General features: G+C 45.2%; 9 protein-coding genes and 1 non-coding gene across 16 annotated transcripts; 4 read left to right on the top strand and 6 right to left on the bottom strand.

The window, feature by feature from the left end:
* Positions 1-7,065: 7,065 nt before the first annotated feature.
* Positions 7,066-12,099, bottom strand: LOC133066901 (ribonuclease 8-like). Its single transcript, XM_061158288.1, has 2 exons — positions 11,669-12,099; positions 7,066-7,153 (listed from the first exon to the last, which is right to left on the bottom strand). Exons 1-2 carry the CDS (start codon positions 12,097-12,099, stop codon positions 7,066-7,068), a joined length of 519 nt encoding a protein of 172 aa, XP_061014271.1.
* Positions 12,100-29,011: 16,912 nt separating this feature from the next.
* Positions 29,012-30,117, bottom strand: LOC133067331 (ribonuclease 7-like). Its single transcript, XM_061158480.1, has 2 exons — positions 30,035-30,117; positions 29,012-29,522 (listed from the first exon to the last, which is right to left on the bottom strand). The coding sequence occupies exon 2, from the start codon at positions 29,480-29,482 to the stop codon at positions 29,012-29,014; it is 471 nt and encodes a 156-aa protein (XP_061014463.1). The 5' UTR covers positions 29,483-29,522; positions 30,035-30,117.
* A 10,151-nt stretch (positions 30,118-40,268) lies between these two features.
* Positions 40,269-42,082, top strand: RNASE13 (ribonuclease A family member 13 (inactive)). 2 transcript variants are annotated; one of them, XM_061157719.1, is made up of 2 exons: positions 40,269-40,404; positions 40,690-42,082. In XM_061157719.1, exon 2 carries the CDS (start codon positions 40,698-40,700, stop codon positions 41,157-41,159), a length of 462 nt encoding a protein of 153 aa, XP_061013702.1. In that variant the 5' UTR covers positions 40,269-40,404; positions 40,690-40,697; the 3' UTR covers positions 41,160-42,082. The 2 variants fall into 2 exon arrangements, with proteins under 2 accessions (XP_061013702.1, XP_061013704.1); XM_061157721.1 differs by having other exon boundaries at positions 40,278-40,404; positions 40,693-42,082.
* Positions 42,083-42,996: 914 nt separating this feature from the next.
* TPPP2 (tubulin polymerization promoting protein family member 2) lies at positions 42,997-48,714 on the bottom strand. 2 transcript variants are annotated; one of them, XM_061157718.1, is made up of 5 exons: positions 47,667-48,714; positions 47,048-47,132; positions 44,744-44,985; positions 44,344-44,497; positions 42,997-43,286 (listed from the first exon to the last, which is right to left on the bottom strand). In XM_061157718.1, exons 2-5 carry the CDS (start codon positions 47,081-47,083, stop codon positions 43,098-43,100), a joined length of 621 nt encoding a protein of 206 aa, XP_061013701.1. In that variant the 5' UTR covers positions 47,084-47,132; positions 47,667-48,714; the 3' UTR covers positions 42,997-43,097. The 2 variants fall into 2 exon arrangements, with proteins under 2 accessions (XP_061013701.1, XP_061013700.1); XM_061157717.1 differs by lacking the exon at positions 47,667-48,714 and having other exon boundaries at positions 47,048-47,421.
* Positions 48,715-48,805: 91 nt separating this feature from the next.
* NDRG2 (NDRG family member 2) lies at positions 48,806-57,465 on the top strand. 5 transcript variants are annotated; one of them, XM_061157697.1, is made up of 17 exons: positions 48,806-48,928; positions 50,582-50,648; positions 51,352-51,432; positions 51,774-51,815; positions 52,198-52,303; positions 52,536-52,656; positions 52,837-52,899; positions 53,773-53,833; positions 54,027-54,113; positions 54,293-54,349; positions 54,527-54,630; positions 55,095-55,139; positions 55,417-55,468; positions 55,844-55,891; positions 56,147-56,182; positions 56,336-56,387; positions 56,631-57,465. In XM_061157697.1, the coding sequence occupies exons 3-17, from the start codon at positions 51,358-51,360 to the stop codon at positions 56,795-56,797; spliced, it is 1,116 nt and encodes a 371-aa protein (XP_061013680.1). In that variant the 5' UTR covers positions 48,806-48,928; positions 50,582-50,648; positions 51,352-51,357; the 3' UTR covers positions 56,798-57,465. The 5 variants fall into 5 exon arrangements, with proteins under 5 accessions (XP_061013680.1, XP_061013681.1, XP_061013679.1 ...); XM_061157698.1 differs by lacking the exon at positions 48,806-48,928 and adding an exon at positions 48,985-49,200; XM_061157696.1 differs by lacking the exon at positions 48,806-48,928 and adding an exon at positions 49,489-49,573.
* Positions 57,466-64,710: 7,245 nt separating this feature from the next.
* SLC39A2 (solute carrier family 39 member 2) lies at positions 64,711-67,122 on the bottom strand. The gene is made up of 4 exons (XM_061158479.1): positions 66,867-67,122; positions 66,548-66,678; positions 66,264-66,314; positions 64,711-65,612 (listed from the first exon to the last, which is right to left on the bottom strand). The coding sequence occupies exons 1-4, from the start codon at positions 66,979-66,981 to the stop codon at positions 64,986-64,988; spliced, it is 924 nt and encodes a 307-aa protein (XP_061014462.1). The 5' UTR covers positions 66,982-67,122; the 3' UTR covers positions 64,711-64,985.
* A 1,079-nt stretch (positions 67,123-68,201) lies between these two features.
* On the bottom strand, positions 68,202-74,662 carry METTL17 (methyltransferase like 17). Its single transcript, XM_061157685.1, has 14 exons — positions 74,343-74,662; positions 74,042-74,195; positions 73,821-73,955; positions 72,877-72,955; positions 72,541-72,622; positions 72,125-72,198; positions 71,568-71,662; positions 71,171-71,241; positions 70,872-70,979; positions 70,530-70,598; positions 69,808-69,858; positions 69,473-69,565; positions 69,065-69,249; positions 68,202-68,990 (listed from the first exon to the last, which is right to left on the bottom strand). The coding sequence occupies exons 1-14, from the start codon at positions 74,421-74,423 to the stop codon at positions 68,885-68,887; spliced, it is 1,383 nt and encodes a 460-aa protein (XP_061013668.1). The 5' UTR covers positions 74,424-74,662; the 3' UTR covers positions 68,202-68,884.
* A 5,203-nt stretch (positions 74,663-79,865) lies between these two features.
* On the top strand, positions 79,866-79,938 carry TRNAE-CUC (transfer RNA glutamic acid (anticodon CUC)). Its single transcript has one exon. It is a non-coding gene; the product is annotated as a tRNA-Glu (tRNA).
* Positions 79,939-114,936: 34,998 nt separating this feature from the next.
* RNASE2 (ribonuclease A family member 2) lies at positions 114,937-116,119 on the bottom strand. Its single transcript, XM_061158478.1, has 2 exons — positions 115,750-116,119; positions 114,937-115,586 (listed from the first exon to the last, which is right to left on the bottom strand). The coding sequence occupies exon 2, from the start codon at positions 115,579-115,581 to the stop codon at positions 115,105-115,107; it is 477 nt and encodes a 158-aa protein (XP_061014461.1). The 5' UTR covers positions 115,582-115,586; positions 115,750-116,119; the 3' UTR covers positions 114,937-115,104.
* A 5,601-nt stretch (positions 116,120-121,720) lies between these two features.
* On the top strand, positions 121,721-122,146 carry LOC133067468 (ribonuclease pancreatic-like). The gene has a single exon (XM_061158527.1). It carries the CDS (start codon positions 121,721-121,723, stop codon positions 122,144-122,146), a length of 426 nt encoding a protein of 141 aa, XP_061014510.1.
* The last annotated feature ends 4,028 nt before the right edge of the window (positions 122,147-126,174 follow it).

Genomic DNA, 126,174 nt, shown 5'->3' with positions numbered 1-126,174 from the left:
GAGCAACTGAACTGAACTGAACCATCATGTTAAAAAGGGTCAACTTTGGGACTTCTCTGGTGGTCCAGTGGTTAAGACTCCACACTGCCAATGAAGAGGGCCTGGGTTTGATCCCTGATCAGGGAACTAGATCCCATGTGCTGCAACTAAGACCTGGTACAGACAGGTACATTTTTAAAAAAGGATATTAAAAAGTGTTAACTTTGTTTTTGTAGTAACCAGTGCTGGAAAGAATTTCTAAAAGTGATAAATATATCACTGTGGTCAGGCATTGAAACCATTTCCCCCACTAGTCTCGTTCTAGAATAAATAATAGTTAAAATAATTGCCAGGAAATTTCCCGTATGGTTCTTTTGGGAAGTACTGTTATGCAAACATGGGAGATGGTGAAAGAAACATTTGTGTCTGTAATGTTTATTACCTGGCTTGTGTGCACCAAGAGACGTAATGGCCATTCTACATAGGGTTGGGACTTTAGGCTGCTCAGGGTTCGTCCACTTGGAGACTAGAAGAGACTAGGGCTCTGCTTGAGCTGCATCCTCAAGGTAAAGGGGAATTAGTGAAGGACCACAAAGGGGAATTTGGGGGACAGGAAGGGACAGACTTGAGAAAACATATTCTTGTTACTCGTGCTTTCCAAGGAAACTGGGGGCCAAATCTTAGGTATTTCAGGATAAGAAATCTGTGTAGTATATATGTGCTGATTCTATTTTTTGTTTAATTTTCCCCTAGGTTTGGTTTTATTTTATTGGTAATATTCCTTTAAACATTTATAGTTTGTCTGCTTTGAACTAGGTGCCACCAAAGCCCACACCGCCACTATCTTGCCTGTACTAATGTGTTCATTTCCATACTGGTCTACCTGCTTCACTCTCGCCATCTAAGAGGCTGTTCTCTGCACCCTCACCAGAGTGATCTTCTAAAAAACCTGATCATTATCCAGTCATCTGTCACTGGACATCTCGGTTGCTTCCATGTCCTGGCTATGGTAAATAATGCTGCAATGAACATTGGGGCACATATGTCTTTTTAAATTGTGGTTTTCTCAGGGTATATGGATAAAGAAGCTTCCCTGGTGGCTCAGTTGGTAAAGAACCCACTTGTAAGGCAGAAGACTGCCTGCAGTGCAGGAGACCTGGGTTTGATTCCTGGGTCAGGAAGATCCCCTGGAGAAGGAAATGGCAACCCACTCCAGTATTCTTGCCTGGGAAATCCTGTGGACAGAGGCAATTGGAAGGCTACCATAGGGTCATGAGAATTGGACACGACTTAGAGACTAAACTGCCACCACCATGGATCAAAGAAGTTGTGTTACAATATATAATAGAATATTACTAAGTCATAGAAGAACAAATTTGAGTCAGTTGTACTGAGGTGGATGACCCTAGAACCTGTTATACAGAGTGAAGTAAGTCAGAAAGAGAAAAACACATATTGTATATTAATGCATGTGTATGGAATCTAGAAAAGTAATACTGATGAACCTGTTTGTGCAGATGAAATGGGGATGCACATGTAGAGAATGGACTTGTGGACCCAGGTGGAGAAGGACAAATTGAGAAAGTAGCCCTGACATATATACACTATCATGTGTAAAACAGACAATGGGAAGCTGGTGTATAACACAAGGAGCCTAGCCTGGTGCTCTGTAGTGACCTAGAGAGGTGGGATGGGAGGATGGAGGGAGAGAGGCTCAAGAAGGAGGGGATATACATATATAATTATGGCTGATCCTCATTGATGTACAGCAGAAATCAACACAACATTGTAAAGCAATTATCTTTCAGTTAAAAAATAATACTCCAATCAGATCCCATCAGCCTCTTCTCATGGCCTCCCCTTTGTATCATGACTGCTTTTCTCCTCTCTCCAGCCTCATCTCTTACCACTCCACTGATGTTGGAAGCCACTAGTGGGCCTCCAGTCATGGCGGCCTTTCAGTTCTTGACACAGGCCTTGCTTATCTCTAATTTGGAATATTCCTTCTGCCTGGAGGCTTCTTTTCACAGTTCTGGGGTCTGGCTCTCATCCTTCGATCCTAACTAAAATGTTGCATTCTAAAATGTCTTCCCTAAACTAAAGTGGGCTAAACTGGTCTCTCATCTGTTGTCCCTCCAAATAATGTATGTTTTCTGTTTTGTTTTCCTCCCAGCATTTGTCTCTATCTGATTATTTCTTTGATTATTTCCTGTTTCTCAATAAACCCACCTCTACCACCACATATCATTTGAAATTAAGCTTCATGAAAGTCAAGGATCTTGTCTGTTTTGTCACTGCTGTATCCTAGCTAGTGTCCAAAAGATGTCACCGAACTAGGTGAAGACTGTAAAGTGAAAGTCACTCAGTTGTGTCCATCTGTTTGCAACCCCATGGACTATACAGTCTATGGAATTCTCCAGGACAGAATACTGGAGTGGGTAGCTGTTCCCTTCTCCAGGGGATTTTCCCAATCCAGGGATTGAACCTAGGTCTCCTGCATTGCAGGCAGATTCTTTACCAGCTGAGCCACCAGGGAAATCCAAGAATATTGGAGTAGGTAGCCTAGCCCTTCTCCAACAGATCTTCCCAACCCAGGAACCGAACCAGGGTCTCCAGAATTGCAGGCAGATTCTTTACCAGCTGAGCTACCAGGGAAGCTCCGAAGACTGTAAAGAGAGCAGAAATCCCCACATAATAGGAATGGCGGTGGGAACAGGTGAGAGATAGAAACCAGGAGCAAGTGAGTAGGCCAAGGTGTGGAGTCCACTGCTTAGCTTTCGTTTCTTCCTGAAGAAAAGATATGTGAATGTCTGTGTTCATTGCTGTAGTACTTACAATAACCAAGACACAGAAACTGCCCAACTATATGTTGATAGATGGACAAAGGAAATATGGTATGTGTGTGTGTGTGAGTGTGTGCGTGTGTGTGTGTGTGCGAGTGTGTGTGTGTGTGTGTGTGTGTGTGTGTAATTAGTTGCTCAGTTGTGTCCATCTCTTTGCAACCCCATGGACTGTAGTCTGCCAGGCTTCTTTGTCCATGGGGATTCTCCAGGCAAGAATACTGGAGTGGGTTGCCATGCCCTTCTCCAGGGGATCTTCCCAACCCAGGGATCGAACCAGGTTTCCCACAGGGCAGGTGGATTCTTTACCATCTGAGCCACCAGGAAAGGGCATTATGCTAAGTAAAATAAGTACGAGAAAGACACTATGTGATCTCACTTTTAAAAAAATCTTATAGATACAGAGTACAGATTGCTGGTTGCCTTGCAAGAGGTGGGTTTGTAGGTGGGTGAAATGGATGAGGGGGATCAAAAGATACAAACTTACAAAATGAGTCATGAGTATGCAATGTAGATTATTGGTGACATCATCTCACACACTAGTAAAGTAATGCTCAAAATTCTCCAAGCCAGGCTTCAGCAATACGTGAACTGTGAACTTCCAGATGTTCAAGCTGGTTTTAGAAAAGGCAGAGGAACCAGAGATCAAATTGCCAACATCCGCTGGATCATAGAAAAAGCAAGAGCGTTCCAGAAAAACATCTATTTCTGCTTTATTGACTATGCCAAAGCCTTTAACTGTGTGGATCACAATTAACTGTGGAAAATTCTGAAAGAGATGAGAATACCAGACCACCTGACCTGTCTCTTGAGAAACCTGTATGCAGGTCAGGAAGCAAGAGTTAGAACTGAACATGGAACAACAGACTGGTTCCAAATAGGAAAAGGAGTATGTCAAAGCTGTATATTGTCATCCTGCTTATTTAACTTATATGCAGAGTACATCATGAGAAATGCTGGGCTGGAGGAAGCACAAGCTGGAATCAAGATTGCTGGGAGAAATATCAATAACCCCAGATATGCAGATGACCACCCTTATGGCAGAAAGTGAAGAGGAACTAAAAAGCCTCTTGAAAGTGAAAGAGGAGAGTGAAAAAGCTGGCTTAAAGCTCAACATTCAGAAGACTAAGATCATGGCATCCAGTCCCACCACTTCATGGCAAATAGATGGGGAAACAGTGGAAACAGAGGCTGACTTTATTTTTTTGGGCTCCAAAATCACTGCAGATGGTGATTGCAGCCATGAAATTAAAAGATGCTTACTCCTTGGAAGGAAAGTTATGACCAACCAAATAGCATATTAAAAAGCAGAGACATTACTTTGTCCACAAAGGTCCATCTAGTCAAGGCTATGGTTTTTACAGTAGTTATGTATGGATGTGAGAGTTGGACTGTGAAGAATTCTGAGCACTGAAGAATTGATGCTTTTGAACTGTAGTGTTGGAGAAGACTCTTGAGAGTCCCTTGGACTGTAAGGAGATCCAACCAGTCCATCCTCAAGGAGATCAGTCCTGGGTGTTCATTGGAAGGACTGATGCTGAAGCTGAAACTCCAATACTTTGGCCACCCGATGCAAAGAGCTGACTCATTGGAAAAGACCCCGATGCTGGGAGGGATTGGAGGCAGGAGGAGAAGGGGACGACAGAGGATGAGATGGCTGGATGGCATCACCGACTCGATGGACATGAGTTTGAGTAAACTCCGGGAGTTGGTGATGGACAGGGAGGCCTGGCATGCTGTGGTTCATGGGGTTGCAGAGAGTCCGACATGACTGAGTGACTGAACTGAACTGAACTGAAGCAATATTGTAATTACTGATGACAATAATTTATAACACTGTATTACATATTTGAAAGTTGCCTAGAGAGTAGTTCTTAAAAGTTCTCATCACAAGAAAAAGATGTTTTGTAACTATGTGTGGTGACAGATGTAGACTTATTCTGGTAATCATTTTGCAGCACATACAAATATTGAACTATGTTGTCCTATACCTGAAGCTGGTATGATGTTATATTCAATTATACTTTAATTAAAAAAACAACAACACACGTGGAAAGTCTCCTGAGTCAGGCGTAGTTGACTGGGCTAGATGAATCTGAAGGAAGCACTGGTTTGGAGAGAGTTCTGGAAAGGCTCCAAATTCACTTGTGGACTTTCTTGGTGTACAAAAGCAGGTCCTCTTTTACATAGCTGTAGTCCGTTTGAAAATACAGGTTTTTTGTTTTTTTTTTTTGGTTGGGGTGGTGGTACATGGCATGCAGGATCTTAGTTCTCTGACAAAGGATCAAACCCGTGCCCCCTGCATTGGAAGGCAGATTCTTAACCACTGGACCAGCAGGGAAGTCTCAATGTTCTCTTTTCTTCATTTATCATTCCTCACACAAATTTCTATGCATCAATATAATTTTTGTATATTTGTCTTCAATTATCATAACTTCAATTTGTCTTCAAGTTATCATAAAGTGATAACTTGATGCTTCAATTAATGCATTAAAATAGCTGCCCATCATTTGTATGGTCATTCTCAATTTGGGGAAATTTGTATTATTTCTACAATTTCTATTTTTTTTTTTTTTGCCACACAAAGACAAATATAAACAGGTTGCATAAATTTACTCCTTCTCACTTTGACTGATTTCCATTTAGCATATTTTGCCAACTGAAAATTATTGGGTCAACCTTTAGAAGCCACTTTATAGCTCATGTTATTGTCTGTTGAGGCAATTTTGGAGGTTAGAGGGCATGAAACACTGAAAATATTTACAAAGTTGGGTGTGATGAGGAATTGGATTTACTCTGAATGGCTGAAAGTGATAGGGCATCAGCAAATTGCTGCAGTGACAGAGATATAGATTAGTTTCTCTATAGGAGAATTTTTAATATTTAGAGCTGCCAGAAAATGGGACAGACTGTCTTGATAGGTAGTAAATTCCCCCTCCCTGGACATTTTGAAGCATAATAAGAGAGTTTTAAAATAAATTGTTTTATAAGCTTTCCAGAGTTGTGATCTGTATATTTCCCTAGCCCCATTCCTTTGCTCTGAAGACATATTGTGTTCAATGAACATTTATTAAGACTTCAATGTGCCAGGTATATCCAGTGGCAGCTGGAGAGCTCATTGGCAGACTCCCAGCCAAGCCTCCAGGGGCAGGCAACCTGGGAATTATAGCACCATGAAAACCTATCTCCCAACTCCTCAGTCTTCAGAACTGCTAAGCCGGTGGGCACAAATTTGTCTCCAGTTCCTTGACATCACATTTTCTATGCTCATTTTCTCCCTCCACGTCTCTGCCTCTATTCCACCTATTCTTAAGACCTTTGTTACAAACCTTTCAATATACTATGCCATGCATCCAACAGCTCCCAAGCCATGGGACTAACACACACACACGCTGCTATACATATCAATAAAATAACCAACAAGGACCTACTTAATAGCACAGGAAACTCTACTCAATACTGTGCAATAACTTATATGGGAAAAGAATCTGGAAAAGAATGAATATATGGATATGTATCACTGAATCACTCTGCTGTACATCTGAAACTAACACAATGCTGTAAATCAACTATACTCAATAAAATTAAAAAAAATAAATAAACAAACCAAAGCCCAAGCCAAATGCACCCAGTACCTAAGTGATTGATTCCAATTAATTGTTACATTATATTGTTGTTGTTTTTAGTAATTAACTAATTTGGCTGTATCAGGTCTTAGTTGCAGCACACGGGCTCTCCGGTCATGGTGCATGGGATCAGTAGTTGCAGCTTGCAGCAGGCTTAGTTACTCCATGGCATGTGGGATCTTAGTTTCCAGACTAGGGATAGAACCTGTATATCCTGCCTTACAAGGTGAATTCTTAACCACTGGACCACCAGGGAAGTCCCAACATTATCTTGTTTTTTATTTCTACTAAAAAATATTTGTACTCCACACGAGGCATTCTGGTCCCCAGAGAATCTGTAACTGATGGAATACAGCACTCCTAATCCCACTAACATAACTTCTCCTCCTCACCATGAACACATGTGTTTACACACACACACACGCACACACACATTTCCAGGCAAGCAGCCTGATTTATTGAAGGAAACAGTTGCTTAACAATCTGTTGTTTTTAAAAAGCCATCTTACTTGGAAATATGTTGTCTCAAAATTCCAAATTTGGCCAGGGAGGAAAAGTCCCTATTGAGGATGGAGACTCAGCTATATAGTCTCTGAGTTTTACTTTTTCTTGGAGTGTGTTTAGCTGAATTCGTCTGCCACCACCGCAGCGGCCTCAGGGAAGCCCTGCTCCCCTTTCACAGTTCCTCCAGAATGCAGAATGACCCATCTGGGGGTGGCACAACGGAGAGAACGGAGGCGCTGAGGAGAGACAATTTCGGAGTCAGTCCCTGCCAGCTCTGTGCCTTGAGCCTGGCCTCTGCTATTCCATCAGCAGAGCCATTCTCCCTTCTGAAGGCTTAGTAAAAACATGGGAAGAGCAGGAAATATAATCACCCAATCTGCTCTGTACTGCGTAGATGCAAGCAGTCCAGAAAATGGACTTGCAGTATCAGTGTGAATTTTTAAAATGTCCTTTTCATGCCAGAAAAGAACATGTAGAGGGCTACTTTGGCTTTTCGAAATTTGTGTTCCCTATGTTAAAGATGCAAATCAGAAGCTCAGTTCTTAAGTTTTTATGTTCAACTTGAAAACAAGTATATTGTAATAATCACTTTAAATGATTGTACTCGATGAACTGTTTGGTACCATTTATATATGTAGTTAATGACTCCTTTAAACACTTAAAAGTATACTTTATAAGTTTAACATATTCCATGTCCTTACAAAGTAATTTGGTTACCTGAACTAACCAACCACACATTCCTGAATACCTAAAAAAATTCGTAGAAATCTGACAATTTATGAATATAGTGATTAAATTCCTAAGTTTTTAAAATGTCCCCAAACTAGTTTTAAAGGGAAATTCTATACATAAAAAGGATGTGTGTGTGTGTGTGTGTGTGTGTGTGTGTGTATATATAAAATGGAGTTACTTTGCTGTACAGTGGAGATCAGCACAACATTGTAAATCAACTACTTCAGTAAAGAAAATTGAGGACTTCTCTGGTGGACCAGTGGTTAAGAATTCGCTTTCCAATGCAGAAGCCCGTGTGCCACAACTACTGAGCCTGTGCTCTCTGGAGCTCACACACCTAGAGGAGCCTTCACACTGGAACAAAGATCCTGCACGCCACAACTAAAGACCCAATGTAACCAAATAAATAAATAAATATAAATATTGTTTTTTTAACTTGAAGAAAAAAATAAAGGAAAATTCTATTTCAAACCACACATCTAAACTAATTACACATTTAAAATAGCAAGACCAATTTGTTACTGTAACAGGCTAAATTCTCTTAAGCACGGTAAATACCTAAAATACAAAATACACAGGAAGTCTTTAATACAAACACACTAATGCCATGTACTTGATTTGCGTAACTATTTCTATTCTTACCATTTTCTGGATAGTAAAGCAAACTTACCCACCAGGAAATAATTATGTCATCCTAAATATCTGGGGAGTGCCTTTCCGAGTTGACTTTTTGGAAATCCGTTCTCAGAGAATATAACCAACAGAGATTTGGTCCCAAGGCTTTTGAGTGGCTCTTCTCAGGCCCCCAACTGCCCCCAATAGGCCTTGTATTCTGTGCCATTAGTCTCTGAATGGGCCAGGTTCATGATCCATGGCCCCTGGATTCAAGTTACACTCCATCTAATTCTTCAGCCTACACACGGAAGTCAGACACTCCTACCCAAGCTGCTACATTACTTGTTTGGATATCATTAGTCTATTTAAGGATCCATTCTATTCTGTGTTCCTTCCACACTCTTGCCAACTTCTGGAACCACAACTCTTACATATATTCAGTGGTTTGATTTCTCCTGGCGTTGCCTGACTCTAATTACAGACCTAATGTTATGTCAACGACATGTTATCAGGAATATTAGCATTTAACAGAGAACAGAGAACCTAACCTGTAGGTTAGGGTGAATGAAACCCTGGGGGAAGTGGGAGAGAAATGTTACAGAATCCACTTGATTCATTATACTCTTCTATTGCTGCTTCTTTTTTTTTCTTACCTTTTTGGCCCCACCCCTCGGCGTGTAGGGTTCCACCACCCGGGATTGAACCTGTACCCCCTGCATTGGGAGGTGGAGTCATAACCACTGGACCACCAGGGAAGTCCCTATTCCGTTATTGTTCCATAGAGTTCTAAAGGTGTTATTTTTTCTTCCCTCTGTAGCTAGAAAATAAATCCTTGATTGCAACCACTTAGGTGTATTTGCTTAGCTTCAAATCACAGCCGCCTCCAAAATCAGAATGTCTGTTGGACCCATGTTAGGAACTTAGTGATATCTGGAAAAAAGAAAATCCAAGAACTTGTGCGCCCTCTTAAGGTAATACCTGGGATTACCTGGGTGGTCTCAGGTGGCGCTAGTGGTAAAGAACCAAATTGCCAAGCAGGAGATGTAAGAGAGAGATGTGGGTTTGATCCCTAGGTGGGGAAGATATTCTGGAGAAGGAAATGGCAACGCACGCCAGTATTCTTGCCTGGGAAATCCCATGGACAGAGGAACCTGGAGGGCTATAGTCCATTGGGGTTGCAAAGAGTCAGACACGACTGAAACAAGTTAGTATGCAAGCATGGGATAGATGGGGAGTTACTGGTGATGCCAGCAAATGGAAAAAGAATGTGTAGACATAGGTGTCTCTTAGATTAAGACTTTGAATGACTGGCTCTGATGTTTCCCCTCACCAAGACTGAGAGATGGCAGGAGGAGGGGCAAGTTTGGCAGCCAGGCAGATCTGAGCCCAGTTCTGAGTCTTTTTTTTAATGATGTCTGCAAGATGCTGAGATGAGTATATGTGCCTGGAACTTGGGAGACAGGGCTGGAGAGATGCTTTTGGGAGCAGATAAGTGGCAGTTGAAGCTATGGGACTGTATCAAGTCACTCAAGAGAGTTCAGTGTGAGAGGAAAAGAGAGCTAAGAATAGGAGCCTGAGAAACACCATCATTTAAGGTGCAGACAGAGGAAGCGAAGCCTGCCCACAACACCCAGGCAAAGACAGAGGAGTAGAAGGATGTTGTTTTCCTCTCATTTCCAGTATATCTTCCTTGGTCAGAAGCACCGGGTGGGTACAATAGTGGTAATGATGGGCAGAGTGTGATGTGGGAAGGCTGTCTGGGTACTGTGGGGAAAGCTATATTTGGGTAGGATAGTGTGGGTGTGGTAGGTGGCAAGGAGCTCTGCTTTAGATCTCTTTCTAGGTAGCAGGGAAGGGGGTTGGGAGTCAGAATTTTTGGATTTTCTGCGTTTCTTGCCACTTCATGTTTCACCAGTCATGCTTTCCTTATTATGAGCTCTAGTCGGTGTAGAAAAGTCTCTTTCTAAATATGGAAAGGGAGTGGTATGGGCGAGGCAGAATCAGAAGAGGGAAGGATGGTGTCGCCTTACTGTTGAGTGTGTGTTGGTGCTGTGTACACACGTGCACATGTGTGAGTACGTGCCCATGTATATGTATATATGTACGGGCGTGTATGTCTTATGCTGGTGTTTAATTTATACGTGTATGTATATAGTGTTTTCCTCTGTGTATCTATCATAAGTATAGAAATTGAAAGGCAGCATTGAGAAACTTTTATCCCAATCTGATACACCAGTTTTATGTTCACTGAATTTGATTATAAAAAAATTTGACCTTGTGTTATCTATATCTGTATATTCGATTTCATTTTTCCAGTAATTCATTTTTTTGTATTTTATGAAAGTGCTGATCTGTGGCAGATTTTGCATACAAAACTGATCCTTCACCGCAGTTAGTTGGAGAAGCGCTAATTAGAACCAGATCAAGATTTTTAGACGGTCCTGGTTCTGAAATTTCCAAGGGAGGGAAGTTCACTTCAAAAATCCGAAATTCCTGCTCTGGGTCATAACAGTGAGGCATGAGGTCAGGTCTTGAGCATAAACAAGGGGTCCCACCTTAGGTCTGACTGCCATCCTGGGGCTCAGCCTGCCCTTCCTCGCCTTCCTCCCCTTCACGTGACGTGGGACCACCAGGCAGTTTTTAAGGGGACGGAAGGCAGAGCCCCTCAGACTGACTGCTCCTTCCAACCTGAGCCTGCTCAGGGTGCTGCCATCTCTTCTGCCTGCAGGGTACATGATGCTGAAGCTTCACAGAGCTAAAGAGGGGTTTCCAAACCTCCATGCTTCCCCTGGACAGTAACGCACACACTCGATCAGGAAAAGAAGGGTTTTTCATTGTAGCAAAGTCAGACACATTCCTTTGCCCAGTACAGTGAACAGAGCACAGACTCTCCTGGCCTCCTTCCTTGAATGATCTCCCCTGGGGTTCCCTCTGAATGGTCCAACCACAGCTCTACCAAGGTCCTGACTTTACTTTGCATTTGTAATTTTGTGTTCTTCTTCTTTAAGATGGTCTCTAAAATCACATGTGCCATAAGCCCCACAAAACCTGGATCCACCCATGCCAAGAGCCTTAGTGCCTGAAGAGCCACAGGGCATCCACACTCAGAAAACAATGTAAGCAGTAGTGAAGGGTTAAGGAGAATCACCTCTCGTCCCTCATCATTTGTAGCATCCACAAAACCCTGTAAGGAATTAAGAGTATGTGAAGTTGGCTGCGTGGGAGAGAAGTGGTATTTGCAAAAAGGGTGAGGATTAGTGAAGAACTCAAGGGAGAGAAGGCAGCCGCAGTGTCGGGAGTCTGCAGAGCTTGGGGTGAGGGGAACACTTGGCCTTAGACAACGTTATCCAAAAGCATAGGACCAGCTGGTACCTCAGGTCATCCTTCTGTTGTGGAAGGTCACAGGCTACGATGAAGAATGCGTCCAGTTGCTTCTCCTTGTACCTGCAGTCTGGACATCTTCCTGAGAGGAGCTCACACACAGTAAGGGATATAGGCTTTTGGCTCTGGTGGCAGTTTTTATGACCATTCTTGCAGGCTATGTTGGGGATCTGACAAGTGGTGACCACGCAGTAGATGGATTTATGCAGGAAGGTGCTGAGGTCTTTGCAGTGTTTGGAGAACTTGTTGATTTTGGGTATCGCAGTGTTGCATCCTTGAGGTCTGGGCTGCACATGCTGAGTTTCAAACCACTGAACTGGGGTCATGTTCCCGGGCCTGGCACTGACTGGGTCCTCGGCCACCCACAGCCCCAGCAGCAGGAGCAGCAGCAGAGGGCAGAATCCTGCTCTGGCTGGTGCCATTGCTCCCAGGGGGCACAGGGGGCACAGAAGTGGGGGGTGGGTGACTAGGTCACCATGGGGGTGCCCTGCTAGCCCTAGTAAAAATTTCATACTTTAAGTCAATTATTGCAGGGCTCCTACAGCCTCAGATATTTAAAAACACTATTGGCATTTAGTTGTTTGGTTCCAGCAGATACATTTTATTTTATTGATACATTTTATGCCCCCTAATAAATACGTACACAGTTTTTCCTTCATAAGAGTTTTATGAGGTATGAGCTCTTTCTTTCTTTCTTTCTTTTTTTTTTTTTTAATAGGCAAGCAAACCAAAGCTCAGAAAAGTTAGGGAAATTGCCCATCATCACACAGCTCAGGAGTGTCACAGGCTTTGAATCGATGCTTCTCAGCTTCCAAAGCCCCTATTCTTTCCACATTCCCATGTTTCTGGTTTGAAACTCTGAGATGTCAGACCACAAAAAGAAACCAGTCTTGGAAGAAAGTAGGCCAAGGGTCCATACGGTGCTCTTCCAGGCTAGCTCAGACATTCCTGAAAATCAATACTAAGGTTGTGGTGTCAGGCTAATTCCTCTTTGCTCTGTGGTCCAGTTTCTCACTGAAGCTAGAAAAACAATCACTCTCAGTGTTCCAGCCAGCCAAGCAGGATTCTGTGAATTGGGTTCTTTCTGGGACTGACATAGAAAGTTTTGGAATGACAGAATCAGAGCAGAAGAGTTTCTTCAAGATCATCTCAATCAACTCTGCTTTACAGAGGAAAGAGCTAGAGGGCCTGAAAGAGCAAGTGCCCTTCCCAAGGCCACCAGCTGAGTGTCAGAGCTGGGACTGGAGCTTCCTGACTTTCAACCCATCCCTTTGGTCTAGTGCCAGGCTGAAAAGGGAAGGAGAACGTGTTTCCCATAGAGACAGGGCCTAGTGAGTGTGTCTGTTTGTGGTTTAAGTGAAACATGACCATTGCCTTTGATAATTCTTTTCTAATCCTCCTGATGACATTTAGGAGAAAGTCTCCTATTAGGACAAGAAGGTAAAGCCTTTGTTTCCACTCACTTTTCAGTACAGACAACAGATCTCAGGCTGAGCCTTCAGTTGAAAACAGTATCTGGATAGAACTTTAAAACCTTTTTTTTTTTTTTTTGGGCTGCACTGGGTTTGTTGCAGCATGCCCCTTCTTTTGTGGAGCAGTGGGTTTAGTTGCCTCACAGCATGTGGGATCTTAATTCCCTGACCAGGGATTGAACCAAAATTCTCTGCTTTGGAAGGCAGAGTCGCAACCACTGGACCACCAGGGAAGATCACCAGAATTTTAAACAATTTGATGACATTCTTTATTTTTACTTCTATTTATTCAGTGACACTCTAGTATTCTTTGAAATATGATGTTACACAGTTTCGTTTTCAAAGAACTCTTTGAACTGAATGCATATAAATATAAATTTAGTAAATGATAATATCGGCAGTATTACAACAATTATCAAGGGAGGGACCAAATGACTGAAGTGGGGGATCTGGCTTTAGCTATAGCCTCTCAGGCCTGTGCTGGCATGTAGAGCCCTACCTTGACTTCTGTGTGACTTCACTGCCTTTGAGATAAAATGCTCTGCAAAGTGGCAAAAAACACTTAGACTCCTATGATCTGCATTGCCAAATGGAAAACTTTGGAGATGTTTTCCTTTCTGTCTCCAAGGTGGAGCCTGGTTCATCAACCGAGCTCACCCTTTTCCTGCACTTCTCCCCACAAAGCTAACGAAACATGGCTTTTTGATCCCAGTAGAGCATTATCCAGCAAATAGTTGATCTGGGCCTCAGAGAGCAAATATATTGAGTTGTTCAAAAAGTTCATTTCATTCGTTTTTTCCATAAGATGTTACAGAAAATCTCAGACTAATTTTTTGGCCAACCCAATATGTATATTTCCCTTTTGCAGGTTGTCAGCTGAGCCTTTCCCATTGGGATGGTTGAAATGCATTGTGATTGTTCATTACCTGTTGCAGACCCAAGCCTCTGGGCTTTTTGTGTGAGAGGGTAGGGATGGCAGCAGGAGCCAAAGGTTGGCAGGAACATTTCATGCCAACCCAGTGACTGACCATGGACTTTGCAAGCTCTGAATCCAGTTAAGTTGCAAACATGCTTTCCTCAAGTAGGTACTGACCGTACAACTGGCCAGTCCCACTCAGGGAGGTCTGAGGAAGGGGTTCCTTTAATTGTGTATTTGATCCTAGTTATTCATCACAAATCTTCCCAGTGGTCACAGTCTCAGGGCTGTTTTATCCATTAAGCACTAAAAGCCCAGTGCCCAGAGTCTGGGAGGTTTTCAAGGGCCTACAATATTTGAGACTAGGAAAAAAATATATTGGCTCCAATATAGGAAAAGTTAACTATAAAATCAAAGTTAAAATATTTACTTACCTGCTACCACAGTAACATAAAGTTGATTTCGCTTATTTTGGAATTTGGCACCCATAAGAAGTCTATTACTTTGGAAAACAGTCTTCGGTTAGATTTTTTTTTTTCCCATCCTTTTACTGGAATTCTCAATACCACGATTGGAGAAGAAGAAGTGCCAATCTCAAGTTACTTGGAGTCAAAGAATTTCAGAAGTAAAACTTTTAAAATCACTTCAGATACATTTGTGCAAGAATGATATTGAATGAGGAACATACATTTTATATATGCAATGTGGCATGACAAAATGTTAAAAGGCCTAGTGTGGTATGGGGGTATTAAACAGAGCCCTTGACATTCTAGAGCTAGTTGCCTTGAGTGTATCGTTTACTGCTTTCCTAAAGGCAGCCTGGATGATACATACTACACTGCTTTAGAGGCGGGTCAGCCCAGGGCTGTGCTGCAGCAACAGGAGGAAGGTGTGGGTACCCACTGCTCAGCGAACATATAGCATGTGCTTGGCACAGTGCTAGGTGCTCTGCTAAGGATTAGAGCTGTCATTTAAAAGTGCTTGGGGACTTCCCTGGTGGTCCAGTGGTTAAGACTCTGCACTTCCACTGCAGGTGGTTTGATCCCTGGTTGGGGAACTAAGATTCTGCATGCTGCAGTGTATGGCCAAATTTTTTTTTTTTTTAAGTGCTCAGTGTGTGCCAAGGCCTTGTGCTTTATGTACAATTCAATTTGCAAAACAGTATTATGTGTTTCATGTTATTTTTTTCCATTTTATAGAAAAGGAAACGGAGGCTTGGAGAGGCTAGGTTCACAGATGGGTTAAGTGGCAGGCCTAGGACAGAAAAGGAGGGAGGTCTGGCTCCAGTGTTGTGTTGTCCCTTCCTCACCACGCTGCTTTTTTAAATTTTATAAATGTGCTTTTCGAATCTATTATTTCCTTATTTTATTATTTCCTGTATTTCCTGGTACCACTCATTTGGATGCTCCATCAGGTACTACCTTGTTCTACTATGTGACTCTCACGTGTGTATTCATTCTTCCCGACTAGATGGTGAACTTATGGGACAGAAATCAGGTCCTTTCCTGCTTCTCAGTCTCCACAGAGCTGGGCATGTGGCTAGCTCAGAGGGCTACTTATTTCCTCTTATTTCCTTATCTTATTTTTTGTTGCACTGAGTCTTCATTGCTATGTATGGGCTTCTCACTGCAGTGGCTTCTTCCGTTGCAGAGCACAGGCTCTAGGCCCACGGCCTTCAGTAGCTGCAGCGCTTGTGGACCCGGACTTAGCTTCTCTGTGGCATGCGGGATCTTCCTGGACCAGGTCTGGAACCCTTGTCCCCTGCATTGGCAGGCAGATTCCTGTCCCAGGGTGGGAAGTCCCCACACTGCTTTCTGATAGTTACCTTATGGGCTGACAGTTACCATATGACTAATAGATTGGGCTTCTTTTCATCTCCTGTATATGTTTTGTTTTCTTCACCTTTATTTCTGCTTTTTTTCCCTCTTCCCTAAAGGTTCTCCTTCAACTATCATCCATCCTTCAGAGCTCAGCTTGGTCTCCTGAGTTTGTGCTGGAACCTTCCCGTGCAACTCTACCTGGGGTGACTCTTTCCTGAACATACCTCCTTCAGCATGAACTCCTGGTACCACTCACTTGGATGCTCAATCAGGTACTACCTTGTTCTATTATTTGACTCTGATGTGTGTATTCAGGATTCCCAACTAGATGGTGAACTCGTGGGCAGAAATCAGGTCCTTTCATGCTTCTCAATCTCCAGAAAGCTGGGATAGCTCAGAGGGATACTCAGTAACTGCGTGTTGAACTGAATCGCCACTCTTGTCCTCTTAGTCTCCTCATCATTTATAACCTAAAGAGTTTCAGTTGAATAATTTCTAAAAAGCATAATCATTTCTAAATATTTTCTAAAAAGAATAATTTCTAAAAGACTCCGTGAAACAAGAGGAACCATCAAAGTGCTAGTGGCCAGACTAGAAAGTGAAAAGAGATCCTGCAGGAAGACCCCAAAGGTAGCTCCAAGAGGGTGAGTGGAGAATAAGCACTGATTCTGTAGAGACCAGTTTTTCCAGGATAGCCTAGGAGGTGTGAAGAACTGACTCATTTGAAAAGATCCTGAGGGTGGGAATGATTGAAGGCGGGAGGAGAAGGGGACGACAGAGGATAGGATGGTTGGATGGCATCACTGACTCAATGGACATGAGTTTGAGTAAGCTCTGGGAGTTGGGAGTTGGTGTTGGACAGGGAGGCTTGGCATACTGCAGTCCATGTGGTCACAAAGAGTCGGACATGACTGAGCTACTGAACTAAACTGAACTGAGGAGGTGTGAGGAGGGGGCCAGAAAAGTCTATCTGTTGCTGGGCTGGGGTAGTCATTAAACTACAAATGCCACCTTCATAATGGTTGTCAGGCTTTACCCTGGAGGCGAGGGGCAGCCTCTTCAGGAAGAAGGGGGTTCTGGAAGAGCAAGACTGGTGTAGGTGTGGCCAGGACCACTACAAATGGCCGCAAGTGGCTAAGTGGAAAATGGGCCGTGTGTACATTTTCTGGTCCTCTGCTTGGATCTTGTGTGCCATTGCCCAGAACTGATTCCTGGCACCTCAATAGAGGGCTTTGGTGGGATCTGTTCATAGAGGTCTCCGAGGACAGCTTGAGTAACCAGCGGGAAGCTTCACTGGCTTGGCTAAGTTACTCCTGACTATGCATGAAAGGAGCTGTTGCTGACTATGTTTTCCATAGGTGCCAAGGATGAGGCAGGCTGGGGTGCAGATGCCCTGAGGTAAAACTCACCAAGAGGCAAGCTGAATGAAGGTATAACGTTAACTTCAGGAGGCAGGTGGCTGCTGATAGTGATCAGGTTCTTTGGGCACAGTATGGAAGATTCTCAGCTAACTTTCTGCCGAATAGCTCACACATCCGTGAGTACCACGTGGGGCCAGGACAGGTGCCTGGAAGCTGTACTTACTCCTAATGATGGAAGTCTTGACCGTGGATGCCCTGAAGATGGGTGCCCTGATGCCCCACAGCTCTGCTGTGAAACACTATTGCCCTTCTAATTCAGAGAGGAGACTGAGATTGTGAATATTCAGCTCCTCAATTACTTTGTAAATATATATATAGATATCCTCAGGAGAGAGGGAAGAGGGAGAAAAGAGAAAAATGCAAGTAGAATGAAAGTCCAGGAAGCTGGGTAGATACAAGCTCAGGCTGGAAAAACCCAGAGGGATGCTAGAAGGATGAGCAGCCTGAAGGGCAGAGCCCTGCTCCAGGGTATCTCTGAAGGACCGTAGGGCTACCTTGCCTGCGATTCTCTGAAGATCCTCCTTGCTCTGCTTGCTGGGACTCGTGGTCTTGGCACTGAGTCTACAGCCAGGCTAGATAGAGGAGCTGGATTGGTCTCAGGCTGAGGCAGGAGCTTGCCAGAAACTTTGACAAGGAATCTCTCTAAGAAGGATTCTCCTCCAAGAGAATTGGAGGGGAAGACCCATGGCCATAAGATGTCCTGGATTCTGGTTTTTAAACTTTGAGCCTCAGAGTGCTATCACAGGAAATCTCTGTTCTCAGTGGCTGACCCTCTCTCTTACCAGCTCCATTTTTCTCTACTGTGAAGCTCTTTGGGGCCTTCTCAGGGCATCCAGTCCAGCATGATTGTGCTTCAGTGGGTGGACTGCCTCCCTTTGTCCCTCTTTATAGGATCTGTCCTCAAGCAGGAGAGGATGTTGGTCCTCAATCCAACAAGCCTGGGGGTCTGTGTCTCCCCTTGCATGTGTTTTGTGGCTTTTGACTTACTTCAACCCTGTGTTCAGTATTCAGACCTCCCAGGGGTGATGATGACAGTGATAAAAACAGTCTGAATGAACACTTACTGAGGGGATTCTAGGTCCCAGTTTCAAGTGCTCCATGTTTCTTTTCTCATTTTTAGATGTGAAGAACCTTCCTACTGCGCTGGCTCTGTGGTTATCATATCTTCCTTGTCCAGTTCTTATTTTTTCCCTGATAAGACTTCTGTTTTTCATTCTCATAGTGATTCACCCGTAAAGAAATTTCTAAAAATTGTAAGCCTTGAGGGGAAGAATGCAAAACAAACCAGAACCAAATATGATTCCCCTTTAAGGTATGAATAAACATTGGTAAATGATATTTGGGCTATATTTAAAATTTTTAAAGTGAAATTTTTAGAGAATGACTGAAAGGTGGGCTTCCCTGGTGGCTCAGCTTGTAAAGAATCTGCCCGGAATGCGGGAGACCTAGGTTCGATCCCTGGGTTGGGAAGATCCCCTGGAGAAGGGAAAGGCTACCCACTCCAGTATTCCAGCCTAGAGAATTCCATGGACTGTACAGTCCATGGGGCTGCAAAGAGTTGAAAGGTGGGCATTCACTCCCTGTTACTCAAAAAATTTCTGGATTTTGGCTTGTTTTAAAATAGCAGCCCAAATTGTTTTTTTTCCAATTCTATTTACAAAATTAAGAAAAAAAAAAAAGGCATAAATTAGTAACACTCTAAATAATACAGGACTGCACTATGCAGTTAAAGAACAAGCCAAAATGAAAAATGTGTGCTGAACCCTCATCCAGTTCTTTAAGAGAAATATCGGTCAGAGGCACAGTCCACAGAGAGCGAATTAAAGAAAACGTCATTAAGGCGACTGTATTCCTAGTCTAGGTTGAATGCAGATATGCACAAAGTGCACACAAAGCTATGAGATAAATGTCTTCTTTCCCAATTTTACCAAAACATATATTTTGGAGGGGAAAGGAAGTAATTTGAAGCATTGTTTTTTACACAAAATAAAACTATATTGAAACATTGAAATCAATTGTTTAAAAAATAATTTTCAAATGTTTCTGTTTTGAAATAATTTCAAAGTTATATATGTTTTAGGAATAGGACACCGAGCTCCGCTGTATACTTCACCCATATTTCCTAATTTTTATTAACATTGCTGAACTGTTTGGGACTAAGTTACAGACCAAGTGCTTTATTGCCCCTTCATACCAAAATGAACATTTCCTAACTACAAGTATGCCTGCCTGCATAACCATGGCATAGGCATCAAAACCAGGAAATTAACATTGATTCATTATGACCACAAATTAAAGTCTAAGATATAAAACAACTATGCATGTGGCTATTTTATAAATATTAATTAAGTGAAAGAAAAAGGCTTCAGAGAAAGCTCATGCCTACGGGACATGACTTAGTGTTTAATTAATTCTCCTCTGCCATTACTAGCACTTCAGGGGAAAGTCTGAGAAACACTGCTCTGAGGGCTCTAGTTGACCATGAACACCCAGCCCTGGATGTGCCAACCTTGAGGGTAAAGCATGATAACCCTTACCAAAGATAAAAGATGTTGGATGTTTCAGGCCCATCTGTAGGTCCACCCAATGGGATCTCTGCAATGCTTTCACCTTGGCCCCAAACAGCAGATGGAGAGTAAAGACCTTTGTTCTTGCTCTGTGCCCTTATTTATGTCTCCAACAGGCATGGCCCAGGGATATGCTTGACGAGTTTACCATCAAGTTCTTGGGTGCTATTTTGTTTTTTCCATCTCATTGATACAGTGCAAGCATTCAGGTGAAGTGGGTGTAGTCCACAGGTGAGCAGCAGAAAGGTAAACACCTCAGGATCATGGACACTGAACTCTCTGTTTTCGATGAACATGCTTTTGTCTCAATCTGGGAACCTGCCCATTTGCTGATTGATTTGCCAGTCATGTATTGTGAGTTTGACCTTGGAAGATGTCTGAGATCCATTTGGGAGCTTTAACTGGAATAACACTTTGGAAATGTCATTGGACTGGTTCAAGAAACATGAGTTCTTACTTAAACTAATCACAGGGTCTTAGGTTCCCTGGGTTTCATTTTTCTCATTTGCAAAATAGGGAGGGTGTTACTAGATGATCTCTGAGGTCACTGGATACAGCATCTTATGAGATCATTTTGTGAATATCTACTGAAAGAGTCTAAAGCTATGCAGATGTGAATGCCATGGCCCAGGCAGGAATTTGTACTGATTCATACCAGGTCAGTTTGTTTGCTAGTTTATTTATTTATAATGAAAATATGGTTGGTTTACAATATTGTATTAGTTTCAAGTGTACAGTTTGTTTTAAATGTGTAACTTCAATTAAGTTTCCAAGGTGAAGATCAGAGAAAGTAACAATGGTGATTATTTTACCATTGTAAACAATCCATGGGAAAGCAGTGGACCACCCTTGGTGGTAGTTTTATGTAATGGAAGACAGACTAGCAAATGAAGCTGAATCAGAGGGTGGGAAAAATACAAGAGGTCTTCCATGATAGAATGAAGGGACAGTAAGCTTACCTAAGGACTAGTTTAAATGACTCAGGAAGGGAAGTGGAAATGTAACTAGGAACTTCTCTCCATCAACTGCTGTGATAATTGAACTCTTTGGAGAGGAGCTGGTAAGGAGGATACTCTCAAAAGTTAGTGACCTTAATTCCTTTGTCTTCTTTCCACATCTTTGGATTCACGGATGGTAGAGATGAGAAAAACCCATTACATAGTCTTAATAGAAATGTTCAATAGCTTTCTTTCCCCTCTAATTGAAAACATTGCTCCCACTTCACTGCAGAGAGAGCAGAGAAATTAATGCATATTGTCCTTTTTGTCTAATCTTGAACCTTACCTTATCTCCTCTTTGCTGGGAATCGTTTTGGACAAGAGGAGGCTGAGGAGGAGCTCGGCCTTCTTTGTTTAAGTCCTCTGTTCTTCTGTTACGGAAGTCAGGCCTGCTCCATCAGAGATTTGGCCATTCAACATTTGACATCAGAGTAATAAATATAAATGATTGCATTTCTCAAACTTTTCCTGAACACCAGCCACTGTACTAAGTGCTTTGTGTATGTTATCACATTTAATGTGTACAATACTCTGAAGTTGATGACCTTTACACGGATGAGGAAATTCCAGTTTCTCTAAGTCAAGAGGACTTTCCTTCATGGGCACATTTCCATTACAGGTAGACATCTTTCCTTGCCTCTCCTCTCGTGAACTTCCTATGAAGCCTCACTAGCAATGTTTTCTCATGTCCCCATGGCTTCATGGATGTTCCCATGCATACTGGCTTTGAAATCCTGCACAGGAAAACATCCTGGTAAGAGCTGTGACTGCTGTTTCTCTCTCCAGGTGGAATAGAGGGTAGAAGGAGGACTTTAGAATGAGGATCTGAAGTTTTCAAAGCTGTCTTGGAGGCCCAGTTGTGCAGTAGCACAGGAGAAATGTGGTGAAATCAGGCGAGGTTCTTGTCAAGAAGGCTCTTCCCTGAGTATTGTTATTGGTTTGTTTTCTGCTGCTGTAGCTCTGAGGTCACCCCTTAGGGCCACAGATACTATGAAGAGGGCCATCCGAGTGGATGTGAGGAAAAAGTTTCCAGTCTCAAGGGCATTTCCTCTTCCTACAACATGCCCTTGAGATCAGGACCCTTCTCTCTGCTTTGACTCAGCTGGCCCTCTTCATAGTGTCTGTGGGTCATTTTCTTCAGAGCCTGGTGACTTTGGAGCAACTAGAGTCATGTCAAAATTCCCCTACCTAGTCTACCTCAGATAGTCTCATGCCTAGAAAGTTAGCTCACACTAGCTCCAGTATTGGGTTATGTTCTTTATGAGATGCCATTTCTGCTCCTTAGATAGATCCAGGGCGAAACAATTTCCTTTAGAGCCATCTACCCAAGACTGGGCAATACCTCCCTGGACACCCTCCTCCCCCTTCAAGCTGCCACCCCCAGGAACAGATATCTCACAACTAATCAGTCTTCTTTTCCCATTTTTCAGCCTTCAAGTAAGAATGTGTCAAGATGCAACCTTGGTAATTGGTGCAAAGCTCTTATTCGTTTTGGACCTCAGCTTTGGCCTTTCAAAGTCTGAATAGCCCAATGCTTATTTCAACATAATTCCTGGCATCCCTGAACTTGGCTGTGATCAAGATCATGTGAAGGAATGGGTGACTGTCAAATCTAATCTGTTAATGCATTCGTAGGAAACAAGTCAGGTTATTTGGGTTCATTGTTAATATCGGAATAAGCTCTTTCAAATATTGGTGAGCACTCTGAATGTAACTGGAAGTGAAATTTTCCTTCTGAACTTTAAAAGTTGAAATTCTATCAGTCGGTGGAAATACAAATACATGATTATTATTTTAAGGAAAATGTAATTATTGATTGTAAAAGCTTATACTTGGCTTCCCCTGTAGCTCAGAGGTAAAGAATCTGCCTGTAGTGCAGGAGATGCAGGAGACGTTGGTTTGATCCCTGGGTAGGGATGACCCCCTGGAGAAGGCAGGCAACCCATTCCAGTATTCTTGCCTGAAGAATCGTATGCACAGAGGAGCCTGGCGGGCTATAGTCCAAAGGATCACAAAGAGTTGAACACAACTGGGCAGCTGAGAATGAGCACAAGCACAAAAGCTTATACTACATATAAAATTCATTAATAATTCTCAGTTAAAAAATAGTTTCTTATTTTTATTTATATTTTATTTTTCTATTTTCATTAGTTGACAGTTATATAAATAGTAGAAGAGTATAGATTACCAGGATAACTTTAGAAAAAAAACTTTATATGCTTTTTGAGCCAAAAATATTTACAATATTTCAATAAACAGTACAGTTCAGTTCAGTCGCTCAGTCACGTCCAACTCTTTGTGATCCCATGGACTGCAGCATGCCAGGCTTCCCTGTCCATCACCAAATCCCAGAACTTGCTCAAACCCATGTCCACTGAGTCAGTGATGCCATCCAACCATCTCATCCTCTGTCGTCCCCTTCTCCTCCCGCTTTCAATCTTTCCCAGCATCAAGGTCTTTTCAAATGAGTCAGTTCTTCTCATCAGGTGGCCAAAGTGTTGGAGTTTCAGCTTCAGAATCAGTCCATCCAATGATCTCCCAGGACTGATTTCCTTTAGGATGGACTGGTTTGATCTCCTTGCAGTCCAAGGGACTCTCAAGAGTCTTCTCCAGCACCACAGTTCAAAAGCATAAATTCTTCGCTACTCAGCTTTCTTTGTAGTCCAGCTCTCACATCCATACATGACTACTGGAAAAACCATAGCTTTTACTAGATGAACCTTTGTTGGCAAAGTAATGTCTCTGCTTTTTTAATATGCTGTCTGGGTTGGTCATAGCTTTTCTTCCAAGGAGCGTCTTTTAATTTCATGGCTGCAATCACCATCTGCAGTGATTTTGGAGCCCCCGCAAATAAAGTCTGTCACTATTCTCATTGTTTCCCCATCTATCTGCCATGAAGTGATGAGACTGGATGCCATGATCTTAGTTTTCGGGATGTTGAGTTTTAAGCCTACTTTTTCCGTTCTCCTCGTTCACGTTCATCAAGAGGCTCTTTAGTTCTTCATTTTATGCCATAAGGGTGGTATCATCTGCATATATGAGGTTACTGATATTTCTCCTGGAAATCTTGATTCCAGTTTGTGCTTCATCCAGCCCAGCATTTCGCATGATGTACTCTGCATATAAGTTAAATAAGCAGGGTGACAATATACAGCCTTGACATATTCCTTTCCCGATTTGGAACCAGTCTGTTATTCCATGTCCAGTTCTAACTGTTGCTTCTTGACCTGCATACAGAGTTGTCAGGAGACAGGTCAGGTGGTCTGGTATTCCCATCTCTTTCAGAATTTTCCACAGTTTGTTGTGATCCACCCAGTCAAAGGCATTGGCATAATCAATAAAGTGGAAGTAAATGTTTTTCCGGAACTCTTTTGCTTTTTTGCTGATCCAACAGATGTTGGGAAATTACCAGGAACCAGGAACCAGGAACCAGGGTCCCTGTTTCCTCTGGCTCTTCTAAATCCAGCTTGAACATCTGGAAGTTCACAGTTCATGTAATGTTGAAGCCTGCTTGGATAATTTTAAGCATTACTTTGCTAGCATGTGAGATGAATGCAATTGTGAGGTAGTTTGAATATTCTTTGGCATTGCATTTCTTTGGCATTGGAATGAAAAACTGATCTTTTCCAGTCCTGTGCCCACTGCTGAGTTTTCCAAATTTGCTGGCATACTGAGTGCTGCACTTTAATAGCATTATCTTTTAGGGTTTGAAATAGCTCAACTGGAATTCCATATCCTCCACTTGCTTTGTTTGTAGCGATGTTTCCTAAGGCCCACTTGACTTCGCATTCCAGGATGTCTGACTCTAGGTGAGTAATCACACCATTGTGGTTATCTGGGTAGTGAAAATCTTTTTTTGTACAGTTCTTCTGTGTATTCTTGCCACCTCTTAATATCTTCTGCTTCTGTTAGGTGCATACCATTTCTGTCCTTTGTTGTGCCCATCTTTGCATGAAATGTTCCTTTGGTATCTCTAATTTTCTTGAAGTGATCTCTAGTCTTCCCCATTCTACTGTTTTTCTCTATTTCTTTGCATTGATCTTTGAGGAAGGCTTTCTTATCTCTCCTTGCTATTCTTTGGAACTCTGCATTCAAATGGGTGTATCTTTCTTTTTCTCCTTTGCTTTTTACTTCTCTTCTATTCTCAGCTATTTGTAAGGCTTCCTCAGACAACCATTTTGCCTTTTTGCATTTCTTTTTCTTGGGGATAGTCTTGATCACTGCCTCCTGTACAATGTCAAGAACCTCCATCCATAGTTCTTCAGGAACTCTATCAGATCTAATCCCTTGAATCTATTTGTCACTTCCACTGTATAATTGTAGGGGATTTGATTTAGGTCATACCTGAATGGTCTAGTGGTTTTCCCTAGTTTCTTCAATTTAAGTGTGAATTTGGGAATAAGGAATTCATGATCTGAGCCACAGTCAGCTCCCCGTCTTGTTTTTGCTGACTCTATAGAGCTTCTCCATCTTTGGCTGCAAAGAATATAATCAATCTGATTTTGGTATTGACTATTTGGTGATGTCGATGTGTAGAGTCTTCTCTTGTATTGTTGGAAGAGGGTGTTTACTATGACCAGTGTGTTCTCTCAGCAAAACTGTCAGGTTTGCCCTGCTTCATTTTGTACTCCAAGGCCAAACTTACCTGTTACTCAAGTATCTCTTGACTTCCTACTTTTGCCTTCCAGTCCCCTTAAATGAAAAGGATGTTAGTTCTAGAAGGTCTTGTAGGTCTTTATGGAGCTGTTCAACTTCAGCTTCTTCAGTGTTACTGGTTGGGGCATAGACTTGGATTACTGTGATATTGAATGGTTTGCCTTAGAAATGAACAGAGATCATTCTGTCATTTCTGAGATTGCACCCAAGTACTGCAGTTTGGACTCTTTTGTTGACTATGAGGGCTACTCCATTTCTTCTAAGGGATTCTTGCCCACAGTAGTAGATATAATGGTCATCTGAGTTAAATTTGCCCATTCCTGTCCATTTTAGTTTGCTGATTCCTAAAATATCGATATTCACTCTTGCCATCCTGTTAGACCACTTCCATTTGCCTTGATTCATGGACCTAACATTCCAGGTTCCTATGCAATATTGTTCTTTACAGCACTGGGCTTTACTTCCATCACCAGTCACATCCACAACTGGGCATTGTTTTTGCTTTGACTCTGTCTCTTCATTCTTTCTGGAGTTATTTCTCCACTCTTCTCCAGTAGCATGTTGGGCACCTACTGACCTGGCCATAATGGTGACCTCCTTCAAAAGGTCCTGTGCATGCACTGCCACACTCAGTGCCCCTGATCCTGCAGCAGGCCACGGCTGACCCACGCTTCCGCCGGAGACTCCTGGACACTCACAGGCAAGTCTGAGTCAGTCTCTTGTGGGGTCAGTGCTCCTTTCTCCTGGGTCCTGGTGCACACAGGGTCTTGTTTGTGCTCTCCAAGAGTCTGTTTCCCCAGTCCTGTGTAAGTTCTGGTGGCTCTATGGGGTTACTGATGACCTCCTCCAAGAGAGCTTATGTCATACCCTGGTGTGGGTAAATAGTACAACTACTATTTAATTTAACAAATAGTACAAAGTAGGATGATAGAAATGGATTAGATCATGATTCTGTGATTTTATTTTATTATAATATTTGTGAATTGATGTATTAGCATTTCTCATGTTAGATAAACTAATCTTTAAAAACTATACTTTTTGGGAAGAGTTTAAAATTGAGGCATAATTTCCATGCAGTAAAGTACACAGATCATAAATGTGCAACTAAGTAAATTTTCACAAAGTAAGCATATCCAGAGCAGGAATCAAACATTTCCAGCTTACTTCCTATACCTTCCCAGTTAGTACTCCCTAAGTCTACCACTATTCTGACCACTATCATCATAGATTGCTTTAGAATTATGCTTAATTTTTAGCTACTATTGAGATTATGAGTTCTTCAAGAAAAAAAATTATATTTGGAAATTCTTTTTATTTTGAGAGAATACATTAATTTTAGCCACTTAAGAAGTTTATGAGGAGGATGTCTTCCACAACCATAATATCCATAAGAAAAATCATCAATAAAGAGTATAAAAAGAGTTGTTAAAGAAGAAAACAGTGAAAAGCAAAAAATCAGCTACCCGTCAGTCATGGTTATCCATATACCTCAGTTGAAAATCATCTATTTAGAGTGATAAATGTATAGCACAGTGACCATAGATATGTAGACTTTACATGCAGTCATTTGGCTATAAAATATACTTACTGCCCCTCTACTTTTAAGGCTCGTCAATGTATTGGCCCCACACTTGGCTTGGAGTGTTCAACGTTTTGCTCCCCATTGTTTTCCCATCCCTTCCCTCACCATCTCAAACCACCCAGTCTGTCTAGCCAAAAGTGGATATGATAGGGTTATTGCTATTACTACCTGCTACTAGCTATTATTATTGACTGCCTACCAGTGCCAGGGGTTGACTGAGACTTCAAAAGTGTCATTTCTAAGTCTTCTTGAAATCCTATTGGGTAGGTGGTATTACTCCAATATGCATGGAAACATAGTTGCAAAGAGGTGCTGGTTTTCTTGAGGACATGTAGTCACAAAGGACTGAACCAAGATTTATACCCAATTGTATCTGGCTCCAAAGCTTACCTGACTCTGGTAAGGCATAAAGGAACACTGGAGTGTTGGGAAGGGACAGGTAGGCAGTAGACTCCGCAGCTGGGGAGGGAAGGTCTAACAAGGTAGTCTTTAGGTGCTCAGCTAGGGTGGGCATGGGCATAGTGAAGTTTGGGACTGAGATTAAGGGAGAGAGAAGGGGCTGGTGATGGTCAGGGCTGCAGGCAATGCTGGGTGGGGGCTATGAGTGGGAGGCTATCAGCCCTGAGCCGACAGAAACCAATAGTTTCTGTTCCAGTTCTGCTCACCAGGAAGGGAGAACTGGTGTCTGCAGCCCTTGGGGGACAGGGAGGTGGCATTTCCACATCTCAACCCCTCTGGCCTGGGCGGACAGCCAGAGTGGAGAGCCAGGGAAGCACCAAGCAGGAGAGATCATTATCGGGAGGAAGGAAGCTCTGGCAGCTCCCACGAGCTTGTTTGTGACAAGCAGGCACTGGGCCACGGAAGTCCCTTGAGGTCAAGGGAAATGTGATCCTGGAACAGCGGGATGAAGCTGGGACACTTCCCTGACGCACTGTGCCTTCAGGGCTAAGCCATCCAGCCAGCCAGAGCCAGGCCCATGGCCCAGGACAGAAGAGTAGTGGGCTGGAGAGGCGGGAGGGCAGAGCGGCGGGGTGGGGGTGGGGTGCAGGGAAGAGAGAGGATTACGATCCTTGGAACACCTCAGCAGCAGTCCCTTGGCTAGAGAGGTAATGACCTTTCCTGCAGCCAGCATGGCGTAACTGGCTCTGCCGAGCTCTCCGACATTGCCTCACGGGTGAACTCTCACCCAGTACCCCCTGGTCCCTGCAGAGCTCTCCATTTCAGGCCCAGTGATAAACTAGAAAGTGCACTGCAGGCAGAGTCAGGAGACCCGGTTTCAAGTCCAAATTCTGCTACGAACCTCCCTGACAAGCTCTTTAATAAAGCCGTCTGAAACCTCAATTTCCTCATCCCTAAAGAAGTAAGTAATCTCTGTCAAGTCTGTCTCACAAGGGACGCCCATGGACACACCATGAAGAGCCTGAAATGCCGGATCATTGTGATGTGCTATGGTCTCCTTCTCTTCCCTTCCGGCCGCCTCCCTGCACACAGGACACCTCACCACTACATCAGGGTTGGGGAAGAGGCCTAGTTTAGGAACGGGAGTAACTCTTTCCTAAATCCCATACACGCTTTTTCCAGTCCTTTCTTCCTCGCGCCATGCTGCCATAAGAAGATAGGGCACGGGAGAGATGTATGAGGCACAGACCAAGGAACCCACACCCCTAAGCTTATTGGGGATAAACCTATGAAAAAACAGCAATAAAAAGTAGAGAGATCACCATCTCTTCCAGAGCTTAGCCTGCTAAGGTATCATCACCTCAGCCCTTCAGGCCTCTATCTTTTCAGAGGAGCTTGAGCCAGGAAGTGTCCCAAGAGATGTCAGAAGAGAAGCTTCTGGGTGGAGGAGCGGTTCAGAGGCCTGGAGAGGGAATTAGCTCAAGCGCAAGGAAGGCTGAAAACCTAAAGGACTTTTTCCAAGTGGACAGGAACCAGCTTGAATTTCCCAGAGTCCCCTTTCTTGGGAGGGTCACAGGCCACGATGTAAGAAGCGACCCGTTTCTTCTCCTTGTACTTGCAGTCTGGGTATCTCTTTGAGGTGAGCTTACAGTCGGTCAGGGATACAGGCTTCTGGCTCTGGTGGCAGTTCTTCTTATGATTCTTGCAGGCTTTGTTGGGAGTCTGACAAGTGGTGGCCACACTGGAGAAGGACTCATGTAGGAAGGTGTTGAGGTCTTTGCAGCGTTTGGAAAACTTGTTGATTTTGCGCATCGCAGCGTTGCAGCCTTGAGGCCTGGGCTGCACATGCTGAATTTCAAACCACTGAGCTGGGGTCATGTTCCCAGGCCTGGCACTGACTGGGTCCTCGGCCACCCACAGCCCCAGCAGCAGGAGCAGCAGCAGAGGGCAGAATCCTGTTCTGGCTGGCGCCATCTCTCTTAGGGGGCACAGTTGGAAGGGAGGACTGGGGTCTCTGGGGATGGAGAGCAGGAGGTGGAAATTAGCCCTCCTGAACATGCTCCTTCCAGTGGATCACCATCTCCCTCCCCCTCTGTCTCCTTCCTCCCTCTGCCTGTCTTTCTCCTCCTGTCTTCTCTGTGTGCCCACAGCTGCTATGACCCCTTCCCATAATCCTAGGGCGCTATCCCCCTCATCTTGTGTCCCTATCTTCTTTCATTCATTCTGTCCCACACGTCTCCTACTCCTTGCTCCGTCTCCTCTCCCTCACCTCCTTCCTTCTATGTCCCTGTTTCTATCCTTTTCTCTGTTTTGTACCCTCCATGACTCCATCCCCATCTCCTCCAAAGCCCCATTTTGTGCCCCCAGCCCCTAGCATCTCTCTCCTCTCCCCACTGTGTGTCCTCATCCCTCCACATTGAGTCCCTCCTTTGCCCACCTTGTCACTCACCTGAGGGTACTCTTATCTGACCAGAACCCATCCCTTCCCTGTCCTCTCTCCTCACCCACATCTTTCTGTGGCCTCACCTCGTCAAGGAGTCTTCCTGTTGCAACGCCGACTCAGTGGACACACCTTCCCTCCACTGGTCTTCAGATCTCTGAGGGCCTCCTCTCCCACCATGAACTCCTTAAGAGCTGGCCTGGCCTGTGGTGCTTTTATTTGGGTGTGGGCTGGGGAGCAGCCTTGGATCAGGAAATGAATCAGGGTCATGTCTTTCCACTTACATATTCCAAGTGTATTAAGTGGAGCTAGTACACCTGCCTAAACATCTTTAGCAATGAGGAAGTCTGAATTGGCATACTCAAAGAGTAGATCTGGCCTCTAGCCACAAGATTGTGATGACTCTGATAAAACACTTGACCAAGGTGTCTACCCCAAATTCATCTGTCATTTATCCTCTCCTATATATACCTCTGGTTCTGATTCTGGGACGAGCCCATGGCTGTGGTGGTAAGGGTTGCTTTTTTCTGATCTGAGATGGATCAGATGGAATAGCCTAGAAGGTTACTTTGCAAGACTTCCTGTCATCAGGACTTATTACTAATCTTTTGGAGGAGACAGGGAAATGGACCAATCATCACAGCCACTATTCCCAGCACCATTCCAACTCAACCATTCTACAGTGATTCATCTTTCTGGGTTCCTCCTGTTCCAGGGTCAAGCAAGGTCACCTGGCTTTACCTGGAGATGATGCCCAACACCTCTCATCCTTCACTCTTTTCCTTACTGCTTTATTAAAATTTTCAGCACTTAGTGTCCAAAGTTGAGAATGCCGCTGGTGGTGATGCTGCTCCACAGCTAACTAGACCTTCCTCCACCTGTGTTCTCTGTTCCTTGTGGCAGTTACAGCTGTGTGGAAGGCTGGAGTCAATGCTGCTCCTGTGGCTCCAGTGAGCTTGGTGTGGGAGACTCAGAAGAACCGAGATACCAAGGAAGAGAAGCATCACTACACGTGGATGGGAAGGCCTAGAAAACTGACATGAACAGTGTCCTTCTTTTTAGGATTTACTTTTAAGTGTAAGTGATCTCAGAAAAGTGGATTCAGGTTCATTCACATAGTCAGTATTTATTGAGCATCTACATGGGTCAAGGAGCTTGGGATATACCAGTGAATAAAAGAGTCAAAATCTTTACCTTAGGAATGCTTACATTTCATTGAGGGAATAGAATCTTTACATTACATTGGAGGAAATACAGTAAAAAAAAAAACAAAACATATTTTGCTCAAAGTGATCATTACTAAGGAAAAAAGAACAAATGGAGATTGGTAGGCAGTGATTTTTTAAACAGGGTCATTGAAGTAGGTGACTGGAAAAACACTTGAAGGTGAGAAAGTGAACTTATGCTTGTTTGGGGAAGAAGGCTCCAAGCAGAGGGATTCAGTTCAGTTTGTTCAGCCAGTCGTATCCAGCTCTTTGCAATCCCATGGACTGCAGGACACCAGGCTTCCCTGTCCATTGCTGAAACTCATGTTCATTGAGTTGGTGATGCCATCCAATCATCTCATCCTCTGTCATCCCCTTCTCCCGCCTTCAATCTTTCCCAGCATCAGGGTCTTTTCCAGTGAGTCAGTTCTTCTCATCAGGTGGCCAAAGTTTGGAGGAGTTTCAGCTTCAGCATCAGTCCTTCCAATGAATATTCAGGACTGATTTCCTTTAGGATTGACTGGTTGGATCTCCTTGCAGTCCAAGGGACTCTCAAGAGTCTTCTCCAACACTACAGTTCAAAAGCATCAATTCTTCAGGGCTCAGCTTTCTTTGTAGTCCAACTCTCACATCCATACATGACTACTAGAAAAACCATAGGTTTGACTAGATGGACCTTTGTCAGCAAAATGATGTCTCTGCTTTTTAATATGCTGTCTAGGTTGGTCATAGCTTTTCTTCCAAGGAGTAAGTGTCTTTTAATTTCATGGCTGCAGTCACCAGCTGCAGCAATTTGGAAGCCCAAGAAAATAAAGTCTGTCACTGTTTCCCCATCTATTTGCCATGAAGTGATAGGACTGGATGCCATGATCTTAGTTTTTTGAATGTCGACTTTTAAGCCAGCTTTTTCACTCTCCTCTTTCACTTTCATTAAGAGGCTCTTTAGTTCCTCTTCATTTTCTGCCATAAGGGTGGTGTCATCTGCATATCTGAGGTTATTGATATTTCTCCCAGCAATCTTGATTCCAGCTTGTGCTTCCTCCAGCCCGGCATTTCGCATGATATACTCTGCATTTAAGTTAAATAAGCAGGGTGACAATATACAGCCTTGACGTACTCCTTTCCCGATTTGGAACCAGTCTGTTATTCCATGTCCAGTTCTAACTGTTGCTTCTTGACCTGCAAACAGATTTTTCAGGAGGCAGGTCAGGGTCTGGTATTCCCATCTCTTAAAGAATTTTCCACAGTTTGTTGTGATCCACACAAAGGCTTTGGCGTAATCAATAAAGCAGAAGTAAATGTTTTTCTGGAATTCTCTTGCTTTTTCTATGATCCAACGGATGTTGGCAATTTGATCTCTGGTTCCTCTGCCTTTTCTACAACCAGCTTGAACACCTGGAAGTTCATGGTTCACATACTGTTGAAGCCTGGCTTGGAGAATTCTGAGCATTACTTTGCTAGCGTGTAAGATGAGTACAAAGGTGTGGTAGTTTGAACATTCTTTGGGATTGCCTTTCTTTGGCATTGGAATGCAAACTGACCTTTTCCAGTCCTGTGGCCACTGCTGAGTTTTCCAAATTTGCTGGCATATTGAGTGCAGCCCTTTAACAGCATTATCTTTTAGGATTTGAAATAGCTCAACTGGAATTCCATCACCTCCACTAGCCTTGTTCATAGTGATGCTGTCCCCTCTCCAGTATGAAAAAGCAGAGGGGACAGCACTGCAAAGGCCCTAAAGCAGATGGATGCCTGGGGGGCTGGAGGAACAGTAAAGAGTCCAGTGTGGCTGGAGCAGGTGAGTGATGGGGTCAGAGGGGTCCAGAGGCCAGATCATGGAAGCCTCAGAGACCATTGGAAGGACTGTGGTGGAGGGCTGAAAAAAGAAAAAAAAGAAAGGACTGTGGTGGTTCAGTGGTAGAGTCGTCTGCCAGTGCAGGAGACACAGGAAGCATAGATTGGATTCCTGTGCTGGGAAGATCCCCCGGAAATGGCAACCTGCTCCAGTATTCTTGCTTGGAAGTTTCCATGAACAGAAGAGCCTGGCAGGTTACAGTCCATGGGGTTGCAAAGAGTCGAACATGACTGAGAAGCTGAGCATGCAGACACATTTTGCTGTGTACACAGCGGGAGCCGAGGAGGGTTCTAAGCAGAGGAATAGAGACAGTTCACTGGTGGCCTAGTGACTAGGAGTCCAGACTTTCATTGCCATGGTCTGAGTTCAATCCCTGATCAGGAAGCAGATCCTGCAAGCTGTATAGCAAAAAAAGAAAAAAAAGCAGAGAAATAGAAGATCTATCTGTTTAAAGATCCCCTGGCTGTTGTGTGGATGTGACTGCAGAGAAGTCCCACGAACCATCCAGGTCATGCAAACCTGAGTCATACAGTTTGTGTTCTGGTCCAGAAGTTAGGGTTTTGAGTCAGGGAGGTGGGGTGTTTGTTTTGAGGTTGGGGACGTCATTTTAGTAGCTAGAGAGCACAGCTGTGGGTCAGGATGGAGACTCTTTGGAAGAAAAAATGATGTCGGAGTGAGAAACACCACTAGATGGCAACAGAGAACCAGGAGCAGGTTGACACAGGCCTCTGTTTCCCCTGGCTCCCCCTTGGTGAGGCCTTGGCGTGGTAACAGCTTTCACTGCTTTGTTCAGGTGCCTGATTCTTTGTAGTTTGAGCTTCTGGGTAGAGAATTATGCCTCTGCTGCTGTAGGAATGCAAATGTTTGGAGATAAAATCCAAGGGTTAAAGCAGAATGTGGACAGAATGCAGATCAGCCCAGGCCAGTCCTGCCCTGGACTGGAGGCTGGGGTTAGAGAGGGGGTGGAAAGGCCAAGAGCTCATTTGGATTCCTTGCCTGCCGGACTCCTCCTCACTTCTTATTATTCTAGAGTGAGATGATTCCACTCCGCAGCTTGCACTGCCCTCCGCTCTTGTGTTTTCCTGTTAACATAATTATCCAGTTTGCTCTTCGACTTCATGGCGTGGGGTTCTAAAAAAAGTCTACTTTAGTGCTCTGTGAAAGTAAACACGGCCATGCTGTCTCAGGTCAAAGGGAAGAGGGAGTCAACATTTAGGTTTGCACGTGAGAACTGAACAGTTAAACCGACTGTTTACACAGTTCGGGCTGAAACCCTTACTTTGTCTCCATTATTTGGATAAGGCAGGTGATTTCGTTTATTTATTCACTGAAACTATACAGTTTCCAAGATCTGCTTTGCTTTGCACTCGGTAGGATAATTTTGCCACGTTTCCGTCACTGCATTCACAGGGTGAGAAAGGATGGAGGAAGGGGAATAAGGTTAGGGAGAACAAAAGGAGTCAGGCGTCAGGCCAAGGACTGGTCGGGAAGTCTGGCAGAAGGGAGAAAAGAAAAATTAAAGAGGGAAGAGAAGAAGACAAAATGGTGGGAGGGAAGATGAGAGGGAAGCAAGCCTCTTTGCAAGGATGTAAGGTAGCCTCCTTCTCCCTCTAGTGCCATAATCTCTGCTCTTGGCCTAACCTCTCCCTGGGCCACTGCTGTGTGTGTGTGTGTGGTGTATGGTGTATGTGTGTGTGTGTTTAAAGTTGTTGGGGTGGGTGTTGTGAAAATCCCAACGGTGCCAGGTGGACCTCTGCCTGTCTTCCCCACAGGACAACAGCTGCTACTTCCTCTAGCCCTCGTTGGGAGGGGTTGCGGGGGGGCTGGGAGAGAGGAGGCCAAACCTGGATTGGTGCCCACCCTTCAGAGCCCAGGCTCTCTTTCTGGAGTTCTACACAGCCTCTGGAGACTCACGGAAAGCCCATGAGCCTTTCCCTCCAAGCAGGAGCAGATCCAGGTTCTATTAATCTGTGTTGCTCCTAGGATAAATAAAGGTAATGGATTCATTTTTGCAGACGAGGAAAGTGAAACAAATGGCAAGTTGGGGTCAGATGTGGGATTCGCTTTGGGTCTTTGAATTCTCATGACCTCTCCTGGAACAGCTGGGATCTGTAAGAGGCAGCAGTGACAGAAGGTTGGAATCCTTGGCTCCTAGACCAGTGCCTTTAGACCAGCCAGGATGTAGGCGTGGGGAACCTGGTCTGGGGTTGAGAGGCCTCACCAGATCACTCTGTCCCGCAAGCTCCTGCCAGTTCCTCACTTGTCTATGGAGTAAGTTAGAAATTCCTTAGCTTGATACTCAAGGTCTGCCACAATCTGGCAAACCTACCTTTCTAACTTTGTCTCTGACTTTTCTCCCACTGAGTGCCTCAGTCTCAGCCAGGCTGTTTTTTTTTCTTTCCTCAAACATGCCTTTCATAATTCTCCCCACTCCCTCTTTTTTTTTTTCTCAAGCTTTGAGGCTGCAACTATCTTGCTTTTTTTCCTCCTTCGGTATATTTTACTGAAGTACAGTTGGCTTACAATGTTTCAGGTACACAGTAAGGTGATTCAGTTATACATACACACATACATTATTTTCAGATTATTTTCCACTATAGGTTATTACAAGATACTGACTATAGCTCTCTGTGCTATACAGTGAAACGTTGTTGCTTGATGCATATCTATTTCTTTTAACTAGAAATCTAGTATTCTATTCATACTAAGTCAAACAAGTGGAATCAAAATGTCATAAATTTTTTAGGCAAAAATTCATAAAGTTTCTAAAATATATATTATACATGCTCTTTATATTTTTAAAATTTTATTTTGTATTGGAATATAACCAATGAACAACACTGTGATGCTTTCAGGTGACCAGCAAAGGGACTCAGACACACACATACTTCTATCCATTCTCTCCCAAACTCCCCTTGCATCCAGGTTTCTACGTAACATTAAGCAGGATTCCATGTGCTAGACAGTAGGCTCATAATTCTCTTTATCTCCACTTACCTGTTCCTTGAGACCCATCTGAAGGTTTCAATTTCCCTCCAGAAAGCTTTCTCTGACCTTCCTAATTCAGAGGGATCTCCCTCGTCTTTAAATTCCTACATTTACTGTCTTCAAAATGTGTAATTTTCTGCCTTGAGTCGTTGGTCATTTCCTCATATATATTTGTTTTCCTCCAGTTTTGACTGTCAACTCCCAGAAGACAAGGACCATCTGTTATACTCCTCCCAAGGGTATAGCAGTTAGTGACCCTAAATGACTCAAATTCTAGGTTAGAAGGCATTCGTCCTGCCCTTGAGTGATCCCATTCCCAGGTGGTATCACCTGAATGATCCCAGTCCCAGTTAAGGAACTGACAGTGCAGCTGCTGAACTCTAACCCTGGGGTGAAGGTCAAACTACGACAGGGAGGTTGAAATGGCTGCAACAATCCTTTGAGTTCAAGGACAACCCAGGACAGTTTGCTATTTGAACCGTTTGAGTTAGAAAGGGCAAAGGTAAAGCCACCAAGATTGCAGTGAGCTCACCTAGGGCTCCCCTTCGATCACAGGGAATCATTTTTGCATTTGTCAGTCTAGCCAGTGGTTCTAGAATCCTACCACTGGGGAGGGGAGGAGGGAGAGAATGTGAACATGGCTATATGCAGAGAGTCAGTTTCAGAGGAAAAAATAGCAAAAGGTTGTTTCAGTGATGAACTGTCAGTAGTCCTTTTGCTGGCAGAAGAACCAGCACCATCACAAGCGAAGTCAAACAACCAAATGAACAAAAAATCTCTAAGTCTTAGATATTTACCAATCCTTTTCAATATGTAAGGTATAAATAAGTTTGCTCTTGTTAGGGAATCTGATTCTGTCATTAGACCAGAAGTTTTCAACCTCAGCACAAGCTACATTTCCATCTGGGTATTTCTTTGCTGTGGGAGCTGTCTTGTGTGATGCAAGACATGTAAGATGTCTTATGCGATCTAAGATGAGCAGCTTCTCTGGCCTCCACCCACTAGAGGCCAGTAGCGCCTCCCAGTTGGGACAAACAAAAAAGTCCCCAGACATGATCTAACTGCTCTTCCTGGAGAACCACTGAATTAGACGTGTGGCCTCAAGCACGCTGCTGGCCCTCTCTAAAAGTTAGTTTCTTCATCTCTAGGATGATTGTTGTATAAGTAAAGTCCAGTGTAATGGGGTAACAATTTCACAAATCTCAGGCCTCAGAAGCAGATGAAACCACGGCAAGAATGTCAGAATGGATGAAGCAATACTATGGATCAGGATGGGACTTTAAAGACCAAACCACAAGGATTGCAGATTGAAACTCAAAGGCCAATCATACACTCAGCACTTTTTCTGGTCCCACAATCATGACTTTGTCACATATGTGCATACCTGTGTTGTTCCTACTGAATTGTAAATTTAATCTGGACTGGAACTGTCTCATTTACTTTTCTATTTCCCCCAATACTTGTTGTAATGCTTTTCACGTAGTATGTAACAATTTTAAAGTATTTTCAAGCAATTAGCATGGGGCATGATTAATATAAAGCTTGGTGAAGATGAATTTAAGTCAGGCAATACTCTGAGGGCTCTAGGCTGGCAGTGGGGATGTAGGGAGGTCACTTGACTCATTTGGGGAATATAAGACTTGCCAATGTGGAGTGAGTTGGGAATAAAAAGTAAGTTGGTATAGGACCATAACTAGTTATCCATTTATATATTGTTTAATGACTAAAAGGCATTTCCATACTGACTGTCTCATTTTATTCTCACAGCCTCATGAGGAAAGGAAGGCATCAATCCCATCCTCTAGAAGAGGAAACAGAAGCCCAGTAGGCTAACCTGAGCTCATGTCCTAAACTTTTTATGATGTGTTGTTCCATTTCTGTAATTGTGCAAGTGGAGGTCAGTGATGAAGGGGGAGTAGCAAATGAAGGAAGTGGAAGACCAAGAGGCACAAAAAGCCCCTTTCTCTTTCACAGGAAGCTGCAGCCTTGAGCAAATAGGGAAGAGGTGGCATGCTCTGAGACTGGGGCCACACAATGCTAGTAGCTTCCTCAAAACAAAGACTTGAGTCAGCCGGGCTCTGGCACCACCCCACCTGGGCTCCCACAGGATGCTGGCTGATAGACCAGCCTGAAGGATGCAGATGAACCACCTGCCTGTGTGGGCCTTCCCCTCACCTGCCTGGCTGTGCACACTTCCCTAAGGAGATGCGCCAAACAGAGGCGTCTTAAACACGATCTCTGGGTTGATCTCCACATGAACTGGCTCAGAAGAACTGAGCATGGGGGTGAGGGTGGGAGGAGAGAGTGGCATTCTGGGTAGAGGAGGTGAGGTGAATAAGATGTGGTGGAAGCGGGCAGGGATGGAGACGCAGTTCGAGACATGGGTGGGGCGGGGGGACACGTCATGGAGGTCTTCTGTCCCATGAGATGGAGAGTCCTCTTGTGGTTGGGAGTGTGTCGCATCCGAGAGAAGGGAGATCCTGAGCAGGGGAAGGAATAGGAATGGAAGAGACAGGTTCAAGGAAAATTTTAGTTAAGAGATTGTCAGGGCTGCGTGACTGATGGACTCGAGCTCATACCAGTGCCCGGCCCTGGGCTAAGAGCTCCTGATATACATCTTAATGAATCCTAATACTGCTTCGAGGTATGGAATATTGCCCTCACTGACAGATGAAGAAGCTGAAACTTACACAGGTTTAGTGAACTAAGATCGATGGTGCACAGCTGGGAAGTATCAGAGCCAGGATTCAATTCCTGGTCTGTTTGGCTCAAAAGCTTTGCTCTTAACCATCTTGCAGTACTGCCTCCAAACGGATGGGATTAGGGAGAGGGTAAGGTGGAGGATCACTCTCAGATTTCTCGTAGAGGTAACTGAGGAAATGGACAAGGCAGGAGGGAAAGCAAGTTGGAGGAGGATGGGTTTGGTTTTGGAGTCTACCTTGTGTTGTCAGAAAGAGCAAGTTTGGACTTTCCTGGTGGTGCGGTGAATAAGAATCCTCCTGCCAATGCAGGAACCACTGGTTCGGTCCCTGGTCCAGGAAGATTCCACATGGCTTGGGGCAACTAAGTCCTTGTGTCACAATTACTGAGCCTGCGCTCTAGAGCCCATGAGCCACAACAACTGAAGCCTGTACGCCCATGCTCTGCAACAAGAGAAGCCACTGCAAAGAGAAGCCTGGGCGTCATGACCAGAGAGTAGCCCCTGCTCTTTGCAAGTAGAGAAAGCCTGTGCACAGCAATGAACACCCAGCACAGCCATAAACAAATAATTAAAAGAAAACTTCTTAAAAAAAAGAAAAAAAAAAAAAAACCCAGCAAGGTTAAGGGGGCTGTGAATGAGGAATACCCATGCATCTCCCCATGCCCCCTACCCTTTCTGAATCACACACCGGCCTTGGAACACTCAGAGTTCTGTTCTGACTCCCCTTTCCTGCTCTCCAGGGAGAAAATGGTAAGCTGTCCTAAGACACAACCAGACAACAGGTTCTGGAGGCAAGGCCAAGAGGCCTGTGGAAGTCAAGGACTGTGAAGGGGCACGGGTTTACGAAAAAGATTTAAAAGCCTGCCCACCCCCCTTTTTTTAACAGAAAGAATCTGATCTATTGGGTACCGGCCCACACCACCTCAAGCCCAGGCTATGCTGTCTACTCCCACCTGACAACTTTGAGCCTTCGAGGTCAGCACTCATAGGTTTCCAGGAGTGCTCTGACGCTAAAGGGCCTGAGGTTACAGGGTCAGTGTGATCACCACTGGAGTGTAGTTGATGATGGAGACGGTGAGGGGTCCACAGAATGGTCTTTGATTCTTTGCCCAGCATTCAGGCGGCAGGGAGGCTCCCTTGTATATATGGCCCCGGGGCCCCCAGGAGTGGGATGAGAGAGTGGGAGACCCCCTGTTCTCTGAGGGTCAGGAATAAGCAGCACCTTGTTTCTCAGAAACATGACGGTGCTTTCCTTATCACCTTTCCACGGGAGCAGGGCCTGTGAACCAGAGAAGACATCAAAGGAAGCGTAAGAATCACAGGACTTCTGGCAAGGAGGCCAGAACTTAGTGTTCTGATGACACCAGAGAGGAGGACAGCAGAAGGTAAATGGCTCTTTCCTCCTCCTCATCCAGCCCCCTCAGCCCAGGGGCTCCTCAAACCCAGGGGACATGCCCTCCTCCCACACCAGTCTTTATCCACCAACCTTCCTAGCCTCTTCTCTCACCTGTTGGCTGTCCCTGGCCTCAGGCAAGAAGACTCCGCCTCTGTCCTGCTGCCTTCCAGCTCTCGTCCCTCCTCAGCTGCAGTCAGGGAAGTGCTGCTGAGCCTGTCACTTCTGGACCCTCTGCATTTTTGCCAGAAGGACTAACCGGGCCAGGGTAACCACGAAGAGCTTCTTATCCAAGGACCAGTTGGACCTCTTATTTCGTAAGTGTCACAGCTCCCGGAGGGATGGGGTGAAGCTGAGATTCTAAGGTAGACCCAGGGACAGGGGGAATGGCTAGAGGTGGCCGACCAGTGGGGTGACCTTGGGCAAATGTCTCCTCTCTCTGATGCATGACGACTTAGGCTGGATGATCTCTGAGGGACAGTTGGGCCTGGAAGGCATAGGGGAGGCCACACTGGGGAGGCTGGGGGCACACTGGAGGCTCTGGGCAGGGACAGCCAGCCACCCAGGCCCACCTCTGTCTTCAACCACCTTAACTCTGCCAGCAGGAAGAATGGCACCACCTGTGGCCCAGCTCCTCTTCCTCCAGGTTGTTCTAGGGCCAGCTTTGGTTGAAAACATCAGGACTCAGTTTGCCATCAAGAACTTCCGTACCTTACACGTTGACTATCCCAAGGTTGACTACGCCAAAGGTTTCCAAGGTTACTGCAATGGTCTGATGTCCTATGTCCGGGGCAGGCAAGAAAGCTGGTATTGCCCAAAGATCCATTATGTCTTACATGCCCCTTGGACAGTCGTCTGGAATTTCTGCAAGTACAGTGAGAGCTTCTGTGAGAATTACAATGAATACTGCACGCTCACCCAGGACTCCATCCCGCTCACAATTTGCTCCCTGTACACCAAACAGCCGCCCACCAGCTGCCGCTACAATACCACCCTGACCAACCAAAGGCTCTATCTGCTCTGCTCTGAAAAGTACGATGGTGCACCCATAGATATCATTGGCCTCTACTAGGAAGGGAGGCCTTCGGTCTGAAACCACTCCCCCAACTCCCCCACCCACGGCCGCTGCTACACACTAGCCTGTCCCCACTCCCGAAGCTCAGATTGCTGGTACAAGGTTTCCTTTCTGGCTTCACAGGCAGGCAGAGTCTCCTCCCAAGAGACCGGGGAGGCAGGAAGTATGTCCAGACTTTTGGTCACCATGCAAAGTTGTACTGTCTTCTAGGCCTTTTCGGTCTTGTTTCCCTCCCCCCACCACCCCTGCCACCATTCTCCCTCTTCCACAGACTGTTTTACCCACCCAAGAAGCTGACTGTGTCCAGTTGGCAGCGACTGTCCATCTACTGGGCCAGATCCTGAATCCTGGCCGGAGTCCCAGAGCCTCAGCTCACACCATGGCACTGGTTCCAAGTCTCAAATCCTCTCCCCTGCCACCTTTCCCTTCTGGGTCCTCCCCATCTCCCTTACAATTCCCTCCACTTGCTCACCCATACTGTGGGTATCTCTAGCTGTAAGACCCTCCCTGAGAGTCTTAGACTCATATTAGCTTCATTTCTCCAGGACATCCCCCTCAGCTCTCAGTCTCCCGTTCAGTCTCTCCCCCATACTTCCAACCTCTTTAGTCATCCTGTATTCTTTCTCTGACCTCTTTTCCTTCCAACCTTCTCACCTTGGACCCCTGCAGTTTTAAGTTATCTTCTCTGACCTGCTCTTCCAGAGATTCCTGCATCCTTTTCCTTCCCGAAGCTCTTTCTGATATCCCCCCAAATCCAGGATCTGCCTCTGACAAGGCAGGGATGAAGTGGGCTCAGCTGTGGTCACAGAAGGTTTTAAAACCATATTTGAATTATGTAAGATAAAACCATTGGATGAAACTGGGAGAAGGGTACATGGAATCTCTCTGTATTTTTTTTTGCATCTGCCTGTGAATCTAATCACTGCAAAATAAAAAGATAAAAAGCCCATCTGAATTAGTTCTGATTTCATTACTTTTTCTGCAATGCATCAGAACTCCTACTCTCAGAGTCCTGGAGGTCACCCACCTCTGGCCATCTTCCTGGGCCACCCTTTGGCAGCAGGGTCAGTAGGATCTTCTGTTCCATGTCTACCATGATGGAGGTGGGTGGGGTAAAACTCAGCTCTGGACTGGGTTGAAAATGGAGTCTCCTTACCCTTGTTGTTGTGCTGTGTGCTCAGTCGTATCCGACTCTTGCGACCCCATGGACTGTAGCCCACCAGGCTCCTCTGTCTATGGAATTTTCCAGGCAAGTATATTGGAGTGGGTTGTCATTTCCTACTCCAGGGGATCTTTCTGACCCAAGGATAGAACCCATGTCTCCTGTACATCTCTTGCATTGCAGGCACATTCTCGAGTCACCGGGGAAACCCTTAGCTCTAGAATAAGCTCATAACAGGAGTTAGGCTAAGTAGATCCTTGGCCTACCCTCTCTGGTGTCCATTTCTCCCCCAACAAAACATGGACTGCAACAGATAAGGAAGGTGGAGGGACAGGGAACTGTCTCATTGCTAGTATTTGGGCTGTACTATGTCAAATCGGGAATTGCTACTCCCCTTTGGGGTGGTGGTGGGGATGGATACTGGTAATGTGTGAGCACAGCTAGCAAATACTTTCCCCTCCACAGCTAGTTTAACTCTTATCTCCAAATATATTCCTCAGCCATGTTCTTAGAAGCAGCTGTTGAGGGGGATGCTACCCAGTGATGAGGAGGCCAAGTAGAATGAAGGGCGTGCTTCTGGGAAGTCCTACCCTTGGGTTTCTCGGCTCTTCTCTCTGTCTCTGCACCGAGGGTCCCTCGTCCTTCCGCGGGTGGAAGACAGAGGTCATGAACTGCTGCACACACAGATGTTTATTGTCCCCCCTCAAGCTCCCTGGTGTTCAAGATGCAGGTCAAGGGCCAACAGGCAAAGATGAGGCTACTCCGGCTACTCCCTAGTTGCTGCCCTTCTTATCATACGTGCCAGCACCCTTGTAGCCACTCACGTAGCCTGAGTTGTCAGTCACGTCTTCCCGTCCCGCGATGCCTTTCCCCTTGCCACTCTCGTCAAATCGCTCCTTGTGGGTGCCAGTGTACTTGCTGGTGTCTGTCAGCCGGCTCACCCCGCCCACCGTGGTCGCTTTCTGTGGGCCAGAGGGTGAGGAGACTGAGCCTTCTCCCTTCTTTCCCCTCCACTCTCACAGCCCTTCTCTAGAGATGGCCTTCGAGTAGTTCTATTAACTCTCTGAGCTCATGTTCAACCCCTGGCATGGTGCTGCCTGCTTAGGGCTCAGGTGTAGATGAGAGGAGGAACTATGATAAGAGCCATCCACTCGTGAGAAAGGAATCCAAGGCATGGGAATGAGTAGGGAGGTGTGTGTGGACTTTTCTGCTTCCAGAGAAGCTATTTTGACTAGGCCACAGCCAGAGGACTTCAACCCCAGACCTAAAACACAAGATCTGTCCTGCTGTGCTGGGCTTAGTCGCTCAGTCGTGTCCAACTCTTTGCGACCCCATGGACTGTGGCCCCCCAGGCTCCTCTGTCCATGGGGATTCTCCAGGCAAGCATACTGGAGTGGGTTGCCATGCCCTCCTCTATGGGATCTTTCCAACCCAGGGATTGAACTCAGGTGTCCAGCAATGCAAGCAGATTCTTTACAGTCTGAGCCATCAGGGAAGCCCCCCTGTCCTGCTGGGAAGGCCCTATTTGAAACCCACAGTAGAGAGAGCTTTTAGTAGAGAGGGGATAAATAGGGAACAGAAAGGTGGGTACGAGGCCAGATGTCGGCTATTAGACCTTACATGAGAGTGTGAAGAGGAGTAGGGAGCAGGTACCAGGCGCTCTGCACTCAGTGTCCCCCCAAAACCACCTGGGCCTGGTGGCCTGGCCCAGATCCTGGATGCTTGGGAATGAGTCTAAGTTTTACTATTAAAATAGGTGTGAAAAGAAAAATAAGTAAATAAATAAAATTGCTGTGGACCTTGGGTAAGTCACTTCTTCTCACAGTTTCCTCACTTCTGAAATGACTTGATGATCTCTAAATTAGTCTGTTTCAGCACCAACAGTGCCCAGAGGCCTTCTGCCCCGTCTCCCTGCTGCTGTTGACAAGGGTTGGGGACATCGGCGTAGAGGAGGGGAGGCGGGAGCAGCGGGGACTCAGGGAGGCAGAGTCAGGGTTCGGAATGAAGTCTGTCACTCACAGTAACACCGGTGGTAGCTGGGTCCTTGCCCTCCATGAGCTTGTAAATGTTCTCCAGGGCTTCATCCGGGCTTTTGCCCTTGAATCGCTTCTGGCCCAGTTCCTTCATCGCTTCCTGGAACTGTTGGAATGTGATGGTTCGGGCATTCTTGGCCCTGGTCAGTAAGACAGAAATCCAGGAAACTGGGGAACATGAACTCATCGCTTTCCAAGGTCCAGCCCTCCCGTTACTCAGACAGGGCCTCTACACGCTGAAGGTCTTGAGGTCAGGGGCTAGCAGTGCCAGACACCCAGTAGGTGCTCAGGAGACCCATTACAAATGTTCTACAGCAGAAACCCTGCCACATCTTATGACTTTGCTTGTTCTATTCACCACCCCACTCCTGTCTTTGGTCCCTTACTTGACTTTGCTGAAAACGATGTCCACATCAGTGGAGGTGACCATCTTGCCATCCATGATGCCACAGTCTTTGCACAGCTTGGAGAAGTTCTTGTTGTTCATTTCAGTGCCACTGCTTGATGATTCTCCAAAGACAGCAAACCGCTGGAATGTTCTTTCTGCTTCTGATGCCATGGTCAATTGGAGGTGGGGGAGGACAGTAAGGGGGGAGACTTGGGGGTGAGGGAGGAGGGGAGGGGAGGACTGAGGGATAAGAATGATGAAGGTTAAAGTAAAATCAGAATCAGCAACAGGAACAAACACACCCGTCCGACCTACTGTTCCCAGTACGAGGGATACTAGTGTGGATCCTTACACTGAATAATCACCACTGCCAACCACTTCCCCACCACTTTTGTGTACCTGAGAGTGCCCGGATGGTGTCTGACCCTAACCAGCCTCTGTAGGTAAGTGTGTGCAGATCCGTGGGAGCTGGCTGGCTGGAGAGACTGGGGGGCAGTGGGGAGGGAGACAGGGGAGGAGAGGGAAGCTTCTGTGACCTCAGCAGTGTTTATGTGACATCATTTTTCAGCCCCTGCTACAGCACTGATCTTGGGGGAGGGGGTCTTAGGTCCCTACCTTGCATGCTGCATTGAGCATGTTGCCAACCTCCTGATCTTTGCATGTGATCAAGCTTCCCTCATTGGTTCAGCCCTGTTTGAACCAGTCTTCTGGGTCCTAGTTAAACTGCATTATGCTCTGTCCCTCAACAAAAGTTGAGGAGAGCTCAGGGAAGGAGTTAAGGGAAACAGGTTGACATCAGTCCAGCACTGTCCTTTTTTCGTCTCCTGGCCAGGTTAATGACCCACATGGAAAATCCCACTGGCTTTGGCAGACCAGGTGCAATAGGAACTTGAAACGGCTTCCAGTTTGGGCCCCACATGGAAAGAGCATGGGTCTTGAAGGGTCACATACCTGGCTGGGTTAGGGTGAGGGTGAGCCTCAGATTCTCAAAATCTTCCAGATAATTTTAATTTTCTATGCAGGTCAGGGATATTTTTTTTTTTTTTTCTCCCATGCCACACGGCTTGTGGAATCTTAGTTCACTGACCAGGGATTGAACCTGGGCCCTTGGCAGTGAAGGCTCTGAGTAACTACTAGACCACTAGGGAATGCCCTCCCCTCTCTTTTTAAAGTAATGCTGTAATTTTATTCAGTTTTTACTACATGCGTTGTTTCTTCTTTCAGAAGGGGTTTCTCTTTGGCCTTTTCTCTGGCTGGAAACCATTTAGAGGAATGAACTTCGTGGCTCCTAAAATATTGCCACTAGGTTGGTGACTTCCCTCCCCATCCCATCTAATCAGTGACCAATTTCTGTAATTTCCTTTGTCTTATAAATCCATTCCTTCCTTTCCATTCCTATTACTCCAATTCTTTATTCAAGTCCTTGTCATCTCATATCTAGTTGATTATTCTGGCTTCTAAATGACCTCTTTCCTAAGTCAAAATGCCTTACCCTCAACCACTCCGCAATCCATCTCTTCTTAACCCCCTGCTCCCAATCAGATTATTTTCACAAAACAATTACTTATCCATTGCTCCTGATCAAGAACACTCTGGATCTTCAAAACGTTTTGAAGAGTCAACTCTTTTTACCTGTCATTCAAGGACCTTCACACTTGGCTCCAGTCCACCTTATCAGATGTCACATTTCATCAGTATTACTCTGCATTTGTGGCCATAATGACCTAATCACTCTAAGCTGCAGAGATACCTGAAGTCTAGTAGAGACAGAATAACTTTGGAGAGGATTGAATCCAGGGATTTAAGTCCTAGATAAATCATTTACTAGTGAGTGGCCTTGAGCAAGAGACTAAACATCTCTGAGCTTTAACTTCTTCATCTGTACAGTGAGGACAATAATATTTATCTTATAGTATTAGGGGATACTATGTGGGAATTACCTTCCCTGTAGTAGCTACTATGCAGTTCATCAAAGTAACATGTGTATTTCTGTCCCTAAACTTTCCCTTATGGTCTCTCTGCCTTGATAGAACGCCCCTGCTTCTCACGCAAGTACTGTACTGTACTTCTCATAGGACGCTTTACCCTAAGAACAAAACCCTTTCCTTCTCTGAATTATACTAAGATAATGGTTCCTAGCCTGTGGGCTGCAGCCTCTTTGGGCAAGGGTTTCTGAGTTATTGAGGGCCTGTGGAACCTGTATATATACCAAAGATTGGTCATTGAGTAAATAATAAACTTTGCACACGTAGGTGCATACATGCATAGATGTTGCAATTATCAGAAGGCTGAACAAACTTACCTGAAAGTATTTGCTGAATTCACAGTTGGGCTCCATCAGGGGATTCTAAAATCATCATTTGGGAATGGAAGTCTCTGATCTCCCACTTGAAAAGGATGGGAAACTCTTCCTATAGGACTTATTGTCTAAACAATTAATCTTATATTACATCATTCTGAACTTTTTCTATCTTTGTATCTTCTCTCAACTACTGGATCCTAAGCTCTAGAGAGAGATGACTAGCCTCACACTTCTTTGAATTCCATCTATACAGTGGCTTGCACAGAGCAGGTCCTTATTGCTGCCAACTGGAAGGTATAGTTTGAAGCTGCTTCTTGGTCCAAGAGAAGGAAGTTAGGGAAAATGTTCTTGTTGGGCCACTGACACTGGGCCAGGCTGAGACCTGCCCTGACAAGGAGGAACACCATCTTAGAGCAGAAGCAGCCTCTTACTGCCTGTGGCAGGCTGAGACCCCTAGCCTAGGAAGCAAACATCCCAGTGGAAATTTCCCGACTCCTGCCTGCCCTACGCCCCTGCGTAGGCCCCTTATCAGGTTCCCCCTGAGTCATCCTGACCCAGAGACGAATTTAGATGCTGGAACCTCCAGGTCCTTCCCTCCCCCACTCCAAGTAAGACCTACTTTAGATACATCAGAGGAGGCAGCAGGCAGAGTTTCTCACTGCAGGCTCTCTTTTCTCTCCCAGTTCCAGCTGGGCTGGGAGAGCTCTCTTCTGTCCTATGCATTTTTATCTATGGTCCCAGTTCCAGCAGGCTTTTCCTTGTCCAGGAGAGTGTTAAACTGGCATTCAGAGGGGAGAGGGGACTAGGCAAGGAGCCAGGGTGCCCAGCTTCTGTGTCAGTTTCTGGGTAAATGGTTATCAAGGGAACGGGGAAGGGAATGGAGGAAAACTTGGGTGCCCCAAATTGGGGGATCTAGAGGGAATCCTTTAGGTTTGGGGTTGTTAAAAGCTGGATTTGATTAGTCGGGATCTACTCTGGGTCACCTCCTCCCTCTTGGCCCCTCCTTTCCAATAGACCCTGCCAAGTGGGGATGAAAGGGGCATTGATGTTCCTTGGATGGGAGGGGGTGGTGAGGGTGGTTGTGGGGGGTGGTTCCCAGGCAGGAGGGGGAAGGCAATTTAGGGGTCTTGGGGGGGCAGTCTGAGCTGGTGTTGCAGTTGGCAGCTCCAGTTCCATTGGCCATTGTTCCCAACTGGCCTGGTGCCCAGCCCCTGAAATGGCAACTCAGGAACCAGGCTGAAGGAGGATGGGGTGGGGACCTCTGGGGGAAGGGAACCTGGAAAGGGTGTAGGTGGGGAGAAATCCAGTCTGTTTCCTTTTGTGGGAAAGGAAAGACAACTTTGAATCCCTTTAGCCTCTTAACTATCACATTCTGGGTGACTTTTCCCTGAGGGGCACAGGGAGGGTGCATATGGGTGGGGAGAGAGCAGGGTGATTGAGGGATCCAGGCCATCACACCCACCCAGGCCCTGAGAGACAGCAGCAGTCCCTGAGAAACCATCGCCTGGGCTGGGCTGAGCTGGCCTCTCCCTCCTTCTCTGAGCCAGAGTAGAAGGGGTTAGCACTGAAGCCACAGGGTCTCTTGGGTCCCAGCCCGGGACACTGCGTCCTCCCTAACCCCCCACCCCACTTCCACAGAGTTAACTCCACCCCTGTGCCTGTTTACCCAAGAGTCAGCACCCCTGGGGGTCCTGGCCCCTCCTCCGCCCCTCCTTGGGGCCTTGACCCGGGAGTCTCCGTTGGCCATCCTCTCCCCCCTCCCGCGATCTCCCTCTATTTATAGCGGCCCCCCGCATTCCCCGCCCCCCCTCCCCGCCTTGTTTTCCAACTTCTCAGGGAGCAGCCGAGAGAGCAGTCGCCGGAACCCTGGAGAGAGAGGAGGTACCAGGACCCTGGGCGCCCCGAAACTGGAGCTCCCGCGCCCTCGACGCCCCCACCCCCTAGTCGGTGTAGCCACACCTTCCCCTCTCCGCGGTCGAGACCCTCGCCTCCTCAGCAGCGGTCCTTCTGTAGCCTAGCCCTCTGTTTCCGGGCGGGTGGAGTCAAAATCGTGGGGTGCCAGCACCCCGGCTTCGTCTCCCTTTTACCGGTTCCCACCTCGGAGTCGGGGCGCAGGAAGGAGCCTGAGTGCTACAGGCAGGGCCAGATCACAGGTGGGGGCGGTGCTGAGAGCCAGCGTGGGGATCTCCCGCGGGACTAAGGGATCCCCCACGCCCACAGCCGCCCGGTGGCGGGGGTGGGGGGTGAATGTTGTGGGGAGCGCGGGCCGGAGCCTGGAAGCACCCAGCTGTTGGCTTTCTTTAGAGTTCCCCTCGGGCCCCCAGCGCTGCCCCTCCCGGAGCTGCGGGCGGCCCGGGGCGGGGTGAAGGGGGGCGTGTTTACCAGGGGTCTGGGGCGGATCTGCGGGGAGCTGGCGGCCCGTGGGCGGGCTGGGGCGGGCCGGGGGCGGGTCTGCGGGGAGCCCGAGCCGGGGCGGGCCGGGGAGTCAAAGGCAAGTGAAGGTGGAAGCGGCCGCGGAGGCAGCAGGTAGGGGGAAGGGCGGGAGTGGGGCCGCGGGGCTAGGCTGGCGCCGGGGGGTGCCGGGAGGCGCTTGGATCCCAACCTCTCGGAGTGTACGGCTCGCGGCGGCAGCCGGCCCTCAGGGCCGCGAGGCCGCGGCGCACAGAGGCGGAGGCTCCGCGGGCTGCAGGGCGTGTTTGGGGCGTGCACGAAGTTGTGTCCGGGGTCAGGGCTCTCCGCGCCAGCCGCGCGAATTGTCAGGCCCCACGCGGACAGCAGCGAGGGGACTCGGAGGGACAGGTTCCGGGGGCTGGGCCCAGTCAGTCCCATCTGCCCTCCCCATCCCTTCCCAGCTGGCTCTCTGCCCTTGCGGGTCGTCGGGGCACGCTGGGGAGAGACTGTGGAACCGCCCCACACACCCCCCTTCTGCACTTTCGGGACCCACACCGAGACTGGGAGGAGAGAAGCGAAGGCACGAGGCTTTAAAAAAAAAAAAAAAAAAAAAATATATATATATATATATATATATATATTTAATGGTGGAAAGAAACAGTCGTGCTCTGCCACCCCATCTCACTTGAGAGCTGTCAAAAATCTTGGGGATCCCTTAGTCCCCACTTTAATTTGCAAATAAGAAATTGAGCGCAAGAGCAGTGACAGACGGAGCCAAGGTCACGGTGGGAGCAACAGAGTCTGGGGTAGAATCCAGAGGTTCTGACACAAGACACGCTCTTTCCTCCACATCAGCACTTCCTTCTCTCCTCTCCCCGCCCCGCCCCCGGCCCCCCGCCCCCGCTTCCCCAAGCCTGGACTGATACCTGCTGTGTTGCCAGGCAGACCCTTCCAGCCTGTATTGATTCTAGCTAAAGCCTGGAGAAGACTTGTTCACTGGACTCGTGGGTACAGATTGGGAGGGTTAGTGACCTGGCAGGGGTTGGTGACCCAGATAGTCCAGGTCTTGGCTTAGATTTTCTGTCTCTAAAAGACCCAGGATCTGTCTCTCATGTCATTCACCTCATTGCCTTGTTTTCTCAGACCCCAGAGCCAGGAGGAGTGAGAACCCTGACCCCTAACCCTACTTCATCCAGCCAATAGGAGCCAAGTAAGTGACCCCACCTCCAGGCTGCTGGCCCTTTACTCCACTGGTCTGCACAGGTGCTCTGCTCCTCACCAGCCCCAAAGGTTGAATACATGCTACTTTATTGAAGTCAGGAGTCTTGGGAGGAAGAGAGGCATTGGGTCTGTTGGACACAGATGTCCCTTGTCCTTCTTTTCTGGTTCCCCCTCCCCCCCTTGGTCATGTTACTCAGGTCATTTTTAGCCCCTTTCTCTTTGCGCTGCTGACCTTGGCGCTTTAGTCGAAGGTCACAGCCAGTGGTGAACTCTCGATACCCATCCCTTGGTATCTTTAGAGCACCCAGTCACTGAGCCACGAGTTTCACCCCCTACCTAACTAGGAGTGTGGGGTGGCCCCTAAATATAGCCTGGGAAATCTGAGCTGCCCTGCTGCCCCACCCTGGTATTTCCATCCAGGATAGGGGAGGGGGTACGGAGGTGTCGGTGTTGAGGGGTGTTGGGATGGCCGGGCTGAAAGGAAGTGGTGTCCTGAGTCCTCTTCCGCAAGCGACCTGGCCCTGCAGCTGGGGGCTGCTGGACAGCCTCTCTCTGTGTACTGGAGTAGTCTTCATCTCCTGGGGCCCTCCTCACCCAGCACTGTCCGGTGTTGAGAGAGGAAGCCGGGGGTTGGGGGAGGCATGTGGTGTGGCGGCAGCCGCCCCAGTCTCTGTGTTTCCTCACCCCGCCAGGTCACCATGGCAGAGCTGCGGGAAGTGCAGATCACGGAGGAGAAGCCGCTATTGCCAGGGCAGGCACCCGAGGTGGCCAAGGTTATCAGAGACCCCTGACTCCCAGGCCAGAACCCCAGACCCCCAAGCAGAGCCCTCGCTTCTTCCCTTCCCAGACTCACAATCTCATTCTCACTCACACCCCCCTACGCTCTCCACATCTCCCCATGTATCTCTCCCCGAACACTACGACCGAGAGTCCAGGCTTTTTCCTGTCACTAGGCTAACCTTCATCCTCTCCATGTCTCTTTTTCGTCAATCTCTTTCTGTCCTTGGTCTTCGTTGGTCTCTTTACCTACCTTTTTTTATTTGTGTCTGTCTCTCTCTGTGACTCTACGTGGCTGCGTGTTTCTGTGTGTATCTGTCTGTGTGTATCTCTCCAGGAGGCTGAGTTAGCTGCCCGAATCCTCCTGGACCAGGGACAGGTAACAGCTTGGGGCAGCCCCAGGTGGGAGGAGGGGCTCTTCTCTCCCCAGGAAGGAGGGGCCCTTACCTGGTTTTCTTCTCTCTGCTGCTTCTCCTTCTATTCCAGTCCTTTCCTGTCCCCATCTCCCTGCTCTCCTCCCTTCTCCTCTTTTCTCAGCGTTCCCTGATGCTCTTCGATCTTTCATTATTCTTTCCCACCCCCTAAATCATCTTCCAGTGTCATTTTTGCTTCAATTCTTGCTGATCCTACTTCTACTTTTTGGTTCCAGTTTCCTGTCTTTGCCCCTGCCCCTTCAACTCCCCGACTTTTACGGAGGTTCCTCTCCTGCCTCTTTTCCTCTCAGCCTAACTCCTGCCTGATGGTGACCCGTTTTTCTGCAGACTCACTCTGTGGAGACACCTTATGGCTCTGTCACTTTTACTGTCTATGGCACCCCCAAACCCAAACGGCCAGCGATACTCACCTACCATGATGTGGGACTCAACTGTAAGGACCTTCACTTCCTCTCCCATTTCTTTCTGGGAAGAGGCTGGTGGGGCAGGGGGAGGGTAAAACTCCAGTGTGAGGGGAAGGGTCAGTATGGGAAGGGAGCCATGTGGTATGTCAGGGGAAGTTCTCTCCTAGTCTGAATGTGGCATGAAAGAAAGAGGGTGGATTCTGACCTGGGGACATTTTCCCCATCTGACTCTACTGTTGGGGTGATGGGGATTCTCTTTAGATAAATCCTGCTTCCAGCCGCTGTTTCAATTTGCGGATATGCAGGAAATCATTCAGAACTTCGTGCGGGTTCATGTGGATGCCCCTGGCATGGAAGAGGGGGCTCCCGTGTTCCCTTTGGGGTGAGAATTAGCTCCTTCCCTCCTCGTCAGGCTGTGAGGCACATGGCAGGTATGGAGTAGATTGGATCCGGGAGGAGGAAGGGGAGGGTGATGGTGACCCCGGGAGAGAATGAGTAGGACACGGAGCTGGGGGCCCTGGGGAGAGGTTGGTGTTTTCCTTAACATTCTTCTCTTCCCCAGGTATCAGTACCCATCTCTGGACCAGCTTGCGGACATGATCCCTTGCATCCTGCAGTACTTAAAGTGAGAGGCCTGGGGACCCCTCCGAGCCAGAGTTCTCTTTCCAGCACAAGGTGGCCCTTAGAACTCCTGAGCGAGTTCTGTCTGGACTAGATGTTGTCTATTCCAGTTGAGAGGAAGTGGGTGGCTTTGGAAAGCTGACTTGAGTCAGCAGAGTAGCCCTAAGGGATAGAGGAGAAGAAAAGGGAGCTGTGTGCCTGGCCCTGCCTCAGGCTGAGGAAGGTCTCTGATCTGGAAGCTAGAGAAGAAGGGGAGGGGGCGACATAGTCCCTGAGGAACCAGACAGGCCTGTCTTCCCCTCCCACTCCCTGTGCCTCCTCCAGACAGAGGCAGAGGGGGTGAGAGAAGGAAAAGAAAGCCGGGTGTGGCCTCTTCGGTGCATAGTTAATGCTGATGACACCTGGGCTCTGTCCTTGACTCGGCTTTTCCTGGGCTTCAGGGCCCTGGGCAGCTGTGGTTCACCTCTTTGGCTCTTTCTCTTGATACTTCCTGTTGTTCACCAAAGTTGTATGTTTTTTTAATATCTTGCTTTAAGTTCTCTCCTTCCCAGTTCCTCTAGAGGAACCAGGAACTAAAACAGAACTAGTTGAACTAGCTCCTGAAAGTTGAGAATGGACAAAGAGCTACATAGGAAACAGTGTCTGGTTGGTTGGCGTGTGGGTGTTTCTTTTCAAGACACTCACTCTCCTGGAGGGAGCTGGGAAAAGACTACAGTGTCCATTTCTTAGCTCCTTGGCACCTTCTTTTTCAGCATCCCCCCAAAGGAAAGTCCCTTTCTGTCCTTTGTGCCCATGGCCTTAGGAAGGAGGGTGAGGAGTTTGGAGAGTCAAAGTTTTGGATATCAGGACCCATTAGACCTACATTTACCTTTCACAGTTTCTCCACAATAATTGGAATTGGTGTTGGAGCTGGGGCCTACGTCCTGTCGCGATACGCTGTAAGAAATTTAAAAAATCCCAGATAAGCAAAAGGCGGGTCCACAGCCCAGGCAGTGTTTACTAGTGTGTGCTTGGGGGGAGGCTGTGAGTACGAGGGTGGGACGCAGGCCCCATGGAGACTGGGGTGGACAGAGCTCAGTGGGAAGGGGATAAGTCCATGCTTGCCTCTGACTTCCCTCTGCTGCTCCTCAGCTTAACCACCCTGATACCGTCGAGGGTCTTGTCCTCATCAACATTGATCCCAACGCCAAAGGCTGGATGGATTGGGCAGCCCACAAGGTTTGGAGGGGCCTGTGCACTGAGATCTTGGGGGCTTCCCCTTGTGTGGGTCCATTTAGGCTCTAACAACAGAACTGGCTGGCCTGTGAGCTTCAGGGAGGGGGGAAGGAGCAGGAAAGAAACTCGGGTCTCTACTCCTCATAGTGTCCTGAGCTTTCTCACCTGCCCTGTCCTCATAGCTAACAGGCCTCACCTCTTCCATTTCGGAGATGATCCTTGGACATCTTTTCAGCCAGGTAAGTGGTTGTGGAAAGTGGAAGAAGTAGAGGGAACCAGCAGGGACTGGAATGTGTGGGGTGATTTCCTTACTTCGGACTGATTTGGGGAGGGAAGAACGCTTGCCTCTTTGCATCTAGTAATTGTTTTTGAGTTCTCTTCCCAGCCCTATTTATTCTCCCTCTATTTTCCTTCAGGAAGAGCTGTCCGGAAATTCTGAGTTGATACAAAAGTATAGAAATATCATTGCACATGCCCCCAATCTGGATAACATTGAACTGTACTGGAACAGCTACAACAAGTGAGTGGGCATGGAAGAGAAATGTAGAAGCGGTCATGGGGGTCATGGGAGGCACAGAGGGGCCGACGGGAGGGGAAGCAGGCTGGGCGAGGTGGGCAGGGATTGTTGGGCAGTAGTGGGTAGCTGCAGGACAGACGGGGGTGGGGTGGGGGGAGAATTGTGAGAAGTCTGCCCCCTCTCTCTTGTTACTTCCTTGGACTTTTGGATTCCCTGAAGTAAGATGATCCCCTGTCCTTGTGCCCTTCATCCCCTTCACTGCCCTCTGACCAGGGACCTTGGGCACAAGGGACCATAGGGCTCATGCTTGAGGCCTGTCTGCCACCTTCTCCTTTGGTTCTCACTTGTAATCACCAATATTCAACTTTAGTTTAGGGGAGGAAGATTGCTTCCTCATGGGGAAGCTGGCTTACATCTGGGTAGACTGCTTGCCTAAAATTTCCACTCTTCTTTTAAACCCTCTTTAGTCGCCGAGACCTGAACTTTGTGCGTGGAGGCGATAACACCCTCAAGTAAGACTTTAAGGGGTAAAGCTTTGCCTCTCTCCCTAGATCTTCCCTTAGTAGATGCTTACATCCTTTAGCAGGAGAGTCTTTTGCCAGAGAATTTTCTTGTCACCTCCTCCCCTATCCTGTTTAGCAAACCACCACTTACCCCTTTGAACTCTGTTGGTGGGGTCAGCGGGGTTCAGAAGGTTGTTTTCTCTTTGGAGCCAACTGCTCTTCTGGGAGGAGGCGGAGGAGACAGTGCCAGGGGCTCACCACCTGCTCCCCAACACTGTGCCTCTAGGTGCCCTGTGATGCTGGTGGTAGGAGACCAAGCACCCCACGAAGATGCAGTGGTCAGTAGGGAGTCTTGGGGTGGGTGAAGGAGGGTGGCAGTCAGAGGGCTATCTTGCCAAGAGGCAAGCTCTGCTTGGGGGCGGGGAGAGTAACTTTGGGACATAAGAGGTTGATTCCTGACAAGAAGGAAATGGGCAGAGGCCTGAGAAGAAAGGAACTTGGAGGACTCTTCTGGTGGTCCAGTGGTTAAGACTGCAAGCTCCCAATGTGGGGGGCATGGGTTTGATCCCTGGTCGGGGAACTAAGATTCCATATGTTGTGGGTATGGGCAAATTAAAAAAATAAAAAGAACTGGGTCTGGGCCCCTGGGTCCTTTGGTTGGGAGGGGCCACTGGGAGTGTGACTTCATTCATTCAACCTCCTCCCTACTCCAGGTGGAATGTAACTCAAAACTGGACCCCACCCAGACTTCCTTCCTCAAGGTCAGTAACCCTATTCCACGTCTAGCCTGACTCTTGGCCCCCGGTCCAGAGCCATAGATCTTCTCCAGATTCAGTTGCTAGGCTGGCTTCCAGGGCCCTACATGGGAGCAAGTGGGTGGGTGGAGGAAAAGAAACAAAAAACACCCCAATGGACTGGAGTGGAAAGCCTAGGGAAGAGAGCCCTCTGATACCTCTTGGCATGGCTCATTTGCTTATGTATATGTCACTTTTTCTGGATGACTCTCTCCTGAACAGATGGCTGACTCTGGGGGGCAGCCCCAGCTGACTCAGGTGAGCACCCCTGCCATTCATGGGGTGGGACATTAGTGGCCCTGAACTATACCCTGCGCTACACACCCCGTCTCTAACCTGCCATGGCTGTGGGCTCCAGCTCAGGTTCTAACCTCACTCTGCTGTCTCCCTTTCCTCATTTTACTTTTACAGCCAGGCAAGCTGACCGAGGCCTTCAAGTACTTCCTGCAGGGCATGGGCTATAGTGAGTATGGGGGTCAGAGGCTGTCATGAGGACAAGAGGTTGTCACATAGGAGGAGGGAGGGCCACGGGGGGCAGGAACCACTTCAGGCGAATTCCTGGATTTACCGCCGTCTGTCAAATCAAGCTCATTGACCCCTGGCTCCATGTGTAACTCTCGTCTGCACCCAAGCACCCCACTCTTGAGTTGCCTGCTCCTCTTCCCACCTCCTCTCTGACTGCCGGCTCTTCCTTCCGTCTCCACAGTGGCCTCATCCTGCATGACCCGCCTGTCCCGGTCTCGCACGGCCTCGCTGACCAGTGCGGCATCCATTGATGGCAACCGCTCCCGCTCCCGTACCCTGTCCCAGAGCAGCGAGTCTGGGACTCTCTCTTCAGGGCCCCCGGGGCACACCATGGAGGTCTCCTGTTGAATGACCCTTGTTGCCCTGGTGTGGGACCCAGCCCTCACCTCCCCTAGTACTAACCTGGGAGGTGCATAGGGCACTGGGCCCAAGTGAGCACAGGAAGCTGGGCAGATCATGTGGGGAGATGACCTTGATCTTTGATTGCTACCCTAACCTTGACCTCTAACCTGTGATTTCCCTCAGCTCCTGGGAGAGATGTCCTAATATCTCTTAGGGACCCAGACCCCTAAATGATCCCTCTCCTTCATCTTGGTGTTAAGGCGGAGAAGGCATGTATCCCTGCTCCCTAATCTGGGTGTCTGTAGCTAAGGGACAAGAGGTTGTAGAAGTTGTCCGTGGTGACTCCCCCAGACTCTCCCTCCTTATCCCAGATTGCAAGGGTAAGGGGCTCCGGGCTGGGGCTCCACTCACCAAAGCTGACATGGTGTCACATTAATCCTTCATGCCTCTGAAGGGCGCGGGCCTAAATGAATGTTTGACAGGGGAGAACTGCTGGTGGGTTAGTGGTCCTCAGGACCACCACAGAAACATTCAGTGTGGAAATGGAAGTTGGAATGGGAGGTGGTGGGCGGTGAACAAGTGTGATGGAAGGACTGGAGCTGGGCAGTAGGAAGGGGACTGGGGCCGTTGGCTGCTCTAACTTTGGTAGCTATCTAGACAGCGTGTGTCTAGAGGGGGGTGGGCGGGGGGAGCCAAGCTGGGCATGGCTGCTTGGGGCTTGGCATGGGGGTGGGAAGGGCTGCCTTGGGGCTCTGACCACAGTGTGTGATATGTGGGGGGTGCCCTCCTGTCTCCCACAACTTCTGCTGTAACAATAAACTATAGAGGAATCTGAGCTCCATTATTCTTCTGGGTCTGAATATGCCTGCCTCATGCCCCTTTTCTGCCTTTCCCGACTCAGCCCTTACATTTCTCTTCTCAAGGTGACAAAACCGCAGGAGAGAGCTTGTATAGCACAAGTGTTAGTTGCACAGTCATGTCCAACTCTTGCAGACCCCATGGACTGTATGTAGCCTGCCAGGCTCATCTGTCTATGAAATTCTCCAGGCAAGGATACTGGAGTGGGTTGCCATGCCCTCTTTCAGGGGATCTTCCTGACCCAGGGACTGAACCCCAGACTCCTGTATCGTAGGCAGATTCTTTACTGTCTAAGCCACCAGGGAGGCACCTGTATAGCATAGACAAACGCTATAACATGTGACCTCATGGTCACTGGTCCCTACTCCAATAGCGTGGTATTGTCCTTGATATTGATAGGATATCCCAGTTGGGGGCCAGAGGAGGTACTCAGATCTTAAGAGACTTCCTTATCAGTGGACTGGCCCACTGAGAAATGCCATAGGGTTTTAGAGACATCACCAACATCGTGATTTAAAGAAGGAAGCATAGAAAACTGACGCAAGTGTCCAAGGACATCTTTTGACTCATTTTCTGGCAGGATCCTCCCTAGGGTTCTATAGATTTCATTTTCGATTGATCGATACAGTCAGTAGACCAGGCCTCATGCAGTTGCTAGAGAGGTTGGATTGCTCATAGTTGATCCCAATCTGAAGACTCCTTTAGGAGAGTTATAGCAAGAGAGGATTTCCTCTCAGGAATTTCTCCTCTTCTGTGAATCAGGGAGTTAATTAGACTATGTGTGTGGTTCTCTAAGAAGCTTTTCAAGTAAGAACAATGATCAAGAGGACTTCAGATAGTCTGTGGCTGTTGCAGGCTGATTCTTATGCTCTTGGGGCACAAGAAGTAAAAATGAGAAGGCACCATATAGCGTTACTGGCAAGAGGATTGTCGATGGATTGTTACAGGGCCATTTGTTAGATTACTTCTTATAATAGAAACGCCATAGGCAGTTGCACTTTCCTCAGTGAAACTGAGCTAAGGACTAATGTAGCTTGAGATCTGGTGCTGACACATTGGCATCAAAGTAGAGCGTGGAATGTATACTTGAATCTTGAGCATTTCTTCACTGTCTCACACAGGATGAAATCTATCTTAAATGCGGTAGGCCAGGATCAGAAGGGGGCAGTATTAGGTGACTAGCAGAGATACAGACCCTGGAGAAGGGAATGGCAACCCACTTCAGTATTCTTGCCTGGAGAATCCCATGGACAGAGAAGCCTGGCAGGCTGCAGTCCATTGGGTCGCAAAGAGTTGGACATGACGGAAGCAACTTAGCGTGTGTGCACACACACAGAGATACAGAAGTTACAGAGCCGGCTATGGATGATGAGGGTGTTGACCAACCACACAGGGTAGACAGCAAGCAGGGCTTAAATGCCATGCTAAAGAAACAAAACAGCATAGTTGGAACATTGGGCCAAACAGCTCCTAGATAAACATGCAGAAAAGGCAAAGAACTTAACAGCCATGACCAGCAATACCAGCTGTTGTTCATTATGGAAGGGAAGGCCAGTCTTCTCAGTACATTTACCTACAAAGATAAGACTGTTATCAGGGTACTCTTCAGAAGAGGGAGTAAATTACATTTGTGTATACATATCAGAGAGTGTGCATCTGCCATGGAGGTGAGTGTGAATGGGTGATGACTGTATCTCTCTCTCCTACAGATCTGTCTGCATCTTTAGCAAACCCAAGAATTAAGTAGAGGGGGAGATGCTGTCTGCTGGGAGCAAGGGAGAGGGGCTTTGCTGTCCTTGACTGACCTCTCTGCTTTGCTGGTCCTGCGCACTCCAGGCTAGCCCATAGGGATGTAGTGCCCTCCTGTGGTTGGCATGGTTCTTCTAACTTCCCCTAGCTCCCAGGTCCCTTCCAAAGTCTCCCATGGCTCTTTGTGATTCTAGTGGTGGCTCTGGAGGGAAGGCCTGATACCATGGTCAGCAGTGGTCTGTGGCTCTTGCCCATTCTCAAGATCAGAGCTTAGAGGAGAGGTAAGGGGACTTTATAGGTGTCAAACCACAAACTACCTCTCTTTTGTCTTGGCTTCAGGCTTAGGACTCTTGTTTCTCTCTTCCTCTTATTCTCAAGGAATGTTTCCCTGACTTTAGGGACAGAAGCCCAAGACAGCTAAGCAAGGGTGCCATGGGAAGGAAATCAAAACTAGAACACAGTGATGAGAGCCCTTAAAAATTCTGGAACTACTAAAGAGCGGTGAAAGGGTGATTCTCTGAAGGAACACACAAACGGTGAAACTGCAGAGGGAGGATGGATGTTAAGCTTTAGAGAGCACTTCTCTAACGGGGAACAGCTAGAGTGGGAGACACCACCTTTCTACAGAAATTTTAGGACTAAAGTGGAAAGTGTGAGTCAATTCTGACCGGAGGCCAGGGGTGTGGTCAGGGTAAACAGTACCCAGAGCATTGTAAGTCACAATATAACCTTCTCTTCTCACCAACATTAGAATTTTCCTCCAACTGGATGAATATACAGTAAAAATAGAATGCTTCCTTCCTGTTTTTTCACTTTCAATGAATCTAAAGAAAATAACTCAGGGACTTTCCTGGTGGTACAGTGGATAAAAGTCTGCCTGCCAATGCAGGGAAACATGGGTTCAATCCCTGGTCTGGGAAGATCCCACTTGCCGCGAAGCAACTAAGCTTGTGCGCCACAAGTACTGAGTCCGTAGAGCCCACACACCACAACTGAAACTGCTGAAGCCCACACACCACAACTCTTGAAGCCAGTGAGCTCTAGGGCCTGAGAGCCACAACTAATAAGCCTCTGTGCTGCAACTGCTGAAGCCCACGAGTCTAGAGCCTGTGCTCCGCAACAAGACAAGCCACCGCAATGAGAAGCCCACACACCGCACTGGAGAGTAGCCCCTGCACTCTCTGCTAGAGAGTTAGAGAAAGCCTTCACACAGCAGTGAAGACCCTGCACAGCCAAATAAATAAAGCTGTGTGTTAGCTGCTCAGTCGTGTTTGACTCCTTGCGACCCCATGGACTGCAGCCCTCCAGGCTCCTGTGTCCATAGGATTTCCTAGGCAAGGATACTGGAGTGGGTTGCCATTTCCTTCTCCAGGGGATCTTCCCGACCCAGGGATTGAACCTGGGCCTCCTGCATTGCAGGCAGATTCTTTACCATCTGAGCCACCAGGGAAAGCCAAATAAATAAATAAAGTTACCACCTCCACTCCCAGTCTGTGGAGATTATTAAAGACACCAGTTGTCAATTATTTCCTTTTTTATTTCAGTTTTTGTTGTTACTTTTTTTAATATAATTTTATTTAAACATTATTTATTTAAATAAAGTTATATAAAAAAAGTAACTCACAACAAAAACTGAAATAAAAAAGGAAATAATTGACAACTGGTGTTTTTAAGCATCTTCACAGACTGGGGTGGGGGTGGGTGTCACCCCTGTCTGTATCCATTTTTGCTTCACCTTTGCTAGTAATCATGGGCTTCTCCCTCAGGTTGCGGGCTGGGGTGGGGTGGGGAAATGTGAGGGTATCTGGCTGATTGGCACACTCATGTTACCAACCCACCTCAATTAGCTGTTTCTTACTCTATCACCCAGAGCCAGGAGCAAGGGACCATTTCCTCTGGCAAGACATTGGAAAACTGTCCTTCGGGGGAGGGGTGAAATGGCATGAATTGCCTCATAAGAATTAGTTCAGAGCTCTTTGGTTTTTGTTCCTGGGTGTGTCTTGTTCACATGTATTGTTCTCTGACTGGCCTCCCACCTGACTCTGAGGTATTCACTGAGTACTGTGCAGTATGCTGTTCCCCATCTCCCTTTTTCCATACAGCAGCAATATCTAAACCCAACCCTTAGCTCATAAGCAAAGGAAAGGAGGGGAGCTCCCAAGGATTACTTCAAAGAATTATTTATTTTTTGGTCACTCCACGAGACTTGTGGAATCTGTTCCCTGAGCAGGGATTGAACCCGGGCTATGGCAGTGAACGTAACCACTAGATCCCCAGGGAACTCTCCCAGAGAATCATTTATTGGTGCAAAAATTGAAAGCTGGCTCAAAGTGGGAAGGAAGTTGGAGGTTTCATTCTTCTGTTTCAGATTTTTTTTTCCTGTTTAAATATGTAAAAAATAGAGGGCGTGGAGAAGACGGGTGAGGAAGAGACACAGAAAGAAGACTTGAAAACTATTTGTATAAATTCTCTTGTGATTATTCCAACTAGTTTCTCCTCTTATCCACTCTTCCAACCTGTATATCTTCGCTCTGATTTTTATATTTCAACTCTCATGATTCTAATTTTCTTTCATTACAATCTATCTTTCAAGGCTGAGTGAATCAGGGTTCACTCCTGAATCCGGCTTCTAGTCACCAGGCCCAAGTTAACTCAGCTCTCCCTCCTGTCCTATAGTTCTTATTCCATTCTTCCTCATTTCTAGCTCATTCAGAAATCACACTCATCTTCTGCTCCCTTAGAGCCCTTTCTGGCTCCTTGCTGGGGATTCAGAGCTTTTGAAAACGATCAGGATTGTTCCTTTTCTTCATCCCAGTGTCTCTCTCTGTGGCATTCCCCAGCTCTATTCCAGCTCTTGATACAATATGGTTCAAACTAAAGATGGTTCCTGGTTGGTAAGAATCTTGAGAAAGGAAAAGGAAATGGACTTTGGAAGGATGGCTGAAAGCAGAGGAGGAGAAGGGAAATCTAAAGGCCCGTGGGTTGGGAGGAAGCAAAAAAATGCATGACCCACTCACGCTTGAAATCTCCAGCCTCAGCTCATTGTCATCAAATGCTGATAGCATCAGTGACCCAGAAACATATGGAGAGCCCCAGAGTCTAATGAACTCCTCCTTGAGATTCCTTTCTAGTCATACAAATCCTCAGTACCAGAAATAGCTAACTTCCACATAACCGTGTCCCTTCCAAAGTCCTGGAAAGATCACTGGAGTCGAAGGCAGCAGAGAATCGATGGTGTGTGGAATGTCTTCTCTTTGCCCTTCCAGAGTTCTTTAGGACCTGTGCCTCACAAGGCTGACCTACGCGCAATCACCTGTAGACATTTTTGTCCTTGGTTTCTGTTTGGGTATGGCCAATAGGAGACGCTGGCAGCAGGCCACAGGGTAGAAAGAGAGTGAGGATATTCCTCTAATTTCCTCCTGGTCCCTGCAGGTTGGTTGTTTCCCTGTACCAAGGCCACAGCTCTTATTGGACAGCCCTCTAGTTTCTGGTTGCTACTCCCTCTGTTCAGCCCAGGTAACAGCATTGTTATTACTCAGCCCCAAGGAATTGCACCATCCCTTGTTGCTCTGTCTAAACCCTGCCCACACCTTTCTATATACTCCCTTTAGTAAGCTTGTCTCACTTATCCAAAGTGCTCTCTGCTTTCTTATGAAACCCTAACGTGGAAGATGGGGAGGGAAAGGTAAGATAGCAGAAGAAAAGCTACATCTTGAGTTTTTCTTAGAATCACAGAAACACAGGTTTGAAGCCCAGTTAGCTACCAAGTTATTTAACTTTTCTAGTACTTCCCTTGACTTACCATAGGGATAATATTTACCTGGTACCGTTGGGAAGGTGAGATAATATATGTGAAGGCAATAGAACAGTGCCAGATGCTCAGCATAGAAATTCTATTATTACTACATTGGAGTGTATTCCATGTGAGTGCAATTAATACTGAAGGGAAAACAAAATAGGATGATGCTTCAGGGAAATTATTTCCCTTGTCAGACATTTTTATTTAGCTTTGCCCGAGGCTTGCCTTCTCAACTGATCCCTGTGAGTGTAAGCTGGGTTGGTGCGGAGGTTTGTGTATCTTAATTTACGGGAAGGGGAAGGGGAATGGGACAGGAGATAGACTGAGACAAGAATGAAAGTCAGGAGACCTTGTCTGTGTTAAGGCCAGTTAAATACCAAAAATATGAGAAGGAGCAAACTGGTGAGCAGTTGAGTGCACAGCGCACACCTTCTCTTTCCCTATTTCTCCACGAAGTCTGATACATTCCTCCATCCCATGCCTCAGTGGCTGGGCAACAGTCATCTGTCCCCCTTGGTTTTAGATAATGTATATGTCCTTAGCAGCTCTTGAGAGAAGCAACACAAGTTGCTTGTGTTAAGCAACTTGTTAAGAGTTACTCAAACTGAAAGGCAAATGGTCTAGAAAGGAGGGGCTGCAGCCATAGTGGCAGGTAAGGCAGGCAGAAAGAAAGTCACTAAGTCATGGGGTGAGCCCAGTAATCACCCCAGACATCTATCTGGCATCTCTCTCTCTCTCTCCAAACACACTGCTTCTTAATCCCTTAGCTAGAAGGCTGCTGGAAGGAGACAGAGACTCCAGGAAGAGCAAGAGTGTCCCTGAAGCCACATGGGGCTCAGCATGAAACAGAGGAAGCATATGGAAATAGCCTCCATTTAGTTTTATCTCAAGAATCCATTGGATACTTTGTGGGAGGCTGATAACAGGCACTGGGAGTAGGGTGGGTGTGGATAGCATAGGAGAAAAATCTGGATCCCTAAGCCTCTTCTCTCTGAATGTGGGAGCTCTGGCTCAGTTTCTCAAATCTGTGCGTAAGGAGGCTTCCTAGGTGGCGCCAGTGGTAAACCACGCTCCTGCCAATGAAGGAGACGTAAGAGACGCAGGTTCAATCCCTGGGTTGGGAAGATCCCCTGGAGGAGGGCATGGCAAACTACTCCTGTATTCTTGCCTGGAGAACCTCCATGGACAGAGGAGCCTGGTGGGCTGCGGTCCACAGGGTTGCAAAGAGTCGGACATGACTGAAGTGACTTACACACACACACACACACACACACAGAGACACACACACACATACACACACGTGCATAAGGTGGTCGTGAGTTGTTGGAATTTCAGTAATGCTCCCATATCTGGAGGGGCTGGGCCTGCAACTGACAGAATGAATGACTGGGGGCCCAATTCCAGAAAACAAGACCGTGTCCCACACTCACCCTTCCCGCTCGCCACTCCACCACCTCCTGACGAGGCACTTCCTAGGCAACCCAGAGAAATGAAGCACAGCATAGCTGAAGGGGAAGGGCAAAATGACATTTTATTACACATAACAGCATAAACGGGACAAGAGTCAAATCCTCTCATTTATAAGCACTCAACCAAAACAACTTTTTCTCAGTCCTGTATGAGAAATGGCATCTCACGTGGTGAAAAGTTGGGGTCCAGGTTACGGCATAATACCTAGTAAATGTCACTGTGTCTCAGGGAAGAAATGTCAGAGGGTGAAGGCATTTGAGCAGCTTCTCCTGGGGGTAGGTAGGTCATCTTGGGTCCATCAGAAAAGTCAGGAATCTCTCAGGCCCACAAGGCAATGACAGCCATAAAAGCAAAACCAGCAGCTACACAGCTCCACTTGGCCAGAGGGGCTTCAGGACTTGCGAGTTCCCGGGGCAGAATTTCCAGGAAGGTGACATACAGGAACGTACCAGCTGCCATGCCTTCTAACACAGCCTGAGCCAAACCTTGTCCAGCTTTAGAGTCTCCTTGAGGCACGGCCAGCCCCACGGCTAGGCCCAGGGGGGACATGAGAGCTAAAGACAGAATGGAGAGCATGGCCCAGCGTGATTCAGTGCCTACCTGCACCAGCCGCAGTCCCACGCCAAACACTACGATCCCCTTGTGAGCAAGGACAGCAAGACAGAGCTGCACCGTAGAAGCGACTGTGAGCTGCAGCCCCACAGCGAGACCTTCAAACACGGAGTGAAAGGAGAGAGAGAGCAAGAGGATGAGGGCCCGAAAGGGACCCCGTGAGGGGGAGGGGAGAAATCCATGGCTGTGAGGTTCAAGCTCATGAGCTGTCCCCAGTTCCTGCACTTCGGGTGTCTCAGCAGCCCCCAGACAGCACTGCAATGCCAGCGACTCCAAAAAGAAGACAAGGAAGAAGCCCAGGGAGATGACGAGCTCTCCGTAGGGATAGTCCATCTGGGTGGGAACAGAAAGAGGGGTTGTGAGATGGGAAAGTGAGCTGTTTTTGCTCAATCATTCACAACTCTTTGTGATCCTCTGGACTGCAGCCCGCCAGGTTCCATGGGATTTTCCAGGCAAGGATACTGGAGTGGGCTGCCATCTCCTTCTCCAGGGGTTCTTCCCCACCCAGGGATCGAACTCGGGTCTCCCGCATTGATGGTGGTTTCTTTACTTCTGAGCCCTGGGGGAAGTAAGGAAGGGAAGAAATTACACAGGATTGGGACTGGGCTGAAGAGAATGGGAAGTGTGGTAACAGAACATACAAAAGGGGAACGAAGCCAAGAGGAGACATGGACGTTTGACCACAAGAAAACCTGAGGAAATAAGCGAAAGAATATCAATAGGGTTAGAAATATGGGGAAATGATAGGAAGCATATCAAAGGGTCCAGAGAAAGAATGGAAGGTTAAACAAGAGTTCTCTCTGGGTTTCATAAGCCCAGAAGGATTGAGTGGCTCCACCTTTCGTTGCCAACAACAGTGCTAGAGCTGAGGGGTAGGAGGAATTCTTAGAATTCCACACATAAATCCTCTCAAAAAGGTCTGGGCATGAAAGCAATCTCTGGTTCTCCTTACTGTCCAGGTAAGGGCTGGTGGGAGACACTTACATAAGCTGAATCAGCACCATCATCAGAATGCCCCTCACTCTTTGTCCTGTTCTAGGGAGAAAAAAGCACAAATTAGACGAGGGAAAGCAGCTCAGCTTCCTGTTCTGTGCCATTGGCTCTACCACTTTCCTTCAAGGCCAGTCTGACCTGTTTCCATCACTCCACACAAGAGCCGTCATCTTCCTTGTCGTTCCTTCTGTCCTTGGCTTTGTCACTTTTTCCCCTTTCTTCCCCTGGTTCTGTTCATCATTCTGGCCTCACGGCCTGGTAGGTCTGCCGCTCACCTGTATCACCAAGTTCTGGATCTCTGATTTAATTCCCTCCAAGGCTTCGGCGGTCATGTGCATGAACCCCGCTCCCAGGAAAACGCCAGCAGACGTGCAGCCCAGGAAACTGAGGACCCGGCGGTGACAACCTAATTCAAAGCAGGAGTTACAACCCAGTTGGCAGAGAGGAGATAAGAAGAAGGTGACTAAGGAGCCACGGGCAGCACTCAATGTCCGAAGACGGGATGATGAGAGAATCAGAGCAAGATATCAGGACAGGGTGACAAGGCTGAAGTCAGACTTAGGTCATGGGGACAAAGATGTGATAGGGCTGTACCTGTGGCTGTAGCAGTCTGGAACCATTTGAAGCAGATGGGAATAAGGCCACAGACCAGAGTGAGCACCAGCAGGGCAAATAGGCAGCCAATTTTTGCTCCTAGTAGTGGCTCCATCCTTGTGGTACAGGGTTAGTGGAGGCCTCAGAAAGACAAATGGAGTTATAGTCTTTGGAGCAGGAGGGGTGTCTCAGGTGGTCAGAGCTGGTGTTCACGCTCCTGCTTCAGGAGACTATTGCAGATCCTCTCTCTGGATGCCTCTTCTTGCGTAGCCTTACATAGGAAGCTTGCCCAGCCCGTTTCTCGCCCTTCCCCTACATGCAGGCCCCTCCCCTGGCTGACGCCTTCCTGAGTTTAGAAACCAGAAACTCGACTCCCTGCCAGGCATGGCCTGGTGCAGTGTCTTCTCCTCTTCATTGCCGGGACTAATCCAGGGGCTGTTGAGTCTTAGTTCTGGCCTGGGGCTGTTCCAATCCAGAGTGTCTTTAGTAGCTCTCCCCAGCTGTTCTGTCCTGGGGACAATCTGATCCTGCCTCACTCGGGACATTTGATCTAAGCCTTCCATACCCTGTCTACTCCACCTCAAGTCCTTTAGGTTGCTCTGTTGAAACCTGAACTGCATCCTTTCAAAGGGGATTTGGGGCTACTTGGGATAAGGAGGTGGGGCTGGCAAGTGGAGCTGCCACCACCCTGTGAGAACTAGTACAGGAGGGGACTCTCCTATCCTGTCACTCCAGAGACATAGCTCCAGGCATGGAAATGTCTACAAGGAAGTTGAGATTTCTAGTATTACAACACTGATGCTGTTAGAACTTTTGACTATGCCTTTTTCCTGATATAAATTATAGAAGAGGGACTGAGAATTTTAAGATGAAGAAAGTTGCTCTAGTTCTGAAACAGCAAGGCCTAGGGGAAAACAGAAACGAACCACATATACTGAAGGCTCCTGCCTGGACATGTAGAGATGGAGATGGAAGATTGAGGCCTGAGGGGAACCGACTCTTGAGGCAAACGTGTATGAGGTTAACTCTGAGGAAGCTGAGAAAGTTGAAAGGGAAGAAGGCAGAAAAAAACAGAAGCCAAGCAGCTGTTGACTCCCCTGTTCAGGTGGCCTGGGTAACAACCCTGAGACCTGTTGAGCCAGTTCTCAGGAAGCTGGGGGTGACTTTCCCCATCCCCCCTCCTCCCATTATCTGGTGGAAGCAGCAGGATTCTTCCAGGACAGGATGAGCTAGAGACTTGTGGGGGGACCACTGAAAATCTGAGGATTCTCATTATAGGATAGGCCATGACAACAGACCTCTATACCTTTTAAGAAATCGCAAGATTCATTTCCATTCTTTGAAAACTTTTATTATTAAACCTTCAAGTGAACCCAGGTATATAGGGGTACTGTTGCTGAAACTCGTCTCTGTTCATCAGAGTGAACAGAAACATAAAGAAAGAATTTGAGGTGAAGTATAAAAGAGTAGTTGTTTTATTGTGCCAGGTAAAGGAGGCCACTGCAGGTCAATGTCCTATAGACTGTGCCCTCCCTAGAGAGAGAACAGCAAGGGGTCTTATAGTTTGAGGGTGGAAACCAGGACCACAGATAAGGATCAGGGTAGATCAAGCTTGCATTCTTCACTTCCGGAAATTTTCAAAATTGTCAAAGTTGGTTAGGTGCTCCTGGGACTGATTCTGGTGGTCCTTGAGATGATCACACCATGCATGACCTTCTTTCTGGAATGAATGATGCTCACAAGGGAAGGGAGTGTCAGGTAGTGTTTTCTTGGAGAAGTAAACACCAGGTGCACCATACAATTCTAGCTAGAAGGCAATCATCTGAGAAGTGCAATTAAGAAAGAAAAGCAGCTGCGAGAGGATGGCCGAGTGAGTTCGAAGAATAAGGCTGTCTATGATGGAGGATATTTGAACTAGCTTCTTTGCCGTTAACAGTACTAGCACTCCCATCCTGGACCAGGTAGCTTCCACCTCGGCCGTCGTCAAGAGAGAAGAAAACACTTGTCACACATCTGTGTCAACTCTCAGGGGCATCTTGAGCAGGGGATGGAGGAAGTTCCGATGGTGTGATCACAGGTAAAAGATCTCCCCAGGAACTGACCCGGGCACAGCGATACAAATCCCTACAGAAAAGAGAGGGTCAGTGTGGGCTGCAGACTCTTGCTACCTCCCACTAATTCTGGCCATACCCGCACACCTGCCATGTCTGCGGGCTGTGATCACGGCGTGCTGCATCTGTCCATCTGGACAGCACAGGCGACAGTGCACATGGCGGGGCCGTCTGAGAACAGGCTGAGTGATGCGGGGCCAGCGCGTGGCCGCCTCTGGAGATCCTCGGGCAAGGATTACCAAGGAGAACTTTTCTTCCTTCGGCTTCTTGTTCTAAGACAAGGATACAGAGATGGCTTGCGGGAAAAGATGAGGAAAAAAATTTTCTTCAAACCTCATTCCTGTGACTCTTCACATATTCTATAAGTCATATACATTCAGACCCTAAAATCTCCAAGCATTCTCTGAAATTCCCAAATCCTCCTGTCTCTGAATCTCTTTCACTGTGCTTTCCCAGGCTATTTTCTCCCCACCACAGTATTCCCAGAGTACATACCCAGCTGAAGGGGATGGGATGGTAGGCCTGGGAAAAGCTACAGGCCAGGGGCTTAGAGGCTGTCAACTGGGGACACGGAAGTTCATGGGGACACTGTGAAGACAAAGATGAGGTAAGACAAAAGAACCGCATATCGTAAAACCCAGAAACTACGAGTAAGAGAGCCAAGAAGGGCCAGGGCTAAGGGAGCACAGAGTAGATGAAGGGCAGGCCCGCGGAATCACTGAGGAGGAGGCTGGACAGGGACTCAAGAGTGGCTGGTGGCTAGCCCTCTTTTCCTGGCCAGCCCCGAGTTCAGATCTTTGCTTGCCGGGAAAGGCAGAAGTAATACTCACTGGGGCAAAGACAAAACCAGGTCGAGGGTCCAAAGGTGACTTTTCTTTTCCCTGAAAGCAAAGGAAATAAAAAAAAATTTAGGCTGGGCAGAGGGGTCTGTTTTAACTCAATCTCTGCACTCAATAAATTGAGGACTCCTCTAACATTCAATTCTGGTAATTATTAACAATGTTCTTTGAATTAAGCTGGCTGTTTCTCTAATACTCCAAACAAAGAACTTTCTCTCTGCAGCAGGAGAAAGGCAGAAACCTGGCACATAGTATGGTGCTCTCCCTTGTCAGTAACCTTCAGTCTCAAAAAAAATTCCATCTCAAGACAATGAAAGTTGCAATTATACACTGGTTCATATGGTCCTAAACTGGTTCTTAGCTCAGAAGTGCCTTAGATCAGGGGCTGGCAAAAAAAAAAAAATTTTAAAGTCCAGAGACTAGACAAAATTTGTTTCCTACTGCTATCTGTATGGTGAAATAGCCACAGACACATGGTTATAGATGCACAAATAAGCACGGCTCATATTAAAACAGGTGGCAGGCTGGATCTGATCCACAGGCTGGAGTTTGCCAACTACTACCCTATATCATAACGACTTCATGTGCCTACTATCTTCAGAGTCATCCTTATTGCTATATGCCAGTCCCTTCAGTTTTCAGGGGAGTGCCAAGAACTGGTGAGAATAAGCGGGGAAAGGAGGGTAAGGTGAAAGAAGGCGAAAGAACCTTACATTAAGGACCAGGTCCCTGGCGTCCATGAGAAGGGAGTGCCCAGCTTTTGTTCCATTCTCTACCAATACCTGATTACAAAAGGGGCAAGTAAGAAGCCTTGAATTACATGAAAACATAAATGTCAGTAGCTCCGTAAGAGCATTCCCAAATAGAGTAGGGATTTTAAATGAAATGGGTATTACATATATGATGCAGATGGAGACCTGAAAAGAGGGACAAAGGGATCTATGTAGGTGGAAAATGGTTAAAAATGAAGACAAGCTCCAATGGGGATAAGGAAAGGCATGGAACAAACCCGTGAAACCGCTTAAAAACTTTAGGGGAAAGGGGCTTCCACTTACCAGAAAACGACTTGTCTTGCGCCACAAGGTTTGGACCACATCAGTGCGGTCGGCCTTGCTGGGCAGTTCACTGAGGGAAAAGGCTGCGACCACCACATCGAATTGTACCTGGTGCACAAGACAAGGAAAATGACCAACCTGACATCTCCCTCTTTCAAAGAGTACAACAAAGGTCTATCCCACTAAATTTCTTCTGCTTTCTTTTACTTTCTAACATTCAATGCTAGGTTGTAAAGCCAGGGCCACAGTTTTCCATCTGCATACTCCACATCTGGCATACTTTAAACACTGCCACTTGCCTTGGGTGATACAGGTAGAAACTGTCTGAAAAAGACACCTGGAACACAAGGTATCCCAGATCCTGAACCACCTGTGGAGGAAAGTAGAGATGTGGCAACTATGAGTGTAGGTATAAACTGAAGGGACAAAACGCTAGCTGAGGGTGAGATGCAACAGAGTAGACAACTATTAAAAAAAAGGGGAGGGGGAATATTGGGTCATTTGTCCTGTTCTTCTTCCCTACCCATCCACAGTCCAACAAAGGCCTCCAGCATCTTCAACAGGGTCACTGCATCAGACTCATCTTTAACTTTCAGGCCTCGCCTCTATCCCCCAATAAAAGACCCTTTCTGGTACTCCTTTGATTTGTAAATGCCTTCAACTTTGGAAAAGCCCTTCCTTACATTTTGTCCTCACCTTTCAGTAGCTTTTCTGCCAATTCCAACATGGCAGCTGAGCTGTCCACACACATATACTCACGTAGGCTCTGGCCCCAAGTACTATGAGCAGCCCTAAAGTCGCAAAAAATAAATCATCAGTTCTCATGACAAAGTTATTCCTACAAAAGACCCCTCTGCCCCTAACCTAACCTTGGGGAAACAGAGTGCTATGTTAAAATAGTTGGAAAAACGAGCAATCTTATTTTCTTGTTTCATCTACAACTCTTAAGAAGACTCAAAAACTACTTGAAGACACACAAAATAATCTTGATGATACATAAATCCCTGTCCGAGATCAAATTCCTTTCCTTTTTTTATCCTTCTAAACATGGGTTTTTTCACTTGACATATTCTTTAAGTTCTGATCCTAATTTATGTAACTTCTCATGCCTTGTCTAATCTGAGGGAAGAAACACATCAGTTCCCAATTTTCCTCTTCTTCCTTTGGTTCTCCAGTCTTTTGATATTGACATGGTATAAGCTAGCTCTAGCTCTCTAGAGTTAGAACTGACAGAGACAGAGAAAGATACTCACCAGGTGACAGAGCCAGTACCCGAGCCAAAGTCCATCAGGGTGTGTGGCTGGAACTCTGGAAGTCGAGCTTGGATCTGAAGAAATATTCAATACCCCACAGTGGGGAAGACAGACACTTATTTAGGGTCTTGATAAACATGAATTAGGGGACTGCAACAGAGGAAATGAGACATGAATGTCTTTTAAGAATCAATATAAATGCCTTACATTTAAGGCAATGGAAATGCTTACATGTAAGCTCTTAAAACAGTGATTCTAAACCTTTTTTGGGTCAAAAATTCCTTTCAGAGGATAAAGAGAACCTCTTGAAAAAACTGCACATGTAATGTCCCAAGAATCTTGCCCCAGAAGATTACTTTATGAAAAAGGGAATTGATAGTAAAAAAGTTTCTGGTTGGAAGTTGAGGGAATTTCACCTCATGGAAAGCTCTGGAGACTGCTGCAAAGCCACCATCCAGTCTTGCTGCCATATACACCCGGCTCAGCCCCTCATTGTAGCTGCCAGAAAAAGCAGACATACCACTGGGAATTAACCTCTATCCTGCAGTTACCCTCCAGACTTTTAGGAAATGAAACCTTTGTAAAGGGCTCTTCCAGCTCAATCCTTTCACTGCTCAACACAGACAAGTCTTAGGAAGGCTTACAAACCAGACTGCTTTTTCAAACACTACATGGTGTAATTGTACTTCCCCAACTCTCCTTCTCAAAAGGCAAACTTTGCCTTCTTCTGCAGCCCTTCTCGTCTCCCTTACCTCAGTTTTTGCCAATGATAGGTAGTTCTGCGCAAGGCACGCAGGACTTCTTCTTGATGTTTCTCCGTCTGACATGAGTCTGCGGTGAGAACAAGGACTGGAAGTAAGGACCTAGGAAGAACAGGGCTCAGATACAATATCTGAATTTACTGCCTGCCATTCCCCACCAATTGCCACATGGAAAATGCTTAAGAGAGAAGCCAAACTAGAGAAAAATTTCAGGTAAGAATAATAATGACCACCACCACCACCATAGAATATCAAATAATATACTGCCTCTAACAGCAGTTCATTCAATTCAACCAACTCTGTCTCACAGGTTTTGTTCTATATTAAAGCCAAGTGTAATAAAAAGTTAAAGGACAGGATAAAGACAGTACTTTGTAGATTTCTTCACTTCCCCCAAATTTAATAATGTGATGTCTCCAAAGTTCCTATAGGAAGGAAAGGGGCTTGAAAAACTTGTCTTATAATTGTGTTCAGTTCAGTACTATTTTACCTACGGAGTGCCTACTACAAACCAGGTACTACAAGAAGTTCAGGGAATACAAGATAAACAAAAGGCAGGCCTCTTAATAGCAAGGAACTCACAATCATGAAAATAACTTGACAAACTAATTCTCCTTTCCCTGTAGTACTGGAGAGAGACTTTATTTTACCTGAACAAAAACTTAGACGGTCTTAATTCAGTGAACTTGGGGAAAAAAACAAAGATCTAAATTTCAACAGGAGACTGAAGCACTCAGTGACCTTTACTAAAGCCCTGAGAGCAATCTCTGAAATTACTTATCGTCTTTTAGAAAGGCAACATTATGAATAACTGCTCTGGTCAGAACATCAAATAAGAAATTGCAGTATCTATTTAAGAGGCTGCAGAATTATTACTTGCTCTTCATTTCCCTCTGCTCTTTCTATTTGGCTTACTCTTTATTTTTAAGACCTACCTGCGTTTTCCAGGATTTTTTTCTCTAGAAGAACTGCCCGTCTTTGTAGCTCCTCTGGCTCTACAGGTAAATGCCGGCTCCAGAGATAATTGGTTAGTACTTGCACCTGCTTCTCCATATTGGGCATCGCGCCCTCTACGGACCAAAGATACAAAGAGGAATCACTTGTACGTAGGGCCCAATCTTCGCTTCTGGAGCTTCCATTTCCCACCTTTACTCACCAAGTAGCAGTAACTGCGCGGCGTCAGCCAATGCTTGCGGCAGCCGCACGCATGACAGCTGCAGGATGCCAGGGTGCCGGCGATGGGGCCTCTTCCCCAGGAAATCGGACTTGTTATCCACGTGGGATACGCCGGGCACGAGGGCAGCAAGCGCCTGCAGAAAAAGAAAAGCTAATGGGGGGCACAGGGGATGGCCGCGGGCACTGGCTAACGGAGGAACTGCCGAAAGCGCACCTCCTCGGAGAGGAGCTGTTCTTGAGATCCACAGCCTCTTTTGAAAGCGGGGAAAATAGGTACTCACTCGGAACTGGGGAGCTATTCCAAAGCTGCGGCGCCATCTGCCTATTGTCAGCAAATACCGCGACCCTCTTGCGGTCGCCATGGCGCCAGCGGTGAACCGGAACCGGAAACTTAGGTGCAGTGTCTGTCACTCTCACTAGAGGCGGCGAACATCCTCCGCGAAAATCGGCGCCGGGCAGAAACAGCCAAAGCGGAGAACGAGTGCTTGCTAGTAGCCAATAAACAATCGATCTGTAAATCGCCTTGAAGACCGTTTGTGCGCCACAATTCCGGCGTAGCCAGCCGGAAGCTAGGTGACTTCCACGCTGCGTTGTGATTTGTCTCCGCCTCCAGAAATCGGAGGGGCGGGGTTAGGTAGTTATGGGCTGGCCCTATGCTGGGTTCCCTAGAAACGCGTCACAGGACGGCAAAGAATTTTTGTTTGTATTAACTACCAGTGTTCTTTGTTTTACCTTCTGGAGAACACTGAAGTCTTGGAGTTTTTACCTCCTGTGTGAAATGGAGAGACTGCAGTAATGGGAAGATGAACAAGGAAAGCCAGATTTAGGGACCAAATTGATGGAATAATAGATAATAGATTTAATGTTTCTTGTTAGTTTCTCTTAATATTAAACCAGTACTTTTAAACCAGGTAACTAGCTACCATAAGAACATTATGTGACAGGGAGTGTGACAAGCGCTGTTGTATGATACTACCCTATTTAGTCCCCATAATTCTAAAGGATAGATTATTTAAACCCCATTTTGCACCCAAGGAAAGTGAAAGTTGAGGTGGCTAAATATTAGGCTTGAGATTCAAGAGCTTGTTAGGTGAGAGTAAGTTCTAAACCTTGGCAATCTAAGTCTGATCTTCACCTTTAAACATATGCTCTACTGGTAGTATTGGTACTTAGAATGCAAGTTAGCAAGTGCCAATTTGTCAAGTGCCAATGACAAATTGGTACTTGCCATCTTGGGGCTTCCCTGGTAGCTCAGTTGGTAAAGAATCTTCCTGTGGTACAGGAGACCTGGGTTCAATTCCTGGGTTGGGAAGATACCCTGGAGAAGGAAATGGCAACCCACTCCAGTATTCTTGCCTGGAGAATCCCATGGACAGAGAAGCCTGGCAGGCTACTGTCCATGGGGTCGCAAGAGTCGGACACGACTTAGCGACTAAACCACCACCACCATCTACATCTATAAGGATTAAATCATGACCTATTGTAGCTGCTGACCTGAAAGGATTTCAGAGTGGAGATCAGGAATGAGACACTCTGTGCTCTGGGAAAAACTGGCAGAAAAGTCCTTAATATATTTTCAGGAGATGATTTTTATGAGCTCAATTTTTGCATCTTCTCGTATCTAGAAAAGCAACATCTTTCATGGTGATGCCTGCTCCTCATAACTAGCAGTAACCTTCACATGACTAGCAGCAACCGTCTGCAAAAATTTGTGCTTGATTGCGTGTATTCCCCCTCCTTCACCAAAATCACACATATACGGATCTTGCCCCGTGCCTCTTCAGAACAGTTTCTCAGAGCTATCTGAAATGCTGGTTCCTGGCCTCTAAGTTCTCATTTTGCCCCCAAATAGAAGTTAATTCACAACTCATCACAACTCATCAGTCTGCAATGCAGGTCTGACCTCTGTGAAAGCGGGAGGTAAAGAAAACAGGTTGGATAGGCACAGTTCTAAAAAGGTTCAGCCAGGCTAATGGAGAGTCTTTGAGCTCAAGGTGGCTATCAGAGAAGTTGTGCTTCCTGAGAAATAGGCCTGACTTAGTATCAGAGCTACACTCAGTCATTGTCTGAGAGCAGCCCATAAGAAGCGTAGCAGATTCACAGGCTGGCAGTTGGGGTCATCAGTTAATTATGATTGCCACAGCAGGAGATCTGAGTAGTGCATTTTCACACTTGCCCTAGAACCACACAGATCTACTTCGACAGATAGGTTCAAGAGACGGTTCCTTCAAGCTTTGTATGGGACTCCGTTTTTGAGGAGAAATTTAGAAGAAGGAGGGGGAAAATACAGTCATTGTTACTGCAGTTGATTTCAGGGCTGCAACTGGCAGCTATCCTCTCCTTCCTTTACATTCATTCTCATTCCCCCCTTACCCTCAGCTGTCATAGTGGCTTGTCTGGTATTAGGACCCAAACCCTCTATCCTGAATGGTCCAAACCCTTGATAGTCATATCTTTCTCCAGCTGACATTGTAGTACATATACACTCACAGTTACATGGGAATGCTGGGAAGCACCCAAGTAGATCACTTGGGTTCTACATGAATTCTTCTCTGCTCTCATTGTGTAAAAGAGAGTTCTACCTCTTCCTTCTAATTAGTGTTACTTAGCTTTGACAGTACGGTAACTCCTCATCTTCTGCTCCCTAGACCTAAGAAATCCAAAGTGTCTTGGCAGCAGCTGTAGATTGTAGTTCAGTGAGACCCTTGATATATCCCTTGACAAGAGTGCATCCTCTTCGGGGACCTGAACCTTTGACTTGACAGAACCCAGCGTTAGAGAGATGAAAGCATGAAATTTCCATGGGTCAAAAAGAGTGATGGTAAGGGAAACCATTCCTTCTTCTACTCCTTGGTTATCAGACGTATGTAATCATCTTATTGGGGTATCATTTAGAGTTTTCTGATTCAATAAGTACACTGCATCCTGAAGGATGGTACCCTATCTTTTCAGAATGTTCCCTCCAAGCTGTTGTTTCAGCTGTGCCCTTAGAAAGCCAGCCTGTAGCTTTCCCCTCTCCTCCCCTCCCTTCCTCTTTCCTTCCCTTCCTTTTCCTTTCCTTCCCTTGTCAGCAGAGTCGGATACAACTTAGCCACTAAGCAATAACAAATACTGATGCTGAGCAGGGCCCTATGGAACTCCTGGGTAGAAAGCCTTTCTGTGTCCCCCATTTCTTTGATTATAGGAAATAGCCTTCATTCAGCCTCCATGAACTTCCCTGAGTTCCAATGGCCAGATTCAGCAGTTACTAATTAGGGAAGGGAGAAGACGCAAGACAAGGGAGAAATAGTCAAGAGAAACAGTAGTGCAGCCTTGGGACAGGGTCCTGGTTCCCCATCAGAGGATGCACACAATAATTTCTTTGAATTGTTTTGCAGATACTGAAACCCTCTCCCTGGGGAATAGGGAGACGTTTATAGTTAACTATCAACAATGGTATGTTGCCCAGATAAGAAGCAGGTAGACCTCAGACCAGTTTAAACTGGAAGGCTGATGCTGTTGACTCATCCTTACCTTACTACCAACCCATTAGAAGAATGCAAACCTGTCACTGCTTTGATCCTTATCACCTACTTGACTGTAAGTCTTCTCCCTATTCCCCAGGGAGGAGGGCACAGTTCTTGAGGTTCTAACCTACTGTGTTCCCTCTTTGCCTGGCAAGGAAATAAAGCCACTCTATCTTTTTTCTGTATAACTCTATCTCTGTATTTCTGTTTGACATCCGTGCATGGAGAGCCAAGATTTTGGCATCAATACCAATTAATGCCTCGCATTAGTCCTTTGCTTTCCTTTAGAAGTAAGTGATATTGTTGAAATAACTTTGAAAGAAATTAGGGGAGTTCTTATGAACTATGATTAAAAATAGTATGTAGTAGTTTAGCTACTTCTCCTTGGTTATAACCCTCTATATCTTTGATTTTACTTATCAAGCCAGTAGAGCCACCTGGTGATGACTGCACTAACTTTTCATCTTATGATGTATGACTTCTGTTTTCCCCAGATTTGATAAATAATTTATCCTCACACAATTCTCTGAAGCAGGCCACATAGGAGGTCTCAAGCCATAGTCTTGATGCCAAAGGCAGTGTCATTCTTCCTCTTGCACTCTCCCTGGTTATGATGGTAATGAAAGTGGGAGCTCACTGCGATATTTAATTGCCTCAATAGAAGGATTTTCTTTTCTTAGTTAAAATATGCCCCCACTGAATTAGTTTGAGAAATATCCAAGATGTGTGGGTAAACTGAGTGAAACCCTGTGGGGCTCCTAGGCCTGGAGGCATTTTCTGTCTCCCGTTTCTTGTAGGCAAGATTCCAGCCCCATGTCTTCCTTGAGTTCCAAATAGCAGATTCAAACAATTGCTAACCAGAGGAGAAGCAGTCAAGAAACCCCCTGAAGCCATGTTAACAGGACCAGAGATGCTGGTCTCAAGATTAGGAGACTGACCATTTGAGACAAGATTAAAGGAGTGCAGGCTCTTGTAGTTCAGTCGCCGAGTTGTGTCCGTCTCTGCGAAACCATGGGCTGCAGTGCTCCAGGCTTCCCTGTCCTTCCCCGTCCTTCCCCATCTCCCAGAGCTTGCTCAAACTCATGTCCATTGAGTCAGTGATGCCATTCAGCCCCCAAATCTCATACTCTGTTGCCCCTTTCTCCTCCTGCCTTCTATCTTTCACAGCATCAGGATCTTTGCCAATGAGTTGGCTCTTTGCATCACGTGGCTACAGTATTGAGCTTCAGCTTCAGCATCGGTCCTTCCGGTAAATATTCAGGGTTGATTTCCTTTAGGATTTACTGGTTTGATCTTCTTGCTGTCCAAGGAACTCTCAAGAGTCTTCTCCAGCACCACAGTTTGAAAGCATAAATTCTTCGGCACTCAGCCTTCTTTTTGGTCCAACTCTCACATTTGTACATGATTCCTGGAAAAACCATAGCTTTGACTAGGGGAAGCACACTGACTGAAACCACCCATCCTGGCCAGGCACTGCAATAACCATTTGCATGAGTTATTTTCTGACAGGAGGTCCTGGTAAGGAACACGGAATGAATAAGCCACCACTAACCGGAAGAGTTTGGGAAAGGTCAAAAGGAGATGCCACGTGTCAGATCACCTCCCAGAATCCTTCTGGCTGGCATCCATCTTGGTTGAGCAATGCGTGTGTGCCACCACGAAGGACTCTGAGACATATGATTGGTCAAAGACAACCCAGAAACTAATCCCATTACCATAAAATCCAAAACTTTGAGCCATGTAGCAGAGCAGTTCTCCTGGGTTCCCTCACGCTACTGCTCTCCACCTGGGCACCCCTTCCTAATAAAATCTCTTGCTTTGTCAGCACATGTGTCTCTTCAGACAATTCATTTCTGAGTGTTAGACAAGAGCCAACTCTTGGACCCTGGAGGGGTCCCCCTTTCTGCAACATGTGAACCTTTGTTGGCAAAGTGATGTCTCTGCTTCTTAATATACTGTTTAGGTTTGTCATAGCTTTCCTTCCAAGGAGCAAGTGTCTTTTAATTTCATAGCTGCAGTCACCATCCACAGTGATTTTGGAGCCCAGGAAATTAAAATCTGTCACTGTTGCCACTTTTCCCCCTTCTATTTGCCATGAAGTGGTGGGCCCAGATGCCATGATCTTAGTTTTTTGAATGTTGAGTTTTAAGCCAGCTTTTTCACTCTCCTCTTTCACCCTCATCAAGAGACTGTTTAGTTCCTCTTCACTTTCTGCCCTTATATTGGTATCATCTGCATATCTGAGATTGCTGATATTTCTCCTGGACAATCTTGATTCCAGCTTGTGCTTCAGGGAATTCCCTGGTGGTCCAGTGGTTAGGACTCTGTTCTCTCACTGCTGAGGGCCCAGGTTTGATCCCTGGTTGGGGAACTAAGTTCCCACAAGCACAGCAAAAAATAGAAAACCCAGCTTGTGCTTCATCCAGACCAGCATTTTGCATGATGTACTCTGCATATAAGTTAAATTATCAGGGTGACAATATAAAGTCTTGACATACTCCTTTCCCAATTTTGAACCAGGCCCGGCACACGATCTAATCTTGTCAGGGACCCCAGCCTTGAACCATTGCTATAAAACTTCTCATCAAATCCTTATTGGTTGGTACACATAGTTTTCGAGGGCAGGAGCCCACTGTGTCTCCCTTTGCCTGGAAAAGCAATAAAGTTATTCTTTTCCACTTCACTTAGAACTCTGAGATTTGATTTGGCACTGATGTACAGAGAGGCTGAGCTTCAGCATCACAGGGACAAAATTTCTAAAATGCAGGTGACTCTGATTTGCTCACCACTATATGCACAGCACTTAGAATAGTGCTTGTTACATCAAAGGCACTCAGAAAGAAATGTCAGTTAAATAAGTATTAGTATTCTAAGAATGACTCTGTTGTCTTCGTATAAGAATAAAAAGTTAACTAAAGTATCATTCTCTTGGTGTCCACTCAGTAATTTTAATTTTTTCAATGGAATGACATGGATTATTATGGTCTGTACTCCTCTTTTGGGCTTCCCTGCTGGCCCAGTGGTAAAGAATACACTGGCCAATGCAGGAGATGCAGGTTCAATCCCTGGGTTGGGAAGATCTCCTGCATCAAGGCAGTGCAACCCACTCCAGTGTTCTTGCCTGTGGGCAGAGGAGCCTGGTGGGCTACCGTCCATGGGGTTGCAAAAGAGTTGGACAGGACTTAGCGACTTATAGTAACAAAATATGTCCCTCTATTAGTGGTCTGCTTTTCCTACTTAGGAATTTTCAGAATGCTGTTCTTTTGTTATGTTTTAGGCATTCTTTTTAAAAGCAATGGTGGGAATTGCCTATGGTGAGAATCTATGAGGTTTACCTATTTCTAAAACCAGTTCCCTACCTCCTGCCAAAGAAATATTTCTTCCATCTTTGATTATTGATCCTGTGTCTTGTGCTTTATATTCGTTTTTGGAATCTCAGCATGTTTTAGGTTAATTCTCTAGGAATCTCTAGCATCATCCTTTTCTTCTGTGCTGTGGTTAAGGACAGTATCATTACCAACTGAATTAACACCTTGTTCTAGTGTTTAGATATTTAGGTTTTTGGCATTTGACTGTGGTTTGAAAACTGTACTTTCTACAGCGTGGAAAAGGGGACTTATTAAAAAAAATATATATTCTAAAGTAGAGATTTGGGGCCCTTTCAGGATAATAGATCCTATTAATAGATTTGGGAACCAAGTTAGATATTCAACAAATAGACATGGTACGTTTCTACTGGTTCGACTTCCTTGTTGCTGGAATGTAATTTAAATGTGACTCTGGGCTCGTAGTGATTCTTGCCCCAGGGAGGGAAGGCAAGACCAAGAAAATTCTCTAACAGTGATAAAGAATCACTGGATTGACCAAATTGAGTTAGAATAGATTTTTTTACATTTCTCTTATGACTTTGAAGGATTCAGCAGGCCCAGAACGACAAGAAAGGATATGTGTATTATTTTGAGTAATAAGATTAAGTATAAAGCCCATAGGCTTCAGGATTTCAAAGTACAGGCAATCCTGAGAGAACATATTTATGACACACCACATTCACTTGATTAATGCAGCATTTACATTTATTTCTGTCAATTAGCTAAATGGAGAGTAAGCAAATATGTAGTATAGGAAAACAGGAACAGAGAAACCAACCTAGAAACAATGTTTTTATCATGCCAGTGTTTTCATGCATTTCACTGCTGCCTAGTGACTGCTGCAGATCAGTGACCTCCACCTGCAAGATTTTCTTCCTCACTTTTGCACAAGAAGGCTGAGTCCCTTCAAAGACTAGTGGTCATGGTCTGCAGGAAATCTGATTCAACTCTCTCCATTAGAAGTAAAGGGGTATTGGAACTTGATTGCTCAGTGTTCTGAGATGGTGTGGCTTGCCAGGCTTATATGCTAAAACTCATACCAGGGATTGAGGGTTAGTGCAGATAGCTGGGAACCTGACCCTAGATCCTCATCAGTTCTTCCATAAGAACTGGATGTTGCATTACTTATTTCAGATATAAACACAATTTCTACTTTAAAAATTTTCTCTCAAAGACAGACTTAAAAATAAGATTTACATACACATATTTATGAGATTTAAAAATAACAATATGTTTATAATTTGACAAGGTGAAGTAAAAGCTCTTGGTCAAAACAATTCACTTCAGTAAGGGGTGAGGCAGCCTTTTAAAAATACCTAAACAAATCACTTCCCACATGGCTCAGTTGTAAAGAATCTGCCTGTCACCTCAGGAGACACGGGTTTGAGCCCTTGAGAAGATCCCCTGGAGGAGGGAATGGCAATCCACTCCAGTATTCTTGCCTGGGAAATCCCCTACAGAGAAGTCTGGTGGATTACAGTCCACAGGGTTGCAAAAATCAGACGTGATTGAGTGACTGAGCACAAACAAGTCTCACAAATCACCATACGTGTTCAATATTAGTTGGCTGGCATCCATCTGACTTGTCCCATGTGCTTTAGAGTTATAAGCAGTCTCCTACTGTTACTCAATCTTTTCATCAACTGAGGACCACATCCTGGGCTGGGCAGATTCCTTCAAGGGAACTGAGTTCCTTTCCTGGTCATCAACCTAAAGGAAACCTGTATGTTTGTTTGTTTATAATTAAATATTCATTATTTATTTTTGTCCATGCCAGGTGGCGTGTGGGGTCTATTTCCCCAACCAAGGATCAAACCTGTGTCCCCTACATTGCAAGGCAGATTCTTAACCACTGGAACACCATAAAAATCCATAAGAAGCCCTGATATTTTTAAGCTGTAGCAAAACAGGCAAAGTACTCCAACCAGCATCAGCCTTGACTGGCAATAGCTGTTCATTTTGGAAGGGAAGGTAGGTCTTCTCAGCACATTTACCTACAAAGATAATGCTATTATCAGGGTAATCTTTGGAAGAGGGAGTACATAAAGCTATGTTTACATATGTGAGAACATTATAGGGCCCTTTCCACCTTTTTGGACAGTAATACCACAGAAATGAGTAGTTGCTTCCACAAGACTCTTAGGCAACTAATAAGGACCTACTATATAGCACACTGGAGAAGGCAATGGCACCCCACTCCAGTACTCTTGCCTGGAAAACCCCATGGACGGAGGAGCCTGGTAGGCTGCAGTCCATGGGGTCGCTAGGAGTAGGACATGACTGAGCGACTTCACTTTCACTTTTCACTTTCATGCACTGGAGAAGGAAATGGCAACCCAACCAGTGTTCTTGCCTGGAGAATCTCAGGGACAGGGGAGCCTGGTGGGCTGTCGTCTATGGGGTCGCACAGAGTCGGACATGACTGAAGTGACTTAGCAGCAGCATCAGCAGCAGCATATAGCACACGGAACTATACTCAATACCTTGTAATAACTTTAAGGGAAAAGAATCTGAAAACAAATATAGATAGATATATAGATATTTGTATAACTGAATCAGTCTGCTGTGCACCTGAAACTAACATGATATGATAAATCAACTATACTTCAATTAAAAAAATAAATGAGTGATAAAGATGTAATGAACAACAACAACAGAAGACTCTCTTAGGTAAGCAAAACTTTTTATTGAAAGAGATAGCTTGTGCACAAGGGGGAAGATGAGGGGAAAAGTCTCAGTTCCCCGAGTATTAGGGGCAAGTTGTTGTTGTAACAAAAGGGAGGGTTTGTCTAGTGATCACTGATAATCTCCAGAAATCATGAAACTAGTTTGATTTGCAGCAGGTGGCTCCAAGATAGCTATCAGGAATAGGAGTGCTTCTGTGAGGGAATAAAAATACAGGATAATTTTCTGTAAGAAAGCACCAAAACAGAAAAGGTTAAAATTTATAGTTGAGTTTCTTGTCTCATGGCAAGTATACTCATTAGTGTAACAGAGATAAAGGTAATCTTTTACTGCTGTGAGCCTGATTTTTGTCTCTGGAACTAAGGCTCCTAGAGCCTTTGTTTTTAGCTCCCAAGTCCTGTTTTTCCCAAGACCATTTACTAGTCCTTTTCCAAAATGGCTTTGGAAAACAAAGACAAAATGGCTTTTATCTTCCTGTTTCAAGAGCATGTGTATGTATCTGTTATGGAGGTGGAGTGTGAATGGATGATGACTATGTGTGTCTCTCCTACAGATGTCTCTGCATCTATAAGAAACCCAAGAGTTAGGTAGGGGGAGAGATGCTCTTTGCTGGGAGCAAGGGAGAGGGGCTTTGCTGTCCTTGACTGACCTCACTGCTTTCTTGGTCCTGTGCACTCCAGGGTATGCCATGGGGATGCAGTGACCCCTGTGTTTGGCATGGCTGTTCCTAATTTTCCTTCTCAGGTCCCTTCCTAAGTCAATCCTGAATTGGACTTCTCGTCACCATGCCCCAGCTAACTCAGCTGTCCTTCCTGTCCTATGGTTCTTATTCCGTTCTTCCTTATTTCTAGCTCATTTGGAAATCCCGTTCATTTGCTGTCTTAGAGGCCCTCTCTGGCTCCTTTCTGGGGTTTCAGAGCTTTTGTAAACGATCAAGATTGTTCCTTTTCTTGACCCCAATATTCTCTCTATGTGGCATTCTCTGGCCCTGTTCTAGCTCTTGATACATTATGGTTGTCTACACGCCTGGCATGCTGCAGCCCATGGGGTTGAAAAGAGTCAGACAAGACTGAGCAACTGAACTGGACTGAAAGGTGGTTCCAGTCCTGGTTGGTAAGAATCTTGGGAAAGGAAAAGGAAATGATCTTTGGAAGGATGGCTGAAAGCAGAGGAGAAGGGCAATCTAAAGGCCCCTGGGATGGGAGGAAGCAAAAAAAAAAAAATGCATGACTCACCCATGCATGAAATCCCCTGCCTCTGTTCATTGTCATTAAACGCTGATAGCATCAGTGACCCAGAAACATATGGAGAGCCCCAGAGTCTAATGTACTACTCCTCAAGCTTTCTTACTATAGGCATACAAATCCTTCATACCAGAAATAGCTTTTTAACTTCCATATAATCGTGTTCCTTCCAAAGTCCTGGCAAGAATACTGGAGTTGAAAACATCAGAGAATCAATGGAATGTGGAATGTCTTCTGCTTAAAGGAAGCAGGGCACACAGATTGACCTTCTAAAGGCATGGCTGAAAAATTTTTTTTGCCTTCATTTCAGCAAAATCTCTGTGTTGTTACAGTCCAGATTTTTACATAATTTATGTTCTCTGGAAAGCAATAGATGTCAAATTAGCCAGACTTTCTTGAATTATAGTTATGGGTTTTTTAAAATGAATTTAATTTGAAAATATTTTGCTCTGTTAAGTCCATAGCAACTGGTAGTATCAATACAGTTCTTAAAGCAATAGTTAGATTTGCAAATGAATTGTTGGTTTTCCCTATCATGTTCTCACACTATAATGGAGTTACATATGTTAAATTAACATTATTATATTGTATTAAGGATTATTTTATTATATAAAGTACTATATCTTATATTGCAATTTTGTTACTGTATCTTTTTTGTTGTTGTTACTATATCATAAAGCAGTATCTAGATACACAGAGAATTATAAAGAATTGGTATCAAGTTCACACATGTTGTCCTAACCTACATATATACTAAATAAATTTAAGAGTAATAACATATTGTTGGCTATTGCAAACTGTGCCTTGGCTGCAATGTACAACTGTTAGGAATACTGTGTTAATTTTTGAGTACTTTCAGAACTGTGCATTGAAACATGAAGGGAAAAAGGAAAATAGGTGCTTGGTACTATGATACATCATAGTATAAAAATGTATTTCGAGGGTTACCTTTGTGGCTCAGTGGTAGAGAGTCTGCCTGCTGATGTGGGAGATGTGGGTTCAATCCCTGATCTGGGAAGATTCCACACGCTGTGGAGCAAATAAGTCCGTGCGCCACAAATACTGAACCCATGCTCCACAGCCAGGGAGCCACAGCTACTGAGCCCATGTGCCCCACCTACTGAAGCCTGTGTGTCCTACAGCCCATGCTCTGCAACAGGAGAAGGCACCGCCATGAGAAGCCTGCACACTGCAACTAGAGAGTGGCCCCCACTCTCTGCAACTAGAGAACAGTCTGTGCAGCAAGGAAGACCCAACACAGCCAAAAATAAATAAATCAAATATTATTTAAAAATGTATTCCATTCATGCCCTCTGAGAGGAAGAAATTGACAAATTTGTCTTTTTTTTTTTTTTTTTTTTTAACCTATGCTTCTGCCACCTAGTCCTCCCTTGTACTTGGAAGCAATGTCTGGTGGAGGCACAATCTACAAGCAATCTTGTCACTTAGACACAGTCACCTTTAAGGGTTTGGGCAAGAGATGTGGGAAGTGTTTTCCCCTGGCTTAGAGCCATGTCAGTCCTGGAAGCAGAAGTTCAGAATGATTTTAGGTTGCAGAGGATCCCAAGTGACAGAGGCACCTCTGTATTCTATAGTAAACTTATTTATTTGTTTACATTAGTTACATATGGGATTTTCTTAAATGTGAGACCCAGGAAAGGGACTCCTCTTTCTTGGGCCAATGGGTAGTTCTGGCTATTACCTTCAGCACTTGGGTAAAGTCAGGTATCTAGTCATAGCAGATTCCCAATAAGTATCTGATCAAAAAATTTTTGAGTGAATTGGATGAGTTCCTGAAAGAGATGTGTTGCTGACTCTCTGGATCCTCTATAGTTGGTAATTTTTTTTTTTTTTAAAGAAGCATTTCTTTAGAGTGAGGAGGAGGACAATGAGGACAGATCAGAGGGAGAATATTTTCATGGTAGGAAAAGTTTAGAATTGTCAGCCAAGAAGAGACTAGTTTAGAAATGTTCTCTAAACAAAATACAGATGAACTCTTGGAGTTGACTTTGTATGGGCATAAGGAGGGTAGTTTCTACTTGAGCCATGAAGGCGGGGCCCAGAGTTCAGACTGAAAGAATGCTGCTTTTTCAGAGATCAAGGGATAAATAGTTCTGGCCTAAACTGGTGGCTCAGATGGTGACTGTAGCCAAGAAATTAAAAGATGCTTGCTTCTTGGAATAAAAGCTATGATGAACCTAGACAGCATATTAAAATGCAGAGACATTACTTTGCCAAGAAAGGTCCACATAGTCAAAGCTATGGTTTTTCCAGTAGTCATGTATGGATGCGAGAGTTGAACCATAAAGAAAGCTGAATGTCAAAGAATTGATGCTTTTGAACTGTGGTGTTGGAGAAGACTCTTGAGAGTCCCTTGGACTGCAAGGAGATCAAACCAGTCAATCCTAAAGGAAATTAGTCCTGAATATTCACTGGAAAGACTGATGCTGAAGCTGAAACTCCAATACTTTGGCCATATGATGTGAAGAACTGACTCATTGGAAAAGATCCTGATGCTGGGAAAGATCGAAGGCAGGAGGAGAAGGGGATGACAGAGGATGAGATGGTTGGATGGCATCACCGACTCAATGAACATGAGTTTGAGCAAGCTCCAGGAGATGGTGAAGGATGGGGAAGCCTGGCGTGCTGCAGTTCGTGGGATCACAAAGAGTTGGACAGGACTAAATGACTGAACAACAGCAGCAAACCAGTGTCTCAGATAGTGAAGAATCCACCTGCAATGCAGAAGACATGGGTTCGATCCCTTGGTCAGGAAGATCTCCTGGAGAAGGAAATGGCAATCCACTCCAGTATTCTTGCCTGGAGAATTCCATGGGCAGAGGAGCCTGACAGGCTACAGGTCATGGGGTGGCAAAAGAGTGAGATATGACTTGGTGACTAAACAAAAGCAAAATGGAGACTGGCAGTATGTGTGAACTTTGAAATGAACTGGAGCAGGCTTCAAAGTCTGAATAGTGGGTGAGACTGTTCCATGCCAAATTGTGTGGCTTGAGATAATATCTATAAATTTTCCTTAATGCTTGCTATCATATACTGTGAAAAAGCATTGTCACCATGGTAGAAACATTCTTTCCCTGACCATCTATCAGAAGAAATGGGAGAGGCCACCCCAAGGGAGGTATAGGGAGGGAGTAGAATCTCAGACCACATTTTTTGGAGAAAAAGAATGTCCTTGAAATTACGTGACAACAACTTAAACAGCTGATTGTAAATCTGGCTAAGAAGTTTTCAGGGTGGGCATGCCCTTGACTTGTGCTCTGGCAGTACTACCTGCTTCTTACTCTTGCTTTCCCTCTCCATCTAGAGGTTTAAGGGAAGACGTTCTAGAGAATGGACTTGGCAAATTTCAAGGGACAGACAGGATGGATCTTTTTCTTGTGCTTTTCCAGAAATTTTAGGCATCTGCTGAAAACTGTCAGACTGTCTTTCTTTTTTTAACACTTAAAAATATAATTCGATTTATTTATTTATAGTTGCCCTGGGTCTTTGTTGCTGCTTGAGGGCTTCTTGCAGTGGCTTCTCTAATTGCAGAGCACAGGTTCTAGGCTCACCAGCTTCACTAGTTGCAGCATGTGAGCTTAGTTGCTCCGAGGCATGTGAAATCTCCCTGGACCAGGGATTGAACCCATGTCCCATGCATTGGCAAGTGGATTCTTACTGACTGTAACATCAGGGAAGTCCCAGTCTGTATTTCTCTCTTTTTTTTTTTCAGACTGTATTTCTTATCTGTAGCTTCTCAGTTCAGTTCAGATGAGTCGCTCAGTCATGTCTGACTCTCTGCAACCCCATGGATGGCAGCATGCCAGGCTCCTCTGTCCATCACCAACTCCCAGAGCTTACTCAAACTCATGTCCATAGAGTCGGTGATGCCATCCAACCATCTCATCCTCTGTTGTCCCCTTCTCCTCCCACCTTCTATCTTTCCCAGCATCAGGGTCTTTTCCAGTGAGTCAGTTCTTCTCATCAGGTGGCCAAAGTGTTGGAGTTTCAGCTTCACCGTCAGTCTTTCCAATGAATATTCAGGACTGATTTCCTTTAGGATGGACTGGTTGGATCTCCTTGCTGTCCAAGGGACTCTCAAGAGTCTTCTCTAGCACCACAGTTCAAAAGCATCAATTCTTCTGCGTTTAGCTTTCTTTATAGCCCACCTCTCACATCCATACATGACTACTGGAATAACAACCATAGCTTTGACTATGTGGACCTTTGTTGGCAAAGTAATGTCTCTGCTTTTTAATATGCTGTCTAGGTTTGTCATAGCTTTTCTTCTAAGGAGCAAGCATCTTTTAATTTCATGGCTGCAGTCACCATCTGTAGTGATTTTGGAGCCCCCAAAAATAAAGTCTGACACTGTTTCCATTGTTTCCCCATCTATTTGCCATGAAGTGATGGGACCAGATGCCATGATCTTAGTTTTCTGAATGTTGAGTTTTAAACCAATTTTTTCACTCTCCTCTCTCACTTTCATCAAGAGGCTCTTTAGTTCTTCTTTGCTTTCTGCCATAAGTGTGGTATCATCTGCATATCTGAGGCTATTGGTATTTCTCCTGGCAATCTTGATTCCAGCTTGTGCTTCATCCAACCCGGCATTTCTCATGATGTACTCTGCATATAAGTTAAATAAGCAGGGTGACAATATACAGCCTTGATGTACTGCTATCCCAATTTGGAATCAGTCTGTTGTTCCATGTCCAGTTCTAACTGTTGCTTCTTGACCTGCATACAGATTTTTCAGGAGGCAGGTCAGGTGGTCTGGTATTTCCATCTCTTGAAGAATTTTCCAGTTTGTTGTGATCCACACAGTCAAGCACTGATGTAGTCAATAAAGCAGAAGTAGGTCTTTTTCTGGTATTCTGTTGCTTTTTTGATGATACAACTCCTATCAAGAAAATAAAGTCTGTAATGTGGAGAATCTTAACTGCCCTGGGCCTTGTAACAGACTTAGGTTGTAAACTACCCTCTGAGGCCCATTGATATGGATCTTGGAAGTTAGGGAAACAAATCCCTTATTCAATTATAAGATTGGGCCTGTGACTCCTTGCTTAAGGGGAGAAAGAAATTTGGCTGTAGCTTTAGTAAGTTGTCAGAGAAAGTGATTACTAAGATATAAAGAGACAGTTCACAATAGAGGGTCATGGTTAGTCAGATAAACACTGGGGAAACTAACTTTCACTAGTAAAGAAAAGCATGTTAAAACAATAAAATAGGGACTTCCCTGGCAGTTCAGTGGTTAAGACTCTGTACTTCCACTGCAGTGGGGATGGGTTCCATCTCTGGTAGGGAAACTAAGATCCCCTCATGCCTGACAGTACGTCCAAAAAGCAAAAGCAAAAACAAACAAACAAAACCGCCCTCAAAATTAGGATGATTTTTCCTTATAAACCAGCAAAGTTGCAGTGAAACTTATATTCCATAGCAGATGGCATTATAAATAGGTGTTAATTTTTTGGGGGGCAGTTTGCAATATACCAAGAGCCAAAAGGACTGTTTTGGGTCCTTTGATCCATTGATCCCAGTTTTTTTATTCTATAAACATTTATAGAGTCCTTGTATGATAACATTCAAGACAGAAACATCAGAGATTGGTGTTGCATATTGTGCTTCTGCAGTGTGGGAGACCTGGGTTCGATCCCTGGCTTGGGAAGATGCCCTGGAGAAGGGAAACGCTACCCACTCCAATATTCTAGCCTGGAGAATTCCATGGACTATCCATGGGGTCGCAAAGAGTTGGACAAGACTGAACGACTTTCACTTCACATTGTGCCTTTCGGGAATTGTCAGTCTGCTGGGAAAAAACAAACCAATAGTCCGATCATCATAATATAAAGGTGAATGGGGGAAGATAGACGCCTAACCGCAGGTCTGGGAAGTGTATGGCAGGGGACAGGAAAGTTTTCCTGCTGAAGATGTCACCACACTGAATCTGGGAGGATAAATAATTACCCCAGAAAATCATGTGTTTCAGACAGAGCCAGACTAAGACCTGGAGTTGGCTGTCCCTGATTGAACATGACTGGAGGGTAGGCCTAGAAAAGATTTCAGGAAGTTGTGTAACCATTCTCAAGGCTGACGTTAGAAAAAATTTTTACATGGTGAGTTTCTTTCCCTTGACTCTGGTTTTTATTTTCTACCTAGAGGTACATATTCAACCCTTCAGTTCTCTGGGATAGACAGAGGCAAATAGGCCACCTTGGCTACAAACTCCCCTGTAGTAGCAAGCTGGCAAGCATGAACTGCATTCCCTGGGTCCCTTCAGCATAATGCAGGACTTCAGTGATCCCTAAGTCCCTAATAAGAAGCAGAGATGACTTCTTAAGTAGGAAAGCTGGAGCCACAGGGCACAAGACAGGCAAGACTCACATGATCCTTTCCCTTCCCCATGGCAGTTTCACCTGGCATGAGGCTCCTGATGCCTTGGTAGAGCAGAGTCAGGCCACAGTATAGGAGGAAGTGATGGGAACATAGGCTAATTGTCTCTGGAGGACGGACTTATTCCTGCTCACCAGCATTGCCAAGAGTGAGATGTGTGTATTAGCTGTCAGTTGTGTATGACTCTGCCGACCCTATGGACTGTAGCCCGCCAGGATCCTCTGTCCATGGAATTCACTAGGCAAGAATGCTGGAGTGGGTTGTCATTCCCTTCTCCAGGAGCTCTTCCCAACTCAGGGATTGAACCCTGGTCTCCTGCATTGCAGTCAGATTCTTTACTGTTTGAGCCACAAGAGAAGTGGACAAGGGTGAGATGGGAGACCTTTTAGAAGAGCCAGAGGTCAGCAGACATGACTGAAAGTCTGAGAATTATAACCTAAAGGAAAAGTCAAAGGCTTGGTGAGGGTAAAGTTTTGCAACACTAGAGAGTCAACATATAGTTTGTTTTTGTGTTCTACCTCCTCCAAAACAAGAACAAGCTGAATAGGGTCATAATTGCAGTACGTTGGTCTCAAAGGCATGCAGACCTATGAGAAAGCATTCTCCAGCAGTGACTGTGTAGATGCCAGAGCAGAAATCTGGGAGACCAAGAAAGATCTCTACAATAGGAGAAGCCCTGTCATCACCCTATCACGCTGTAAATGGCTAGATGGCTGAGATGTCTGTTTTAGGGACTCAAGCATTTTCCTTTCACTTAGCTGGTGGCTCCATTTCATTTGGTAAAGATTTTCTTAGCAAGAGCTATGCAACATGTATCATAAGTGAAAGTGTATCCTTTACTTCAGTTTTCCAGATGAGGGATAACGATTCTTGTCTATAGGCCTGTGGCAGATCAGAATGGGGTCTGAACCACAGGGGTAGCCCTGAATCTAAGAATGAGGCCAATGAGGGCTGAGTGGTCAGGTTGAAAGAACCAACTAATAGAAAAGCAAAGACCTGGCTGAGTGAAGGGATGGCCCAGCAAGCAGGCTGCAGTGCGTAAGGCTGATGAGGCATTTGGAGAGCTGACCCAGAGTGTGGACTGTGAAAAAAGAGTCTCAAAACCAAAGCTCTGGCTCTTATGGTGAAAGGAGAAAAGTACTAGGGCTTTTCTTCATGGAGCCTGGGAGGGCATTAGAGGAAGCAGGATTGCCCATAGAGTCAACATCAGTTCTTTTCCTCAGATCTCAGCTCCTCCTCTTGCTACTTTCCATCCTCAGGCCCTCTTCCCTTCCTTCCAGCTGTCTCTGAGAGCCTCTTCCTCACTGGAAATCTATGAATATTCTATTCTCCAGACCCACTGATTTCCTGGCTTCAAATTAGAGAGCCCCAGGGCTATTTAGGGGACAGGACAGTCTGTCTGGAGGCTGACTTGTTGCTCAGACTGGGTTGCATTTGGCCAAAGGATTTATGCTTCCTAGTTAGGCTCTCTTCCTCTTTACCACTGCCCTTCCAGATGACATGAACAATCAGACTCCTTTCCCATATAACCTGTGGCAACAAAGAGGCTCAGGAAGAGGAGAACAATTACCCAGGGAGCCCAGAAACTGGGGCTGCCTTCCATTCTTTCCACCCTCCAGTCCATGCCTGGGTCTGATTTCCCCAGAGACCCCTGGCCTCCTGCTATAGAGTCTCCGCATATATTGCTTGAGGTCCTATTATTTGAGTGTCAAGACTGAAAGTCTCAACTTTCATCCCTGGAAGATATGGGATAGTACTCTTTCCTCAACCCCACTGCACCCAGTTCCTCCCTCCCCCGGTGATATAACAATACACTTTGGAAGGAGAGTCCCTCAACATCTCTCCAGCCACAGACTCCTCAACTTTAACTGCCAGAACCTCAGCCCGGGGCCAAGTAGAAGGGGCTGCAACACGTGAGATCAAGACTGTGGAGGGGAGGACTCTCATTCGAGGGTTGGCAACTGTTGTGACCCTTCTGTGGTCCTGGGGAGAAGAGTGGGTAAGGGGGTGAGGGAGGTAGTTAGAAATAAGGCTAAGTGAGCGTGAGAGGAAGAGGAGACTGGTCAGGCTTTCTTAGTTTGCAGCATGAGGCAGGTTTCTTTTCGTGGGGAACTTTATTGAATTTGAAGTGTTCATCATTATTCTAGGCTGTCTCTCACCTTTTAGCTGACTTTGGGCAGGTCACAAATTTCAGAGAGTCATTTATCTCTTTATAATATGCGGTTGTAAAAATGCTTGCTTTAACTCATAAGGTGGTGGTAAGGATCACATGGGGGGAAAATGCTTTGTAATCCCTGCGGCACTTCACAAACCTAAGTTATGGCAATTACTGAAGAGGGGTTAGGTAAGGATCATAGATCCTTTGGGATAAGATGGAACCTCTGCACCAGGTCTAGAGGGAGGGGGGAACTTGGCCCTTTACATGTGTGACAGCTCCCCCCACCTCAGTTCCTTGAAGAAATCCAGACTCCAGCACTATGATCAGGAATGTGCTGGGCCATGGACTTCCCTGGTGGTGCAGTGGTGAAGACGCCTGCGATTCTACTGCAGGGGTTGCTGGTTGGATCCCTTGTGGAGGAACTAAGATCCCCCAAAAAGTTAGGGGAAAAAAAGCTGGGCCAGATGTCAATACAGGAAGGGGAAGCCCCAGAAAAGAAAGGAGATGGGTCAAGTAGAAGAGGGTGTGGCCAAGCCAGTGAGCTGATGCAGAAGAGGGAGTGTCAGAAAATTCCCTCAGAGAGTTGTGAGAACTTGCAGTACTACATTTCTTAACTAGGAGAAGGGCAGGCATCTTATCTCTGGAAAGAGACTAGCCCTCACAGTGTGTCCTTCACGGAAAACATAGTTATCACATGGACACTTCTCCAGGTTTCTGCTGCTCCATCAGACTGTTTTCTGGATTCCCCAGCATCCACAGGACTGCCCCAGGTCCAGGATCCCATATGGGTCAAGTTAGTACCACCACGTGACGATGCAGCACAGGGGGATCGTCTCTAGGGTCTGCAAGTCCCTCAAGACCTTCTTTCACTAGAGCTTGCAAGGGATAAGTGACATGCAGCGCCAAGCCTACCAGGTGCCCGGAGGAATAACTGGTACGTCCACCTCTGAAAACTCATCACCCAGTGCATGGTCTCTCTGGGGTCCGGGCCCTCCGACTTTCCTTAGAGGTCTAGGATCTGGTCCTGGTATATGTCATCACTCATCAGCTGGCCTCCCAGGTCACCAGGTCCTCATGGACGCCCTGAGGATCTCAGCACACCAGCGCCTTAACTGGGGTGCCTTCTGTGGTGCTCCCTCCGGTTAGACTCCTTGGAATCTGCACCCATCACTGACACGGCCCGCCATCTCTCGCACCCTCAGGGCGCCTCATGTGACAGGGACTGGGGTGAGGAGACGTGGGTGCACGACGGGAGACGGGTTATGCTGTCTCCAGCAGGCGTGATTGCCCTTCCTGCCAGATGAGCGCAGGGGCCCCGCGACATCCTAGGCAGACATTGCTACTTGCCCAGCTTTTCTTGGTCCCCCTTTCACCTGGGGACTCCGCAGGTTCGCAGTGCGTGGGGGTGGGAGTGGGGCAGCATCTACTTCGGGAAGCCCCAGGGTAATGCTGAGTCATGCAGCTCTTTTGTTCACGAACGGTTCTTATAAATCTGTGGTCCTGGCTGGCAGCCTTTCTTCTGGCGGCTCCACCCTCTTTTCCCGCTGAGGCGCCTCTCACCGCACAAGCAGGCAGGGGGGTGCCGTGTTGCTTGCTCTCTGCGAGTCAAGAGCGCAATAGAGCAAATTGACCTTTTGGCTCTGCTTAGCAAGACTGAGACCGGCTGTATCTTTTAAAAGCCTTTTTGAGCCCGAAGGGGAACAACAGAGAAATAGACCCATAGGATTTAAATATCTTAAAACAGATCAGCTGCCAAAGTACAAGATTTTCACCTTTCCGCAGCGACCTGGCTTCGAGCTCTGTCTCCTTCTACCTCCTGCATAGTCACAGGTTTTCAAAACAGAGAAAGGCAGCAACAGACACATCTATTGAGCTTCCCTCGTTACCGTGCGCCTCCAGCAGTGGAGAGAAAATGGAAGAGGACCAGGGGAGAGGGAAGAGCTCAAGAGAGCGCTTCTCTTCTCTGTTCCTAGAACAAGCGTTCTCTACGATGGCCTGTCCCTATCGATTGTGTCTCTGTCTCTGCTAGTGCGGAGGATATGGTAAAAATGTAAACTCAAGGGGCTTCTCTGGTGGCTTCAGTGGTAAAGAATTCACCTGCCAATGCAGGTAACACAGATCCATCTCTGGTCCTGGAAGATCCTATATGTCGTGGAGCAACTTAAGCCCCTAGGTCACAACTATTGAGCCTGTGCTACAACTGTTGAGCTTGTGCTCTAGAGCCTGAGAAGGACAACTAAGGATCCAGCAGTTGGAAACTGCTCAAGCTGAGTCCTCTAGAGCCCCTGCTCCACAGCAGGAGAAGCCACACGCTACACTTAGAGAGTAACCCTGACTCCCTGCAACCAGAGAAAAGCCTGCACAGCCATGAAGACTCAGCACAGCCAAGAATAAACACATAAATTATATATATACTCAAATATATATATATGCTCAAACTTAGTGATGTGGAAAAAATATCTTCCTCCAATACTTGTCTTTTAGGCTCTAGTTTCTTTTCTAAAAGCAACAAGTATTCAGTTTCTTTGTATCCTTTCACAGTCTATACATAATACACACAGGTATATAAGTATCTAAGTTTACCGGCGTGTATAGAGGTTCGTGTAATTCTCCTCCATTGACATCACACATAGCAGTATCCTTTACAGTGTTCTGCACCTTATTTTCTAATTACTAACTATGTTTTGGCAAAGAATATACCTCACTCTAGTTAATGGCTGCATGGTATTCTGATCTATGGCTGTTTAATCATAGAAACAGTCGAACAGCTTCTTCCAGTCTTTAACTGCTATCAATAAGATGGAATGTATATCCTGGAACAAAAGTGCAGGAACAAACCATGTGTATTCAGCTGTTGACAAGTTCACTCCCATACATGATGAATGTTCCCAGGACCTGAGCATTAATGCTCCTGCACGTTGTAGGGTGGGGGGAAGTTGTGAGTTGGCAATGCCAAGTCTAGGTGCATCTGGCATCACTGGCCCCAGGGAGGCCTGGGAGACTATTATTCTTCAGAGCATAACGAAAAGCCCAGGGGATGTTTTCTTGTATTGAGAGCCCAGTAACATATCTGCATATGGAAGTCAGCATTATTATTTCAAAGGTCTGGTCCTTTAATACTGGAGAAAGCACATGCTTGTTTGTATGTGTTAAATAAATTAGATACAAGTAAGAACAGCTAATTTAATTTCATATGGAGAAAATTTTAGAGCAAATTGCAAGCTCTCATTTTCAAGCAACTTCTATGGGGTAAGCACTTCACTTAAATTGACTCATTTAACCCTCAGGAGAACCCACAAGATAGATAGTATTATTCTCACTTTAAAGTGAGAAGCCCACACAGTTAACAGTGGCAGAACCAGGAATGTCTTTCTCAAAAGTCAAGTGTTTCCATTTATTTCGGGCTGCCTCCTAGAGGGAGCTGGGGTGCACAGTATACTAGGGTATCTTCTTTGGCAAAAATGTTTGTTAAAGAGAGCAAGCTGGTTTCAGAAGAATATATATTTTAAAAAATCTGGCTGGGTAGACACTGCCAAGTATCTCTACAGATGTGATACAAGGGAGCAAAGGGACCTGCAGTCCATGTAGCATCACAGAGCAGTACTCAACTCTGCATGGATGGCTTGAATGGATCTCTGACATCCACAGAACATGAATCTTATACATACAGGAGCTTCTCTAGAGGTGAAAAGGATTGGACACCCAATGGGAGTATCCCATTTCTCTTCTGAGAGCCTGGGACTTTGACATGGGCATTAGAGTGGCCATGGCAGTGAGCGGATGTAGAAGTCTTCCTGTTATCAGTTCATGACTCTTTGAAGGAAATCTTAAAATTATCCCAAATGTAGTCATCTGGGTCAGGGGCCTCCTTTGTTCAACAACTTATTTAGCAGTTTCCATTCCAGATTCAGGAGAGGAATCCTAGGAAGGAAACTTGCCTTCTAGAAATACTGTCTCTAATATACTGCCCTGCAAGAGGAACTAAGTCAAGAGAGAACTTTCTGGAAGGACCCATCAGTGTTTTTGAGAATTACTAGAAGCCAGCTTGCAAACATATCTATCCAGCCCATAGCCTCATAGCCCAGGAGGTTGTCCAGAAAATGAAGAAGAAATGTGTGAAGAAAAGGAATAAAAAAGAGAAAAAAGAGAGAGAGAAAGGTGTATAATGAGAAAAGGTATTTATTTATGATATAAGAATTACTTTTAATTTCTGAATTAGTGGAATCCTTTACTGACTGCATTAAATGTGCCAAGCCTTGTGTTAAGGGCGAAAACCAGGAGAGGAGTGGAATATGTTATGAGAGGTGCTGTCTTCTTTTTCTTGTGCAATCTTGTTCCAAATTTGTATTTTGAACTCACTGAGGTGCCTCAATTCAAGCTCTGAAAGTACTATGGAATCAGATATCAGTAAAATCTCCTAAGATTCTACTGGCCAGTTCAGACTTCCCCCACCCCTCTCCAACTTTTTAATCCTACTTCAGCCCACTAAAGAGCCATGTCATATAAAAAGAGAGGAGAATTCCCTGGGGGTCCACTGGTTAGGATTCAGCACTTCCACTGCTGAGACCCCTGGTTCAATCCCTGGTCAGGGAACTAAGATCCCACAAATGTGTCCAAAAAAAAAAAAAAAAGCCTAATACCCAGGAGAAATAGAGCCAGGGAAGGCTGTTTGCAAAGGAGGAACCCAGGTTCCTTTTTATTTTTAGTAATGTCACTTGTTTTTAATTCACTTAAGCTTTCTCCATCTCATCATTTCCCGATGCTAGAAACTTAAGTCTTTAAACTTCTTGCTGTTCAAAATCATGCAGAGATTAGAGGTTTGTTAAGTGCTTCTTGAGCTCTTCTCTCTGTTTCATTTGTATTGGATTTATTAATTTTCAGTCTGAACCTGATTATTGCTCCTACTCTATGTCAGTCAACAACCTGAAAAAACACAGAACACTTTCTGTAAAAGAATACAGTCTTGGTTTCTAGAATCTTGCATTTATTCACATTTGTGTTGTTTTCTGGTCTTCCCCAGTGGCATCAATTCTTTGGTGCTCAGCTTTCTTTATAGTCCAACTCTCACATCCATACATGACTACTGGAAAAACCATAGCCTTGACTAGATGGACCTTTGTTGGCAAAGTAATGTCTCTGCTTTTTAATATGCTGTCTAGGTTGGCCATAACTTCCCTTCTAAGGAGTAAATGTCTTTTAATCTCATGGCTGCAATCACCATCTGCAGTGATTTTGGAGCCCCCCAAAATAAAGTCAGCCACTGTTTCCCCATCTATTTGCCATGAACTGATGGGACCGGATGCCATGATCTTAGTGTCTGAATACTGAGCTTTAAGCCAGCTTTTTCACTCTCCTCTTTCACTTTCATCAAGAGGCTCTTTAGTTCTTCTTCACTTTCTGCCATAAGGGTGGTGTCATCTGTATATCTGAGGTTATTGATATTTCTCCTGGCAATCTTGATTCCAGCTTGTGCTTCATCCAGCCCAGTATTTCTCATTATGTACTCTGCACATAAGTTAAATAAGCAGGGTGACAATATATAGCCTTGATGTACTCTTTTTCCTATTTGAAACCAGTCTGTTGTTCCATATCCAGTTCTAACTTTTGCTAAGTTCTAGTTGCTTCCTGACCTGCATACAGATTTCTCAAGAGGCAGGTCAGGTGGTCTGGTATTCCCATCTCTTTCAGAATTTTCCACAGTTTATTGTGATCCACACAGTCAAAGACTTTGGCATGGTCAATAAAGCAGAAATAGATGTTTTCTGGACCTCTCTTGCTTTTTTGATGATTCAGCTCATGTTGGCAATTTGATCTCTTGTTCCTCTGCCTTTTCTAAAACCAGCTTTTATAGGTGAAAAGGGTATAAAAGTGAATTAAGAATAACGTACTCCTTCTGCAATGATTTAGAGTCTCAGTGGGCAGCAAGGCTGTAGAAAGTGAAAGTGAAAGTTTCTCAGTCCTGTCTTACTCTTTGCAACCCCACGGACTTTACAGTCTACGGAATTCTCCAGGCCAGAATACTGGAGTGGGTAGACTTTCCCTTCTCCAGGGGATCTTCCCAACCCAGAGATTGAACCCAGGTCTCCCGCATTGTGGGCAGATTCTTTACCAGCTGAGCCTCAAGGGTACTCAAGTGTCTATCATATGAGGCAAACCCATATACTCCAGTTATAGGAGTCTGTCTGGTTCAAAAGCAGATCTGATTGGCTTAGTCAGTGGGTTTTGTTGTTGATGTTATTTTTTAATGTTTAAACTAATTTTTGGAGTCGATGATAACCTTTCCAAAGAAGGATTTTCATATAGAAAATATGATCCTTGGCTTGCCTTAAAATAGCCTCAAAGTGTGGCCATGTAACCATCAGCTAGAGCTGAGTATAAACGGCCACTTCTAAAAAGCTCAAGAAGTCTCCCCTGGCTCTATTCCTCCCTCCTGACTGCCATCCTGTCTGTTCACTCAGGGATAATACCTATCTGACTCCTGCACACATTTGTGTTTATGAGCCATCAGACTTGTTAAGTGTCCCAAGGGGAGTCTGGCTGATACTCTGCCTGATCCTTGACTGTTCTTCTTTAGATTGTGTTCAGAGAACATCCCCAAACATATTTTCTGATAGTTTCTTCTATAGATTTTCTCTGCACATTTTTAACTGCCCTCCATTTCTGTCAAATCAAACCCAAATCATTCAGTTGACAAGAAAGATCTTGGGCTGAAGATTTGTTAATTTGAGAAGGGATTAATACAAACCCATAATTAAACTGGAATTCTCAGCATGATTTTTCTTTAGTATCAAAAGACTGCTAAATGTGAGCTCATTCTGTTATTTCATTAGCTTAATTGCCCCATCTGTGTAACAGCCACTGAATTAGCAGCCAGTGTCATTATGCTATTATTTGTAATTGAGGGACATTGTAAGATATAGTCTTGGGAAAAAGGTCTTTTGCATTGTGGTCACAGGGTTTCTCAAAGCCATCTTGATGTGCAGTACTTGAAATTTCTTCAGCCCTAAGGAGCTCTTGCAATGTGTGCCCTTAACCTGCTGATAGGGAGTTGCCGACTGTTAATACATTCCTGGACACAGCTTTCCTAATGCAGTGGAAGTTACAGGGGCAACAATGAACACTGCTTGCTGGCAACGCATGAAGGACTGTGGTAATAACATTTTATAATTATGAACACTGCTTGGAGTAGCTTTTCTTTTGAACAGAGTTGATTAAATATGACCAAATCTTTGATTTTGGGGTTCATTTTTTCCTACCGTGCTTGGGCTTTTTATTCTTCTGTGAAAGCATTTTTCCAGGTAGAATTTTTCACTTCAACCTCAAGGTACAGCTGTTTGTAAAAATATGAAATGTGTACAATTGGTGAGAAGCGAGCTCACTGATGTTAAGGAATACACAGATAAATATTTAAGATGCTAATTGTTAGGGATTTATTTTAATGTGATGAATAATCAGCGTGTCAAATTTGTGTTTTCATATGTATTATTGCTTAGAACAAAATTGTGTGAAAAACTGAGTTGATAAAAGGGAAATGTTAATGAGTAATACAGTTGGAATGGAGCTATCGTGCAAGATATCTGAAGTCTGGGAAAGCTCAAGATAAAGTCAGGCTTACCTGGGTCTATGCCCTAATTGTCTGGCTTGTCAGTTTGAGCTAGTCCACTTGTTTTTCAATAATAGATGTTACTGCTGATAATTTTTAGCAGTTAAGGCTTTCCCTTTGATGCCATTCAGAGGAATTTGGGGCTCTTAATTGTTAAGGTATGTTCTTCCTCCAAAGCCAGGATATTTTCCTGTGTGGGCTGTTATCCCATGCTTCCTGTTGGTCTCACACGAGAGGAACAAGCTTGTTTGTCTGTTAAAGTGCATGGCTTTTTAAAAAAAGAGAGAACAAAGTTTGACTCACAGCTCTGCCCCTCACCAACCATGAGACCTCAGCCAAGGAGCTTGCCTTCCCTTATCTACCAGAGAAACAGTAAAATTCCTTCTGGATACTGTCCACAGACATCTAGGTCTACTAGTGGGTCATGCTGGGTCTTGAGTACAAGTGAGAAAACAAGAGAAAGTGTAGGGAGTGTTACCTATTGGGCAGCCTTATTGGGAGGCTTAATTCCAACTGCCATGTATGAAATGGGTGCATCAAAGAGGTGGTGGCTTTCTTATTATTTTCAACATATTTTGCTTTTATTTTCAGCACTCCATAAGTCATAAAAATTGTGAATGATGCAGAGATATTTTACAGTGCATAGCACCCATCAAAGCTCCCTGTTAGGTTTAACGAGTTTCAGGCCTTTTGCTTTCCTATTAGACTAGAGACTGGTGAACCTCGCTGGAGACAGCCAAGAATGGAACTGCTCTGCTAATCTGTGCTGACTGACAGCAAACTATCCAGGCCTTCACTTGACTGGATGAGGGCTACCCACATTAGGGTGAGGAATCTGTTTTACTCAGTCTACCAGTTTTTAATGTTTTTAACACTTATTTTTATTTATTTGGCCATGCCAGGTCTTAGTTGTGGCACATGGGATTGTCAGTCCTTGTTATGGCATGCGGGCTCTTTAGCTGAGGCATGTAGACTCTTAGTTGCAGCATGTGGGATCTAGTTCCCTGACCAGTGATCAAACCTGGGCCCCCTGTACTGGGAGCACAGAGTCTTAGCCACTGGACCACCAGGGAAGTCCCCCTAGTCTACCAGTTTAAATATTAATCTCATCCAAAACCACCATCACAGAAATACCCAGGATAGGGTTTGACTGAACATCTGCGCACCCCATGGGCCAGTCAAGTTGACAGAAAATTAACCATCACATATACACACATGTATGTATATATGTTATGATTATTTTATTTCAGGTAATCGACCTATTTCCTATGGATTTAGGCATAATCTTTTAAGAAAATAAAATTTACATAGTAGAAAAATTCAGAAATGAGGATTGTACTTTCTGTAGATATTCCTCTCCACACATACACCCTTACTCCTTTATCAGGAATTCAGAGAATTACAAGAGAACTTGTTTTGTTCCAAATCCTTCAATTAACATCTGAGAACTAGAATCATGGAGTGATTTATCTAGCGGACACAGAAAAGTAGAGATAAAAGTGGGAATTAAACACATGGCTTCCCTAGTGGTTCAGCTGGTAAAGAATCTGCTTGCAATGCAGGAGACCCAGGTTTGATCCCTGGGTTGGGAAGATCCCCTGGAGAAGGAAATGGCAACTTCAGTATTCTTGCCTGAAGAATTCCATGGATAGAGGAATTTGGTGGGCTACAGTCCATGGAGTCACAAAGAGTTGGACATGACTGAGTGACTAACTTTGACTTTCAAACACATGACTCCTTGATACAAGGATTCCATTAGTACCATGTGGCTATTTAGAAATGAGGTAGATTGGTGTGCTACCTGTAGAGGTCTCTAAGAGAATGTGCAGAGTCAAGGTAGTGGGATGGAGGGAAGAGAAGACGGAGGAGCTTGAACTGGATGCACAAGACAAAGGAAGGTAAGACAAAGTGAGCCTATCAAGTGACTACTCAGACACCAGAGGAAAAAGAGAAGGGGAGGGTGCTGAGGGTCTGGGGTCTGAGGCAAGAAGGACTGGTAACTTGGGGGAAGTGAGATAGAGATCCCCTACTCTCTGTCTCTTCATTCCCTCCTCTAGGACAGAGAACACGACTCAGATCCTTTTCCGACTCACACCTGGACAAGACAGTCTTCTTCTGGGCCAAGAACTCTGTCAGTCTCCTCAACTGACTTCTTAGCTCCAGAAGTAAAAGTTAGGGGACTCCTTGCACTTGAAATGAGACCTCCCCAGCCCAGTCGGGTTGATTCTCCAGGTTCAGCAGCATCAAGTATGGCCAATCACTCCCTCCTCCTTGATGATTCTGACCTGGCAGTCAGGCTTCTTGTGATAGAAACAAGGGTGAAAAGCCTTTGAGATCAGTCCTGGTGCCCTCAAGACAGATAGACATGTCAATCTGCATGTTGGGTCTGGGACACCACTGTCTCCTGGCTCTCATGACCCTTATTTTAAAATGCTACCGGTAAAAAAAAAAAAAAAATAAATAAATAAATAAAATGCTACTGGTAGCTTTGCCTCATTGTCCTTCTTGCTGTATTTTCCCCACAGAGCTCACCATCCTGTCTATACAGCTTACATACTTTATTATGTTTATTGTCTCTCTATCTCTCTCTCTCTTTTTGTCTGCTGTATTCTCTGATGACTCCCACATACCTCTAACAGCGTCTCACACATAGGTACTCAAGAAATGTTTGCTGAATAAGGCTCTTCAAATCAATTGCCACTACACCACATTCTTAAGATGCCAAGGTCACTGATGGATAGCGGCTCCATGCCAGCCTTTACCATCTATTGTGCAACTAAAGCTCCACGCCGGTTACCCACGAGGCCAAATGGGGGCCTGGTGTGGACTCCCCTTTTCCTAGTAGGACATGTGCTGTGATACAAGCCCCTTCTTATCTGTGGGGATCCTCAGTCTGTTCTAGTGCTTCCGCTCCCAAATCCGCACCCCTCACGGACCCCATGCAGCTGACTCTCTCACAGCGTAAATCAGCCTTCCGCCAGCAGAGGGCAGGAGCTGCTGCGAAATTCTGTGCTGGGCTTGCGCCTCGCTCCAGCCTGGCCAGTTTTCTTGGCTGGCTCTTCCCTGTTCCTCGAATTCCTCGCCCTCTTCCTGGGCGGGATTGAAGGACACAGGGGTCCAGAGAGTCAGCAAGTTCTTGCGTGTGCGCGTATGTGGTGATAGGGTGGTGGGCATCTATACGGGAAAGTCATGTTCCCACACTGGGATGATGTTCTCCGGGCTCACTGACAGATCGGCCCACGGCAGCTCTAACAGGACTCCGATGGCGCTGACCCAAGGCCCCGGTGACCGGACCCACAACGTTTTTCTTCGGGTCTCTTCCGCCACTGAGGCGCAGATCAAGGGCTTCTGACAGGGGTTTCGATGCTCTACTCATAGGGCCTCCGCTTCCTTCTTAGAAACAAACCCCGGACTTGCACTGCTAGAAGAGGAGTGGGCCGGGAGCTGCGGTGACCCCACCTTCCGGCTCAGCGCCTTTGCGCTCCGGGGAGGGTTCCCGCGGCCGCCGCCTCGGTCGGCAGGGGGCACTGCGCCACCTGGAACTCGCGGGCCGAGAGGGACCCGAACTTTTAATGACCTCCTGGGTCTTTGGCCTGGTTTCGAACTTTCAAAAACCTCTTTTAGATAGCAGCCATCCTGACTGGCGTGTAATGGTACCTCATTGTGGTTTTGATTTGCATTTCTCTGATAATGAGTGATGTTGAGCATCTTTTCATGTGTTTGTTAGTCATCTCTATGTCTTCTTTGGAGAAATGTCTGTTTAGTTCTTTGGCCCATTTTTAATGTTCATCGCAGCACTGTTTATAATAGCCAGGACATGGAAGCAACCTAGATGCCCATCAGCAGATGAATGGATAAGGAAGCTGTGGTACATATACACCATGGAATATTACTCAGCCATTAAAAAGAATTCATTTGAATCAGTTCTAATGAGATGGATGAAACTGGAGCCCATTATACAGAGTGAAGTAAGCCAGAAAGATAAAGACCAATACAGCATACTAACGCATATGTATGGAATTTAGAAAGATGGTAATGATAACCCTATATGCAAAACAGAAAAAGAGACACAGATGTACAGAACAGACTTTTGGACTCTGTGGGAGAAGGCGAGGGTGGGATGTTTCAAGAGAACAGCATCGAAACATGTATATTATCTATGGTGAAACAGATCACCAGCCCAGGCTGGATACATGAGACAAGTGCTCGGGCCTGGTGCACTGGGAAGACCCAGAGGGATCGGGTGGAGAGGGAGGTGGGAGGGGGGATCCGGACGGGGAATACATGTAAATCCATGGCTGATTCATGTCAATGTATGACAAAAACCACTACAATATGGTAAAGTAATTAGCCTCCAACTAATAAAAATAAATGGGAAAAATAAAAAAAAATAAATGGGAAAAATAAAAAAAAATAAAATAATAAGTGAAGCCAAAAAAAGTATACAAAAAAATATAGTCTTTAGAAAGGGCCACCTTGTATGAATGGTGAAGTGGCTTATTTAAGGAATTCCCTTGCTTTTTATGATAGATACCCATGTAGAAATAAAACTTATTTTAGGAGGTGATGGAATTGGTGATTTTCAAGAGATTTGCCAGTAGTAGTTACTTTTGTGAATTAAATATAATGGAATTTATCTTGAAAATAAAGATTCAGTGACCCAAAAAAAAAAAAAGCCTCTTTTAATCACCGAGGAAAACCTCAGGATAATAAGCAAGTAGGTTTCAGATTATGAGCGCCTACTGTGTACCAGGAACTCTCCATCACGAAGGAGGCTGATGTGCTGAAGGAGGCAGGTGGAGGAAGGAGAGAATATCTGCAGCTTCCCAGCTGGGTTTTCCGAGGTCAGCTCTGTGCTGCATCACCATGGTAGTTTATGTTTTATTTCATAAATATGAGTTATGAGCTTTGAAAACAAATAGAAAGCTTTGTCTGAGCTTTCTATTACCAGGGACCCTTCATTACTCGACTGAGAAGGGGCTATAGTGAAGTAGTCTATTTGACTTTTTCCTTTAAAGACAGAGATGAGTGTAAATGACAGATGTAAATTCAAACATACTAAGAGAGCAAATCTAGTAAAAAGAATGTTGTCCTCTGGTCCTTGTCTAATAGGTCCAAATTTTATTTTCCAGATGCAAGAAGTTTTCAGTTTTTGGGGTATACTTTTACAGTCTTTATATCATCTACATGTTACACACATTTATAAGTTTGTTGACATGTGGATAGATGCCTCTCCCCGTAGTAACATTTTATATTCAGTGTTCTACACCATTATCTCTTTCCCACTGACAATATGTTTTGGACGTATTCCATGCCAGTGGCCAGAGTGTTCCTCATTCTGTTGGATGCACTGGTTGCTTCAGGTGTGTCCAACTCGGTGAGACCCTGTGTATGTATTGTAGCCCCCAGGCTCCTCTGTCCATGGGATTCTCCGGGCAAGATCACTGGGGTGGTTTGCCATGCTCTTCTCCAGCGGATCTTCCCAACCCAATGGTCAAACCCGCATCTCTTAAGTCTCCTGAATTGGCAGGTGGCTTCTTTACCACTAGTGCCATCTGGGAAGCCCTTTCTATTTAATGGCTGAATAGTATTCCTTTGTAAGGATACACTATTGTGTTTTATACAGTCCCATATTCAGATATCCTGTTTATTTTCAAAGTTTTACTAGTATAAACAAATTGGAATGAATATAGTGGAACAAAGCAGCAATATTAAACATCATGTGTTTATTTATAGTGCACATGCTATTGGCGAGTTACCCCAGGTACTATGGGTTTTCCTAGAGCCTTATGTTCTGAAGCTCCTGTGTGGGTGTACGGTGGGAGACGCTGTGGCTTGACAACAGAAAACACTTCCAAATACACATGGTGTTGCTGAACCTAGTGAAGCCTGGGAAAAGTGAACATTTTGGGCACAATTCAGTTATTTTTTCTTGTAACGGGAATCTGAGGAGTCAGTATCAATTGGGTCAAACTGTGGTCTTTTATGAGACTGACGCACTGCCCACTGCACTAAAAGAGCACTAAACTTTGGTCTTTTACTACTAGAGAGCGTTAAAACAATAACCATGCTTATATATGGAGGATAAAATAAGATACTGGGCTTCCTGGGTGGCTCAGACAGGAAAGAATCCGCCTGCAATGTGGGAGACCTAGGTTTGATCTCTTGGTTGGGAAGATCCCCTGGAAGAGGGCATGGCAACCCACTCCAGTATTCTTGCCTGGAGAATCCCCATGGACAGAGGAGCCTGGCGCCCCCCAGTCCATGTGGTCAAAAGGAGTAGGACATGACTGAGCGACTAAGCACAAACTAAGATACCAGGATAGATAACTTATTTTTATATTCACACTGAACATATTTAAGAGCATATTGAACGTTCTCATTTGTAAAAGAATTTTAAAATTTAAACCGACCCTCACAATATTCCATCAGGCAGGTATAATTATCCCCATTTTAGAGATTATACTGAGACCCTGAGGGTGACGCAATAGCAGGTAGAAGCAGAGCTTGATGTTCTCCTTCATTGTGGCTGCTCCTTAGAGGGAGGCAGGATGTATAGTAGGTTTAAGGTGAGTGTCATCCATGTAGGTTGCCTCTGAGTCTCTTGTCTAAGGAGGGCATATCATCCAGGCTGAAATACTTGCTTTATCAGGGTTTTGCTTCCAAGGTAAGAATGTTGTTTCCTTAATAAAATGTATTTATAGGAATATATTTATATTCCTTAAGGAATTCCTTTTCCTTATAAAATGTGAGTCTTCATTCTAATGGTTTGCTCACGTGTTACACACCCAAGGACCTGTCATTCTCCCCTCATGCAGCAGAAACTGTGTTTATAAATATGAGTAATAAAATTATTTTTTCCATTTTAATTGATCACATAAATACATACATGGTATAGTATGTATAATTATTATGTGATACTTTTGAGTACCCTAGTTAAATGATTTTACCACAGAATAGATACTTTCTGTTCAGCTATTTCATTAGCCTCTGCTATTCATCCTTAATATAGGTAAATGTGTATTTCTTTTTGGGTGTTTGCAATGTCATATGGTATGCTACTTGTTCTTTAGTAAAGCAGTTGTTAAAATTTGGTTCAAGGACCCTGATGGTTGCAAGGAAATAAATTCTGCCAGCAATCTGAATGAATTTAGGAATATATTTTCTGTTAATCAAGCTTCTAGATGAGAATGCAGCCTGGCCCCACTTGGACTGCAATCTTGAGAGATCCTGAGCAGAGGACTCAGAAAAGCTGTGCCTGGATTCCTGACCCACAAGAAGAGTGAGATAACAATTATATGTTGTACTTAAACTTCTAAGTTTGCATTAGTTTATTACGTAAAAATTAAAATGGATACTATCTATGTGTCTTCATTCATTAAAAAAATTTACTTAAGCATCTGACTGTTTTAGGCACAAGTACAATGAACTGAGGCCTTCTATTTCACATCGTGGGTCTCAGCCAAAACCTTTGATCATTTCTCCCTTTATTTAATGGGAAAATGTCACAATGACAGGAGGTTAACTGTGTGCACTCAAGTGATGATGGGGTCAAGTTAACACAGGCTTATCCTAAAACACATGTCCCTGATTAGAAGTATTTGTAGCTGGAGTTGTCTTGGGCTCCCAAGGCAAATGGCACCTCCACTTCCTCTCACCTTGGAATAGCCCCAATATCGAGACACTATCAATTTCCATCATAGGCTTATGAAGTCAGAGTCAGTTAAACTGAGTCCCAAATGCCAGGGTGGGGACAGGTGATGACAAAATCACCTGAAGGAGGATTTGGAAGTACTAACTCCTGAGCTCCCAAATTCTGTAGTTTTCTAAATGCAATAAAGGCATAGGCAAGATCCACTTTGTGACAGAGTGGAAAACAAAGACTAGTATTGGTGATCACCAAGGTGCCTTAGTTTCTTCTAGGGCATCTTAATAAAGACCATGGAAAGTGCCCACTGAATTCAACCTCATTTGACCTCTCAGTGAAAACAGTACCCATTTTGAGACTCTGCGGAAGTCATGATGACTGATCAAACACAATTTTTTGTTTTGCTAGATCAGCTACAACCAATATCCACCTCCCACTGCCTAGAATAATAGCTTGATACCAGAAAAATCATAGTTGGATTTCTGGCCTCACAAAATGTATGGGAGAGCAGCAAGGTGGGTATGAACCCAGGTTTCAGTATGACACAACCTCACCTCAACCACACACCCTCTGCCCAGTGTTCCATAACAGCAAGACTCAAAAATGTTCACTCTCAGTATCACTAAAAGTTATTGAAGGAACTTTCCTGGTGGCTTAATTGTCAAGACTCTGTGCTCCCATTGCAGGGGGCCTGGGTTTGATCCCTGGTCAGGGAATTAATTCCCACATGCTGCAATTAAGAATTTGCATGCTACACTAAAGATGCGCTGCAACTAAAGAGGGAAAATCCCATGTGCAAATAAGACTCAGTGCAGCCTAAGTAAATAAATATTTAAAGAATAAACAAAAGTTATTGAGAAAGCAAAGAGCTTTTGTTTATGTTGATTATATCTCTGTATATTTACGTTATTAGAAATTAGGACTAAGAAATTTTAGAGTGCTTAATCATTAACTCAAAATTCTTTTAATAATAGCAATAGTGAATCACTAAATATTGATATATACCATGTATTTTTTTAAAGCCTATTTTCTAAACCAAAAAAATATTTATAAGCAGAATACCATTTGTTTCACACTTTCTTTACTGGCTGACTCTGTGTTGACAGTTGGATTCTATATCTGCTTTTGCATTCATCCATTGTACTATAATGTTTTGCTAAATTATGTAAAGAGAATCTGGCCTCACATAGGTAATGGTTTGAAAGGTAAGAACCTAATAGATACTGCAAAATGGTTTGTGGGACCATGAGGGTCCTTGAACCATTCTTGACCTAATCAGTGCATGCATCCCATTTCTCAGGTCACAGGTGTTGGTTCTGAGATCAACCTTTTACACAAACAGATATATTTGATGGAAATGTTGGTAACTGAAGACAGGGCTATCTTCTGCTGGACTTATTCCTGAGGTGGTATAAGGTTTGGAGTTGTTGCAGTCACCTTAAAAAAATGTGAGAGAAATTTGCCTGATGTGTGCACCAGGACCTTGGAGAGACAGAAATGGAGAAAGAGAGGGGAAACTTCGGTTTTCTTTTCATCATCAGAGTTCTGATAAGCTGCACATTAAGCCATAACAGTTCCTTGTTTCTCAGGACAGTGTAACTGCTCTTTCAGATTGTTAGGACATCATCAGCAAGGCCAAGTACGTGGAGGGAAGGGCCTTCAGCACACCGTTGTGGGCGGAGGAACTCCTGAACAGTCAAAGCTGTGGAGGACCCTGTGGGTCAGAAGCTGGTCAAAATCTGGGGAAGGTGTAGAGAGTATTAAAATAGATAAATGAATGAATTTATTTAATCCTACACTTTTGAATCTCTGTTTTTGAGATAACTGCTCACAGTGAAAGAACTGGGGCAAAAGACTCTCACAGTTTGTTAAAAAGGAAATGAAGAATTCATTCTTTCTCATTATCAGTTACCACTAAGGCTCTTGATTCCCCTCCAGACAAATTTCACCTTCCAGGTGAGCTGAATTTCTGGCAAGTTCAGAAGTGCACTGAGCCAGTAGAGGTGGGTCCTAGTGTCTTGTATCCATATGGTGTGCCGCGGGTTGTATTTTTTAACTCAGTGGAATCTGTGAACGATTTGATTTTCTCAGTATTCTTGTCCATTTTAATCACCCTGCTGTTCCCGTTCACTAAGTTCTCTCATGTCACCCGTTTTGAGTTCAATATACCTTGAAATACTAAGAATTTTGAAGTAAGCATTGTCCTTATGAAATGATTATAACTCAGACTTCAGACACAAATAACAGTTATCCATTGAACAGTTATGTTTGACAACATAAGTAAAGTTTTAGTTTCAAAAAAGGCTGTTTTTCATAGGTAATTTGAATTGGGGGTGAGAACAGGATTTCTGTGCCCTCTTCCCTACTCCTTGCCTCACTCTTTTTCATTTCTTCAAATTTTATTGAGGTACAATGGACACACAACACTACATAAGTTTAAGGTGTACAGCACAATGATTTGACCTACAAACATGATGAAGTGATTATCACAATAAGTTTAGTGAATATTCATGATCTCATATAGATACAAAATTAAGGGAATAGAAAAAACTGTCCTTTTTATGAGACCTGTTAGGATTTACTCTCTTAACAACTTTCATATGTAACAGACAGCAGTCTTAATTGTATTTATCATGTTGTGCCTTACAGCTGTAGCACTTATTTATCTTTTAATCTGAAAGTAGTTTAACCTGAAGAGGAAGATTGACTATTTTCATTCAATTCCTCCTCCCTCTCATCCCCTACCTCTGGTAACCACAAATCCGATATCTTTCTATGAGTTTGTTTCACTTGTTTATTTGTGAAGTATAATTGACCTACAACACTGTTAGTTTCTGATACACAGCAGAGTGATTCAATATTTCTATACATTTCAAAATGAACACCATGACATCTAGTTGTCATCTGTTACCAAAGATACTACATACTTTTTGACTATATTCCCCACACTGTAAATGTGTACCTGAGACTCATGTGTTTTATAACTAGAATTTTGTACATCTTCATCTCCCTCACCTAGTTCTTTCATTTCGTTACTGCACTCCCCTCTGGCAAACACCTGTTTGTTCTCTGTATCTATGACTCTGCTTCTGTTTTGTTATGCTTGCTCATTTGCTGTTTAGATTCCCCATATAAGTGAAATCATACAGTATTTGTCTTTCACTGTCTGACATTTCACCAAACGTAATACCCTCTAGGTCCCAGGTTGTCACCATCTGTCTCCCTTATGTGATTCAAACGGAAACACAGTGCATAAAATCTCAGTTACAGACAAAAACCAATCACAGGGTTTAGATCAGATTCCTCTCCTCTCACATCTCCTGACCTGACCTTGGGATCTTCTTTCCCTGATCTGAGGGTCATTTGAGACAACCCTCTTTGTACCCTCCAGAGGAATTTGCTTTGCAATGTTCTTGATGTTAGAACATAAGGCACAAGCAGTAACAATGTCAACTGCCCGTTCACTTCACGCTGGACCTTACAAAGTGTGTTGGAACCACTAATGACTTTCACTCCTCCAAGACTTCTTTGAGATTGGGTATTATTGTGAGCACTTTATGAAATCGGAAATGGAGGCTTAGGGAAGAGAAGTGGACTCCAAGGAACGAGTCCTTGGAATATGCTGATATGGACAGTTAACTTTTCTAATAGTGGCCACCGTGCTGCTGGCCTCAGGTTTAATGCAGCCAGATCTTGAATGTCTATCACAGAGGGTGGTTGGGAGCCAAGCCACGGATTCGCCATCACGGAGCACAGAATCTTCCTTGCTCTGCGTTGAATCCTCATGCCTCCTGGGAAAGATGAGCTACTTTTAAGCTTTAGGGCCACCAGCTCCCTCTGACCCCAACCCAATCTTCAGCGCAGGAACTGGGGAAGCTGAGGAACAGGGAAATAGCAGGAAGACGGTGGGGAAACCTAAGGGCAGGAGGGAGAGCATGGCCTCAGGGAGGGAGAACAACAGGGGCTTCATGAGAGGATGAAGGTACATTTTCCTGACACGAAGTCTCCTCTGTTCCCCTCTCCCTCCACTTTGAATCCTGCATTAAAATCTGATCATTTGAAGTTGAAAACATAATCCCAGATCTGCACTTTTTCTTCTGCTCTGTTGCTATTACCTTACCCCTTGCCTCCGGGATTTGGGCTGGGTAGCGCGAGTTCCTGACTGTCCCACAGTGCCTGCACAGCTGACAGACTTGTCTTCAGGTCACATTAGTGGAGTATCTGACTTGTTCCATTGGTACCCCGTAAGAAATTGCTCTTTGCCTGTGTCTTCACAGGTATGAAGCACCTGAGCCTCATTTACCTCTATCATTAATGCTCATGATTAAAATGCTGTTACCCTGCAAGACTAATTTTTATTTTTCTAACATGACTAATCTATATTTATGTCAGGCCCTTTGAATGCTCTCTCTCTTTCTCTTCGTATGACTATCCCCTTAGTTTCTGAATGACCAACTTCTCATATTGCTCAGAATTTACTCCTTTTTGGGCCCCTGACAACCACACTGCAGATTCATTTCTATGAACCGAGACCCACTACAGGTGGCCTTCTGTGTGGATGTGAGACCCGTAGATGTGGGGGGCCAATGGTACTACCCTTTTTTAACAAGGGACTTGAGCATCTGAGAATTTTGATATCTTCTGGGCTCTAGGAACCAATTCCCTGAAGTTACTGAGAGACGGCTGTACATTGTATTCCTCAGTATCGTTTTTCTCCCTGACACTTATCACCTGAAAAAAAATTTTTTGTAAGTTCAATTCTTCCCAGTAGAATAGGCACCATAAGGGCAGAAGTGTATCTTTGTTTATATTGCATCCGCACGACCCTAGAAAACTACCTAGAAGACAAAGCTGCACATCGTTTAACTATTGTGTGAATGAAGGAATGAGTGATGGGAGAGGGGCAGACGACACAAGGCAGAGTGATGGGGCAGCTGAATTAACTGTTAGAGATGCTGTGTCCATGTCTGGGAAGCGACGCATAATCTGTAGAGACAAGGAAGGTTCACTGCATCATGGCCAATGTGACTCCAGCCTTGCGGTATTCCAACTCCTCCTTCTGTTACTCCAAGGCATTTGGAAGAGTGAGATCATATCTTTCCACTGTTTATTAACCTGAAGTCAGTGGTTTCTGCTGAGCCCCAGAATTTTCCAAACCTAGGGTCTCCATGCAATAGCTCCAACCAGAGGAACAAATCTTCCAATGGCTTCTCCAGAGAAGAGGCTGCAGTGCAGCTGGTGTGTGTGGTACTACCAAGAGCAAGAATGAATGATCATATTGGCAGTGGGAGGAAAGAAAATTGCTATATATCTGGACCTGGAAAAGGGACTGATATAAAGGAAGTCAGGAACACCAGACTCAAGGACAGAGGTACAGATTTGATGAAAAGCCACCTCTGTTTTATTCTGAGGGAAGTCCTGCAAAAGATTCATTCTGTCTCCCAAGCAATCACTTGAATGCTGCTCCTGACCACAGTGTGTGAGAAGCTTTCCCTTCCTGTTCCTCACTGATTCCTGAGTGCAGCTCTGTGATGGAGGGAGAGTAGGAGCTATCATTATCTGCCCCCTTTTCCGTCAGTCTGTTTCCAGAGTCCTGGAGCTTGTGCCCCTTCCTGATCTGAATGTGAATGAGCCACTGACCCATCCTTGGGAGAGGGTCCCATTCCAGGTCTCCTTCCTCACTTTCTCCACCACATGACAGGCTGCTCCCTCCTCCAGGACATAGAAGTTCTCAGAAGAGACTGTCACCCCTTCTCCAGGTAGTACCAGAATCTGATCATGTACTACCCGAACACTTTATATCATTCCACATTAGACTCAAACTCTGGATCCACCCCTAGGATGACCATACATACCTGAAGATTCGATATACTAATTTAAAAATGAATCTCTGAGACTGAAATTTGCTTTTTTTCTTTTGGCCTTATCACAATTATGATAGTCCCCTTTCATTTTTGCACCATATAGTTTACTGCTCTCATTTAGCATATGATTCTTAGATCAGAATAAAATACATTTGCTTCTAGTTACTGAGGACTCTGTGCCTCCTGGTGTTGGAATAGTCAGCTATGAATGGAGGCCTCAGTTTCCTGCCCTACAGCAGAGAGAAGGAAAAGTCTGCGCAACTTCAAGACACAGGAACCTCTTATCCTTATGTCTCTCATTTTCCCACAAATCTCTGTTGAGAAGGAGAAACGCCTCTAGGCCAGGATGTAACCACATGACAGAAGGACACAAGCAGACACAAAGAAACTTGTGTATAATGTTGTAAAGTTTATTGTGGGCACAGATGTAGCTTCAGCTGAGCAAAGCATAAAGGGCACCGGGGGGGCTGGTGCCATGAGGACTGATGTTGATATCCCGGGAGGATTTGGGGATAGGACTGCAGCTATGACCATTGTGCTTGGTAGCTAAGCATGGGCCAAAGTGCTGACCCAAAATCTAGATGATCTTATCCAAGTGAACTGGAACCACAGGGTACCTGGGACTGTCTCGGGATGATCTGTTCTCACAGGCAATGATGAAGATCTTCTGTGTTGATGTCTGTTGGTAACGGCAGTTTGTGTAATTCATTGCATTTCTTATGAGGTTGCAGTAGGTTATAGGCACTTGGACTGAGCTATTATGACAGTTCATCTTGCCTAGTTGAGAGCAGGTTACATTTGGGGTGTTACAAATACCAGCTACATAAGCAAATGTTTTGTGGAGAAAAGTATTTCTATCTTTACATACCATTCTGTAACGGTTAACCACTTGCATTGCGGCATTGCATTGAGGGTAGGCCATATTTATGTGCTGAATCTCAAACCATTGAGCCCAGGTTAAAGTATCAGGTTGGGCATGGAGTGAGATCACCATTCCCAAGAGCCCCAGCAGCAAAATGAGACAAAGCCGAGAATCCTGCTGTATTGGAACCATGTTTCCTGTGAAAAGAAGGGTATATTTTGCATCCCAGCAACTAATAATACAGTCCCTCCTCGCTCACCCAGCAGACCCTGGCTGTCACTGTGTTTCTAGCTCCTTTCCCCTCTGCTCCCCAAAGTCTTTCCTGTGCCCTAACTTCAGCTCTAGGGCTTCTTGTCTTACCTGGTACCTCTGCTATGGCTCCTGTGAGAACAGATCCAGCTGGTGGTCCTGGGGGTTAAGGGGCAGCTGGTCTACCCCCATCCTTGGGATTGGAGATATAGAGCAGTCCCTGTGGGTGGGGCCAGCAGAAGCACGAGGGTTCTGAGTCTAGGGCATGAAGAAACCCACAGACTGGCACAGGGCCCACTTATGCAATGAGCCTCTTTGTTTCATCATTTGCCAATCCACGTGTCCCCAGGGACACACAACTCTGTTTCTCTTGTAGCAAATCTAATTCTAGGCATCCTGTGCAGGGCACAGCTCTGCCACTGGGTCTGGACTTTCAGATGAAAAATATCACTGGCTGCAGAATGGCCTTAGATTTTGTACTCAGCTTGGGGCAACACATTGAAAGACTAAAGTACATAAACGCAGGCCCAGTACTCAGCAAATAAGAGTCAGGGAGGCTTGTATGCACAAGAGGAACTCAGGTCTCTGTTTAATTTTTAGTAATCGTTCCGGTTCCCTCTCACCCAAATGTTCTTTATCGCCTCACCTCCCTGTGCTGGAAACTTGAGCTTTGAATTTCTCATTGCACAAAATCCTATAAGCAATTAGTTTGCATCTATGAGTTTTTGTTCTTACTGTCATTTTTTTTCCTGCTTCCCATGCACTGAATTCACTTTTTCTTGTTTTTACCCTGGCCCGATTTTTGCTCTCACTTCCTGTGAAGTAGCATAACCTAAAACACTCAAAAGAAAGTCTGTAAGATCTACCAGAGAATGAACATTTAGTATCATAGAGGGGATTCCAAGCTAGAGCTTGAATTCCTGCATTCTTTTCAATCTGTGCTATTTTCTACAAAACAGTCTGCCTTAGAGCCATCATTTATCTTTCTAGTACATTTCATTTATCAATGTTAATAGGAAAAAACTTTTTTAACTTAAAATGAGCATTAGTTGATAAGACATTGCATTCCTGGAACTATGGAAGTCATAGCATGTAACTTGATGTATGAAACATACTCTTGGTTCTCAGAGAAGCAGAACAAAATTATGGTAGACCCATGATTTTATTACAGTGTGATAGAGGTAAAAACATTGTGTGAAGACATTTTTTGAGCGGCACTGTGGACAAAGGGATAGGAAGGTTTCCAGAGGAAATGTCCATTTGAGCAGGTTATAAAGGATAAATAGAGTTTAGGGACTTTAGGGAATAAATGAGCATTCTAGACTAAGAAGATGGTGTGGGACATTATACAGACAGTAAGAGTGTATTAAGGTATGAAAAGCCTTTAGCTAAGAGATGTTAAATCTCTGGTCTAACCTTTAAGTTAGAAGACTAGATTAGGTCCTTAAATGGTACTGTACAGTCTGCCACGAAAATTAATCCATGTTATTTATTTTTACTGCCTTTCTATATTTCTGTCATCTGGAAATGCAATTATTTTACCATTGATGTCTTTAAGTAAACATCGACATAATGGTGACCTAGATAGGACTCAGTGCAGTGCTAATAGGATTCTGCCAGAAATCCTGTTCTGCCTAAAATGCATTAATATCTTTTATCATGAAACAAGTTTTTTTCCATGTTATTTTGTAAAAAGAATTTTCATGAGAGATGAAGATGCCCAAATGAATTAGATGTAGTTTAGCCCTTCTGTGATGCTGACAACCACACTGGGTAGAAGGACCCATACTCAAGTGTCTATAATATGAACTAAATATCATACACTGTGGTCACAGGGGATGCAGCTGGCTCAAAAACCTGCTCTGGACTGGCCTATACAATTTTACATTTAATACTGGGTTTTAGATATTAACTCTTCAAATTGGGATAATTCACATAAAAATCTGCATTCCTGCATTATCCTTAAGAATAAGGAGATGTTGGTGCACTGAGTCTCTTTCACCACAAGGGATCAACTAGAGGGGAATAGTCCCTGACTCTGGTGAAGGTGGCAATAGTTCAGGGGTTTTCACTCACTCTCATACCTACTGATCACATCCTGTCTGCTCAGATACTGCCCATCACACTTGCTACAAGTGTCCTGAGAGGTGACTCAAACAATATCATGACTGATTTGCAACCATGCTTCCCACCTTTAAAATTGTATTTGGAGTACACATCTATGATTTTCCTGATTGGTTCATCCACAGTTTTCCACTTGTGCACCTTTACCTTACAATAAATCTCTTCATATAAATTTTAGTTGGTTAGTCTGCATGTCGTTCAGTAACTGCCACTAATCAGTCAGTCAGTTCAGTCGTTCAGTCATGTCCAACTCTTTGCAACCCCATAAAACTCAGCATGCCAGACCTCCCTGTCCATCACCAACTCCTGGAGTTTACCCAGACTCATGTCCATTGAGTCAGTGATGCCATCCAACCATCTCATCCTCTGTTGTCCCCTTCTCCTCCTATCCTCAATCTTTCCCAGCATCAGGGTCTTTTCAAGTGAGTCAGCTCTTCGAATCAGGTGGCCAAAGTATTGGAGTTTCAGCTTCAGCATCAGTCCTTCCGATGAGTACTCAGGACTGATCTCCTTTAGAATGGGCTGGTTGGATCTCCTTGCAGTCCAAGGGACTCTCAACAGTCTTCTCCAACACCACAGTTCAAAAGCATCAATTCTTTGGTGCTCAGCTTTCTCTATAGTCCAACTCTCACATCCATACATAACTACTGGAAAAACCATAGCCTTGACTAGACAGACCTTTGTTGGCAAAGTAATGTCTCTGCTTTTTAATATGCTATCTAGGTTGGTCATAACTTTCCTTCCAAGGACTAAGTGTCTTTTAATTTCATGGCTGCAGTCACCATCTGCAGTGATTTGGAGCCCCCCAAAATAAAGTCAACCACTGTTTCCCCATCTGTTTGCTATGAAGTGACAGAACTGGATGCCATGATTTTAGTTTTCTGAATGTTGAGCTTTAAGCCAACTTTGTCACTTTCCTCTTTCACTTTCATCAAGAGGCTCTTTAGTTCTTCTTCACTCTCTGCCATAAATGTGGTGTCATCTGCATATCTGAAGTTATTGATATTTCTCCTGGCAATCTTGATTCCAGCTTGTGCTTCATCCAGCCCAGCGTTTCTCATGATGTACTCTGCATATAAGTTAAATAAACAGGGTGCTATGAATCACAACTTCTAATTTTAGGTAGTGTGCCTTTTCTTCTTGGTTGTTTTCAGAGAACTAGGTTAGTTTCACACTACAAAGGTATCTTTTTCCTCAACAAAAAGACAAATTTTTTTCATTGAAAATAAATTTCTAAACCTTTCTTTGTCCTGAGGCCTGCAGCATACCCTCTTCAGAAAGTTAGGGTCAGGGACTTCCCTAGTGGTCCAATGGCAAGACTTTACACTCCCAGTGGGGCCCTGGTTTGATCCCTAGTAAGGGAACTAGATCCCAGGTGCCAAAACGAAGAGCTGGCACCACCAAATAAATTAAAAGAAAAAAAGTTAAGGTCAGGTAAAGGATCTTGATTTGAATCAGAGCTCTACTACTTCTGAGAAATGAGATGCTCTATGTATTGACACTGTGTATTGCTCTATGCATTGACACTTGGCCATGTGGAACACACCAGAGGGTGGGATGCTTTAAGCCATATGGCCAGTTATGCAGGGCCATGAACACACGAAATTGTGAACTCTGTAAATAATAACATACTTATCAGAACTATTGTGTGAATTAAGCAAGAATAGCTAAGGATAGTAAAGTTAAAAAAGAGACAGTTCCTCTTTTCTTGGCTAATGATCAAGCAGAAGTTAAAGGATGCTGAAATCTAGTTATGATATCCCAACTGTTTCCTGACTGCTGTCAGTTAGCTCTTGCCTTGTTGCCGAAATAGACAAAGGCTTTTGAGGCTTATCTACCAAGGAAAACTATCAATATAAGATCTATGAAATCTACTTACACTACAACTTGCAGGTGCCCCTCCCCCCACACTCATTATCAAGTCTGGTAGCCTAGCTGATTTTGGAGTTCTGGACGGTGTGTATACTGATTTCTTCCCTTCCCTTATTAAAATGTAGACCCAACTCTCAGAAAGCTTCTCCCACAATAAGAACATTCACAAAAATTTAAATTGTGGAGACAAAAACAATGTAATCTTTACATAAAAGTGATTGAAAACTTTTTTGTTTCGCCTAAATTCACTAGCAACTGTTTTTCAGAAAAATTAGATTTATTGGGATTAACAAATCACAAAGGGAAACTCAATTTGCAAACAAAATATTTCTCCCTACCTGAACATGTATAAGCCAATAGGGTACACAGAGAAAACCACACATGGACTCATACACACAAGTAATGTTTTATTAGGGCTTGAAAGACAGAAAAAGACTGAACTGAAAGAGCTCTTTAGTCTATAATCTTCACTTTAGAGATGAGTAGGATGAGGTGATTGGCCCATCTCCAAAGGCAAGTTTGTGACAGACAGGCACCAAACTGCAGGTTTCTTTCTTCATATTTGTAGTGATGTCATAGGTACTCTGTGTGATGCTGATAAAAATTCTGGCTGTGAAATAGTAAACATGAAATGAGTCCTATGAGGCAGTCTGTTTAAGATCATTGACAGACCTGAGAGTTTTCCAAATGGCCTTCCCCTTACGGTCTGGGAAGAAAATGTCCATAATATAATTCCTATAGGATTAGAGGAAAGAGGGAAGGCAATGAGGGTTCCATTTCTGCTAGAAATATCCACCACTGAGAGGGACATATTTGTCTCCTTGGATGTCATCCGCTCTGCAAAAGCCCTGCCCTGAGACTCTCAGGTATTCAAGAAAGGAATCGGCATATTAGACCCAGAAACAGGAATCTGACACCCAGTCCTTACTCCTTATACACAGAGAAGCCAGAGTCTTTATTCTGCCTCCACGAGGCAGAGGACTTTGAGAGGGAAACATGAAATTCACTCTCTTAGAACTGAGTACACCCACTTTCTTTTAAACAAAATTTAAAACAGGCATAAATAATTTAAGAAAGTAGAAATATTTTCTAAGATGCAAGGCATATGGATTGTCAATTACCCTTCAAGCTCACCGACCGTAGAAAAGGTTTGGCAGAGACACCTGCTTCATTCATAGGCTGTGGAGTCAGGAGGCTGATATATGCAAACACTTCAGAGATATACGTCTTTAGGTTAACTACTCGAGTAAGGAGAAAAATCACTGGAGAGTTTGGAAATACCTGTGTATGTCAAACCCATAAAGGGGTTAGTGGGTGAAAGGCACCTTCTTTCTTGACAAGTCCTTCTCTTCTCTCCTTCACTTTCTCAGAGAAAAGAAGGGGAGAGGGTGGTGAAGTGGAAAGGGGATGTGAGCACAGTAGTTTCTGTGAGTACAAGAAGAGTAAGTATAGCTGGGGGCCTGTCTACAGTGCAAGGGATGCAGGTTTGATCCCTGGGTTGTGAAGATTCCCCTGGCAATCCACTCCAGGATTCATGCCTGGACAATCCCATAAAAAGAGGAACCTGGAGGGCTATATAGTCCATGGGGGTTACAAAAGACTTGGACACTTAGTGACTATAAAACAACAACGGGGGCCATCAGGAACATGAAGTGTTTGGGCCAAGAGTTCCTAGAAATAGTTATCTTGAGGGAAAGGGTTAGAGATCCAACCAGTCCATCCTAAAGGAGATCAGTCCTGGGTGTTCATTGGAAGGACTGATGCTGAAGCTGAAACTCCAACACTTTGGCCACCTCATGTGAAGAGTTGACTCATTGGAAAAGACTCTGATGCTGGGAGGGATTGGGGGCAGGAGGAGAAGGGGACGACAGAGGATGAGATGGCTGGATGGCATCACTGACTCGATGGGCATGAGTTTGAGTAAACTCCGGGAGTTGGTGATGGACAGGGAGGCCTGGCATGCTGCGATTCATGGGGTCGCAAAGAGTCGGACACGACTAAGTGACTGAACTGAACTGAACTGAGGGAAACGGACCAGAGCCTGCTCCTTGACCTGACCCTTCCTTGACCTGCTTTCACAGGGAACATGAATCTGACATGGATCCTTCTCCTCTTCCTCCTGCTGGAGCTAACTGTCTTCACTCCAGGCCTGCCCTTCTCAAGACGGCACATAGATAACCCCAGGTCATGGGTTCCTGGGAGACAGCACCGATACTGTGATGTGATGATGAGGCGACGGTGGCTGATCCACAGAGGTAGATGCAAGCAGATCAACACCTTCATTCACGAGGATCTGGCCACCATAGCGGATTTCTGCACAACTCCAGCTGTGCCCTGTACCAGCAGCCGCTCCTTGCAGAGCTGCCACAACAGCTCTCACGACGTCAGCGTCACAGACTGCTTTGCCAAGGCAGGAACCCGGCCCCCCTACTGCCACTACCAAAAGAAGGACTCCATCAGGCCCATCCGTGTGGGCTGTAAGGACGGGGCCCCTGTTCACTTGGATAGCTAGGTTCCTCCCAGCCCTGACATGGGAAGCCGATTGCACTCTACACCTCCGAAGCTTTGAGGCTCTGCCAAAGCCTTCCCTGTAAATGCTGCTTCTCTTGCCTTCGGATCCCTTATTTTTCCTAGCAACGAGAATCTCTCTCTCGTAGCCTCTCCCCAAACCCTCACTCCACACCCGACCCTTGTTTTTTTTTTCTTGACTGAGCAGCCGGGGGTCGCAGGGCATGTGGGATCTTATTTCTCCCACCAAGAATGGAAGCTGAGCCCCGGTATTGGGAGCAGAGTCTTAACCACTGGACCACCAGAAAAGTCCCCCATGATGTAGGGATTTGGGTGTAGGACAAGATGGGGGTGAGGGGAGTTGGGGCGGAGGTCGCAGGGAGTAAGCCCTTTTAGCTCATAAAAGGCATCTACCCTGGAAAAGCCTTGCTGCCACGGAGCGGCTACACAAGGCCGGCTGGTTGGGCTGACTTGCTCACAGGCAACTCTAAAAAGAACTCCCGATGGCGCCGGCCCAGGGCACCCCCGAGTGGCCCGGTTCGCAGGGTTTTCCTGCCGGACCTTCAGCTCCTTTCTTCCCAATGGGTTCCTGCGGAGGGGATTCGGGACTACTCGGCTTCCTTTACAGAAACAAATCACTGATGCGCGGGACACAGCCAGAGAAGGAGCCGCTGCCTGGAAGAGAGGTGGCCTAGCCGGGCAACTGCATACCGCGTGGCCCCTTCGGCGTCTCCTGCCGGTGGCCTCGGCCGCCTTAACTGGCCCGCAGCGGGCGCTGAGCCACCCCAGTCCCGGGGCCAGTCAATCAGTTCAGTTGCTCAGTCGTGTCCGACTCTTTGCAACCCCATGGGCTGCAGCACGCCAGGCTTGCCTGAACATCACCAACTCCTGGAGCTTACTCAAACTCATGTCCATCGCATCGGTGATGTCATCCAACCATCTCATCCTCTGTCATCCCCTTCTCCCACCTTCAATCTTTCCCAGCATCAGGGTCTTTCCCAACGAGTCAGTTCTTCGAATCAGGTGGCCAAAGTATTGGAGTTTCAGCTTCAGCATCAGTCCTTCCAATGAGTACTCAGGACTGATTTCCTTTAGGATAGACTGGTTGGATCTCCTGGCAGTTCAAGGGACTCTCAAGAGTCTTCTCCAACACCACAGTTCAAAAGCATCAATTCTTTGGCGCTCAGCTTTCTTTATAGTCCAACTCTCTCATCCATACATGGCTACTGGAAAAACCATAGCTTTGACTAGATGGGCCTTTGTTGGCAATGTAATGTCTCTGCTTTTTAATATGCTTTCTAGGTTGGTCATAGCTTTTTTTCCAAGGAGCAACTGTCTTTTAATTTCATGGCTGCAGTCACCATCTGCAGTGATTTTGGAGCCCCCCCCCCCAAAAAAAAAAAAAAAGTTTCTCACCGTTTCCATTGTTTCCCCATCTATTTGCCATGAAGTGATGGAGGTGGATGCCATGATCTTAGTTTTCTGAATGTTGATTTTTAAGCCAACTTTTACACTCTCCTTTTTCACTTTCATCAAGAGGCTCTTTAATTCTTTTTCTCTTTCTGCCATAAGGGTGGTGTCATCTGCATATCTGAGGTTATTGATATTTCTCCTGGCAATCTTGATTCCAGCTTGTGCTTCATCCAGGCCTGCATTTCACATGATGTATCAGGAAAGAAGTACATCTAGCCTGTATATTGTCCCAGGGTCAAGCAGAGACCAAAGCTTCTTTCTGGGTTCCTCTCAAGATGGGGAGAGATGGGTTGGAAGTTTCTTGGTTACCCACACAGGAATGGAGGATAACAGATGATTAAATAGAAAATTCAGCCAGCATAAATATTAATACAAACTAACTTTCAAAAAATCCCAGAGATTTATGAGTTTACCATAACTTTCCTGCTCTTGTGCTTCTTAGTATTTAACATCCTAGTGCCATAGGTATAAAGGAAGATCTGCACAGAACATCTGAGTTATAAGCTTTGCAGTTTGGCTGCCTTGGGAAAAAAAGTCCATGTGTTTCTTGGAATCCATCGTATATATATTTCATTATATAAATTATATTTTTATATATAATGGATACATATATATGTGTGTATTTTATATGTGTTGTTGTTTAATCACTGAGTTGTCTGACTCTTTTGCAACCCTGTGGACTGTAGCCAGCCTGGCTCTTCTATCCATGGAATTTCCCAGGCAAGAACATTGGAACAGGTTGCCATTTCCTTCTCCAGGGGATCTTCCCAACCCAGGGATTGAACCTGTGTCTCCTGTGTCTCCTGCATTGGCAGGCGAATTCTTTACCCCTGAGCCACCAGGGAAGCCCATCATGCATATGTATATGCACACGCACACACACACACACACACACAATCCCCTTCTGAAGGAAGTGTTTCTACCCATAAGAAAGAACAGTGATAGGTGACCATGTTCTCTGAGACTCCCTCAAAATGGCAACAGGGCTTTGCATCAAAGGAGGGCACTTGACTCTAGGCAGCCATCCATGGACTGACTGGGTAGTGCTCATGGTGTAAACTGATGTGGAGATTTTACCCTCATGGGATCATGGTGACAAAACTGGATACTCTTATTTTTCATCTTTTCCCCTGAAGTCAGGACCTGTAGTCGTGTGATACTCTTGTGACCTTCCTTACTTAATACTTGCTATAAAAATGTTTTCAACAGAATTTAACTTGCTAATATTTAAAGATTTTTTAAAAAACATATTCATGAATGAAATTGGTTGGAAAAATTTTTGGTACTATCTTCTTTGATTTTGGTATCCAGATTCTGTGTTCACCTTCAGAAATGAGTTGAGGCATATCCCTTCTTTCTCTATTTTCTATAACTGGAATTATGTTATTTTATTATTTACAGAACTCATCTGTAAAGGCCATTTGGCCCTGATATTTTTTTTTTCTAAGAATATAGGTCATTTAATACTGTTAATTTTATAGCACAAAATAAAACAAGCTATGATCCCCAAAAATAATTTTAAAAGCTTACACAGAAAATATTATTGCCTGAAGTTTCTGGTCTTTAAGTTACAGGTCAAAGAGTCTGTGTTGTGTGGCTGTCTCTTTATTTTTTATTTTTTTATTTTTATTAGTTGCTAATTAGAGGCTACTTACTTCACAACATTGCAGTGGGTTTTGTCATACATTGACACAAATCAGCCATGGACTTACATGTATTCCCCATCCCGATCCCCCCTCCCACCTCCCTCTCCACCCGATCCCTCTGGGTCTTCCCAGTGCACCAGGCCCAAGCACTTGTCTCATGCATCCCACCTGGGCTGGTGATCTGTTTCACCATAGATAATATACATGCTGTTCTCTCGAAACATCCCACCCTTGCCTTCTCCCACAGAGTCCAAAAGTCTGTTCTGTACATATGTGTCTCTTTTTCTGTCTTGCATATAGGGTTATCATTACCATCTTTCTAAATTCCATATATATGTGTTAGTATGCTGTAATGTTCTTTATCTTTCTGGCTTACTTCACTCTGTATAATGGGCTCCAGTTTCATCCATCTCATTAGAACTGATTCAAATGAATTCTTTTTAACGGCTGAGTAATATTCCATGGTGTATATGTACCACAGCTTCCTTATCCATTCATCTGCTGATGGGCATCTAGGTTGCTTCCATGTCCTGGCTATTATAAACAGTGCTGCGATGAACATTGGGGTGCACGTGTCTCTTTCAGATCTGGTTTCCTCAGTGTGTATGCCCAGAAGTGGGATTGCTGGGTCATATGGCAGTTCTATTTCCAGTTTTTTAAGAAATCTCCACACTGTTCTCCATAGAGGCTGTACTAGTTTGCATTCCCAACAACAGTGTGAGAGGGTTCCCTTTTCTCCACACCCTCTCCAGCATTTATTGCTTGTAGACTTTTGGATAGCAGCCATCCTGACTGGCGGGTAATGGTACCTCATTGTGGTTTTGATTGCATTTCTCTGATAATGAGTGATGTTGAGCATCTTTTCATGTGTTCGTTAGCCATCTGTATGTCTTCTTTGGAGACATGTCTGTTT

The sequence above is a fragment of the Dama dama genome, chromosome 12 (genome assembly GCF_033118175.1).
Source record: "Dama dama isolate Ldn47 chromosome 12, ASM3311817v1, whole genome shotgun sequence".
Taxonomy (NCBI): domain Eukaryota; kingdom Metazoa; phylum Chordata; class Mammalia; order Artiodactyla; family Cervidae; genus Dama; species Dama dama.
This window is presented reverse-complemented; position numbering and strand designations above follow the sequence as displayed.

Bases quoted from the DNA above. Each gene is read 5' to 3' on its own strand.
- NDRG2 (XM_061157697.1), top strand. From the start codon at position 51,358: ATGGCAGAGCTGCGGGAAGTGCAGATCACGGAGGAGAAGCCGCTATTG. The intron at 52,304-52,535 runs GTAAGGACCTTC...GATTCTCTTTAG, and splicing joins CCATGATGTGGGACTCAACT to ATAAATCCTGCTTCCAGCCG. The intron at 55,140-55,416 runs GTAAGACTTTAA...CTGTGCCTCTAG, and splicing joins GGAGGCGATAACACCCTCAA to GTGCCCTGTGATGCTGGTGG.
- LOC133067331 (XM_061158480.1), bottom strand. From the start codon at position 29,482: ATGGCGCCAGCCAGAACAGGATTCTGCCCTCTGCTGCTGCTCCTGCTG.
- RNASE13 (XM_061157719.1), top strand. From the start codon at position 40,698: ATGGCACCACCTGTGGCCCAGCTCCTCTTCCTCCAGGTTGTTCTAGGG.
- TPPP2 (XM_061157718.1), bottom strand. From the start codon at position 47,083: ATGGAGCCCAACTGTGAATTCAGCAAATACTTTCAG. The intron at 44,986-47,047 runs GTAAGTTTGTTC...CTTATCCCTCAG, and splicing joins AATTCAGCAAATACTTTCAG to TCCTCCCCTCCCCTCCTCCC. The intron at 44,498-44,743 runs GTAAGGGACCAA...CTTACTGACCAG, and splicing joins ATCGTTTTCAGCAAAGTCAA to GGCCAAGAATGCCCGAACCA.
- LOC133066901 (XM_061158288.1), bottom strand. From the start codon at position 12,099: ATGGCACCAGCCAGAGCAGGATTCTGCCCTCTGCTGCTGCTCCTGCTG. The intron at 7,154-11,668 runs GTACCAGCTGGT...TGCCACCCCCAG, and splicing joins CAACAGAAGGATGACCTGAG to ATGGGTCATTCTGCATTCTG.
- SLC39A2 (XM_061158479.1), bottom strand. From the start codon at position 66,981: ATGGAGCCACTACTAGGAGCAAAAATTGGCTGCCTATTTGCCCTGCTG. The intron at 66,679-66,866 runs GTACAGCCCTAT...GCTTTGAATTAG, and splicing joins CCAGACTGCTACAGCCACAG to GTTGTCACCGCCGGGTCCTC. The intron at 66,315-66,547 runs GTGAGCGGCAGA...TTTTCTCCCTAG, and splicing joins TCCAGAACTTGGTGATACAG to AACAGGACAAAGAGTGAGGG.
- LOC133067468 (XM_061158527.1), top strand. From the start codon at position 121,721: ATGAATCTGACATGGATCCTTCTCCTCTTCCTCCTGCTGGAGCTAACT.
- RNASE2 (XM_061158478.1), bottom strand. From the start codon at position 115,581: ATGGTTCCAATACAGCAGGATTCTCGGCTTTGTCTCATTTTGCTGCTG.
- METTL17 (XM_061157685.1), bottom strand. From the start codon at position 74,423: ATGGCGACCGCAAGAGGGTCGCGGTATTTGCTGACAATAGGCAGATGG. The intron at 72,199-72,540 runs GTGAAATTCCCT...ATATTTCTTCAG, and splicing joins TCTCCAGAGCTTTCCATGAG to ATCCAAGCTCGACTTCCAGA. The intron at 69,250-69,472 runs GTATGTACTCTG...TCCTTGTCTTAG, and splicing joins ATCCCATCCCCTTCAGCTGG to AACAAGAAGCCGAAGGAAGA.